We start from the raw sequence: 140,263 nt of genomic DNA, 5'->3' as shown, positions 1-140,263 counted from the left end.
GGAGTCTGGATCCCAGCTCCACCGCCAGTCGCCTAGTGCCCGTAGGCAACGCTGAATCCCAAGCCTCAGCTCCCTCGTCTAAAATCGGGTCCATAGATCTGGTCCTGCCTGCCCTATAGTTTGCCAAGGAGATGGAAAGAGAGGATGCACGTGGGAGCCAGTCACCTGCCCTAAAATTCCGTCCCAAACTGTGGGTGTTGTTTGCAATGATTCCCCTTTAAGAGATTTGCAAGGATCCTGGCTTCTTCTCGAAGGACACAGGGACTTCCTTCCCTTTCCCTGGACTGTCTCCAGCAAGGGTGGAAACCCCAGAAGTGGGGCCCAGAGAGGCCAAGGCACAGCCCTCCACAGCTAGAGCAGGCGGTGGACAGGCCCCGCCCTTCAAACAGTCCACAGGGACCTGGAGGTGGAGGAAAATGGAGGAGACCCCGAGGGCAAAGGTGGGATCTCCACACCGAGGGAAGCGAAGGTGTCACTTCTCTGAGCTCCCTCCTGCCAGGCTTTGTCACCAAACACGACCCCTAAAGATGTCAAAAATACCATTGACCATGAGGTGCAGCAGTGCTCAGAGATGTATTCACCAAGTGCAATGAATGTGCCGTGATGTTGGAGGAGGTTGCTGTTATGGGGGGAGGAGTGGGGTGAGGGGGGTGAGGCGATTGTGCTACCACCCAGGGACCAGGGTGCAGGTTCACTGGGTGCCATCTTCAGAGGCTGGCCTCTCCCTCTCCCACCCACCCCAGATCATCGCGTGCCCTGCATCTTCTCATTTGCATCTCCGAGGCCTTTCCCAAACCTCAACCTATGCTAACCCCCAGGGATTCCTTATCACATGCATCACTGCAGCTCCTGTCACTTTCTTTGTACTTTCCTTGTTTAAGTTGCCAAGTGTCTCTACCCCATTAAGAATATAAGCCCCAGGAGAGCAGGGATCTAGTTTTGTCGCTTTCATCTCTCTGTGCTTCGCAACTAACTGCTGCTCATAAATGTTTGATGAGTGACTATTTGAAGGGGCAGTGAAATGGTGGTGAGGCTCTGATGATGCCATGTCCATGAGAACAGATACCTTGCAGGCCCTTGGATGCCCTTCCAGAGGGAGCTGAGGGGCCCGGCCATGATGCAGAGGGGTGGCAGTGGTGGATGGTCTGCTTCCCTCTCCCTGGTACCCCCGTCCTCCCGACAACCCAGGCATGGCACTACCCCACAGAGTCTGGGTGAAAACCTCATTTGGGTCCCTTCTTCTCCTCACAGTTCATCATCTCTGGGTCCCTGTCTGTGGCAGCTGAGAGGAACCACACCAGCTGCCTGGTAAGTCTGAATGGGTGGACCCGGGGAGAATGGTATTCATACTGGATTCCACTTCCCTTTGTCCCACCCAGTCACCTATGCCTTCTGCCCATTGGACAAGCGTCTCTTGGGGGGCTGCTAAGTGCCAGGCCCAGGCTGAAATCCAGACACAGACCCTGCCCCCCAGGAAAGAAGGACCAAAGAAATGTTTGTCTAACTACAATGCAGGGTAGAGAGTGAGGGCCCCTCAATGAAGAGCTCATGGTTGATCAGTGGAGAAAAAGATGCTCATGGGGTTCCTTTGACCAGAGCAAAAACGTGAGGCTGGGGGACACAGCCAGGGCCCAAATGTGAAGTTGGCAATTTATTTTAAGGGCATCAGGAGCTTCTGAGGGTTTAAGCAGGGGACTCGTTGTCCTATTGCAATTCCCAGGTGCTGGTGCTGAGTGGAGGAAGGATTAGAGAGGGGCAGGAATGGAGGCAGGGAAGCCTGGAGACCGACCCTAATGTCCCCTCAGGCTGGAAACTGCAAGAGGCCAGAGACCCAACTTACTGTCCCCTGTGCTCACAGCACCTCACGCAGTGCCTGGCTGCAAAAGGTGCATGGTAAAAGTTGTTGAATTAACTAATCAATTAATTGGATTCCTGTGGTGCTGCTCTGGTCTCAGTGTGACCTCTCTCTGTCATAAAAAATGAAAAGTGGACTCAGGGATCTTTGGACCTGAGTGGGGCCTGCAGCCCCCAGCCCACCCAGGAGTGGGTCCCCTTAACCAGAAGAATCCAGCTACTGGGTCATAAGAGCATCAGGTTCTGGCTGCACGAAAAGGGGTTCCCTGGCTCCCCATGCCCTGAAGTCCTGGCCCCCCAGTGGGGTTTGGCCTTCCCCTGCTCAGGCCCTCAGTGCTCCCACTCCGAGCTGCACCTACAGGTTGCTCAGCCTTGGGAGGTCAAGGGGGGACACAAAGCAAGAGTTGGGGGGAGGCAAGAAGCCTGATGCAAACTTCCCCCCAGAGAGGCCATGAAGAGACATGGGGCTCTTGTCCGCAGCAGCCCCCAGGAAGATGCTGGAGGGGAAGGGAAGCAGCAGGAGTCGTCCCCTGGGGTCCTGGGGAAGGCAAAGGGGTGAGGAGGGCGGCCATCAAGAACTCAGCCACACTTACACCAGGGCGGTCGCCGCTCCTTGGCCCTGGGAGGGACGGGTGTTGGAGGGTGAAGTCCTGGCCAGGCTGGTGGGCCCCGGCAGGGTGAGCTGTGGCCTTTTGTCCTCTCCTCTCCTCCCTTGTCTCTCCCTGTCACAGGTGGGCAGCAGCCTGGGGACCAACATCCTCAGCACCATGGCAGCCTTTGCCGGGACGGCCGTTCTGCTCATGGATTTTGGCGCCACCAACTGGGTGTGTTGTCGCACGCCCCCGGAGTGGGGAAACCTGGAGAGTGATAGAGACATGTCCAAGAGGGGAGCGAGGCCCAGGCGTCCTGGGCCTTCGCAGGACCTGCCAGCCTCCATAGACCCCAGAGGTGCATGACCCTGTGACCATACCCCAGGAACAGCCATCAAAGGAACAGAGAGGCAGCCTGGTGGGGCAGGGAGGCGGACACAGGACTGGAGGGGCGCTGGCTCCACGTACCACTGTGCCACCAGCTGGCTGTGTGACCTTGGGCAAGCTGCTTCTAGCTCTGCCACCTTTGCCCTCTATTCTAGAACTCTTGGCTTGCCTTGACCGTGGGTTTTTGGTCCCCAGGACGTGGGCAGGGGCTATCTGGCCGTGCTCACCATCTTCACCATCCTGGAGTTCTTCATCGCAGTCATCGCCACCCACTTTGGGTGCCAAGCCACCCGTGCCCAAGCCAACACTGTAAGTGCTTCCACCCCCACAGCACCCCAAACCTGGGCATCTGGGGAAGCCTGCTGGATGGAAAGGTTCTGTGCCTCGGGCCTCCTCCCTTCTTTCTGGGAAGCAGTTTTGAGAGACTACACTGCAATGAACTCCCCAGTCTCCCCTACATCAGGGGACCCAAAAGAAGCCTTTGCTGATTAATGAAAACAGGACTGTTCTCCTCGTGGCCACAGGGGGCGCCAGCACCAGCTGGAGGCTGCCCGGAAATCCTTGATGCAGAAGAGTAGAAGGCCTGGGTACAGGGGACAAGGAGGATGGGGGGGGAGTGCTGTGCACTGATGAGAGGGACCCTGCAGCAGTAGGAGCATGAGCCAGACTGGGGACATCTCGAGGCAGTTCAGCAAACATGGAGAGGGGTGGAGCAGGGCATGGGGCAGGGGAACTGATTGGAGCAAAGGCTGCCCAGGGGTTGACAAAGTAGGTCATGGGGGCGGGGTGCACTGCCCAGGAGGTGGCTTTGGGCAGAAACGGGGTGGAGGTGTGAGAGCTGCGTAGAGCTGGGTTCAGGCAACTCCATCAAGACAGTCTGTTGAATGCGGAGGTGGGGAGCCAGGGCAGGGTGGGGCCAGGGAGGCCAGCGAGGAGGCCGGGTCAATGGTCCAGGCAAGAGATAACCAAGTCCTGACCCTGGGCAGGGCAGTCCAAAGAGAGAGAACAGCAGAACATGTGCTCCTGAAGAAAGGGGCCTTTGGGCCATTTGATCCTCCCCTCTACTCCAAACACCTGGGTCACAGCTGCCTCCAGGAAGTATTTCTTGAAATATGACTTGACTGGATGACAGTTCTAAGTCGACCAACTCAAATTCGCCAGATTCACAGCTAGGGCGCTGTTCCTGGGATGCCACGTGGGGCCAGGGTGGGAACAGCTCCCCGAGGCTCCCGCGCCCTCCGGGGCTTTCACTGGTTTTCTTTTTCTTTGCAGCCTGTAATTTTCCTGCCAAACGCCTTCAGCACAGACTTCAACATCCCCAGCCCGGCGGTCTCTCCACCCCCCGCCTATGACAATGTGGCCTATATACCCAAGGAGTCATCCGAGTAGAAGAGACCAGCTGCTCCCCGCCTGGCCTGGCAATCTGGGGGGCAGCCCTTCCCAGCTGTCCCGTCTCCCCTCTACCCCATCAGGCATATTGTGGCACATGAGTGAAGCGTCACCCAGTGACAATCGTCCCACACATTTCCCCCAGTGGTGTCCTTCCTAAAGGACCGTACGTTGACGATGAGAGTGTGTTTCGTCCTGTCCCTGAGCCCAAAACCGTGCCAGGGTGGGGTGGGGGGCGTGACCCTTTGTGCTGCTTTGCATTTCTCTGGTCACCTCATTTGGGACAAGGCGGGTAGGTGGGAAAACTCTTGCCTCATGGAGACTCAGCCTTGAGACCCCCCTGGCCCTGTACCATAAGGGCTCAGGAAGATCGTTCAATCTCAGCAAGCCCAGAATCGCCCAGAAAGGACAGGCCTTGGGGACGATTGCCGAGTGGGACCCTGACATTTCACTAAGGGCAGAGATCAGGCCAGTCACAGGGACAGAGCCCTGAGCTCGGGCCCCAGGGCCAGCTCTGGCCTTTGCCCTCTGCCATTGTGTCATCTTTGGGCTTCGGTTTTCCCACCCAGACACTAAAGCTTTGAACCAGGTGACCTGTGAAGGTGGGAGGGAGCAAGCAGCTGCAGTGCGCCCACCTCCCACTTCAGGGGACTCCCCAGCTGAAGTCCTCGGTCTAGGGCAGGGATTGGCCTCCCTTCCTCGGGGAAAACCTCCTTCTCCTTCTGTAAAATGGAGTCGGTCTGACTCTAGCCCTGCGGCCTCCCCAGGCTCGAGGAGGTTGCGGGGAAGGTCTGAAGGCAGCCCACTGTCTTCAGCACCCACCAGGGTGGCTTGGTCCCTCCCTGTGCCTTTCAGTGCCCCCTCCCATACCCCCACTGCCTGGGGGCCAAAGCTGCCCCTGGGGCTTATCGTGGGCACTGGAACAGGCGGCAGGAGACACAGGCTCTGGCGATGGCTTGTTCCTTCCATACTGCAGAGGGAAATAAACAGTGTGGCCAAAATTGTGGGCTGGTCTCATTGCCGTGACTTTTTCATTTTAACCTCAGGAGCTTCTAAGGGTGGTCCCATGCCTGCCAGAAGACCTGCGAAACTCTCATAGCAAAAGGGCACCTGTGGGTGCTGGATAGCAGGCTATGTGTGGCCTGATCCTTTCATTTATTCTCTCCCTACCTCAGCCCAAGCAAGCAGGCATGAGCGTCCTCAATCTACGGCTAAGGACGCAGGAGGTTACATCACGTGCCCCGATCACGGGGGCAGTAAAAGGCAATGCTGGGGTTTGCACCCAGCTCCATATGATGTCAGTCTGTGTTCTTACCACATGGGCAACCATAGTCGAACCAAAGCACTTTCCACCAACTGCCTTCCCTTCTTCCTTCTGGTTCTTCACTCCAAAGACTGGGGCGGGGCTGCGATCCTCAACATCTCTTCTTCTTCAGCTAACAAACTCCTACTCCTCCTCAAGACCCATTTAAATGCTGCCCGCTCTGGGAGCTCTTCCCATTAATTCTGCAGAATTAGTCCCTTGCTCCTCTGTGCTGTCAAAGCACTTGCAGTCATTTTGACGTTGCTGTGGAGGCTGTAATGAGCCCCCCACACACGAACACACCTGCACACACACAGGTACACATGCACGAGCATACATGAGAGACTGAAGAGAAAGGAGGTGGCTAAGTGACATTTGACCCCAGAGTGGGGACCTGGGTGGAGCAAGCAAGGCACCCAGGACACAAAATTTAAGGAGGTGCTCACTCACAGGTTCATGCAAGTGTAGGCCTGCAGGGGGGTTGCAGTGAGTTTAGGCTTTGAAAAGCAAGAGAGAAGGCTTGAGGATGTAGCACTTAGAGTTTAAGACTATAAAGCGTGGAGTTGGTATTACCCAAGGCCAGGCTTTATGGCCTTAGTTGGGGAAATGTGTTTGAGGGTTTAGGAGCAGTTTTCCTGCCACACACAGAGGACATCTGAATGAGGGGAGGAGTTTAGAGGGAGTGTGGAAGGGAGGGAGAAAGCGCTCAGCTTCAGCCTGGGATAACTGCCCTCTGTGCCCTTCTAACCAAGCCCTTCGGGAGGTGTGGGGCCCAAAACCACAGGGCAGTTAGGGGAGTTAAAGGGCTCATCACATCCCAGGCTCTAACCTGAGGAAACTGCAAGGCCCCTGGAGATGTCCCAAGTCACGTCCAGACATCATGGAGCCGAAGCACAGAGTTAAGGTGGCTGTGCGCTGTGCCCGCTGACACAGCGTCCTACACACCAGCGTGGTGTGCAAGTAAGCGATTGGTACGCATCCTGTGCTCCTGAGAGAAACCAAGTGGCTGAGAGGGCCAGTGGCCCGACGGAGCTGCTATCAGTGGGCACAATGTGGATTGTATGAGATGAAGCTTTATAGCAAATAAGAGTGGGAGCTGTGGCCAGGAAGAGACCAGAAGGATAGACAATGACTTGTGGACTGGATGTTATGGATGAAATTCTATTCCTCCCAGGAAGACAGCTCAAGCCCTAACCCCCAGTCCCATGAGTTTAGAAATAGGGTCTCTGAAGATGCACTTAGTCACAATGAGACCAAACTGGATTAAGGTGGGCCCTAATCCAGTAAGGCTGGTGTCCTGATAAAAAGAGGGAAATTTAGATCCAGGAATAGACAGACACAGGGGAGAATGCTGGGCAATGATGGAAGTAGATGTTGAAGTGCTATGACTACAAGTCAAGGAGCACCAAGGAAGGCTGGCAAACGACCAGAAGCTAAAAGAGGGGAAAAAAAAAAAAAAGGGGCTATCACCTACAGGTTTCAGAGGGAATGTGGCCCTGATTATGGACTTCTGTCTTCCACAACTGTAAGACACTGAATGTCTGTTATTTTAAGCCACCTAGCTTGTAACACTTTGCTATAGCATCTCTCGGAAACTAAGACAAAGTCAAAGGAAGAAAATGAATTCTCCTGAAATGGCAAGTTTAAGTTTTTAACTATTGAGAAGAAATGGGAGCTAGAGAGGTAATTCCCATTAAAAGGAAGAACACTGAAAACTAGAAAATGTTACTAAGAGAAATTAATGATGATATAATAAATGGAGGGTATACTATGTTCATAGATTGGAAACCAGCATTTTGTTAAAATGTTATTTCTCTCCAAAATGTATTTATAGATATGATAGCATCTCATTCAAAATTCCAGCAGCTCATTTGAGGGGAAATTGACAACTTAATTTAAAAATTCATATGAAGGTTAAAAGGCCCTAAAAATATCCAAGAAAATCTTAAAGAAGAACAAAATTGGAAGACTTAAACTCTCAGATTTCAAGATAATAACTAAGACCACAAAGCATTAGTACAGGAAAAGAGAAACAGACCAATGGAGTAGAATAGAGTCCAGAAACAGATACTCATGTACACAGATCAGTTTATTGATGACAAAGGCCCCACTGCAATTCACTGAAGAAAGGATGTTCTTTTTACTGACATCCTTGTCACCAAAATAATGGGCTTTTATAAATCCCTACTTTAATAATAATAGCATCCCCCATTTCTTAAGTGTTGACTGCTCAGTGCACTGTGGACTCCTCCACCACTATGGTTTCATTTAATCTTTTATTCAACAAATGTTTTTTAGTTCCTTCTGTATGCCCAGGCTCTGGGAACACCAGATGTTAACCAAAGTCCCTCTTTCATGATGCTCACATTGGGTATCTATCACATCCAGACAGTTCCCAAATCTATATCTTCCACACAGATCTCTTCCCTGAGCCAACTTCAGCATCCACTTCCACATCCCACAGATTCCTCAAACTCAGCATGCCTAAAAAGGAGTTTACATCTTCTCTTCCAACTCAAACCATTTTCCTTCCTGTGTCCCCCATGTCAATCAATATCACTATAGACTTAGCTGCTGCTCACCAAAATCCCAGCATCAGTCTTGCCCTCCCTCCCCCATCTCAGCCCTTATTTGACATCTCTCAACCCCACTGATTCTTCTTGCTCTAGATTTCTCAGCTCAGGCCACTGCTCCCCATCCTCCTTCCAGCACCTTTGGGGCCACCTCTACCTTCACTTGCATCATGGCATCAGCGTCCCAATCCCCTAAGTGGTGTCCCCAGCTCCAGACTTGCCCCACCCACTTCTTGCCTGGATAACAGCTAGCGGGATCTTTTTGAAGTACAAAGGTCATCATATTACTGTTCTGCTAAAAGTCACTCAGCCGTGCCCCTTTGCCCTCAGGATAAAGGCCAAATGATCTGGCAAAGTTTACAAGGCCCTGGTGATGTGGCCCTCTCCAGTCTTGTTGTCCTCACCTTCTGCCTAGAATGCTGCTTCCCACTGCCTGCTCCCCACTTCTCAATTTATCCAGCTTAACTTCCAACTCCCCTTCAGATCTCAGTTTAGATACCCCTTCCTCCAGGAAGCCCTTCCTGACTTCATCCCTGTCTCTCCCTTCTAGGTTAGAAAACCTCTAGCTCTTTCTTTGGAATCTCAACAGGCCCCGTTGTGGGGCAGTTTGGGGCAGTTCAGGCTGGGTTTCCTCCTACTTCTTGTTTTGGGATGAGTTATTGCAGGACACAACATGTTTTATGAATGAGTGGGTAAATTAATGAGGAAGGGTGTGGTACATGTATGTGTATACACTGTATGTTGTAAGCCTAAAAGTGACAGAAGCAGAGGCCTCTAACTCAGTAAAAGTTCACAGGTCCTGAAAAAACACTCACCCCAGGTTTTAGGAACTGAAGGTGTAGGTGATAAACAGGTACAAAGCAACCAGAGACAGGTGGGCATCAGTGCTACAGGAGATCCCAGGGCATGTGTCCACTGGCCACAATGGGTACCTGGGTGTTGCCATCAGAGCTGGTGACTCCGGCTTCTCCCCTCTTGAGTGAGTCGCCCCATTAAGCAGGCCTGAGTGGGGGTGGATGACCTCTCAGTGGACATGACAGGTAAGTGAATGTGTGGGAAGGGGCCATAAGCTGAATGTGAGGGACCCATGGGAGTGCACAGTGACTATATTAATTATACAGAGGACTTAGCACATGCCAGGCACTGATTTGACCATTTGCATATACTAACTCATTCCTCCAGGAACTCCATGGATGTTAAATTATCCCCATTCACAGAGGGGGAAACCAAGGTCCAGAGTGGTTAAATAACTTGCACAGCTATTAAGAGGTAGAATCAAGAGTTGAACTCAGGCAGTCTCGGTGCTGAATTAGCTCTTGAGCTCTTGGCACGCTAAGGGCAGTGTAAGTGTTGGCACTGAGGACTAGCTGAGATGGTCTGGGGGCTCTGCGTCAGACCTGCCAGTCCCCTTCCGTGTAACAACGTACAGAGAGAAGCCAGAGGAACCCGGGATGGCAGCTGGATGGTCGAAGCCCACCCCACGCCTCGCCCACCAGGACGGCCTCACGGAGAACCCACACTCCTCCCAAGCACGGGTACTGACACTGGACCAGGGCAGCGAGAGGATGCCCTCAGCCCGACGCAATTTACGAGTGGAGCCTGGATCCTGACTCAAAGAAATCAACAGTACTAAGACATTTGTGAGACGCTCGGAGAAACATGAACACTGACTAGGTAGCTGATAGAGTTATTTTTAATTTTCAACTGTGATCATGGGTGGTCATTTTTTTTTAAAGAGTCCTTATCTTTCAGAGACAAATACTCAAGCATATTCAAATACATTGACAGGCTATATGAGATTGGCTTCCCCACTGGGGAGAATGAACGGAAGTAGACAAGCAAGGCTGGCCAGGAGCTGATGCTCCCTGAAGCTGGGGAATGGGGATGTGAGCATTTGTTGGACTGCTGTCACTTTTCTGAGTGTTGGTAATTTTCCAAAATTGAAAAATTTAAGTTAAGGCTTAAAATGTATAGGGTTCCTATTTGGAATGATGGAAATGTTTTGGTCATGGATGGTGCTGATGGAAGCACAACATTGTGAACACAATTAACAGCACTGAAATATCTATCTGAATATGATTAAAAGGGGAAATGTTAGACTGTATATATGGTAACAGAATAAAAAATTTTTTTAATTATTTTCAAAGGCTCAGCCTCTGACTCTATGAAGATTAGTCACCTTTGCTCCATCTGTCCTGCCTGTAAACAGGTTTAACTATCAACATTTTACTTGCCAAAGGAAATTTGCAACAATAGAGACGCAGAGAAGGGTGATAAGGTTTCCATCGGTCTGAGGGTGAGGGCAGGGAGGTGGGGAGATGGAAGGCTCCGTACAGCTGGGCATGAAGAGGGGGTGGGTCCAGAAGGAAGAAGATCCAAAGTCTGTGGTTGTAAAGATGTTTTGATTTTCTGGGACTGCCTCTGGCTCTCCGTGGAGCTAAGGCAGCTCCAGAGAGCACAGCGCCGCTGGACACTTGAAATGGAGGACCCAGAAGCCAGGTGAGTGCCCTCCCCCAGTGGAAACAAGGAGGGGGTGTCTTAGTTCAGGTTTCCTAGAAGCAGAGCCTGAGGTGAGGGTTTTTTTGGGTTTTGTTGTTTTTTTATTTATTCCTCCACCCCCACCCCGTTTCCCCTGTTGTCTGCTCTCTGTGTCCATTCACTGTGTATTCTTCTATGTCTGCTTGTATTCTCGTTAAGTGGCTCTGGAAACTGATCCTGGGACCTTCCGGAGTGGGAGAGAGGCGATGACTCTCTTGTGCCTCCTCAACTCCCTGCTCTGCTACATCTTTCCTATTTTCTCTCCTCTGTGTCTCTTGTTGCATCATCTTGCTGCGCCAGCTCTCAGCGTCAGTGGGCACTCCTGCACGGGGCGGCTTTCCCGCACTGGGCAGCATTCCCACTCAGGGGGCACGGGGTGGCATTCCAGCATGGGCTGGCACTCCACATGGGCCAGCTCCCCACGTGGGCCAGCTTGCCCTCACCAGTAGGCCCTGGGCATCCAACCCTGGACCTCCTATATGGTAGACAGGAGCCCAATTGGTTGAGCCACATCCGTTTCCCAGAGGTGAGGGTTTTGTGAGCTGATCCATGAGGGCATGTTCTCCAAAGAGCAAGGGAAGGAGAACCGGGCAGGAGGGATGTGATCTCGGCTGCAGGCGAGCTTTAGCCTGGTCCCCCAGGAGGGGTCCTGCTGAGGAGCCCCGGCTGCTCCACAGACCGTCCCAGCTTAAGGCAAGGGGGTGGGCCACATACCCCGTGACAGTCCATCCTTGGCAGTAGGGGTGGGCGTGAATATAACTTAAACTCCCAGAAGGGAGCAGCTGTCAGTCCTTAGACTCAGCTGGAGAACGGGTACCTCACATGGTTAAGAGGATCTTGGGGGTGGGGGACCCACAGCTTCCACCCCAGGGAGGAATTCACCCCCTAGAGCCCCGTCGCACCTGCCAGGTCACTGGCCATAAGGATGGCAAGGGCCTCAGCCACCTCCACTCCAGTCCCTGAGATTCAAGCACACAGAGACAATTTTGAGGAAACAGAGGTCCAGAGAGCGGATGGGACTTGTCCAGGGCCTCTCGGGACCAGGACTAGAATCCAGGCCCCCTGACCCCACCCCAGAGCAAAGGCCCTGCCCAGCTCCATCTGGAGCCCTTCCCAGATTGGCCCTTCCCCACCAGGCTGGCTGGGCCTGCGGGTCCTGAGCTGGCTCCAAGGATTGGGAGAGGGGCCAGCTCCCCCTCACTCCCAGCAGCTGGGACAGGCTCTGGAGGAGAGGACTGCCAAGCAGATGGATGGGCAGCGCCGACAGGGTGAGCCTGGCAGAAGCCCTCAGGGGTCAGAGTTCACAGCCTTTTCCTTGGAAAGCAGGAGCCAGGCTTCCAAACAAACAGACTTTTCCCTCTCGGGTTATCTAAGTCCCACCCCCTGCAATTCCTACTTCTGCTGGTGTAAAGTTCCTTAGATCAGCTCTCTATTCCATGAGTGACTTAATTAAAGTTGGAAGCAACCCCGGAGATCAGAGTCCACTCCCTGCCCCCACTGCAATATGCACATGAGAAAACCAAAAGCAGGGCAAAGAAGGCAAGAACTAAAATTCCCGGATACCAGAAGTTTGGAAATTTAAGGCCGCCTTGCCCAAAACTATGCCCTACAGAACACCAACTGCACGGAAGCATTGGATTATGAGGATAAAAAGTTTCCACAGCTAATAAAGTTTTGGGAAATGCTAAAACAGAGTTCTTCCCGCCGGAATTCTCAGAGCCTTTACTGCTAGAGAGGGGGACGATGGTATCCCAGGTTTTCAAAGCTTGACCACGGATCCCTTTCCTGCAGATCATCTGCCAGAACTAGTGTTCTAGGGAACCAAGAGTGCCTACAACTGAAAACAGGAGAATTGCATCCAGCATCCATGTGGAATCTAAGCCCCCTCTTGATATAGAGGGGGAGTGGACACAACCATTCTAAGGTCCACAGGATGGAGGAATAGAGTATGGATTAGAGTGGACTTACTGATATGGAACATTCTTTGAACAAGACCGCTCTGGCTTCCTGAATCCATTGGCATTCTGAACTGGTCCCACTACTACCACTTTCTCAAGACTGGGCCATCACTGTCTCCCTGGACAACCCATTACATCCAAGACACCTAGGCTAAAAAGTCTTCCTTCTTTCCTGCTTCCCGAGGCATCCAGGATCAGACCCAGGTTGTCTTCCCAGCTTACAGAAGTATAATTGCAGCCGTTGGTTGGTCTGGGACAGGCCTCGGCTACCGGCTGCACCCCTCAGTCCAACTCGCAATGTCAGCAGGGCCCATGATGAGCTGGGAATTGAGAGATGGTCGGATTCTCAAGCACAGCTGGGTCAGGTCACAGAACAGTGAGCCAGCACCTCTGGAAGCGTGTCCCCGGGCTCAGCTTCTGAAGTCCAGGATGGAGAGAGGCCTGGACTCCCCCGTCCCACCTACTAAATCAGGGACTGTCAGTGGATGTCAGTCAAGGGGGACCCACCTGGTGGCCCAGGCTCCGGACTCTGGTGCTGGAATCAGATGGCACACAATTCCTGTCCCAGGCTCTTCCTTGATGCGTGAACTTGGCCGTGGAAGTTTCCTTGTCTGTCCATGGTGCTGACGTCCCTGGCCTCAGTTGCCCCGTCTTTGTAATGGCTCTGACCTTCCTTGTCTGTCCATGGTGCTGACGTCCCTGGCCTCAGTTGCCCCGTCTTTGTAATGGCTCTGACCTTTCGGGGATTGAGGGAGGATCAGCGTGCAAAGCACCCCCACCCTACACGATGCCTCGGCAGGGCTGGTGCTCACCAGCCATGACGCCCTGGCTGGCCTAGGGCTGGCTGGTCCCTTCCTCTCCTCCTCATCCAGATTTTAGTTGTCCCAGCTATGTGTCCCTCCCAGCCTCCAGGACTCTTTCCCTCCCCCCACTGTTGTAGCAAAGCCAGGAGTTCTGAAGGACAGGGAAACCCAAAACAACACTCAGAAGAAGTGGAGGAACAGATTTATCACACACGGGCCCAGAGGAGTCAGTCTCCAAACCGTGAGCCCCATTCTTCAGTTTTCATAGGTTTATATAGGATTTTATGTGGGATCAGTATGACTTTTGCTCATTGGCTAACACGTTGCTAGGTGACATTTTGCAAGTGGGGTTGCAGAAGCAGAATGCAAGTGCAAGTTACAGGATGATTTACAGAAGTTGGGGGGGTGCGGAGTGGTTTGTTAGATTATAGAAGTAGGGGGCAGGAGTTGTTTGCTTGATATTTTCCTGCAAGGCCATGTTTTCACGTGCTGACTTACAGAAGCTAGGGCAGGAATGGCCCGTTAGATATTTTTCTGCAAGGTTATGTTTTTATTTCTCAACACCACCTCCATGGCAAAAACAGGACCTCCTGAATTCACAGCCAGACTTAAAATTGAGGGGGATGTGCCCCTTTTTTAATTCAGAAAAAGACCCTGAGAACAGCCCACTCCCTTTAAATGATTTGCCCATTAGCCCCATCTCCAGAGAGAAAACTTCTCCCACTGAGCATCTATCCACCCAAGCCAGCTTTCTTTTCCACTTCTCCCGGCTCTCTCTTTCCCAGAGAAAGACTAGCTTTTCTCATTTACTCTACCAGGCAGCCCCCTGAAGCTCCGATGTGCTGCAAGGCATCAACATGCGATTTGTCATCAGGGCCCTGGCAGCAAGCGGCACACTTAGCCCCCTGAAAAGTTTTCTCTGACCCTTTATCATGTCCATAAAATACCTAGAACACTCATTGTCATTTGTTGAGCCAACAGTGGAGTGGAGAGTTTAAGCGTGTAGGCTCTGGAGTCAGCCCACCAGGCTTCAGTCCCAGCCCAGCCATTTTCCCACTGTGTGGCCTTGGGCTGGTGGTTCAACCTCTCTGAGCCTCATCTGCAAAATGTATTCAATGTCAGTCACCTTTGTTTGCCAGAGCTACGGTAACAAAATACCACAGACTTGTTGGGGTAAATGACAGAAATTATTGTCTCATGGTTCCTGATGCCCAAGCCCAAAATCAAGGTCTCCTCAAAGAGGAGAGTCCATTCCTTGCCTCTCCCTGGCTTCTGATGGGCGGCATCCATCCATAATGCTCCTTGGTTTGTGGTGGCATAACTCAAGCTCTGCTCCTGTCACGTGGTCCTCTCTCTGTCTCTCTATCAGTCTTATTGGATTAGGGCCTCCCCTAACCCAGATTGACCTCATCTTAACCAGTAACATCAAGAGATCCCATTTATAAATAAATTCACATTCATGGGCCTGGAGGTCAAACACAATTCAAGCCGTAACAACAGATTCATGGAGTTAAAATGAGGATAAAATCTGGTCATGCATGTCAAATTACCTTGCACAGAAAGGTAATTAATTATTGTCATTGGTAAATAGTGGCTTCCTGGCTCATAGCAAGTCCTCAGCAGAAAGTCCTTCCTACCTCTTTCTCATCCCTTCAAACCCCAGAGGCAGACCAGGCCTTGCCACAGGTAGTAGGACAGTGATTTCTTTCCCACCTGCCTTCAGCTCTGGCTCGTCCTGGGCTAATGGCTAAGGCTAGGAACTCCACACCTGCCCAGGCAGGTCTCCTGCTCCTCTGGGCTCATGCCACAGTGCAGTCGGTTCAGTCTGAGAAAGTTCTTTCTTGCACTGGTTGTGACGTTTGTCAGGCCCAGAAGGAGCAGTGTCGCTGTGACTTCACAGAGACTGAGAGTGGCAGTTTTTCCCCCTTGCCTGGGACTAGGTGATTCCAGGTCAACTAAGTTCAGGGGCTGCAGGTCAGGTAACCGGTATTCTAGAAGGCCCCAGTCCAGAGGGCAGAGGTGACCGCGTCCTACACAGGCTTACGTGGGCGCCAACCCAGAGAGATGGTTTCTGACTCGGCCTTTCTCCTTGGAGCATAGCCAGTGTCCTGAGCCAGAGGCCACGGCAGAAAAAGCCACAACAGCAGAAGCCACAGCAGCAGAAACCACCAGTAAGGCATCAGCAGATATTCCCAGCTCCAGAGAGGAGGATGGGGATGTCCCGTCACCGCAGCCCCTGGACCAAACAAAGCCTGACCAGACCACTCAACTCCAGAAGGGGACTCCACCCGGAGTCCTACCCCCAAACTGGCAGCAGGAGAAGTCCCGGAAGAGGGATGGCCTTCTCATGGTGCTGGGTGTGAGTCTCACTTCCTGGGGTCCTGGGGTAGGAGCAGAGCAGAGGGAGGTCTAAGGCAGGGTGCTGGGGAGCCCTGAGGGGACAGAGGGAGAGGAGAAATCTCCACCTTCTCGGCTTAACACTCACCCTAAAATTGAATAAGCTAGTGGGGGTGGGGAGAGCCTGTGGACACCTACTGCCTGCACAAGGGTGACAGCAGGGAGGGGCCAGCTCCCGGGGAGAAGGGACCCATCAGTGGCTATGGATCAGCCTTAACAGCCTTGGCTCTTCCTGCAGGAAATTCCGGGGGATGGTCCTTCTTGGCAGGCCCACCGGGACCCCTAAGGGGGCAGGGAGGGGAGTCGTTCCAGCGGGTCAGTCCTGGGCACCAAAGGTCTCTGTGGGGGCCATCGCCCACCGTCCTCCCTTGGCCGGCTCACCCAGGCCTGTCCTCTCCCACCCAGGCCTTCCACGTGGTCCTCGCTCTGCTGCACTTGATCCTCGGGGGCTACCTGGCCTCTGCCGTCAAGAGCCTGCACCTGGTGGCCCTGAGGTCTGGGTATCCATTCTGGGGGGCTGCCTCTGTGAGTAGGAGTCCAAACATGGGGCGGGGGAGTGCTCAGCAGCGAAGGTCTGGAGGGCCTGGCCTTTGGGACTGGATGCAGGGTGGGGACAAGCCATGCATCCCTGGTGCCAGGGTCTCTCAGAGTCAGTCTGCAGGAACACGGGGTGTAAGACGCAGCCCCCATCCTCCCGAGGCCAGCAGCAGTGGAGATGAGGCGAGACACCATTTCCCAAAAGTGCCAGGTCCTTCCAGATCTCCACGCCAGCCTTTGCACACACGGTCCCTGTGGGCGCCCTCCCCACCCCTGGCCCCACTGGCAGAATCCTGCCCATGCACAAAGTCCCAGCTCTAAGGCACCCTCTTGGGAAACCCCACTCTCATTTCCTTCCTCTGCTCCTACTGCCCCAAGCTCCAAGCTTTAACCAAGCAGTGAAGGAGCTGTCTACACAGGCAATGCTTGGTCATTCCAATACTCAAGTGTCTGCACATAGTAGGTGCTTAGTCGACATTTGGAAGAATGATTATTGATATACACCAGCCTTAGAGGCCTTGGAATCAAAGGATCACCAGCTTCTAAGCTGCAGGGTTTCAGAAAAGAGAAAGTTTCACAATGGACGGGATAGTGCTGCTGATCCCAGAGGGAAGGTTAGGTCTTGGAAAATGGGGAGGCGAGAGGAGCTGGGAGGGCATTCTAAGGGCAGGGTCCAAGGTGTGGAGATGGGACCACATGTGGAGGTTGATGGGTGGGTGGGAAGACCAGTTTGACCAGAGCAGAGAAGGCTGGCGAGGTGGGACGGGCCTGGGATGGGTCCCTGGGGGGGCAGCTCTACCATCCTCTGTTGAAAGAACCAGAGGTTGGATTCTTTGGAGAACATGGGAAGGGAAGGGAGTACTTGGGTTTCAAGGAACCCCAGTTTCTCTCCTGTGACTGTTTCAAATCTGGCCTACAGTTCCTCATTTCAGGGACCCTGGTGATAACAATGGAGACATTTCATAAATCTTGTCTGGTAAGTGGAGCATTAAGCTCATTTCCTTCCATCACAAGTCTGGGGGTGGGGGGTGAAGAGAGTACTTTGTCAAGGGCAAATGAGTGTGATGGTGACTGGGAGGCAGCTCTCAAAATTTTCTAGAGCATTCATCTACCCATAGCAACAGAAGGGCCCAGATACTAGTCAGGCTGGCGGCTTCCCTCTGGGAGGGAAGAAGTCCCCATCAGATGCTTCTGTCTTCCCAGTGCAGTGTGCAGTGGATAGAAAGGGAATGACTTTGAGTCACTCCAACCCCTCAGTCTAGGACAGAATTTTCCTTCCTCCCAAACCTACTGGGTTTTAATATCAGTCACTACAGGGTCATCCACCCAGAAGCCCAAAGAACCCTAAGCCAGAAGTTCAAGAACCATGCCGGACTCTTTTCCCCTTCCCCCAGCCCTTGGGGTTCAACCTCTTGGACCTCTCTTGACTCCATCCCTTCCTCTCCATGCCGCTGTCCTCCCTGGACCCCAATTCTGGCCAGGGTCCTCTCTGGCTGGAGGTGTCATCCAGCCTGCTCTCCACACAGCAGCCCAAGTGATTCTTCTCAAATGCAAGTCCGGCTGTGTCATTCTCCTGCTTTCAACCCTCCTGGTTCCTGGGCACCCTTGGCTTACATCCAGCATCCAAGTGAATGTGCAAGACCTGCAAGCCTGGCCCTACCTATCTCCCACCTCTAAGCACCAGCCCAACTGAACTGCTGTCCCCTCTAGCACCTAGTCCTCTCCCCACTGCTCCTCCCTCGCCTGTCTTTTACTTCATCCTGATCATTCTTCAAGACCCCACTTACATGTCTTGTCCTCCTGGAAGCCTTCCCTGACCTGCCATGACATGCAAGGACCCACAGCTCCTTGTACTTACTTGTCCCCTTGTCTGTCTCCCCTCTCATGAAGCTCAGAGTGGGCACAGGGTTTAAGCATCTTCGGTGCCCAGGGTAGCCCAGGTAGGCACAGAGTAGATGTCAATGCAAGCCTGGATGGATGGAAATAGATGGATGATGGATGGACCATCCTTAAAAGCATATTTCCTGGCCTAAGCCCATGGCCTGGTCCTGCCACATGGGTGTCCCTCAGCCTGGGCTGGCTTGTGACTCTTCCCTGCCTTATCAGGTGGGTTATCAAGGGAGGGTGTTTGTGCAGCTTATCTAGTAGCAGCAGGAGATGCTTGACAAAGATCTGCCCACTTCCCAGACCTCACCCTCCTGGCCTGGGACTTGATCAGAGCCAAAGCCCCCCACTTCCTATACCTGAGCATAGGAACCCTCTCATTGCAAAGAAGGTCATTCTAGTGTAAAGGGTTCCAAATGTTCATATACTTTCTCTATTACAGGGGATTTGCATTTGGCAAGAGGCTCTTAGAATAATGCTTTACCCAAGAGCATGATATAATGGAGGATGGGGGGTACCATGGTGGGTGGGGATGGAGGGCAGACAGGGTAGCTTCATGGTCATGTAGAAGTTGAGTCTCTGAACAGCTGGCATATCTGATGCCAGGTGGAACAGGGCTGGCTTGGGAGGTTGACAACGGTGGATGGGAGCTTCCTCCAGGATTACAGAGTTCCAAGGATCTGGAGGCAGCCCTGGGCTCCCCCAGTCCTGGCCTGCAGAATATGAGAGCAGGGTGGTCCTCTCAGCTCCCTCGTGTTTGGACAAGAGCCTCAGGCCCAGAGCAAGTTTCTGGCAGGCCTGGGAGGAGGCCCTACATCCCAGTCTCCAGCCTTTGAGCGATGGCTGTTAACTTTTTATTTTCTTGCAGAAAGCACTGTGCCTTGTTATGAACTTCATCAGCTTCTTGTGTGTGCTGGCCGGCTTCTTTGTCATTGCCAAGGATCTCTTTCTGGAGAATCCATTTCCGTCCCCAGTCTGGAGAGCTTACCCCCACCCCACAGTGAGTGCCCAAGCCCCCTGGGGTCCTCAACTCTGAGGAAGGGGTTGCCTTGGGCTTCACTGAAAGGACGTTCCTGGTCCCCAGTCCAGTCTATCCCCAGCCCATCCCTCCCGAGGTGAGATGCAAGGGGAGATGCCTGCCAGCTCCCTGGGCCAGCACTGGGGTGCTGGTCGGGGCCTCAAGTCACTGACTCCAAGCCCCCTTGCAAAGAGGGGGAAACTAGGCCCAGGGAAAAGAAAGGGTCTGATTGAGGTCAGTAGCAAATTGGCAGCAAATCCAAGACCACAACAGAGAACTGCCAATTCCCATCCAAGGCTCTTTAAACATCATAGCCCCATCACCCCATCATCAGAGCACCTTTGCAGAGCAGACCATGCCCACTTCATAATCTCCATTTTATGGAAGTCAACCCTGAGGCCCAGAGAGGCTAAGCCAGTGGACCACAGTCTCCACAGCGAGTGGGTGGTGCAGTAAGATCTATCACCCCAAGACCGGTGGTCTTCCCACCACACCACAGCTGCCTCTCCTCTGCCATTCCATGAGCCAGAAGAGGCTCAACTATTCCTTATCCCCTTCCCCACCCACACACACATGCACACACTTCCCTGCTGGATGCACGTGGCCCTTGAGATGCCCCAGGTCTCCGGTGGTCCTGGCTCGGCAGCTCCCCGCACCGCCTGTAGAAGGCACAGCTCCTGTCTGGGCCTCAGGATCCCCATCTGTCAAACGGGGTTGGAGGAGATGACCCTTAAGGCCACCTTCTGTTCTCCCAGGACCCCTGAGATTCTCTGGCTCTCAAACATTGGGAAAATACTCGCCGAGGCCCTTTACATTGGGCACAAAGCAGTGACTCAGACCCTCGGGGCCCTGTTTCCCATCCCATACACACCCTGGGGGCTAAAGTTGGCACTGCCCTCCTCTGCCTTGCCAACGCCCAGCGGGTCCTTGCTCTCTCTCTCTCTCTCTCTCTCTCTCTCTCTCTCTCTTCCCCCATCTCCCCAGGTCCACATCCAGAGGCTGGAGCTGGTCCTGCTGTGCTTCACCTTCCTTCAGTGCTTCCTGTCGTGGTCCACAGCCATCATGGCCTGGAAGAGTAAGCACCTGTCCGCAGAGGTGAGGGCCCTTCTGGGAGCCACTGACCCTTGAGAGACGAGAGACGGGGGCACAAGGTGGCAGGGGGCTGAGAAAGGGGAGGCAGCAGGCGGGGGTTACACCAGGAGCACGTCTCTCTCAGGCGCTGAACATTTACTATATGGGGTCCCAAATGGAGACAGCCCACAGTCCAGTAGGGAGACAAGCTGTGGGGTAGAGGGTGCCCATGCAAGGCAAAAAGTGCGGGGCCCCCACGGAGAAACCACCCCAGAGGCTCAGCGCAACAGGCCTGGCTCCAAAGGCCCAGGGGAGAGCTCACTGGGGAGAGTGGGTAGGATCTGGGCTCGCAGGTATAGGGGAGAGAAGGGCCTTGCAGGCAGAAGGGGCCAGAGCAACTGCAGCCTGGAGGCAGGACAGGCAGGCCCTGGGCGAGCTGTAGCGGTGCTGGCATTTGGCTGGAGTCAGAGCAGGTGAGCGGCAGTGGCCAAGGTGGGCTAACCTCCGGCCAGGCTCTTGCTCACTACTGGGGATGGCAGAAAGGCTGACTGGGGCCAGCTCTAAATGCACAGACCCCAGGCCAAGGAAACCAGGCTTTAACGAGCTCTGCCCTGAAATAGAAGACTAGTGCGCTAGGCTGCTGGGCTGCCGAAAGCAATACAGCAGAAGAGCATTGGCTTTTACAGTGCAGATTTAGTAGCTTACGAGCCTACAGTTCTGAAGCTGTGAAAATGTCCAAATCAAGGCATCATCAAGACGATACCTTCTTCCAGAAGGCTGCCAGGCACCTGGACTCCTCTGCCACATGGCAAGGCACATGGTGGCATCTGCTGCTCTCTCCCTTCTTTTCCGGGTTTCGTTGCTTCTGTGGACTTCTGAATTTCCGTGACTTTCTCTCTCTTTGTCTGAATTTCATTCTCTCATAAAGGACTTCAATAAGAAGATTAAGACCCTCCCTGAGGGAGGTGGGTCACACCTTAACTTAAGCTCCTACTCACCAAAAGATCCTCTTATGTGGATCCACACCTGCAGGAATGGGCTAACTTTTTTTTTTGAAAGATTTATTTATTTATTTCTCTCCCCTTCCCCCACCCCAGCTCCAGCTGTCTGTTCTGTGTCTATTTGCTGCATGTTCCTTGTCCGCTTCTGTTGTTGTCAGTGGCACGGGAATCTGTGTTTCTTTTTGTTGCATCATCTTGCTGCGTCAGCTCTCCGTGTGTGTGTGTGTGGCGCCATTCCTGGGCAGGCTGCACTTTCTTTCGCGTTGGGCGGCTCTCCTTAGGGGTGTCTCCTTGCGCGTGGGGCTCCCCTACACAGGGGACATCACTGCATGGCACAGCACTCCTTGTGCGCATCAGCACTGCGCATGGGTCAGCTCCACAAGGGTCGAGGCAGCCCGGGGTTTGAACCGTGGACCTCCCATGTGGTAGACAGACGCCCTAACCACTGGGCCAAGTCGGCTTCCCTGGGCTAACTTTAAGAACATACTTTTCTGGGGTCCATACAGCTTCAAACCATCACAACTAGTCTCTCCCCACTACCGTGATCCTGACCAGAAGTGATTCCCCAGGCTCATTGCTTTAAACAACAGCAACAAAATGAAAATCCCTGTTATAACCTCCATTCAGAACACTCTAATAGACTTACGTTCTCACGCAGAGGCTGAGCCTTCATGCGATACAGCTACAAGCTTGTGGCCCCCAAGCTTTATTTAACACCAAGCACATAAACGGTGTCAGTTATTGCAGTCAGAGACCTCAGGAAACTCAGAGATGGGGTCTTGAGTCACTGAGTCCAACCCCACCCTTACAGAGAGGGACACGGGCCCCTACCTGGCTGCGGGTGTTAACGATAACGGTTCCTATCTGCTGGCACCTACCGCATGCTTAGGGCCGTGCTAAGTGCCGGGGGCGGCTGGGTGAGTTTCCTCTGGCTGCAGTAACCAATTACCACAAACCTGGCAGCTTACAGTTCTGGAGGTCAGACATCTAAGGGGTCTCAACGGGCTAATACCACCGTGTCGGCAGGGCTGCTTGCCTTTCCAGAGACCCCAGGGGAGAATCTCTTTCCTTCCTGTTTCCAGCTTCTAGAATCTGCCTGCATTCCCTGGCTTGGAGCCCATTTCACCCTCTTCAATGCCAGCATCGTAGCATGTTGTTTTTTTTTGAGATACTGAGGCCGGGGAATGAACCCGGGACCTCGTATGTTAGAAACCGGCACTCAGCCAAATCACCACGCCGGCTCCCCTGACTTGGTTTTTCCCTTTGTTTTTCTTGTTGTTTCCATTTTCCTTAGAAGGCACTGGGAATGAACCCGAGACCTCCCGTGGGATGAGCAGGCTCTCAGCGCTGTGAGCCACATCTGCTCCCGGCATCGCAGCCTCTTTCATCTCTCTCCCTCTGTCTCCCGCCTTTAAGCACCTTGTAATCGCCTTGGACCCACCCAGATAACCTGGAGCCTCTCCCTCCCCAGTCAGCTGATGAGTAGTTGACGTCCACCTGCTGCCTGAACGCCCGCTCCTGAGGAAGCTGGCGTGTCAGAGGGTCAGGGGCCAGGACGTGGGCAGCCTTGGGGGGCGTTCCCACCAACCACAGCTCGAGCCTCCTGGACTCTCGCAGCTCCTCCATGAGGCCCGTTTTGTTTCCCCATTCTAAAGAGGAGGAAATGAGAGGGTCAAGTGATTTCCCAGGTCACAGGGCCAAGAGGTGGCCTGGGTCAGCAGGTGCTTGTGGCCTTCTCCGTCTGAGAGGAGGGTGGCAGGCCCTGCAGTGCTGGGCGTGTGCCCTCCTCGTCCTGCATCAGGGAAGAGGAGGTGGCAGCCGTCACTGGGGATGCTGTCGACACTGGACGTGCTCCTCAAATGTCTTCCAGCCAGAAGTGACCGTGGTGGTTCACCCAGTCCAGCACCCTATGGGACAGTGAACCGGGGCCCGGTCCCCCGACTCCCACTGGGGCTTCCCCCACCCCGTCTCAAGGATAGAGAGGGTGGAGAGCATCATGCACTGGCCTGTGGAAGTCACATCATGTTTCTGAGCCTCAGTTTCCCGACTCCGGGGTCTCGGGACTTCACGTGAACCCATGGGGAAGTGCTTTGTCCACGGCACATCACTTCCCACAGGTGAGCAGCGGGACGGGGGCTTGTCTTCTGCAGGAGGATGGCTTGCCCCTTGTTCCCGACCCTACGGTCGTGCTCGATGATGTTTCGGCGATGCCACCACCATCCTATGAGGAGGTGACTCAAGGTGACAAGAAAGAGGAGCAGAAGTAGAGGTAATGAGGCTGGGCCGGCCCTCCCCTGGCCCTTTGGAACTCACCCCCATGGTCCCTTCTCCCTGGCACAGATGTGAGCTGATTCCCACAGGGACAGTTACCAGAAAGGGGCAAACCATGCTGCCAGGGAGTGGTGGCCAGGATAGGGGCAGCCCCTGCCCCCCAGGCACGTGGTTGGCCAGAGCTGCCTCTCCTGAACCCAGAAGCTTGCTCAAGTCCCACTGTCCCTCCATCAATGACGGACATACAGGGGCGTGGCCGTGTGGGACGTCTCTGCTGGATTTGGTGGGTGCTGCAGGGGCATCAAGCCAGATAGAAACCAGGCCTACTTCTTTCTGGTTCTTCTCAGTTCTGTACTCTTTGGGGAAAAGGGAAAACCTGGGGAGTGGAGGGGACAAGGTAGAGTGGACAAAACTCAACCTTGGGCGGCAAGAGCCCTGGGCGCTCAGCAGCCTCTCAGGCCTGCAGGGTAAACGTCAATGGGCCTCTCCGCCTGCCCGGGCCTCAGCGTGTCCATCTGTAAAGGGGGTGGGTGGATGGCCCAGTCCAGAAGACTCCCAGCTCCAGGTCCCAAATTCAAGATTCTGATCGTGACATATAAGGTCACCGGTGAACTTCCACCTCAGAAGCGCAAATCTACTTGCGCTGAGTAAACAAGGTGAGAGGGAAGGAACTGTCTGCTTCACTTCCCAAATGCCACTCATCCCAGGACAGTCACTGTGATTTTTATTTGTGGACTACACTATACTTCTTTTTTTTTTTCTTATGTAATGTTATTGTAAAAGGGCACTTTGTATCAGTAATAAATAGAAAATCTTATCCTTTATCAATAGAAGCTAACCACAAAAATAATGCAAACACAGAGAACATAAAGCAAAATATGACCCCACCCCAACCCCACCTCCTACTTTTTCTTAACTTGCTTGCTGCACTCCAGCCACCCAGGCTTCCTTGGACACCCCAAGACACACCAGCCTCCAAGCCATCACCCTTTCTCTTCTCCCAGGTATTGGTAGGGTTTACTCTTTGAGTCTTTCCTGGGCCACTGACTCTTGCCAAGTCTGATCTCATTTGATCTCCCATCAAGTTGTGACTTGGGTGCTGATACAACCCCCATTTCCCACAGACTCAGAGAAGTTAAACAATTTGCCCAAGGACACACAGCTAGTAGTAAGTGGCAGGGCTGAGAAGTGGATGCAGGCAGTCTTCCTCCATGGCTGGAGCACGGTCCCTGCTCTGCTGGAACTGCACTTTTGCCATCGAGATGAGATTTGCCTGTTTGAGAGGCTACTTCTCTGATCTACACAACACGGTCAGTCCTCACAGCTTGGGGAGACCCTGTCCTCCCAATGGATCATCTCCCACGCAGTGGAAAGCCCAACCCGCGCAGCACCGCAGGTGTTTAGCCGTCTGGGATGGCAATCTTTTCTACACTGCCTTCTATGTCAGGACACCTAAGGACTATTTGTTTCTGCACTGAATAGCTCAGAGTTGGAGGTTCTTTGAATTCTCCTATCTGCTCTGTCACCTCCCTTGCTGCCACTGTCACTCCTGGCTATGGTCACCTGCTTGCCCATCACACCTCTTCTCTCCCCTTCTGAGCTGGGAATTAGTTAGCATTATGACCTTCTGTGGGTTGCAGCTGGTGTTAGAATAGAAGGTAAAGTAAAAGCCAGGAGGCTCTGAGTGTCAGAGGGACCCTTGCAAATGCTCAGGGTGAATACAATTTTTCAAAAGATGAGAGGGTATGACAGAAAGGAAGGGACCTCAGCTTGGCTCCCCAGAGATGGAGGTGCCCAGTCCAACTCAGGCAGGAACTTACTGTGTGATCTTGACTCCATCCTTTCCCCTGCTCTAGGCCTCAGTTGCCTCATTTTAAAATGGAACAATGTGGTTGAGCACCTGCTTCCCATGTATGAGGTCCAGGATTCAATCCCCAGCACCTCCGAAAAAAATAAACGGGGCATTGTGCTAGATGGGTGGTTTGTTTCAATAAAAATGGAAATTGCACTCATTTTTATTTAAGTTTTTTAAAAATCAATAAAAAAAGAGACTTTCATCAAAACAGTTTTCCCTTTAAAAGGACATGGTTGCCTAACCTCTCCAGATGCCTGGTGGCAGTCCCTATGGGATTAACAGACCTGGGATGAGTCTGCTCACTGCCGGATCACTCTGGGTCTTAGCAGCACCACACTCTGCTAGAGTAGGTTTGATCATTATACAGTTGAGGTCTCAGCCCAGAATGCAGAATTTCTAATACAGCCACCTTTGAGCTGTAGTGGATTTTGGTCAGCATTTTTATTTATAATCACTCCTTAAAATGTAGTACCATTTTCCCTGTGTTTTATTTTAATAAAAATATTCAAACATACAGGTGGGTTAAAAGAATATTACAATGAACACCCATATGCCTTCTGCCCAGATTAAACAAATGTTAACATTTTGCATATTCTCTCCCTCATTAATCTACCTATGTACTTTTTTGCCAAGCCATTTGAAAGTAAGACGCCATGACCTTCGTCCCTAAATTCTCCTGCCTGCGCCTCCTAGGAATAAGGACATTCTCCTACATAATCACTGTCGTTCCATAATGCTAACTAATTCCCTGTCCATATTGATTTCCCCTGCTGCACCAAAACTGTCTCTTCCTGTCCTTTATTTTTAATCTGTAGCCAATCCATTTTCATGATTATATTTGTATCATTTTATCTTTTTTTTTAATCTAGAACAATCCTCTCATCTTTCTCAGTAACATGGACTTTTTGACATTCTAGAATGTCAGTTTCCTCATGGTGTCATTTAACTTGTTCCTCCATCTTCTTTCCTGTAACCTGGCCGTCTGTCCAGACTCTTGAGGCTTGGTCTGGTGCAGAATAAATGCTCTTGGGGAGAACGTTCTGCGGGGGTGCTAGGCTTTCATTCTGTACCCATCAGGGGCTTCCGGGGCCAACTCGTCCCTCTCTTGGTGCCACTGACGGGATGCGGGATGGCACATGGGTACCTGCCATGTCTCTCCACTGCCACTGACATTTTTTATTATTGATTTCCTTACAGTATTTATTTGAAGAAAATGAAATGGCATGCATCACTTGTTAAATGGGAAAACACTGAGATTTTGTCTTTCTGTAAAAAACAAAAAATAGTACATATTTTAAGTGTATTCCGCATTAACTTTATAGTACTATATTTAATGCAATGACTTAAACTGACTTTCTTTTTTTTAAAGATTTATTTTTTTATTTATTTCTCTCCCTTTCTCCCCACCCCCCACCCCGGTCCCGGTTGTCTGCTCTCTGTGTCCACCCACTGCGCCCTCCTCCTTGTCCACTTCTGTTGTCGTTAGCGACACGGGAATCTGTGCCTCTTTTTTTTTTTTTGCTGCATCATCTTGCTGCGTCAGCTCTCCACATGGGCGGCGCCATTCCTGGGCAGGCTGCAACTTCCTTTGCGCTGGGCGGTTCTCCCCACGGGGCGCACTCCTTGCGTGTGGGGCACCCCCACGCAGGGAACACCCCTGCGTGGCACGGCACTCCCTGTGCGCATCAGCACTGCGCGTGGGCCAGCTCCACACGGGTCAAGGAGGCCCAGGGCCTGAACCGCGGACCTCCCATGTGGTAGACGGACGCCCCAACCACTGGGCCACGTCCACTTCCTGAAACTCACTTTCTAAGTTAGAGTTTCCTCTTTATCATACACCATGCAAAAATGCAGGCTTATTGGAAATACTCCTCAGAGAGTCATATGATTACAAAGCCCACAGCAATGTAAAGGGAATTCATGACTCTGAAGGTTGGGAGATGCTGAACTAGATGAACTTCTGGTTCCCAGCCAGTTCTGGCATTCTAGGTTTCTACAACAATGAGCTGAAAGAAGGAAGAAAGCATGGCAAGCATGTGAATGCTTTTGCTTAGAGATGTCAGGTTGATGGCTCTGGGGAAAATAAATCAGAAGGGTCAGGTTTCTGGGTCCCCAATAGACAGGGCTTTTCAATTCCTGGGTAAGACACTGCCTGACTAACCCTAACCCTAAGGGACAGGCTTTGGGAGCCATGAGCTCCAGGAGTCAGGAGCACATGCAGGAGGTGTGTGGAACCAATGGGCAGGATGGAGGGAGAGAATCTTAGTGGACAGAAGGAGCACCTGAGACTAAACTTCCTCTACCACTTACTTGTTGCAAAACCTAGGTGAAATGCCTAACTTCTCTGGGCCTCAATTTTCTTATCTGTAAAATGGGAATGATGATCCCTTCCTCAGAGAGTTGCAGTGGGGATCAGAGGAGACAATGGATCTGAAGGTCCCAACTCGGTGTCCCCAGAATGTGAGATGCTCACTGTGTCAAGGCATGTGGTGGAGGTATTACTTTCAATCCCTCAGATTTCTTTCAGAGGAAACTCTCCATTTGGAGCTGCTATATCTTTAATGCCTCTAACTCAGGTTAATCTCTTTTTCCCAAGAGACAGCAGACCTGCCTGGTGCAGGTGATGGCATCTCTCCAGAATGTAACAGCACTGCTATTTTTTCATTGGGTTGACATTTAAAGCTGCCTTCTGTTTATGGTGACACTGGGTTTCCGTTTATGGAAGTGATACAAAGTGCTCTTTTATAACACAGGTTTATGCATTTTTTTAAAAAAGCATTGAGAGTTACTTTGGGGAGTGATGGAAATGTTCTAAAATTAATTGTAGTTATGGTTGCACAACTCTGTAAATGTATTTAAAGTCATTGAATTGTTTAAAAAGAGAATCCATTCAAAGAAACCAACCCATCAAGTAAATAATGGTACAAGACACATATATAGTATATATATATAAATCATGAAGGTAGAGCTTGAATGATTGAAGTCTGGGAAACAGGGAAGGTGGATCCCCTCTCCCCGTGCCATTCACGGCAAGGAGGTAGATGTGCACTCTCTGGTTCAGATTAAAAGTTCACTGTGGGCCTTGAACCTAGAATTCTACCTCTAAATCTCATAGAACATTTGTGCTAAAAGAATCTTTGTGGCTCACCTCACCCACCCCCTCATGTGACATACGGAGACACTGAGGCCCAGATAGTGAAGTGGCTTATTAAAAGTTGCCTAGCAGGCCCATGACCAACATGAGGCTAAATCCCAGGCCTTGTGTCGTTACCCAGCCGCCTGAGCCATGAACCCCAGTCTTATCCTACCTGCTTCCCTGGGAGTCGGAGAGCAAAAACAAGGCCAAGTCCTATCTGCACCCAACCCCCACCCTAACTTCCTGACTCCCCAATCTATTGTCTCCTCTAGCCTTTAAACAACCCGCAAACTCTAACCCCATCCCTACCCCAGGGGCATCGAGAGAACCTCACGGCCATGCCTTTCCTCCTTGCCTGCACCCTGCCTGCACCCCTGTCCTCAACCAGGCTCATGGAGACATGGCAGCCTTGCACTCATTCCTTCCTTCCTTCCTCCTTTCCACAGGTACAGATTGAGCTCACTTGCTCATTGGACTACCATGAACAAACACCAGCTCGGACCCTGCACTCTGGAGAGTGAGAACGCCACTAATGACACAATTGCATAATAAACTCCTATAAAGGGAAACTGCGAGATGAAGTGTTATGAGAGTAGCCCCTGGGGACCTAAGCTGGAAGGTGGGGTGGGTGCAAGTCATGTTCACACAGACCTGAGGTCTGCCTGAGGCTAACCAGGTGACTGATGGGGACTCTAGGGTCTGCTGTCCAAGCCCTGTCATTTCCTGTGCAGATTTTTTTTAAATATTTATTTATTATTATTATTTTTAATTACAATTAAAAAAATATATGAGGTCCCATTCAACCCCACCGCCCCCGCCCCCCACTCCCCCCACAGCAACACTCTCTCCCATCATTGTGACACATCCATTGCACCTGGTAAGTTCATCTCTGAGCATCACTGCACCCCATAGTCAATGGTCCACATCATAGCCCAGACTCTCTCACGTTCCATCCAGTGGGCCCTGGGGGGATCTACAGTGTCCCGTAATTGTCCGTGAAGCACTATCCAGGACGACTCCACGTCCCGAAAACGCTTCCACATCTCATCTCTTCCTCCCGTTCCCCACACCCAGCAGCCCCCATGGCTACCGTTCCCACACCCATTCCACATTTTCTCTGTGGACATTGGATTGGTTGTGTCCATTGCACACCTATGTCAAGTGATGGCTTAGATTGCACATGGGTACTGGATGCACTCTTCCTGCTTCTAGTTGTAGACACTCTAGGCTCCATGTTGTGGTGGTTGACCTTCTTCAACTCGATGTTAGCTGAGTGGAGTAAGTCCAATAAGTCAAAGTGTAGGAGCTGAAGTCTGTTGAGGCTCTGGGCCTGGGTGTCATATTATCAGTCCAGAGATTCAAATCCCCTACATATATCTTAAACCCAGCAACAACTACAATTCCAATAAAGTAGCATGCAAGTCTTGTGAAAAGAGATCCCCTCTGAGTCCATTTCCATCACGCAGAAACACCAGCTCCAAAGAAGGGCCATCTGTCATGGCAGTGAACCCCTTCTGCCATGACCATAGAACCTGTGGGTCTCTTTATCCCTCAAAAGAACCAATACCTGGGGTTGTATCTACCTTATCTGTCTCTTAGACTCTGTTCAGTTGTACATAGGGGTATTCCTTCTGACAACCTCCAGACTCTTTTTTAGAGACTCACAGCCTTATAATCTCATTTCTCCTTTCCATTTCCCCCTTACATTAGGTCAAACCGCTTCCCGAAGTCATGTTATTATATGTAGACAGGTATATTCTGCTGTTCCGCATTGAATCTTTAATTCAAGGTCATTTTCTAGTTGCTTCTTCAGCTGGTATGTGGTAGTGATCCCTCAGTGCCAGGGAGGCTCATCCCCGGGTGTCGTGTCCCACGCTGGGGGGAATGCATCACATCTACACGCTGAGTTTGGATGTGAGAGTGGCCACATTTGAGTAACATGAAGGCTGTCAGGAGGAAACCCCCAGGTCCTGTGCAGATTTAGCTCTTTCCAGGATACCCCCCACCACTCAGCCCACCCTACCACCACTACCCCCCACCACACCAGATGGCTGTGATCACTTCCTCTCTGCCTCCCTGCTTCCAAGCAGTCTCATCCCTTGCATTCATTCATAGCAAATTTTCTCCTATTTGCAGACCTCCTGCTCCATGTTGGGCACGGGGCAAGGATCAACCAGAGAAACAGAACCAGTGGAAGATCTATAATAAAAGGGTTATTGCAAGAATTGGTTGCTGTAGTTGGGGCTATCTTGGCACAGCCAATATCCACAGGCAGGTTCAGAAAGGGCGGGCTGGAATTCTCAGGCATGGACTGAAGCTGCTGTCCCCAGACAGAACTTCATTAGGGAATCCTCAATTCTGCTCTGGAGGTCCTTTAACTGATTGAATCAGGCCCATCCAGATTATCTAGGATAATCTCCCTTACTTAAAATCAACTGATTATGGGCTGTAATCCCATCTGCAAACTACCTTCACAACACACAGATGAGTATTTCATTGAGTAACGGGGACCATGGCCCAGCTTGACACATCAAAAGGTCATCGCAGACAGGCAGATTCAAATGAAGGTGTAGAAGGATGGGTAGATAGGTCTAGCACTCACAGAATTATCTTTCACAGGCACGGAGGGAGGTAGTCCACAAACATCCCCATGTTGACAAATTTTATTCTGCTCCAGTAGCTAACTCTTACAGAGCCCTTACTCAGGCACCATTCTAAACAATTCTATCAGAAGTTGTTCTAGTTTGCCAAAGGGCTGCCAATGCAAAGTACCAGAAACATATTTATTTGGGGTAAAAGCTTTTAGTTCCAAGGCCATGGAAAGTCTAATTCAAAGCACTGTAAGAGGTGCTTTCTCAGCCAAGTCAGCTGCCATGTATTGAAGCAATTTGGTGGGCGATTTCTGCCTGGTCGCTGCCTTCCTCCAGGGCAACCAGGCATAGGGCTGGTCTCTTACCAGCCTCTTCTCTCAGGTTCTGCTGCTCCGCTCTCTTCCCCTGGGGCCTCAGCTGCTTGAGCCTCTCCTTTCTGTCACATGCCAGGATCAAAAATGACAGAGCTCTCTTTTCCAATGTGTCTCCAATTTTTATTGGCTCCAGCAAGAGGGTGAAGACTCAACCTGAGTCATGCCTCACTGATGTAGTCCAATCAAAAAAAGGTCTCACACCCACAAGGGTGGACCAGCCCACAAACATAACCTTTCTCTTTTGGGGATTGACAAACTAATTTCAAACCACCACAAAAGTCTTCACAAAAAATCATTTTGTGGTTGAGGGAACAGAGGCCCAGAGAGAGTGTCATTTGACCAAAGTTGCACAGAATCTTTCTCAGACAGTTTAACACCAGAGCCTGGACTCGTGACAAATGCTGTGACTTGCATCAGCTGGTTCACTTACATCAGAACTAGCATTGTTCTGAGCAGTTTGTCCGCATTATCTCTTAATCCTCAAGGATATTATAAGGAAAGGGCTGTGGTTATTTCTATTTTACAGGTAAAGAACTGTGAGACCTAGAGAATTCCGTTCCCCAGCTCCTTGGGGGCAGAAATGGGACTCAGGCCTTCATCTGACTGCAAAGTCCAGGTCCTTCTCCCTGAAACAGAGGTGAAGATCTGTATGGAAGTAAATGAAAAACACCCAAATGAGGACAAACAAAGGCTATCTGTTGAGAGCTTGCCATATTACAACAAGGGAGTCGGCCACCATCCCCCACCTGCATTGGGCAAAGACTCAAAGGGAGTCTCCACTTAAGTGTGGAAAAAGAGGAAAACTTGTGTGTGCCCTGATTGGAAAAGGCTGGGGGACAGCTGCCTAGAAGCAGGGCAGCCTGTGTGATTGGTTAGGAGAGCATGTTTGGCTCTCTTCTATTGGTCCTAAGTTGGAAGCAGGGGCAAAAATTAGGGGAACTGTCAGTTATTGACCAAGTCCTGGTTATTTGGGGTCCCAGGGAAACCTCCTTCAGCAGGAGATAGAGTCTGCCTTAGGTTCCTGGGGCTGCTGTAAGGAAGTAGCACCACCTGGTAGCTAAAATCAACAGAATGGATTCTTTCAAAATTCTGGATGCCAGAAGTCTGAAATCAAGGTGTTGTCAGGGCCCTGTGCTCTCTCCATGGCCCTAGGGAAGGATCCTTCCTTGCCTCTTGGCTTCTGTGGGTGGCCAGCCATCCTTCGTGGTCTGTGGCTTGTGGCTGCACCACTCCAATCTCTGCCTCTGTCTTCTCTCCTGTGTGTCTCTGTCTCTGTGTCTCTCCTCCTCTTATGACATCAATTATATTGGATTAAGTACCCACCCTACTCCAGGCAACCACATCTTTAATTATATCTATGATGACACTATTTCCAAACAAGGTCACATTCTGAAATACTGGAGTTAAGACTTCAACATATATTTTGGGGAGACACAGGTCAACCTATACCAGAGTCTGAAGACAGCCGCTAAGATCAAAATCACATAGAGGGAGTGGATGTTGCTCAAGGGGTTGAGCACCCGCTTCCCACACAGAGTTCCAGTTCCGTTCCTGGTGCCTCCTAAAAACAAAAACAAACTGCAAGCAAGCAAATGAAAAAAAACAACTCAGGAGAGCTGGTGTGGCTCAGTGGTTGATCACTGGTTTCCCACTTATGAGTCCCGAGTTCAATCCCCAGCCCCGGTACCTAAAAAAATAATAATAAGTAGGAGACCAGCTGAGGGAGTAGCACATTCTATCTCCCCAGAAGCCCACAAGGGCATGGGTTCATGGAGAGGAAGGTGATGGGACTCTCCTAGCTGTTTGTATTCTTACATTCCTCTTCCCAACCCCTGGGCAGGGTGGGGGGCAGAGCATAAATAGTTGAACTTGAGGAAGCTAAGTATGTGTGTTTGAGGTCTTCTCTGAGATGGTGTGAGGCAGAGAACAACATGGATGAGGAACCAGGGGAATAGCTAAGAGTTGGACTTGCATCAGACTCACCTAAGGAGCCCCACCTCCTACAGAAATCATTTATTTGTCTATTGCAGTGAGTCTATTAGCAATTCTGGAGACATTTCTGGTTGTCACAACTGGGTGGGTGGGTGTGTGCCATTGGCATCTAGTGGGTGGGGGCCAAAGATGCTGCTAAACTGCCTACAGTGCATGTGGCTATATAAACAGATGCTCAATCAAGAGCACAGAAGTAGATACACAGAAAAAGACAAGGCAGAGGAGAGAACTTGGTTTTGACACTGGAGCCACAGGGGAGAGATGAGACATTCACCTGACTGTTTACAGCCGACCTTGTGAAGAGAACAGAGCAGCCAAGACGCCCTGAGAGATGAGCCTTTTGGCCAGCCTACAGCTGAGATCAGAAGAAGCAGGGCCCATGGAGCCTGAAGAGGAAAGAGGAAGGCTGAACCCATGCAGACATTGCCCGCCATCTTGCTTCAACACATGGCAACAGACATTTGGTGAGAAAGTACCTCTTATGGTACCTTGAGTTGGACTCTTTAGGGCTTTGTAACTGTAAGGTTTTACCCCAAATAAATATCCTTTATAAAAGCCAACAGAGTTCTGGTACTTTGCATCAGCACCCCTTTGGCTGACTAATAAAAGTGCTTAAGACAGTCCCCACAGCAAAGGATTATCTGGCCCAGAATGCCATTAGTGCCCAGCTTGGAAAACCCCATGCCAGGGAGAGGCCTGGGCTTCTGATTTGTGCTGTAGGCCATGGGAGTCATTGATTTGTGTCCTGGAAGTATCTCTCTAGGACCATGGTATACAATGTTCAGAGAATTTCTTACCCAAATGGGAACCAGCCATCAATCAATCATTCCTTTAGTTCTTCAGCTCAGGTGCAAACCACTGTACTTGGCACTCAAGCTTCCAGGAATTGGGGTGCTTCTTGCCTGCTTAATTATACCCTCTCCCCTCCCCATGGTCAGCCCTGTTTGACAGACACACTCATGTGCACAGACACGCACAGGCACACAGAGAAGCTGAGTGACTTCCTTGCAGAGGGGCAGCTAGTGAGTAGCAGGGCTGGGCCAGGGCTGTGCATCTCCCTGCTGAGGGCGAGGAAACCTGACCTTGTGGGCCTCTCTGCCCAGGACCCTCACTGGACAAAGCTGGGGCCAGTCCACCCAAAAAGATGAGGACCCAGTGTGGCTGCAACAGGGCATGGAAAGGAGAGGGACACAGTGAGGAAAAGGCTGGGGAAAAGAATTGGGATGGACTGGGGATGAGCTAATCACACAGAGGAGGAGGTGTACCTGTGGGAAGCAAAAGAAGCTGTGAGGTAAAGAAGTCACAAGAAAAGGAGGATAAAAAGGTCCCAAAATATGTCTGAGTGCAGCCATGTTTATGTGTCTGTGTCTGTGAGTATTGGTGTGTGTGTGTACGTGTGTGTGAAGGTGTGCAAGTGCATGTGGAGGCATGTATGAGTATGTGTATCCTATATCTGTGAGTGTGCATGTGCATGTAGTGTGAATGAGTGTGAGGTGGGTATACGTGTGCATGTGTCTGTGTTGGGTGTGCCTGTGTGGGTGCATGTGTGGGCAGGTATGAGTGGGTGCATCTGTGGGTCTGCTTTTATATGTGTATGCCTATACAGAGGTGTTGGAGTATGGGTGTATCTGTGTGTGTGTGTGAGTGTGTGTGAATGTGTGTCCTGCTGTGTCACCAGCCCCCTTTATTCAGAGTGAGGTTGGCATGTGCCTACTCAGAGGCACTTTCCCACCTTCCCTGAGAACAACTTGACCTGAAAACCTGCTGGCCACCCAGGTGATAGTCCACCATGGAATCCAAAGGCACTGCGGGCAAGTGCTACACTTTATTCCTTTGGTTTTCTTGGGTCAGACTTGGCTGTGGATGCCTCCTCAGCTTGCTGACAGACATCTTCGCTCCATCACTGTTGGGGCTCAGCCCCACTCCATTGGGTTGTTCAGAAAACCCAATGCTTTGTCTTTGGAATGGGGGAGGGGGTGGGACCGGGGCCTCCTCCAGGGTGGTCCCCTTTGCCACTTTGCCCACTTAATGCTGCCACCAGCACTGTGGCTCCAGCTGATCCCAGAGAAGGCCCTTGCCCCTCAGGGTGGGCTGGGCTGGCCCAGGGAGCACCCTCCCCACTGCCCTGGAAGCTGGGGTGTCGGGCCCCACTTTGAACCCCCACATCACCTTTGGTCTCGAAGCCTCCTGCCTCCCCCAGGAAGGGCCACTGGGCACTTCCCTAGCCAAGCACCCAGTTCTACTTTAATTTAGTGATGGGCCAGGTTTTCCAAAAACATGTGCATGGCAGCATGTTTAGGGCAGCCCTAGAAACTCCAAGGATGCTGTTCCCTTCCCTCTTCTCTCCTCGGATGAGAACAATCTTGACTTTAGACCTCAGACTTCAGAAGGATTTTTTATCCTTTCCAGGAAGGGAAAGATGAGCCTAAAGTCTGAAGTTTAAGGAGAGTGTATTAGTCAGCCAAAGAGGTGTTGAGGCAAAATACCAGAAATTAGTTGGTTTTTATAAAGGGTATTTATTTGGGGTAGGAGCTTACAGATATCAGGCCATAAAGCATAAGTTACTTCCCTCACCAAAGTCTATGTTCACATGTTGGAGTAAGATGGTTGCCGATGACTGCAAGGGTTCAGGCTTCCTGGGTTCCTCCCTTCCAGGGTCTTGCTTCTCTCTGGGTTCAAAGTTTCTTTCTTCCCAGGGCTTGCTTCTTCCTGGGCTCAGGTTTCCTCTCTTCCTGTGGCTGACTTCTCTTTCCTCTGTGAGCCTACTTCCCGCGGCTCCAGCTTGAGGCTTCAGCATCAAACTCCAACATCAAAAACCCTCAACTCTGTCCTTTGCCATGCTTTAATGACATGGCCTAATCAAAGGCCTAATCATAATTCAATCACGCCCCGGTACAGACCAGATTACAAACATAAGCCAATATCTATTTTTTTGAATTCATAACCATATCACACTGCTACAGGGGGATTTTCTCCATGGAACATGGGGCAACAGCCCATGCTACCTGTCCATTCCGATTGCCATGGAGACACCCTGGCACTGGCTCGCCGCCTTCAGGGCCCTGTTGGGGAGACCTGGGAATGCAGGGGTCACAGGGTCACAGGCAGTAAGTGGACAGCATGGGGCGTGTCCTGTGCATTTGGGGTGGTGACATTCCATGCTGGAGAGGAGAAAAACAGGGCCAGAGAATTTAGGGCAGTTATGTGAGAGCCTGGCCTGTAGGTGTGGGACAGACAGACACCAACAAGCCGGCTGCCCACTCCCCGACCCCACCCGCTGGTGCCTCACTCATCTCCCAGCAGGACCTGCCTGGTGCCCAGGCGGCTGCCCCCACCCCCCCTTTCTTTCCCAGGCTCTCCTTCCCCTCCAAATCCCTCTTGTCTGGGAGAAGGGACTTAGAGGGCCTGAGGAGAGGGAAGGAAGGGGGGGCAGAGGGCTCCCCTGGGTTCCCGAGCTGGCAGCTCTCAAGGGGTGGCAGTCTTGGCAGCTGTTGGAGGAACTAGCCACCCCCTCCAGCCTCCCCTCCTTTTCAGAAATCCCTTACTCCAGCCACATCCAACACCTGGCATTCTGCACCACACCCCCTACACACACACACACACACACACAAATGCCACACGTTTCCCTCTCCACTCTCTCTGGTTCTTCTTTCTGGAAATTTCCCACCTCCCACCCCATCCTACTCCTCACACCTCTCTCACTTCCACTCCAGCAGCATCCCCCACTTCTTCTTGGCCCCCCTGACCCAACATATGCTCTGCCTCACCTATGGTCTGACTCTCAAGGAATGTCATTCATTTTTAAGGGTCTCAAACTCACAGCCCTCCAAGAACCAGGTAAGTTACACAAATGAATGAACAAAGTGGGTATAAAACAACAGGGGGTGGCTGCTGTACACTGGAGAGGGCTTGCCCCTCCTAAAGCCATTCAGTTTCCAGAAAAATCTACCACTACCCTGCTGGACGGACATAGCACCTGGAGCAGGTAGGCACCATCAGGGGCCACAAATGTTTGACCACTCGTCTGTGCACATCTTTCCTGCTGGACCACAAGCTTCTCGAGAGTTGGGTGTTCTCTTATTTTATTTTCTATTTGTTCATCTGAATAACAGACCAGTTTATGGGTTTATCCAGTTAAACAGAATTCAGATGTTCTCTGCCACTCCCTCGCGTGTGGTGTTGGGAGATCAATAACATTGGGTGCAACCAGCAAGGGGGGCACCTCTTAGTTCCCAGATCTGTTCGGAAGTGGACTGCAAGGGTGTAGTTGGGAATGAATGAGAAGCCCTGGAGAGAAGCGAAGCATCAGCGGCAGCCTTACTGACTTCCCAACGTGACGTCTCAGTTCTCCCAGAAGCTCTCTTCCCCAGCCGTCGGGGAGCACAGTTCCTTGGAGACACTCCAGTGGTCTTGCTGACCTCTCTGCTCACTGGACATATCCATCAGAAGGTGCTCCAGATACCTCCCCCAGGACTTGTGGTCGAGTTATAGTCTCCTCTGTTTCCACTATTGCCAGACAAGAGTTGGGTTTGGCTCTTAAGGAATGTACACAGAATTGACAGAAACTAAAGGGCAAGGAAAAAGTGGGAAGGGGCCAGGGAGCAGAGAACGAGGCTGGGGGAGAGAGAATTTGGAAGGCAAAACTGGTAAGCTACCAGTATCGGTGGGTCCCGATAGGAAAGAGCGAGACCCAAAGTGGGTATTGGGAGGAGAATTTAATAGAAAGACTGTTTACCAAGAAAAGGGTTTAGAAAAGGTGACTAAAGAGGGTGCCATACCCAGAGCTACTAATGCCAAGGACTTGTCTGTCTGTCTGTCTGTCTGTCTCTCTCTCTCTCTCTCTCTCTCACTCACACACACACTCACACACACAGGCCTGAAGGATTAGAAATGACTGGTCCAAGGATTAGACAGTAGCTAAGAGAGAGAACTGGAACTAGCCCATGGCAGCATGTCATCCCAGACCTCTGGGTACACAGCAGTCAGAAAGCTCTGCACCCATGCCCAGCACCACAGAAGCAGGGAAAAGTAGGCAGAGTCTCAACGTTTTAGCAGGAGAACTTTTTTTGAAAGCAAAATCATCATGGAGATAAAACCAATAAAGGTGATATTTTATTATTATAAATTTATTTTAGAAATTCAATTTCATAGCATGTATTTGTTATAAAGTAAGTCAAGAATGCTGCAGAAGTTTCAACAAGCACAAAATTGGAAACCAGGGAGTATGGTAATGGCCGCAGGGGGGTCAGTGCCAGCACTCACGTTTATTTCAAAATTCCATTTGCTTGCACAGTGTCGAGAAAGGCAGGAATCCAACTGACAAATAATTGCACATGATAACGGTCTTTACCAACTTGCCTGCAGCTGGAGACAACCTGGGCTTTCTGGAGGAGGAAGCATTTTGAACTGGATCTTGAAGGATGGGGGAGAGGTGGGTTTTGTGGAGCTGGGGCAGGCAGAGGCTCAAAGGCAAGACAGCATCAGTAGCTACGATGTTTCTGTTTGCCCTCCAACTATGGCAATGGATGCCTTAGGGGAGGGACAGACAATGAAAGTCAAGGTGGGCAGCACATAGCCCAAGGTAGGTCTTCCACCAAGCATGACCAGGGAGTGCCTTTTAAGATGTGATTTGAAGAGTGATGGGAGACTCCCTTATAAAAATTCACCCCACTCCTCATTCGTCACTAGGCTTAAAATCCCACCATCAATGGCTCCCTCCTTCTGGGGGCTTCCTGGGTCCCTGGTAACTGCAAACATCCCAGAAAGAAGGTGGAGGGCAAGGAGCAGGTATGAGGAAATGAACAAAGTAGGGTGGACATGGTCAAAGGAGGGCAGTAGAAGGGAAAGGAGAAGTGAACATGTATGCGGCCACCTCCATGTGCCAGGAACTGTGCTAGGTGTTTTCACATGGTGCCCCCTTTCCTCCCACAGTAGTCCTGGGATGGATATTTTCCCCCAGTCCTGAGATGAGAAAACAGAAGCCCAGAGAGGTTAACTCACTTGCTCAGCGGTGGGAGTTGAGATATCAGGCGCAGAGGGCTTGGCAGCCAGGAGCCCACATAAGCACCCACGAAACTCGGGTGGGGGTCCTGAAGGAGGATTTGGATGGGTCAGCATTCCCCTATCTGGGGGCAGGTGGCATTAAAGGCAGAGATTCCTGGGCCCCTTCCCTGGAGACTCTGATTCAGATGGCCAGGCGTGAGCCCAAGAGCGCATTCTTCCAGCAAGTACCCAGCCAATTCTAATGACCCAGCAAGCTTGGGAAGCACTAGGCAGGGAAAGGAGAAAGACAAGTGGATTCCAGGCTGCCAGTATGGCTTGCACTAAGGCTCAGAGGTGGAATGGAGAGTTGCATGTTTGGAGGACAGAGGAGGAGTGATGCTTGGAGAGGTGAGGGGTTGGCATGGTCCAGCACAGGCCCACAAGCCTCAGGTGTCCCGATCCCAGTGCCTCCCCAGCTCCCTGCTCCTGGGTTCACTTGTACTTTGAGAGCTGCTTGTCTTGTTTCTTTGTTGTTGTTATTTTTTTTTAAGATTTGTTTACTTTATTTTTATTTATCCTCCCCTCCCCCAGATGGCTCTCTTCTCTGTCTCCTCAATGTTTGCTCACCTTCTCCAAACCTGAGACCTCCCACGTGAAAGACAAGCACCCAACGGCCCGAGCCACATCTGCTCCCCGTGGGTTGCAGCATCTACTGGCTTGTGGCATCTGCTCCTTGCACCAGGGGCAGAATCTAACCCATTGCAGGGGAGGAAAGTGTCTGCTCGTCTTCTTTCTTAGGAGGCACTGGGACCCAAACCCAGGACCTCCCATGTAGTAGGCAGGTGCCCAGCTGGTTGAGCCACACCCACTTCCCTGTTTGTTTTCAATGCCTCTTATTTTCACTTAGAGGCAGCATGAGGCAGTGCAATGAACACTGAATATGGGTTCAAATCTATTTGCAGTCTGTATGCCCTAAGCCTGAGGTTCCTATTCAGCAAACTGGGAGGTAAGGCGCCCTGCCTGCCACAATTCTAGGAACATTGTGTAATTAAGTGAAGACCAGGGGTAAATGGGAACAAGCCCTGCAGGCAGATGTAGGCTGTGGGGTTGGCATTAGTCACTCGCCTTGCAGGGAGGGGTGCAGAGGGATGTAGAGTAATAGAACAGGAAAACCCGAGGTTTGGGAGCCTGCAGTCCTGGATTCAGATCCCAGATCCCTGACTTCTTAGCTCTGTAAGCAGAGTAAGTCACCTGGTTTCTGTGACCCTCAGTGTCCTCGTGAGTGCAATGGGGACCGGGCTTAGCAAATAATAAGCACTTGCTAGGTACACGTACAGGGTGGCAGGTGGCACCAGATCTAAATCCCTTCCACACCCCTTGGTTTTCTTCCTTTCTACCTCCAACTCCAAGCAACTTCTTCAGTGTGGTGCAATGTGTATCTTCTTGTTCGGGAATTGATGTGCAAATTTTTAATTTCCACAGTTCTGTGCCATCTCATTCCATTTCTTGCTGTTGTTCTCCACTCATCCCTTGTTTAAAGTCTATCTGTGGGAAGCGGACTTGGCCCAATGGATTGGGCGTCCACCTACCACTTGGGAGGTCCGCAGTTCAAACGCTGGACCTCCTTGACCCATGTGGAGCTGGCCTATGCACAGTGCTGATGCGTGCAAGGAGTGCCGTGCTATGCAGGGGTGTCCCCGCATAGGGGAGCCCCACGCGCAAGGAGCGTGCCCCGCAAGGAGAGTTGCCCAGTGCGAAAGAAAGTGCAGCCTGCCCAGGAATGGTGCCACACACATGGAGAGCTGACACAACAAGATGACACAACAAAAAGAAACACAGATTCCTGGTGCCACTGGTAAGGATAGAAGCAGTCACAGAAGAACACACGGTGAATAGACACAGAGAGCAGACAACTGGGGGGGGAGCGGGGGAAGGGGAGAGAAATAAATAAATAAATCTTTTTTTTAAAAAAAAGTCTATCTATGTTGCACTATGGATATCCCATTCTTTACTTTTTATGGCTATGAATTACTTATACCCCCATGTTTTATCCACCACAGCTCCTGGTGGTAGAAAATCTGTTCTTTTCAGGCTGGGAAACTAAGCCCAGGAAATGGGGAGCTGCCCGAGGAATGCTCCTCCTCAATCTTGGGCCATGGGTGTCTCTGCCACACGTAGTGTACCCAGAGGACGTCTGAGAGGGCAGATGTCAAGGCCCACAGCCCAGCTCCCTCCAGCAACCTTGAGAGGCCCCACCACACCCGTCCTGCCCTCTGAAGCCATCTGGTCAGTAGTGACAAGCCAGGAGCACCACTGATAGCTCTTCCCCCAAGCCTCAGGGGTGCTGTCACAGAGCCCAGGGGACCCACCCTTGCAGGCCAGGCAGAGCTTCCCCCAGGGACAGCCAACTGCCTTGGGGTAAGCAGACCCCCAGCCTCCACATGCCGCCCCTTTCCAAGGTAGCCACCAATCTAGGGGCAGAGTTGGCAGGACTTACAGGGCCAAGCGTATACACCAGGGAAAGTTGGAGCAGCAGGGGTGCTAAGAAAGATCTGCTGGGTTTTTCCTGCATGACCTCCAGCTCCGAAAAATAATAGGAAAGGTCTGAGGCTACCACCACATCCTGGAGGAAGCCTTGCCCCCAGGATGAGGTGCTGCCCTCAGCAAGACCAGGTCCCCCTGGCTGGGCCCCAGGAGCTGGTTAACATCTTCCTAGGGCTGCTTTGGGAAAAGGGGGCAGCTTCCCTCTGCTACCCCTCCACTTTCCTCTCCTGGTGCCCCCCACCTCTTCCAAGGCTCTTCTCCCTGTGCCTCAGTGGGTGCTGATCAGCGGTGAAGGTCAACAGGTATGGATAAAAGGCTGGGCCTGAACAGCTCTGATGTTAGCTCAGGCAGCTGGGCAGAAGGCCCGGGCTGGGGTGGGCGTTCAAAACCCAGATCCTCCGGTTACTGGTTGTGTGGCTGCAAAGAATTCGACTCTGAACCCCACTTTCCAAAATTGGAGCACACTTAACCTTGCCAGGGGAGCACTAAATGATAGGAGGAGCAGGACATCTCTGGAAGGAGCTGTTCCTCTTGGCAGCACCCAGAGAGGCAGAGTGCCAAGGTCAAGACTAAAGTTAGGGCAGCCTAAGAGGATGGGGGTTGCCCTTTGGAACAAATGAGCACAGACTTCTGGGCAGTCAGCCTAGGCTGATTCAGCTCATCTTCTGGAAGGAAAGTATGGAACAAGTGGAGAGGCTTGAAGATGCAGCAGGGAGGCGGTTCAGGGCACAGGCTTTATGTTTGGGAAGAGACCAGGTCAACCCCAACCGAGAGGCTTTGGGCAGCGATTGTGGCTCCTTGAGCCTCAGCTCAAACCACAGCGATGGCAACGAGGGCCTCCCAGTGTTGGGCGAATGAAATGGTTCCATGGACAGAATGTGCTTAGTATGCGCCAGCCTGGCACCCGGGAGGTAACCAGTGACCCTAATCAATACCGTCTCATGGAAGAAGGGATGGGCATGAGGTCCAAGTGGGTCCTAACCCAGTATCTTCAAGGTTCTATAAATCTGGGGGCCCAGCTGAGGGGGCCATGGTCTGCCCCTGTGTGGTTGGGTGGCCGTAACAAAGTCATTCTTCCTCTCCAAGCCTCACTTTCCTTGCTGCCACGTGAGGAGGTAGATGGGGACATCTTCGAAGCTCTCTCTTGGCAGAGAGGCTAGGCAACGATGTACCCAACTCGGCCACTGCAAAGCGTTGGGTGATAGAACCCCTCCCCAGAGCACTGAGGCTTTAGCTGCCTCCCTCCACCCCATAGACCCGGCAGATGGTGACCGGCTTGCTCCGTGTCCGCTGTGGGTGTCCTGGCTGCTGTCAGGAGCTGCGTGACGTTTCCCACCACTCCCTGGTAGTTGGCGGCAGGAGGAGGGCTGTGTGCCTGGAGGTTGAGCCCAGTCGTGGCCCAGAGACCCTCTCCCAGGGACCCTCAGAAGAAAGAGTTTTGTGGTAAAATGGGAGAGATGTCACAGAAGTGTGGCATTGTTCTGGGCTCAAGGGCTGTTTCAGTTTGCTAAAGGCTGCCAAGGCAATGTACCAGAAATGGATTAGCTTTTACAACAGGGACTGATTAGTTTAAAAGCACGCAGTTTCCAGGCTGAGAGAAATGTCCAAATCAAGGCTTCACCGGGTGATTCTTCTTCTCCCTGATGATCCTAGAATCCTCTCTGATGTGACAGGGCTACGTGGAGTTGCTGCTGGTTCCCTGCCAGGCCCATTACCCACAGCTTCCTGCTTCATGGCTTTCTCTCTGCTTCTGTGTTCTGTTGACTTCAGCTTCTGGCTTCCAGGGCTCTCTCTCTTAGCTTCTGGGGGTTTCTCTCTGTCTCTGCACCACCACCCCCCCACACACACACACACACTCATCCATTTATAAAGTAAGCAGATTAAGACCCACCTGGTCACACCTTACTGAGATAACCTAATCAAATGGTCCCACCAACAATAGGTTCACACACACAGGAACGCACCAGTTTCAAGAACAGTTTGAGACTACAGGCGCACCCCATGCAAATAAAAAGCTCAACAGGGCAGCCAGGCCATCCAGGTGGTCAGCTGGAAGGCTGCACTGAAGCTCCTTCACAGCCTGTGGGGACTGGAGGAGGCTGAGTCATGAAGAAGCGCCTCTACTCCCAAGAGATTTAGCCCAAGGAAGAAGAAGGGGGGGCCCTTGGGGGCACTGAAGTCACAAGACAGTCACTGCAATGAAACAAAACTCCCAGACTCCAAGGCAGAAGAAGAGATTGCCAATCCCAGACTCATCATCGACCAGCCCTGTGGCTTGGGCAGGGGGCTTCCCTTCTCTGAGCCTTAGCTTCTTCTATTTTTCAACTTCAAAATAACAAACTTATCCCTTGCTCCGCAAAGTGTGGTTCACAGACCAGCAGTTTTGCCAACACCGGGGAGGGTCTTAGAAAAACAGACGCTTGGTCCCACCCTGAGTCACTGAGTAGTCTGCACTTTACCAAGGGCCCAAGGTGACCTGTGGGCTCAGGTTGAGAAGTCCCGGAACAGGTAGCTGGGAATCTTTAGCCGTATCTTCTAAAAGTCTGTCCTACGAAGCCGTGCAAGCCCAGTGGGGACAGCTAGGTGCCCATTCTGTTCCCATAAGTCCTTTTCTTCCCATTACACAGCGGCACTATGATGAGTCCAAAACGCCACCGTATTAGTTTGCATAAAAGAGTGCCAATGCAAAGTACCAGAAAATGTGTTGGCTTTTATAAAGGGGATTTATTTGAGGGAACACCTTACTGTTTCAAAACTGGAAAAGTCTGACTCAAGGCACCATAAGAGGTGCTTTCTCACCAAAGCCAGCAGCCACATGTTGAAGCAAGATGGCGCCCATCCCTGCTGGTCCCTGCCTCCCCTCCGGGCTCCTTTCCTCTTGAGCTCGGTGGGCCCGGCCTCTTGAGGCTTCATGCTAAGCCATCCTGTAGTCCTTTCTCTCCTGGCGTGGGGCTTATTTCTTTCCAGGCCTCCTGTATCAGCCTCAGCTCTTCTGCTCTGGTCCAGAGTTCAGCTGCTATCAAGCAAATGGCTCCTCTCGCGCCAAGGCCTTAGCTTTGCGCCTTCACCCTTCTGTCACACAGCAGGATCAAAAACGGCAGAGCTCTCTCTTCCTGTATCTGTCTCCATCAGTCTTTCTCTGTGTTTCAGTTTCTATCAGACCCAGCAAGGGGGCGGGGACTCAATCTGAGTCATGCCTAACTGCCTTAGTCTAATCAAAAGCCCTAAGGCAATCTTAACAGATACTCTAATCAAAGGCCCCTCAAGTGAATTTAATGCAATCAGAGGGTATCACACCCAGAGGGATAGATTTCATTGACAACATAACCTTCCTCTTTGGGGAATTCATAAAATAATCTCGAACTGCCGTAGCTACCTTCTGGGTAAATCAGTCCCAGGCTGCAAACCTTCCCACACAAGGGGTTTCACGGGAGGCAGGGCTGCCCCTGAGTTCTCCAAGGCCCTAAGTCTCCTGCCTTTCTGCAGTCCTTCCTTTCAGGAGCAGCCACCTTTGTTGTCGAGGCAAATTGCCCAATGCCCAGGCTGAGTTTCTCAGCAGTGGGGTCCACCTCTGGGTGGCACAGCTCATCCTAGAAGACCTGAAGCGAAGGTGGATCCCTGTGGGAGCTTTTCACGTGGGGAGCAGGTCTGTGAGCTCAACCCGACCAGCTGGTCTGAACTCCCAACGTCCTTCCTCTCCTGTCCCTTAGCCAGGCCAGGTAAAGGTACCAGTCCTCCTCCCCTGCAGCAGCTCCTCAGGCCCCTTTAAATAGAGCCTGGACTATCAGCCAAGTCGCTCCTGCTGGGATAGATTGAATGCAGGACCCGGTGTGGCATTCGCCTTGCTGGACCTCCAAGGTCAGAAGCCACCACATCCCTGAGCAGCCCCGGCCGGGGACTTCAATTTTCATGTCTAGAGACCTGGGATGGCAAATAGCTTTTCTGTGGCTGCACACTGGTGGATTCTGAGGACTGCTCCATGCTGCCCACCACAGGCACCGGCTGCCCACGCAGCGGGTGGCAGACCCAGCTCTGGCCGACTTTTTGGGCCAGCGGCAGCCCTTGGCATCTGTGGCCTACAGAACCCAACAGTCAGGTCAGGGATGCCTTTCTCACCTCTGTGAACAGGTTCCAGACCCCTAAGTCAGGTCAGGAGATCTTTCTGGATTCTTTTCGTGAAGGAAGGCCCTGACACCCGTGGCGTGTGAGGCCAGGCCCCTCTCTAGCTGGCTCGTTGGCAGACAAAGGGATGAACTGGCCCGCTGGCCGTGGCCTGCCTCGGGGCACATGCCTCCTGGTGGAGCTGGCTGCCAGCAGCAGGTACTCCCGGTGAGTGCCTCAGGCCCAGAAGGTGGAGACGCTAAAGTGGGGGGGGGACGGGAGGGGGCAGAGGACCAGTATCTGTCGAGTGCCTACTGCGCCCACAGAACTGCACTAGGACTTATTCCTCATTCACCTCATTTACTCCTGGAAACCATCCTCCAGAGAGGTCTTCTTATCCCCCATTTGTCAAAGCAGGGGGTGGGAATGGGCTCAAACTGCCTGAGGAATTTGTTCAAGGTGGCATTATGGCAGAGTGCCTGAGACACTCCACCCAGAGCCACGTGCTCTGGGCTCTTAGTGCGGCACTGGGTGTTCCCACATTGACCCTGGTACAAAGAACGCCGGCCTGGCACAAGGTGCTCCAGCTGCCACCTCCTGAGGGCACCCCCTCTAAGAGAACCCAGGACCAGGGGTGTGGGGCAGCCGCGAACCTCAAGGCAGCTGGGCTTTATCAGTCAGTGTCTGTTTGTCCTGATAGCGGTCCTGGTCACACCTGAGTGCTGGCACACACATACTTTGTGGGGCCTCTGCCATGTCCCCGGGTGTAGTAAGGATGGGGCCCAGAAGACTGGGGGGACGAGTTCCATCTGTTTATGTCCTAAGGAAGGGAGAAACCCCACTCTTCACAGTCAAGTCCAAACGAACCACTTGCGTGCAGAGGAAACACCCCCGTGGCTTCCCTGGGTTGACCACGTCACAGCCCGGCTACCCCTCAATCCCAGACACTTGAGGTCTCTCTTCCTTTCCCCCTCAGCTTGGGGTCCCAGCATGGCAGCCCCAAGACTCAACTTCCTGCCCATGACCTCAAAGTTGGCTGTATCTTCACAGAGCCCTCCATCTGTGCTTTCCTGAATGGTAGAGGAAAGCCAAGCCACGCTCCCCATGCCCCCATTCCCTGGGGACCCTGCTCCATCCTTCCTCCTTCTCCAGGTACCTCTCTTCTCCATCTCCTTCTCCTCTGACTCCATAAGTTCAAATCCCCATCTTGACGTCTCCAGGGACTCTGCTACTCCCCTGACAGCCTCAGTCTCAGTCTCAGTCTGTCTGTCTGTCTTTCTGTCTCTCTCTCTCTCTCTCTCTCTCCCCACTACCAAAAATCTCTCACTGACCCCTTCCTCATCTCCCATCCACACCTCGGCCCTCTCCCTGAGATCACCAGGCACCTCTTACCGACACTGGACATTTCTCTGTTTCCTTTCATTACTTTTTTTCTGTTTTGGCCACTGGAAGTCAGTCAAGCTCAATTTGTGGCATAAATTGCATTAATAAAACAGATACTGCCTCATTTGCAACATTAAACAGGTGTTTCTGTTCCCATGGTAGAATAAATACATAACAATTACATGTGAAAATCCACTAACCCTTTGAAACAAACTGCCCAATGAATGAATACAGGCTGACTGCAGAGAATTTCTATTAACATTTTACTGCAAGATGGAAAAATCCCCAAGGTGACTATGAACTCACACCCCTCATTTCATGCGCCTGGCCTTGGCTTCCTCTTCCTTCCACAGTCACATTCAAATCCAGAGAGACTTCTACACCCCATGCTCAAAAACGCAACCACAAATCCCCACAGCCCTCAACGCGGACTGATGTTAATGAGCCTGTGCTCATCTGGAACCTCCGGGGAAATCAGGAGCCAAATGCAGATAGCATGATCATTTGTTTAAACAACAGTTTCAACTGTCAGAATGAGCTCCGCCAAGCCATACACATTTCATAGACAGACGAAAACATTTACCAGAAACCATCAAAAATGAAAATTCAAAGGGTTTGTTCCAAGAAGCAAACCAATCCTCTGCAGCCTAACTCATTTGTTTTGCTATTCACATGGGAAGTTTGTGTCTGAATCCCAGCTTTAACTTACTGATTGAGAGGCTTCGGACAAGGACCTTAATTTTTCTAAAGCTCAGTCAATGGGCCAATATTAGTAGTTACCTAGCAAGGTGACTGGGATTTACTTGGGCACAGAGCAGGTTCTCAATAGATGATTCGCCCCTCCTGGAAAGCTTCTCTTCCTTTATTCACCTGCGTAGCAGTTCTTGGCGCAGTACCTGGTGCACAGGTGTGCTGGAATGGTTGGCATCTGCTGGCTGATCCCGGGGACTTGAGCTGGGGTGCAGGCTGAAGGGTCCCCTGCTGCTGGCTTCCCAGGTGCCCTGGAAGAGCTTCTCGTGCTCTGGTGCCCTTCGCCCTCACCACCCTGGAGCTCTTCCACCTGCTTGGGCTTCCACACCGCCTTGGATATGCCTGGCTGGGGAGCAGGTTAGCAGTGAGGTCTCTGTGGGACAGTCATACCCTCCCTCTGTTCCCAAAGCTTGGGAAGCAGGCAGAGGAGGAGACACAGAGCAGCCAGCGCACTCCTGCACCATCTGCCCACTGGCTCTGGTGAACCTCTTGATCTACATTGGGGGGTGCTGCCCAGTGTGGGGGAGGGGGCAGCCCTGAGGACCACATGAGAACAGGGGAGGGAGTGGAGGCAGGGAGGCATTTATAAAAGCTTAAAGCTCGGAGCCAATGTGAAAGTGCCTGGGGCAATGGCCTGTGAGGGAAGGAAAAGCAGGGAGCAAGGCTGGAGGAAGCCCGAAGCTTCCAGGAAGACCTTCTCCCCAGAAGACCACAGCTGCCAGAAGGACTCAGCCCAAGCGCACGGTCGGAGGAGGGGTGGGAGCAGAGGGGGATGCCCCATCACCAGGGGAAGCAGGAAATGGAGACATAAAGGTCGTGGGACTGTTGTAGAATTTGAAAGAGGTTCAATTATTTGTGTATAGACAGGCCAGGACTCAGGAATGATTTTGAGAAGGAAAAATGGTTTATTGATGACTGGCCAGACTCGGGAGCTTCCTGTTTCAAATCCGAGCCCCGAACACCCACACCCACAAGTCACAGACAGCTTAGGTTATCTCTGAAGAGACAAGGAGCCTCCCATCCATAGCCTACATCATTTCCCCCCTTTGCCAAAGTTTAACTTGCTAAGCTTTGGCATAATTATTGTTGGAGCTATGAGGTGGATGGCTGTTTGCTGTTTTGACTGATTATTTATCAGTCTTTAGTGTAGCATCCAGGACTTTGTTTTTAGAAGTTTAGAAGTTTTTATTCTGGACAGCAGAATCCTGGGGTGGGGGCCCCCTGCAGTCATCCTGGGGCCACTGGCACTGACGTGGATTTCCAGTCAGGTTCCAGATCCATCTATTAATTTTGTTTTACCCTTAAAGAGTTTACACCTTTAATCTAAAAGGGGTGCTGAAGGGAGATGATCTCTTTTCTGTAACTGCTTCCTGCTGGCCATGGGCTGTAGTCATTGCCTCACAAGGTGTAAAACTCTTATTTTACTTTAATGGGAGGAAGATGGATCTGGCATTCTGTATGAAGTTGGATGAAGTTTTCATATGGTTAATAATGTTCACTCTGAAAGAAACAAACTTAATTAAAAATTTGGAATACCCATTTTTAAAAGAGGACATTGGATTATAGAGGTAGACAAGGTTAGGTGCCTATAAAGATGGCACCCCTTTTTAAAAGCTGGTGGAAACAGTATATATATTTTCTCTAAGTTATTTATTTTTAGAGAGAAATTGCAATAGATACTTAGCTTTGTTTGAAGACACATTTCAAGCTGTTTAATGATTGGCACTCATGTGCTCTGTCAGATGCTCCTGGTGAATCGGCACCCCTTGGGCAATTGGTTTCATTCAGGATTAGTATACCAAGTTGGAAATTTTACAATTTCTGGTAATTTTGACTTGTTCGATAGGTGACTCACTATTAGCAAGCAAGCCTCATTTTTGCTATACAGTAGAGTACAGTAGAATAGTAAGTTGACTGAGCCTGGCTGAGACTGCCACATTATCCTATAGACATGTTTATTAACTGTTTAGAAAATGAATTTACTAGGAATCTAACATGTCTAATATATTTTTGCACTTGATTCAAAATAGAAAAGATAATGTTATAATTATTAGGCATATATTTAGCACAGGATAAAAGTACAGCACTTAATATTAACTAATGTATTACTTAATGCATAAGGATTCAGAGTTGCAATTATTAGTTTTAAGTTTCAGGTTTGTAATACTTTACATGTTATCTCTCCATGAGAGCAGGCCATAATGCCAATTGTGTTTAAGTTTTACTTACAGTATCCTGGTATCATGGCTCCACTTAGCATGTTCTTCACGCAGTAAGCAAGTCACAGCATCTTTGATCCTAAAGAGATTTTCCAGTATTCTACTAGCCTGCTGCATAGTGCTCTCTGGCACTATGGAACAGTGCTAGTCTGGAGGTGATATCCATTGTACACTTGGCTGTACTGAGTCATCATTGGCTGCTGCAGGAGCTTGAAACTGCAATGTAGTTTCCACCGACTTCAGGAGCAGAACCAGAGGCTGATATAGCAAATATTTTTAACTGAGGGGTCAGTGACCAGCCTAGCCAATAACTCACATGGAGAGGCAACCTGCAATGTATTCAAGGCCTGGTTTGAATGCACTAAAGAGTTTGACAATGTTAAAGTTTACTCCTTGTTTTTATATAAATTTTAAACAATTTAATGCAACACATCATGTATTAAATGACTGTTTACTTACACAATTTTACCATGAAGATAACAGTAGGTAATTTACTTTAGTAATAGAGGGAAAAAATTATTTTTCATTGTTAAAATGAAAACAGAAGAGTCCCAATAGAATCAAGATAACTTTTTATTATCATTTACTTAAATATGCACCTTGCGGTGGCCTTCAGACAGGTTTTATTATCACGAAGTTATTTTTTTGCAACCAATACCAATCTACGTTTTTAGTTAACGATGACTTCTAGAACTATTTAAACATTTTCAGTTTGGAAGATGTTTTACAAACTCTTTATAATTGACTATAACCACATTGACTAGCCACCTCATGGTTAAATAAACTTATTAAATTACAATTACCAACCAAAGAAATTTACTTTATTTATTTAAGAGAGCATGTCTACAATCTTTTTTCTTTAGCCTAATTTTACCAATGTGAACTTACAATTTCCATTACTTTAAAGATTTTGTACATATGTTAATTTAGTTTATAAGTTAACTATGGGAGATTACGCTCAAGTTAAATAAAATTGAAACCATTATAGTTTATACAAGAAATGTTCTCTTTTTTCCTTACAGGAACCTAAAAACTTCTTTTCTTTGCTTAAGTTATGAAAATGAATAATTTTTAAAAGCATACTGACGACTAGGTTTTAAAACACATTACACAATTACTTAATTTGTTTAATCATAATCCAGGAAAGATCTCTCCATAGTTTTTATGGACTTTACTTACTGAAATTTGTTAACAGAGTCACTAATTACCTTTAATTTTGTTGGAAAAAAGAAATTTTCTTCTGGAAGAAAATAAGGCTCACTCAATTGAGGAGAAGAAAAGAATTTATTCTCAATCTTGCAAGAAGGGGCACACAACCAGAAAATATGGCTGGCGCTGCGAACAAAGAAAAATGACACAATTTATACCCCTAAACCTAGCATGCAAGCTCTTCCTCTGTTTCTCTATAGATTGGATACTTCAGAAGTTACAGTCTATCTGAGAAGATCTTTCCCAAGCAAAACTTTGTGATTGAACCAAAAGTTTGTGATTTAACCGCTTCCTCCATCACATTCCAACCATTTTAGTTTTAACTTGCTCCCCTTTGTCAAATAAGGAATGGAATTTAGTGCTGAATTGGTATTGACAGACTGGCTTAAGTTGGTTTCCTTTGTTGCTGTTTAACCCAGGAGTGGGAGACTGAGGCAGTAGGCTGAACTAATCTTTGTTTTTTACATTTTATGGCTGACAAAAGGTTTAAACTGGGAAGTTACAGGGCAACCTGATTCTTAATTCCATAGCCTAGTAGATAGGTTTAATCTGCCACACCTAGTTTGCCTTCAAGCTCTTGCAAAGAGGAGGCCCTTTCCCAATAGTTTTTAAAATCAGATTTTTATATGACTTTTTCATCCTGCTTAGTCTAATTTGGGCTCCAAGAATATTTATTCACATATATAACTGTATATTTAATTTTTAACAATTTAAATAGAGTTTGTTTTTTTTTAAGAATTGTCACTTGTTAATTTGATACTATCATCCTGATATATGAAGACATACACTGAGCAAACGGTAGACACAAATAGAGTTAGACACAGAAACACAACTCATTGATGTTACTTATAATTTGCATTATTTTATATACTGTTTAGCTTAATTTGAGTTTCAGAAATATTTATTACTTATATAACTGCACATTTAACTTCAACAATTTGAGCAAATAGGCAGACATGAATAGTTTGACACAAAAACATAACTTTAGTTACTTAAAACTTCTATTTTTTTTACAAAATAAGTATGACTGCAAAACATTTCAAAGACTCCTGAAACTTTTCTTAATTTGCACTATGACTGTGCAGTTTTACAATATGACTATGCAGTTTTACACAAGAGTTTTCCTTTTTAATTAATGGATTATAACCAAAATGTTCTCAATGCTTTACCACCATTTGTTTGTTTGTTTGTTTTAGAACTTTATATTTTACTTTGAATTTAGCAGAATTTTGGATAAGCAACAAGATTAATTCTATGTATATTCACTGAGGCTATTGGAAGCCTCGGGAAGACAAACTGGTTTCTCTTATGAACTGCCACTCTTAGGAACACTGACAGTCAAGGCAGGAGACTCCCTTTATTCCCCCCAGTCCTTGGAGATAATAAAACTCCAGTGGTCCTTTAAACCCAAGGGCTAAGAATTCCACCAAGCAGCAATCCAGTCCACACATAGATTCATGAGAGAAAGCAGGGTTACTAATACCAGTAGGACAGGAGCTGTTATGAAATAACCATAGGCAACAGCAAGGGGTGAGGCTAGGCCTGAAGCAACCACAAACAAAGGAAAGGTTAGTTTAGAATTTGCACTTAAATAATAGTTGCAGGCTAAATTCACCCAGCTATAATTTCAGTTATTATCTTTCCACTGTTTTATAATATAAATGCATTTATAAATGATCTTAACTCAGTTACAGTTTTTATTAATTTTTTAACCTTAAGGTGAATTGGATACCTTTATTAATTAAGCTACAAGAATTTTATTAATAACAATTCTTTGAAGTCCGGCCTTTTCTTAGTAATGGCACAAATTCTCATCTGCAAGTTATGCATTTAATTCACCAGCAAGAGAGTATTGGCATTTAAAGATCCATATAAACTACCTTTTTACCATGAATTCTTAGGCGCCAGCAACTGACAAAAGCCAAACATAGATTTTAAAGTGGTGTTTCATTCCTTTTTTTTTCTTTTCCCTCTGTAGTTTCACAACCCTGAAGTTCCCAGCCAGACCGTTGAAAAGGCTTTCAAGTGATTAGCGGTCTATTGTTTCAAGCCATAGCCTCCTTTCTTCAGATGATTTTACAGTTCTAAAACATTCCAAAGTATTTCTACAGTTTTACAGAGAGATTTTGGCCTTGACACCCTAGGGAGGGAACCGTACTGCATGTATTTTGACTCCTTTTACCCCCTTCACTTCTCCCCCTTCCAGATAGTTGGGTGCACAACAATCAAATAGGAATGCGGATTATGAATAGAAGGTGTGGACTCACTGGAAAGGGGTGAGCCACTCCCCCCTTTCCAGCTTTCTGCCAAAATGAGCAGATAGAACCTACTCAAATTCTGCACCACTGACTGGGGCAGCCCCAACAAACTTAGGGCATGGCGCAGACACAGATGGTCTCCAAGCCCCAGCAAAGGGGCAGACCAGAGACAAGACGGTAGAGCATGCACAAACATCTAGACTCCGCAAACATCCAGACTCCTCAGTTTTTGCCCCATAATCATTTCACCCCCTTGCCAATGGCAAGGGAGGGTTCCAGCTCAACTAAATTCTACTTTACATGACCATACAACCCAACACTAGCATTGAGCTGACACGGACAGAAGCACAAAGGTCACTAATCTGACCCACAAGTTACATATATATTTTTTTTTCAGCATGGCTGCCCCCACAGCCATCACAAACCTTAGAACACTTAACATTTGATATAAAGTAAATTCATTCACAATTCAGCATCATAACAAAAGATTCCAGCTAGACCTTTTTCACTGTTTAACTTTATACCCAGACTAAGCTTTGTGGGAAGCTGCCTCTGGCACTGGTGTTGTATTGGCAATCTTGTTGCTAAGTGCTATTTTTAGATACTAACCCCCTTAAGTTTCTGTTTCCCCACCCTCACTGTAGTAATTAAGTTTTTATCCTCATGCCATTCAGACGGTTGTTTTGAAACGCCCACGAAAAGACTTCGTGACGTGGACCAATCAGATCTGTGGCACGAAACCTCATTCATCCCTGGCTATAAATACCCCTGATTGACCCTCAATAAACGAGACTTGATCAGAATCCTGTCTTGTCTCCATTCTTTGTGTCTCTTGTCCCTTTTCATTCCCACTCCCTCCCTCAGGTCTTGGTCGACTGATCCGCGGGGCTGGTCAAGGCTTCACTAGAAAAGCCAATCCATTTTCCTGTAACCAAGTTTTTTTTTAATCCAGACCAATTTCCAGGATGTTAGGACTTGAACCTATAAACAGCCCTTCCTATTATAATCAAGCCTCCACTCCTTCAGTGGATATAATAAGATCAGTACCAGATTCCAACATGCAGTTACACAAACCCAAAACACCAGGCTTTTTCCTGGTTTTTCTCCTTTTTCCAGACCTAGAGAAAATAGCTTCCCCCCAATTTTCTGGGGCTACTAGGGTTCTCTCAGGAGGTGATCAGCCTCCCCTTCCTAGCAATTAGAGCTAGGGCTTTCCAGACTGTGCTCACCCAGGGAGTCTTACCTTCTTCCATGTTCGGAGTTCTTTTTCATTCCCAGAATCTTTCTCTTCAGACCTTCCATTGCCCCCAATTTTCATCGGGAAGACTCTGGTGGAGCCCACATCTTTTCTGGATTAAATTTAATCTAGGGGCACCCAGATTTGGGGTTCATCCAAGTCCTCCTGGCTTCCTTGGGGAATTGGAAGGGGCAGCAAAACGCTACCATCTCTGGCCTTCATTTGCAATTCCGGACGAGCCCCCAAAAATGTTGTAGAATTTGAGAGAGGTTCAACTATTTGTGTATAGAGAGGCCAGGACTCAGGAATGATTTTGAGAAGGAAAAATGGTTTATTGATAGCCAGCTGGACTCAGGAGCTTCCTGTTGCAAACTGAAGCCCCAAACAAGACTTTTGAGTTTCTTTTATACAAAGAGGAAAGGTTAAATGGTTCTTTTGTTTCAGTTCTCAATAGGCTTGAATTAGCATATATATCTCCACATCTTAGGTAAGCTTTTAGCATGGACTTCAGACATTATAGATAAGCTTTTAGCATATTTTGTTTGCATTTCCCCTGAATGCTTAAAGTTTATAGACCTTGCATTGTTAAACTGTTTCCTGGGACTGGAGTCGTTGCCATGGTCACCAAGGGCAGGTCTGCAGCCTTTTACCGTTTCACACCCACAAGTCACAGATAGCTTAGGTTATCTCTGAAGAGACAAAGAGCCTCCCACCCATAGCCCACATCAATTTGATGAGGAGATTCCCCTCATTGCCAAGGGCAATGTCCTTTGTTGACTGTAGATGCAATCAGTCATAGAAACAATCAACTGACTATAGATGTAAATCCATTGACAAAATACCCCCACAGTAACAATTAAGTCAGAGCTTGCTTGACCAAACACTAAACTCCATAACCTAGCCAAGCTGACACATGAAATTAACCATCACACTCACCAAAGAAAGAAGAGTTGCCTATGGATGGCAGTTGAAGGAAGGGTGAGAGGAAGTCCTTCTATGGAAAGTGCATTTTTCATCATAGTCTTCACAGTTTTCAACTACGGGGAGGCTCAAGGTTAGTATTCAAACAAGTCTAATATTTATAGCATAAACACCTTGAAAGCAAAATGCAGGCTAAAATGAGAGCTGTTGAACACACAGGAAGTAGTCTTAGAATTCATCTCAGAATGCCTGTCCCTCTTAGCTAGCATGTCCACATAAAGCAAAATGGTTTGAGTACATTCAAATGTGGTGCACAATTCAAATTTGTCATATATTTCTGCCTAGAAACCAGTATATCATTGAGTGCATCTTTACAGTTTCAGGCAAGGTCAGTATATCATTGCTTATGTCTTTTTTTTTTTAGGAGGTACTGGGAATTGAACCCAGGACCTCATACTTGGGAAGCAGGACCTCAACCACTGAGCTACATCCACTCCCCAATTGAGAGTTGAGTTTTTTGTTTGTTTGTTTCTAGGAAGTACCAGGGATCAAACCCAGGACCTCATACACAGGAAGCAGGCACTCAACTCCTGAGCTACATGCGCTCCCCTGCTTAGGTCATTTAAATATGTTTGGGGGTGAAACTTTTTACACTTGAATTTCAAGAGCCAGTGTGGCATAAAAACCAAGAGACCTGCCATTGCGTGAGGTGATATTTTAACCTCTCTGTGAATGTGTGGGCATATGTGCGTCTCAGGTACATAAGCATGCATGTGAGAAACAGCCCTGTGGGAAGTCAGGACAACCCAGCCCCCTGGGAGCTGCTTAGCTTGGATCCTTGGTGGTACCTGTGCGTGTTGGCTGGACTTAGGAGTCCAGTTGTCCAGTCAAACACTGGCCTAGACATTGCTGTGGAAATGTCTGTAGGTGTATAATCATCTGCAATCAGCTGACTTCAAGTAAAGGCAATTACCCTTGATCATGGGGTTAGGCCTCATCCAATCAGTTGAAGTCCTGAAGAACAGGACTTTCTAGAAGAACAAATTCTGCCTCAAGAACACAGTATTATTATACTTCAGTTACACTAATCTGATAATCTAATGTTAATGCATCATGTTGTTTTGATGGGAAAGTTAATTTCAAGATCTAAATAATGTACTTATAAATTAACTTTTATATCCTGTTTGTCAGTTAGATACTGCCTCTATGTCATAAATGTAATCCAATTATTTTTAACTAGTGCAATAACATGTAAAGCTGTAAAAATAAGTAAATAAATAAACAGTATCTACCTACAAGATGACTGGGCTTCAAGCCTGCTGGCCACCCTTACTAATTTTGGACTCAAGACTTCAACATGGGAAGCAGATTTGGCTCAACTGATAGAGCATCTGCCTACCACATGGGAGGTCCAGGGTTCAAACCCAGGGCCTCCTTGACCCATGTGGAGCTGGCCCACATGCAGTGCTGATGTGCGCAAGGAGTGCCGTGCCATGCAGGAGTGTCCCCCGCGTTGGGGAGCCCTATGTGCAAGGAGAATACCCCCTAAGGAGAGCTGCTCTGTGCAATAAAAGTGCAGCCTGCCCAGGAGTGGGGCCGCACACATGGAGAGTTGACTCAGCAAGATGACACCACAAAGAGAGAGACACAGATTCTTGTTGCCGCTGACAAGAATACAAGCAGACACAGAGGAACACAGAGTGAATGGACACAGAGAGCAGACAACTGGGAGAGGGGAGGTGGAAGGGGAGAGAAATAAAAAAATAAATAAATCTTCAAAACAAAAACAAAAACAAAATAAAACAAAAAGACTTCAACATGGACTCACTGGAATTGCCAGCCAGCCTCCTCTATGGATTTCAAACTTGCCAGCCCCACAATTGCATAAGCCAATTCTTAAAACACCTCTCTCAATTACATATTCCCAGTGTTTGAACAGAACAGACCCAGGGACTGACCTCTTCAGGATTGACCACCTTGCAACTGCTTCTCCAGTTGCAACCTCTGGAACCAACTTCTCCACCATCCCCTGCTTCTGGGACCAGCTAACACCATTTTTTTGTGATTAGCTCCTCATTGTCAACCAACCAGGAGCTCCCAGAGCCATCAGAATTATTCTACCGATGTGGAGGCCTCTGTTAATCGCCTGGTCAACCTGCAGCTGTAGGCCTCCTACACCTGCCTCTCCCTGAGCTACTATTTCAACCTCAACAATGTGGCCCTGAGAGATGTGAACCACTTCTTCCATGAGTTGGCAACAGATAAGCAGGGGATGCTGAGCATCTCTTGAAGATGCAAAACCAGTGCGGCAGCCCCACCCTCTTCCAGGACATAGAGAAAGCACCCGAGATGAGTGGGGTTAAACCTTGGATGCCATGGAAGCTTCTCTGGTCCTGGAGAAGAATTTGCACCTGGCCCTTTTGGATCTGCATGCCCTGGGATCTGCCAACACAGACCCCATCCCTGTAACTTCCTGGGGAACAATTTCCTAGATGAGAAGGGAAAACTGATCCAGAATATGGATGGCCTCTTTGCCAACCTTCACAGGCTGGGCTGGGCAAGGAGTTCTTCAAAAGGCTCACCCTCAGGCACAACTAGGAGCCTCCAGAGCCCAGAAGCCATTGGGGGGTGTATTAGTCAGCCAAAGGGGTGCTGATGCAAAATACCAGAAATTGGTTGGTTTTCATAAAGGGTATTTATTGGGGTTAGGAGCTTACAGATACTAGGCCATAAAACGTAAGTTACTTCCCTCACCAAAGTCTATTTTCACGTGTTGGAGCAAGATGGCTGCCAACATCTGCAAGGGTTCAGGCTTCCTGGGTTTCTCCCTTCCAGGATCTTGCTTCTCTCTGGGTTCAAGGTTCCTCTCTTCCCATGTTATAGACCAGCGATATCGACCAGACTCAGACTTTGAATAAAGTTCCAATTGAGAGCTTTATTAGCCGTGCAGCGACTGTCTCATCCTATGCAGAGAAGAGAGCAGCCCCAAGTCACGGGGCGGGGGCGGAGTTTACTTATATAGGCTTTTACGTTCAGGGCAGGGGGCAATAGCTCAGCAAGCAAGCACGTACAGAAGCAGGTGTTTGCACTTAACCAAGCACTGGGAATTCTATCAGGTGAGACAAGCAGTTGGAGAGTTCTTGTTATTTACAAGGGTCTGGGTCAGGTTGGTCTTTTGGCAGGGGCTGACGAGACTTTCTACAGGAGAAGGCCTTGAGATAAGGTTTTACAGTCGAGCAAGCTTGTTACAGAAGCGAGATATAGGTGGTTAGGGGGCTGTGGAATTTTCCTCTCGGGTGGGGGTGGTCACAGGCTCCTACTTCTCCACACCCAGGGCTTGCTTCTTCCTGGGCTCAGGGTTCCTCTCTTCCTGGGGCTGGCTTCTCTTTCCTCTGTGTGCTGACTTCCCGGGGCTCCAGCTTAAGGCTTCAGCATCAAACTCCAACATCAAAACTCCAACATCAAAACCCCTCAACTCTGCCCTTTGCCAGGCCTTTTATCTGTAAGTTCCCACCCATCAACAGTGGGGACTCAATGCCCTAATGACGTGGCCCAATCAAAGCCCTCATCATAACTTAATCATGCCCAGGTATAAACCAGATTACAAACATAATCCAATATCTATTTTTGGAATTCATAACCATATCAAACCACTACAGGGGGGTTGGGGGAACATCTCTGTATTCCCTGGCATCTAGTCTTCTGCCTGAGCCCCTCCCTCCAGCAAGGAGGCATCTTTTAACGGCCACCTTGTAGCTCTCTAACAAGCCCTGAACCAAGTGTAAACAATAAAGCTTTTTGCAGAAAACAAACAAACCAGATAGGCTGTTTCTCTGGAGAACCCTGATAGGTACAGATTCCCTTGTCCTCTCAAGGGTGCACCCTGGGCTGTGATTCACAGCAAAGCTCACAGAGCCCCTCCCAGATTTCCGAGCCTTGTCCTGTCCATCCCCATTTGCTCCTGACAGCTTCCCAGGGAGGTATGACAGCTGCCTACTCTTATCCTCATTTTCTAGATGGGGAAACTGAGTACAGAGAGAGCTAAATTGTTGTAGAAGTCGAGAGAGGTTCAATTATTTGGGTATAGAAAGGCCAGGACTCAGGAATGATTTTGAGAAGGAAAAATGGTTAATGACAACCGGCATGACTCAGGAGCTTTCTGTTTCAAACCCAAGCCTCCAACAAGATTTTAAAGTTCCTTTCTACAGGGTGGGGAGTCAAATGGTGCTTTTATCAAAGAAAACTACTTTCTTTGTTAGTTAAGTGTTTGCCTGAGTACCAGGTAGGTTTTGAATTAACAGGTCGCCCACATTTCAGGTGAGCTTGAATTAGCATCTTGCCCACATTCCATCTGGATGCAACTTTGAATACACCTTCAGTCTTACATCCTTTCTGAACATTCAAACCCCTATCACTTAACTGGATTTCTAGAGACTAGGCACACTTGGATACAAAATTAGATGATTTTCAATTTATGCACAGGCTATATTATATTTCCCATTCTAGGCCAAGTCCAAGTTCCCTTAAGCTTCGGCATTCCCACCATCAGAGTTTCCCTGGACTGGCTGGTATGTATATAGAGTTTGCATTGCTAAATTGCCTCCCAGAACTGGCGTCATTGCCAAGGTCACTAAGGGCAGGACTGCAGCCTTTCACTGTCCCACACCCACAAGTCAGGACACAAAGGGACGAACAGCCTCCCACCCATAGCCCACATCAAAATAACTAGAGTGAACAGGTGAACCATTTGCCTTTTTAAGGCCTGAGGGGTAGAGGGGCTCAGCCAAGCCACATACAGCCAGGAGGAGGCAAAAACAGCTGCAAGTCCTGCTCTTCAACCGCCAGCTTCTGAGCCCAGCTGGAGAAGGCAGGATGGCTTGGATAGCCAAGGTCAAGGGCTTGCAGCTGACAGGCCCAGGTCTGGAGCCCAACCTTGACACTGAGCCCCTCTGTGATACTGAGTTTCTGTGGCTAAGGCTGGGTGTCCCCCTCTAAAATGGAGCTAAAGATCTTTGGAAACATGAAATAAAGAGGAGCCAAGGGGAGATGTCTTACTCTCCTAACTCACTTGCCTGGTGCTGGGGAAATCAGGCTGGACCCTCCCCAAGGAAGCTACAGAACCAGCTACAGAATCAATTTCTTTATGGCGCTTCTTGCCCTTGCTTAACCCCCTGATGCTGGAAACAGTCCTCTAATATTGGAAATTTGCAGCCCAAAGGGCCGGGGGGGGGGGGGCATCTGTTAGTTCCTGGCCTTAGTGACTCTCTGCCCAGCAAAATGAGGGAAGGTGGGACCACATCAAGCTCCAGGCTCCCAAAGGTCTGCAGACAAAAGACTTGGCACCGCCACCCCAGGGACCATCCTGGGGCCTCCTACAGCTGGGGAAGAGGCACCTGGGAGTTGCTACTGAGGCCCTGGAGGAAGGCCCTCTCTCCTGGCCCCAGGGGAGAGAAGGGAGGGGATCGGGATTCCCACTCGTAAAGAACAAACCGCTATCAGCGAAGCCCAAACCTTTGTGTGGGTGGGTGGGGATAGCGAAGCCAGCGGAAGCCAGGGTCTCCTGCCTGAGCACAGAGAGGAGAGGAGAAAGGAGGGACGGGGGGCAGTCCATGGGGGGGCCACAGTATCTTTGGTGGGGGAGAGGGACGGGGGGCAAGGGGAGGAGCACAGTATCTTTGCTGGGGGTGGGTTAAGGAAGGAGTCTCCCGGCCTAGGCTTAGCTGAAGGCACAAGGAAGCACTGTGGGGTGGGAGAGGCCCAGTGTAAAACCTCAGCACAGCTCCAGCCACTGGGACTGTGGGCTTAGGTCCTGAAACCTCGAGCTTCCGTTTCTTCTGAATCTCTGAGATGGGAGCTGATGCTGCTAGTCATGTGCCCCCTCGTAGGACCGAAAGAGCCCCCGGAGAGAGCTTCCCACACGAGACTGTTCTGTCACAAGCCCCTGCCCCGTCTGGAATGGGGCAAAGGCTGGGGTTGGCCAGCTGACCCCAACGGAACCCGCCTTATCCCTCACCTGAAACCAGAAAGGCAGGCACCTGCATCATCCAAGCACAGGGCCCTGTCCCCAGAAGCCCTTCCCTGGGGCCTGGAATTCCACCCTGGAAGCCCCCTCCTTCGGCAGGAGTCCTAGGGGCGTTGAGGTGGGATGTGGGGGGGGGGGGGGCGGGGGGCAGTCGCCAGGTTGCTCAGCATCTCCGCTAGGCAGGGGTCCTCGCAAGGAGGGATGAGAAATTAGAGGAGGTGGAAGTGCCGAGCCCAGCCCTGCCCGCCCGCAAGGGCCACCACACCTTCGTCACAATGGTGACCTCCTCCAGGTGCAGTCTACGGAGGGCACGTGCATCCTATGGCATCCTCCCGAAAAGCATAACTGATTTCACAGAGGAAGTGCTTGGGCCGGAGATAACGGGATTTACCTGAAGACAGACAGAGAGTGGGTGAAGGAACAGGAGCGTCCACGTGAGCCGGAAAGGGTGGGAGGAAATTTACAAATGAACTCATCCACACTCACCGCAAAGGGACGGGAGAGCTGGATGTTTCCGCGCCAGGTAGAATTTTTTCTCTTTTCCTGTAGGACAGAACATTTCTTTCACTCTTTCTCTTAAGGATTTTTACATTTTGAGGGAGTGGGCAACCCACCACAGACAGGTTTGGGCACCTGGGGTAGGTGGGGTGAGCATCTCTTTTCCTGCAAAGCCAAGAAATCCAACTGGAGCCTCCCTGGCAAGGAAAGGCAGCTTGGCTTCCTTCAGCCAGCACTGTGCCTGGCACAGTGCCACGTACATTACATCATTTACCCTTCCTAGCAGCCCTCTGATGGATTATTGTTCCCATTCAACATTCAAGGAAAGTCGGGTTAAGTGATTTACCCAAGGGCTCCCATTAGCAAGAGAAACACTGAGGGGAGTGGATGTGGCTCAAGCAGTTGAGCGCCTGCTTCCCACCTGAGAGGTCCCAGGTTTGGTCCCCAGTGCCTCCTAAAAAACAAAAAGCCAAACAACAAGCAAACAAGCGTGAAATCCAACTCAGGGGAGCTGATGCAGTACAGTAATTGAGCACTAGCTTCCCATATACAAGGTCCAGGGTTCAACTCCTGACCCCAGTACCTCAAAAAAAAAAAAAGAAAAAAAGACCGAGATTGAACTTGCACCTGGCTGCTCCAGAGCCTGTAGGAGCCCATCCCCAGCCTTGCCACCTCCCGGGTGGCTGTTTCCTCTCTGGTTTACATGCAGGCACCCACAGCTGCCCAGGGCACCCATGGCGATGACCCTAAGTGCCATTCACCTGGCCCTTCTGCACACCGGGCATGGTGCAAGGCCTGGCGGCAACCTTTGCTCTCATCCTTCAGTGGCCGAGGGCTGGCAATATGAATTGCCCACCAACTGGTGTAGGATTTCTTCTCTCCTCATGCTGGAGGTTGGCAGTCTGAAATCAAGGTGTCACAGGGCCATGCTCCCTCTGAAACCTGGGGGAGACAATCCTTCCTTGCCTCTTCTAGCTTCTAGGTTTGCCAGCCATCCTTGGCATTCCTTGGCTGTGGCTGCAGCACTTTCCTGTTGCCTCCATCATCTCGTGGCCTTCTCCCCTTTTCCTATCAAGACACCAGTCGGGCTAAATCAGGGCCACCCTAATCCACGTGGCCTCATTCAACTCATCCTATTTTTTTTTTAAATCAGTACACAATCTTTTTTTTTTAAGATTTATTTTATTTATTTCTCTCCCCTTCCCCCCCACCCATTGTCTGCTCTCTGTGTCCACTCGCTGTGTGTTCTGTGTCGGCTTGCACCCTCTGTGGTACCAGGAAAATGCATCTCTTTTTTGTCACGTCATCTTGCTGCATCAGCTCTGTGTGTGCGGTGCCACTCCTGGGCAGGCTGCGCTTTTCTCACTCAGGGCTCACTGGGGCACCCCTTCGCGGGGGACACCCCTGTATGGCACGGCACTCCTTGTGCGCAGCATCTCTGCACATGGGCCAGCTCACCACACGGGTCAGGGGGCCCTGGGAATCGAACCCTGGACCCTCCATATGATAGGCATACACTCTATCAATTGAGCCACGTCCACTTCCCTCCTCCCATCTTAAAGGACCCTATTTCCAAACAGGGTCACACTCACAGCACTGGGGGTCAGCACTAGGGCATGTCTTTTTGAAGGACACATTTCAAGCCCTAAAACTCTGCAAGGCTACTTATTATCACAGACAGCACAGATGAGGAAACTGAGGCCCAGAGAGACAAGGTAACCTGGTGGTCAAGAGCACAGGCTCAGTGTTTGACTCCTAGTTCTTCCCTTCCCAGCTCTGTGACCCTGGGCAAGTTACTTAACCTCTCCATACTCCATGTCCTCATCTGTAAAATGGAGATAATGATTGCTCCTGACTTGGAGGGTTATGGTGAGGACACATGAGCTAATATATGTAAAGCACGGCCTTAGACTAGTGACTGCTTCTAGGAAGCATGCTGTAAGTGCTAGCTATTTTTATAAAGTACCTGGCCCAAGGCCTCCGTGGGAACTGTGGGCCACTGATTTCAAGTGTTCTAAGACCAGATGCCTTGCCCTGGAGGAGAAAGTACTAATGATCTGTTAACGCTTAGGGAATTCAGAAGAGCAGAGCTTCCTGGTGACCACCTCTGTCACTGCCACAGCTGACTGCAGAATGCACACCCCAGTAGCTGGGATGCACCCAGATCAAGGGACCATACTACATCCCTGGCACGGACTTAGTTTGCACCTTTGGCCCTGGTGTCCCATCTGGACAAATGCTCCTATTTGGATGATACACATTATCATTGTAGACCCCAGGAAAGTTGCTCTTTAGAGACCGGCAGCCCCAGGAACATATGACAAGAGGCCACCAGGTGGAGCTGTGACACTGAGCACGGAACTTGGACACTCGCCCTGAGGTGGCAGGAGGGATGGGCTCGCTGGCCAGGTGGGACCAATAGCAGATATTCACAGGTGCCGGCTGCGGCTACTGGTCCTTGTGAGGTCAGCTGCAGATGCATATTTATAGACTGGGACAGAGTCAGTCAAGTAGGGAACAGCGTGAAAACAATGGGACAGAGGCACCAAGTTGGATCTTCTTGGGCAAGTCCACTGACGCCCACTCCTCCAAGCATTAACCGTGGCCTCCGGAAGTTCTAAAGTTATCCCACGTGTATTAGTATCATCACACCAACAGACCCTGTGGTGTGTCCTCCCTGCAGGTCAGATCAGGAACACTTGGGTACCCAGGGCAGGTGAAAAAGCTGGCATCCTCTCAAATTGATCAACTTCCAATAATTGTCCGATATTAACTTGGTGACGATGGGAAGGCACCCTGTTCCCATTAATAAAAATTGTAATCCTCTTTCTTTGTGTTCAAAATGAAGATGTATTCCATGCATCAAACATAACTAATTTGTTTGGAATTGTCCTTCTCTTGGCAGTGCTTCCTTCACTCAAAACTGAGCAAAATCCCTCATCCTTCATTTGCCAATGGCAGAGGTGACTTACTGGGGAAGTAATAAGTCTTGTCCTAAATATGTTTAACACTTCTTTTTCTGCCATTCACAATGTAATTTTCTATAGTTGTCATTCTTTTTTTTTTAATAGTTGTCATTCTTTCTGTAGTTTTTGTTTGTTTGTTTGTTTTTTGGTTTTTTTCCCCCAGAACCAGACAACTTTTTTTTTCTTTTTTGTTTTGTCTTTATTTATTTTTTAATGTTACATTCAAAAAATATGAGGTCCCCATACACCCCCATCCCCCTTACCCCATTCCACCCATAACAACCTCCTCCATCATCATGGGACATTCATTGCACTTGGTGAATACATCTCTGAGCACTGCTGCATCACATGGTCAATGGTCCACATTATGAAGATTTGCAAATTGTGTTCTTGGTAAACCACCCTTTGGCAGTGCATTGTTCGGTTTCAGAATCTGGGCTGCCCCCTGATGGGTCTCAGAGCCAGCAAGGCCAGTGGGTGCAGCAAGTTGCAGTCCATATCACAAAAATACCCCACAGAAGCAGGCTGGCTGGAAGGAGGATTTCTTTGTATTTAAAGGCATTAACCAATCTGGCAAAAGCAATGCTAATTTCCTTTTCACCAGTTATGTGAGAATCTGCAGGTAGAAACCTGAGTTATCCGGTAGCAGATTTCTGATGAATCCCTGCAATGTTTCAGTGCTCTTCAGTATCAGTGCTTTGGGAAGCTGCCCACCTAGCTCATCCCTCAGTCCCTCGCAGCCCACCTCCTCCAGGAAGTCCTCCTTGATACCTGTTCACATAAGGAGCTTCCGCTCGTGAAACCTGCTGGTTTTGCCACTGGGCTTAGCCTGTCTTTCCAGGCTGACTGTATCACAGACTTCAGTCTCATCCCTCCAACTTGATTCAACCTGGCTTGGGGACAGTGTTGGCACTTTGTATTTGTTTGTGGTCCCTGTGACACCCAGCACATGCCATTCTTATACAGTGACTTTTCCTAAATCCCTATTCATCAACTGATTCTAAATCCTTGAACAAATTTCTGGCATAGACTTGAAATCCCCCAACACTGCTCAGTGTTGAATGAACTTGAATGAATCAGGTTTTTTTTCAATTCGAAGAAAAAAGTTGGATTCGACTATTATACTGGAGAAATTCCCACCACAATCTGAGCTGGCCTTTGTCCAAAAGATAATTTTACATTACTGTAATAATTAGAACAGGGTAGCGTTACCAAAATTCTCATGAGGAACTATTATCAAAAATTGTGCCCACTTGATGTTGGATCTTCATTCATTCAGTCAGCAATTGTTTATTGAGCAACTACTGTATACCAAGTACTAATCTAAGCTCTGGGAGTACAGCAACAAACAAAACAGATTTTTTAAAATACAAAAAAACCCTATACTCTCTGCTATGGAAAACAGTTTGGCAATGCCTCTGAAAGTTAAGTATAGAATTACCATATGACCTCCCAACCCCACTTCAAGATATATATACAAAAGAACTGAAAGCAGGGACTCAGACATTTTGTACACTGATGTTCATAATGGCCTTATTCAAAATTGCCAAAAGATGAAAGCAATCCAAGTACCCATAAAAGATGAGTATAGATAAATAAAATGTGGTTTATACTTACAATGGAATATTATTCAGCTGTGAAAAGAAATGAAGATGAAGTTGATACCTGCTACAACATGGCTGAACTCATTGACATCAAGTTGAGTGAAATAAACCAGACACAAAAGGACACATTTTCTAGGATCTCACTGATATGAAATAATCAGAATAAGCAAATTTATAGAGTCAGAAACAAGAATGCAAGTCACCAGGGGCTGGGGTGGGGATAGAGGGTGGAGAGTTAATGATTAATTGGCACAGAGTTTCTATTTAAGGTGATGGAAAAGTTTTGGTAATGGATGATGGTGATGGTAATACAACATTGTGAGAGTAGCTAACCCACTGAAGCATATATTTGAATGTGGTTGAGAGGGGAAATTGTAGTTGTATATATGGTATACAAATTCAGATATGATCACCCTCATACAAAAGTATGTGTGTGAGGAAGGTTTATGAGAACTCTGTATTTTCTGTAAACCTACAACTTCTCTAAAAAATTTTTTAAAATAAAAAAACCTTGTCCCCTTAGAGAACTGATATTCTAGTGGGAAACAGGGGGAGATAAACAATAAATAAGTAAGCAATAAATTATATTGTGACTAAAGAACAAAGAAGGGTGTGCCCATCCACTCTGCCTCTGCAGGGGTGGTGGAGTTCTAATGGGCGTCATGCTCACCTCTCCCATCTACCCCAGGAGAGGCTGCACAAAAGTCCAAAGGGCTTCTCCCTAAAGAGAGACATCAGGCTGGTTTTCCCTGAGTTGACAGCCTTGTTCACCGTTCCTCTCATGGAGTGCCCACAACCTTGAGCTCCCCAAGTTGGGCTCCCGTCTACCATATGGGAGGCCCTGGGTTCGTGTCCTGGGGCCTCCTTGTGAAAGCAGGCTGGCCCGTGTGCCACGGAGAGCTCCCGCAGCAAGATAATGCAACAAGGGGAGACAAGCAGATACTGAGAAAGTGCACAGTGAATGGGCACAGAGAAGAAACAGGAAAGAAAGGAATAAGCCACAAGGGGGAATAAGTAAATAAATAAATGAATCTTAAAAAAAAAGAAAACCCTCCTGGGTCCATGAGGCTCCTTCTTCCAGATCTCAAATGCTATGTATGGCTTACTCTACTGACCTAGAAACAAATAGATTATTTGTCCCCCAAAGGACCATTCATATGTATACATATGTAAAAGCACACCATTTCTGCTAAGTTTTAAAGTATGTAAAGGTTACAGCAATATTGATGAGAATACATTTTATTGCAGTAGATTAAAAGAACCATCTGGAAGCACCCTCACCCATGTCTGGTGGATGACATGGGTTACCAGCTGGGATATCTTCTCCATCCTCTCCATGTGGTCTCTATGTGGGATGATTGGGTCTCCTCCCAACATGGCGGCTGGGTTCCAAACATGAGCATCTGCAGAAAGCTAGGCAGAAGCCGGCGGCATTTTTGTGATCTGGCCTTGGAAGTTACCTAGCAACAGTTCCACCACAGGTTGAGGCAATCTCAAAGGTCCATCCAGGTTTGAGGGGAGGGGACAGATCCCATTAGTGAAGGGAGGGGTGTCAAGGTCACTCTGTAAGAAGAGCAGGTGACTGGGAGATATTGTTGCAGCCCCTTTGGGAAATGCAATCTTTCACACCTTCTAGAGTATCTAATTTCCAGAAAAAGTAGGGTATGTAGATCTACCCATAGTTATCTCATCAGCAGAAAGCTAAAACCACTCAAGCGGAGGGTGATCATATCTGAATGCTGTGTAACATTTTGTTTTGAGCAGAAAATAAAAGAGCAGCAGAATAACTCTTTGATTGATCTCTAATCTCTTTCTTGGTGGCCTGAAATTTCTGCCCGTGGCTAATTGTTAAAGACTAGAAAATGAGGCCTTGACTAGAGAATGGACCTACTCTTGACTTAGGTCAAGTGCCTAACCATGGAGGCATGGAGGAAAACACTCATGCTTTGGGCACAGCCCTGGCTTCAGACTCTCTCTCTGCCACTTACCAGCTGCCTGTAACATGTTTCTTTACTTCTGAAAAACAGTAGTAATAACTTCCTCATGGGGATGCCGTGAAAATTAAATGAGCTAATACCTGCAAGAACACTCCATACTTGGTAGCTCCTCTGAACAGAATTTCTACCATTTCAACTACCAGTGGAATCAGTACATTCTCGTGGTTCTTTCAACCCCCTGCAATAAAATGTATTCTGGTGAATATTGCTGTAACCTTTATGTACTTTAAAACTTAGCAGAACTGGTATGCTTTTAAATATGTACACATACGAACGGTCCTTCGGGGGACAAATGATCCATTTGTTTCTAGAATGGTAGAGTGAGTCACACATAGCATTCGCGATCTGGAAGAAGGAGCCTCGTGGACCCAGGAGGGTTTTGAAGGGAGCACTTGGGGAGCTCGAGGTTGTGGACACTGTGAGAGACACAGAGAGCAAGGCTGTCAACTCAGGGAAAACCTCATCTCACCAACCTGCCATTCTATGACGGAGCTTCATCAGATTGGGGACAGAGCCACAGCTGGGGTGTGAATGGGTGCAGAAAGCAGCGATTTCTTACCGGAGGGTCATCCAGCCCCACCCCATAACCGAAGGACCAAGCAGGCCTGTGCTGCAGGAACAGAGCCTCACAATTTGTTCTTTATGCGCTTCTAAGCCAACAAGACACAGTCTCCCCAGTTTCCATGGAGATGAGGCTGCCACTTGGTTGAGGGTGACAACCCTCCTTAGAGTGGACATCACATTCTGGAAGGCACAGAGAAACCAAATGTCAGGGAAATGAGGGGAGAGGGATAAATGAGCGGAGGGAGGGGAAGCAAGTAACTGTGAAACTCTGGGATCATCCAGGTCTTAGAAACTGAGAGTCCATGGGTGTGGGGTTGTGGGGGGGTACAACTCTCTGTCTTGCTTTCCCGCAGTATCTACTGCGGAAGTCTCCAGCTATCACCCTCTGGCAACATGTTTCCAGGGGAATAGTTCTCCCATCTAAATCCAAGCCCTGAAGTGGATGGCTCACAGCCAGAGGATGGGTCCAAGTTGAGTTCAAGTCCTGGCTTTGCCACCTTAACATCCACGCGACTTTCAGCAAGTCACGTCACCTCTTCAAATGCTATTGCCTTACCTGTAAAATAGGGGAAATAATCCCTGCTCTTCAAAGGATAGGTCTGTGATTCCAGTGTTCAATATCTGTTAGTTCCACATCTGTTAGCTTAATAATAGTTCCATCGATGCAGGGACCACGGCTGCACCATTCCTTGTATGTCTGTACTGCCTGCCATAGAGCAAAGATGCAATAAATACTCAGTGAGTAAATAAATGGTAGGATGGTGGTGAATGCAGCCGCTTCCTGGGCAGAAAAAGGAAAGCTCTGTATTTAGTGTCCCTCCCATGTGACACTGCTACTCCAAGTAGGGCCCAAGGACCAGCAGCAGCACTGCCCAGGAGCTTGTTAGAAATGCAAAGTCATGGCCCCACTTCAGACCTACTGAATCATAATTTCAGGGAAATCTGTGTTTTAACAAGCCCTGCACGTGATTGTGATTCCTCCTAAAGGTTCAGAAACACTGCTATTGCACAGCTTGGGGTGAGGGTGAAATGGGGCCTGAGCCGCCCCACACCTGCACAGGTGTTGGGGAACCTGCCCAACAGGTTGATTTTCCAGGTGTTGATTTTCCATCATGAGCGCTCCCCACTCCTCAACCCATCCCCACCCCTTCCCTAGCAGGAAAACCTGCTGTGGAGGCTGGGGAGGGCCTGAGGAGGTAGAGGAGCTTTTGTCTTCTTTCCCTATGCCGCTTCCTCAGGAGCTCTGCTTTGGTCTCCCCCACCCTGAAGCAGCAGGGACACGAGAGCTTGGCCAAGACTTCCCTTCTCTGCACCCTGGCAATGCCCTGTGGGGACAGCTGAGAGGCCTCACACCAGGCTGGGATCCCAGGGATAGCACCCACCCTCCCCCTCCCCCCTCCGTTGAGCTCTCGTCCCCCTCCCCTGGGGGATCTGAAACCCACAGCAAGCTGTAAGGAACACGAGCACAGATGAACCTCTGAGATAAGCCTTGGTGATAAGCACTGACACGGTAACCCTTGTCCTGTTGCACGCTCTCAGTCGCGAGGGTTTCAAGGTACCTAGAAGTACTTTGAGCTCAAGCCCTCAAAGGGGAGGGACGGGCAGATATCAGAGGAAGAGGGCTGGACCCCTGCAGAGCTCAAATCAGAACAGAAAGGGACACATGGAATGTCCTGCCTTTGTCCAAAAACCAGGACAATCACCTATGTCCAGGATGAGGGGACACGGGGTAGAGGGGTGGAGGGACAGCCTGGCAGCAGCTGGAGCCAGTCAGGGTGCTTCGAATGGATGCTCCCGGGGTGGCCTGCTGCCTGGAAGAGGATAAGAGACCTGGCGACACTGATAAAGGTCAAGGGGGCGAGTGACAAATCCACGCGACCGTCTGTGGGACAGACCACCCTGGGCACCACATGCTGAAAGGCTCAAAGCGAACAGAAGTCTTCCCCAAAGATTTACGGTGTCGCCGTGGGAGGGACAGCTGGAGGAACCCAAGGTGTTCGTGCAGTCTGGACGAAAGGCAAGGCTCGGGTGGCCACAGGAGAATTGTCTTCAAGCATGTCAGGGTCACCCCAGCGAGTCCTCCTGACCGGAGACCCTGCCCACAGCCACGCCCAGTTCCACCCCGGTGGCCAGAGACATCCCAGACTGAGGAGGACCTTCCCTGTCCTCAGTCCCCGTGTCCCCATCCTGGGCCTCATGGAGGCAGAGCTTAAGAGCTCACGCTCTGGAAGCCCTGACCCTGCCGCCCTCTCCTCGCGTCACCTTGCATCAACTCTCACCCTCGCCGGGGCTCGGAGGGCTGCAATGAGGATCCGTTCAGTCACTCAGCAAATGCTGGTGCTGATGATCCCTCCTGGGGAAGTGATGCACCAGGGGATCAAGTGGGGTGACCAGGGCAAGCGTCCAGGATAGACCCAGCACATAGTAAATGCTTACTTAATGCTGCTGGTTGGGGGGGGCGGTGCTCTCCTGGCCCATCTCTGACACTTGGTGTTGGGTAGGGGAGGGGAGGACCTGGGGACCAGCAAACCCTCTGCACGGCAGCACCCCTTGGCCGGGTGGAAGGCCAGAGGCTCAGAACAGCACCGCCTGATGCGTATCTCGGGTCCCTCTGTGGTGCATGGTTTCCTTCAGTCAGCAGAGCTCAGGTTACGTAAATAAGGCCGGGCTCGCCGACTCAGCACACTTTGCAGGGAGTCTGGGCCAGGGTGCCACAGGTCAGGGGCCGCGGGGGGAACCGCGAGCCAGGCAGTTAAACAGGCTCGGGAACCGTCATTCCATCTCCTCCACATGCTCGCTGGGCGGCTTTGAGCAAGCACCTTGGCCTTCGGGATAGAAGGGAGACTGACTCCTAAGAGCTGTGGCTCTGGAGTCAGCCCACCCAGGTGTGGACCCCACCCCTGCCCCTACTCCCACTCCCCACTTACTAGCCTTGTGACCTTTCCAAGTGAGCCAGCCTCTCTGTGCCTCTGTAAACTGGGAGTGATGCCGGGGCGGTTAGGAGAATGAAATGGGTTTGTATACGTAGGGGCGCAAAAGAATGCCTGGCTCAGCCATTGCTAGCTAGCAGCAGCCTCACCCCCATGTTTTTGGCTGGGTTCCTCCAGAAGCTCTGAGACAAGGATTGGAATACAAACAGTCTGTTCAGAAAGGGAGTCCAGGAAGCACCTATAAGGGAGCAGGGGAGTGAGACAGGGAAGGAAAGGCCAAAAGAGGGGTTCATTGATGACCTGGTTACCTTCATGTGCACTGTGAGACCTAATCCTGCTCCCAGTGAGGGCCAGGAAGCTACGGACCTGGCAGCAAAAAGCAAACAGGGCCCTGCTGCAGCTGCCACATCAGGCTTCTCTGGAAAATCCACGGGTCCCCCCAGGGCGTCATGACACACTGAGCTCTTCTGGGAAGTGAAGAGTTCTGGGCCATAGTTAGCTTGAGGTCTAGACTGATGAGGCTCCTCTAACATGATTTAAAGAGCCCAAAGGGCTCCAGTCTAAAAAACACTCGTGGGAAGCGGATGTGGCTCAAGTGATAGAGCTTCTGCCTACCATATGGGAGGACCTGGGTTCGATCCCTGGGGCCTCCTGGTAAAAAAGAAGAAGAGAAAGTGTGCCCGCGTGGCAAGCCAGTGCCCACGCGAGTGCCCAGGTGGTGAGCCAGTGCCTGCACAAGTGCCCACATGAGAGCCCACATGGTGAGTCACGCAGCAAGATGATGATGCAACAAAAGAGAGACAAGGGGAGCGTCAAGGTGAAGTGCAGCAAAACTGGGAATTGAGGTGGTGCAGGACAGGGAACCTGTGTCCCCATCAGAGGTCTGTAGGATCAAATTCCGATGAATCCTAGAGGAAAGAAAATGAGAAGAGAAGACAACACAGATGGCAAAAACAGCAGGGTGGGAAGAGGGGAAGGAGGAAAATAAATGAAATAAATAAGTCTTTTTTTTAAAAAGAAAGAAAAACATAAGGTCAATAAATTGAATTAAAAAAAAACAAAACAAAACCACCTCCCACTCTCACACCATCCTCTGGGGAATCCAAGATGCCTCTCTCAAGTATTTTAATCCTGACTGGGATTCCATCTAATCAGCACTTGAAAGGAGTCCCTCCCTGGAGACTGGAGCCCAGGAGGCAGGGAGAACCATGGTGGTGGGAGCAGGCGAACAGCCATGGGGAGGAGAACAGTCTCACCCACTGGTCCTGGTAATGCGTGTCGGTGTGGTTTGTGTGTCCTGCCATTCAAGTCTCCAGCTAGAAGCAGGGAATGGAGCTCATTCCTGACTGATGGCTGGAAGAGCTGGACTGGCTGAAACCTCCTGCAGGCTTCTCCTTTCCCTGGGCCTCCTTGACCCGTGTGGAGCTGACCCATGCACAGTGCTGATGCGCACAAGGAGTGCCCTGCCACACAGCGGTGTCCCCCGCATAGGGGAGCCCCACGTGCAAGGAGTGAGCCCCGTAAGGAGAGCCACCCAGCACGAAAGAAAGTGCAGCCTGCCTAAGAATGGTGCTGCCCACACGGAGAGCTGACACAACAAGATGATGCAGCAAAAAGAAACACAGATTCCCATGCTGCTGACAACAACAGAAGCAGACAAAGAAGACACAGCAAATAGACACAGAGAACAGACAACGGTGGGGGGCGTCGGAGTGAGGAGAGAAATAAATAAATGTTAAAAAAAAAAAAAAGAACATGCAGACAGGGCCTCTGAGTGGGGTCAAGAAGGCAGGGACCCACTGAATGACCATGATGACTGCACAAGTGTGCAGTGCCTTCTGCTGACATGGAGAGGCAGGGCATTGCCTTACCCTGAATTCAGCAGGATGCATTCTGGACACTGTAGAGCACTACCGACGGGGTGAGGGGTGTTAAAGGAAGCTTAACCCACCTGCCCATCCTCCAGGAACCTTTGTTGGCTTCTTCCTCCTCCACCTCCTCCTCGATGAGCAGCCCTCCCACCCCCAGAAGCCCAGGGCCCTCATCGAACAATCTGCATCTACTCCAAGGGCAGTAGAGTGACTCCATGGACAAGGGCCAAGCTCCTCAGCCACGTGGCTGTCTGCCCCTGCCTGCCTCCTCTGCCCCCAAGTCTCCTTGGACAACTTCCCAGGCCCCTCACAACCCCTCGCGTGGAGAAACTCTTCTAAAAGAGGCCAGGGACAGGCTGGGCCCTGGAATCCCTGAAGGCCACCCCCAGGGAGTTCCAAGAATAACACTAGAGAAGAGCTGGGATGCGGTTGGGACACTTCCAAGATGCTCTTCCTAAGAAACAAGCGTGCAGGGAGTGACCCAAAGCCTCCTCCTGAGGCCCTGAGAAAAGTCCTCTCTAGGCAGTGGGAGGTTCAGAAGGCAAAGCCTACCCACCAGCGAGGGTCCCAAAGAGTTTTGTGCACAAAGTGATTACAGGCAAAGCAAGTAGGAATGTGGAAGAGAGTCATACAGGCAAAACCACTGTCTGGGGTGGGGGTGGGAGGGTTGGGGACCAGGAATGAGCCTAGATGTTAGAAAGAAATCTTCTTCTGGAAGAAAATAAGGCTCACCCGATTGCGGAGAAGAATTTATTCTCAGTCTTGCAAGAAGGGGTGTGCAACCAGAAAACATGGCTGGCGCCCCGAACAAAGAAAAATGACACAATTTATACCCCTAAGCCTAGCACGCAAGCCCTTCCTCTGTTTCTTTATAGACTGGATACTTCAGAAGTTACAGCCTATCTGAGAAGATATAACTTTCCTGCGCAAAAGTTTGTGATTAACCGCTTCCTCCATCACATTCCAACCATTTTAGTTTTTACCTGCTCCGCTTTGTCAAATAAGGAATGGAATTTAGTGCTGAATTGGTATTGACTTAGCTCTTTCTTGGGCATCTTTTTTATTGCCTGTAGGACTGGTTTAAGCTGGTTTCCTTTGTTGCTGTTTAACCCGGGAGTGGGAGACTGAGGCAGTAGGCTGCCAGGTTACATTAATCAATATTTTCTTCCTTTATATGAAAACTAAACTAATCTTTGTTTCTTACATAGAGATGACCCAGCCCGTGTGCCTCAAACCTGGGCAGGGGTAGGGGATCCCCAAGGGTATGCAATTCAAAGGTGGGGCATCTTACTGAGCCACATCCTCGCCCATAAATGTTGACAATATTGAAAATGGAGAACCATTGATTTTATACTTAAGCACAAATCGCGTATGGGAGTCACAAATTGCACCGTGTGTGGGAATATTTAACTTAAAACTCAAGACAAGCGCTTTCCCATCTCTGGGTCCCCCAGGGAGTATTCAGTCTGGCAGTTAGGAGTACGCCCACAGGCTGGTTTTAGATGCACTAAGCGAGAGAAACATCAGCCATATTACAAATAAGAAAACTAAGGCCCGAAGAGCCTGGGACCCTGCCCAATTGCAGGGAGTGAGTTAGCCATCAAGTGTCCATCCAGCCGTGCTTGCGGGCTCCTCGGACTTTTTTCCAACTCTCTTCTCTTCCGGAAATGGGTATGCCCCCTTCGCAGCTCTGCCTGCAGGCATTCCTTTCCCCAAGGTGTGGAGGGGGAAATTGCGTTAACCGCAAAGAAAAATCCTAAACCAGGGAAAAAGTTCTTCATTACCCAAAGGGAATCGCGCATGCGCCTGAGCAGCCCAGCCAGCCCCTCCTCCCCAGGCCGTCGACCCCGCCTCTCCGCCGCTCACCAACATGGCTGCCCCCGCTACAGCCGGTCTAGCCAGGTACTGACGAGACGACAACTGACGTCATAGGAGAGCGCCGGTAGTCCCAGGGGCGACGGTGCCTGCACGTGTGCTCGGACTTGGAAGCTTTCAAGTTGGGCCATGGATACGCCGCAGAGGCGCAGCCGGCGGCTGGAAGGCCTCAAGCCTGAATCCCTCGAGAACTCCAGATCAGTATTACGGGTGCGACGGGCCCTTGTGGAGCTCGAGTCAGGCCCAGAGGAAACAAGGGAGCCCGGGTCTCCTCGGAGTGTGCGGCAACCAGGCCTGTGGTCTCCCGGACATCAGCCGGAGACTAGCGCCGGATCACCCCGTCTCGGGCAGAGTGCAGGCCTTGAGTATCCCCGAGGGCAGCCAGAGCCGGATCCAGGGTCGCCCCGGCGTGAGCAAGATTTAGGCCTGGGGTCACCCCAAAAACAGCCAGAGTCGGGCCTCGAATCCCCCCGACGTCAGCCAAAGCCAAGTGGAGAGTTACCGGAGTTCTCCCAAGGCCAGAGAGAACCGAACCTAGAGTTAGCCCAGAGTAAGGAAGAGCCAACCCCGGGGTCCCCCATACATCAGCTGCAGCCGGGCCCAGGATCAGCAGAGCCTTATCCTGGTCAGCAAGCGCCAGGTCCGGAGCCCTCGCGGCCACCACAGGAGCTGACACCTCTGTCACCCGACTCCCTCCGTGATCAGCGGGAGCCCAGCAAACCACTCCCGTTCGTGGAAACTGTGACAGGCGACCTCGGGGCAAAGAAACGAAGAGGTTCTTCAGCCCAGGCCCCAGCATCCAAGAAGCTGAAGGAGGAGGAGGAGGAGGTTCCGATGATCCCGAAAGGGAAACCCAAGTCGGGGCGAGTGTGGAAGGATCGCTCCAAGAAGAGGTGAAGTGGGGGGGACAGCATGGACAGGGATGGGATCTTTTGTAGTGTTGGGACCCTGCCTTTGCCTTGGTGCAAGCCTGGGCTTTAGGAGAAGGAGACAGCCCCAGGGTTGGAGAGCACTCAAATTAGTGGGGGTGTAACACGAATAGGTGATGATAATCAGAAAGTGGTCAAATGCCCTGGGATCCTGGGGAGGGCAAGACTCTGCCCTTTGAGGTCATTTATAAGCCTGGGCTTTCGGAGGAGACAGCCCCAGGGTTGGTGAGCACTCAGATTAGTGGGGGTGTCACACAAATAGGTGATGATAATCAGAATGTGGTCAAATGCCCTGGGATCCCGGGGAGGACGAGATTATGCCCTCATGTCGTTTCTGTCATCCTTTTCCTCATCAGGGGCTCTATGGACCTCTCTGATAGCGCCCCATTTGTGGGTTCATTTACTGTTTATTTACAAACAACAGACATTTTCTGTTGTCCACCCTTCCACTGGTAAGGGAGGCAGAAGCAAGTAAACTAGCCATTAATTTATAAAAGCATTAAGGTGTTTACCCACTGTTACCTGTTACAGTTATTTGTCTTTGTGATAAAAATTATTATCGAGCACGGGTGATGCTAAGCACTTTAGTAGGGATTGAGTAGTAGGAGAGTCTTGCAAAGGGAATGTCATGCATTGTGGTATTTAATCTGCACATCAGTCGCAAGATGCAGGTATTATGATCTTCTCCATTGTACAAATGAGGAAACCGAGGTTCAGGGAGTCTTCATGAGTGGAAGAAGCAAGACCTGAGCAAGCACAGACCTGATCCCAAAGCCTGTGTGTGAAATCCCTTTTTCTGTTCCTTGTAGACTCACCCTGAGGTGGATGGCAACTTCCTTTGGGGCAGGCACAGTGTTTTCCGTGTCTTTGTGCCAAGGGCCTATTAAGTGCTCAATAGATACTTATTGAATAACAAAGGAGGGAGAGTTGAGGCTGCTGGAAGGAGAAGTGGTATTTGGTTCCCATTTTAGCTCATGGGAACCAATGGGGCAGTCAGGGATGCATAACTGTGGGGGACCAATGGGGAAAGGGAGGGTGTTTTTAGGGCAGAAGTCTGCATTCACAGAGGGCCAAGCTTTGTGTTGTGTTGAACTCTTAAAACCTAAGGCAAGAAGTATTATATTCCCCCATTAAACAGAGGTAAACTGAAGCTCAGAGTAATTTGCTGCAAGCCAGCAATTGGAGAGAGAGATTTAGAAGCAGTAGTGACTGTAAAAGTTGGAGAAGCAGATGATGGCACTTCCCCTTCATCTTGTCCAGCCTTCCATGTGGGTCACAGGGAAAATGGCCAGCCATGGATGGCCATGTGGAATCAGGCTAGGAGGCTGGCTCAGGCAGGAAAGGGTGATGAGCAAGTTGAGTGTGGCAACCTGGGGGCCTGGTGCTCAGGCTGCAGGCACAGCTGGGAGGTCTGGCTGAGAAAATGAGCTCACTGAGCAAGAGAGGGCTGGGCCTATGTACAGATGGGGAGAAGGGAGGGGTCAGCAGAGAAAACTGAGGAGTACAGGGGACAGGGACCCAGATACTGGACCAAGAAGCAAGGAAAGTAGGGTATTGTCTCAGCTTCCCCCTCCCCCCGGATGAAACCCCCTCCTGACTCCCTGTTGCTTGCACAGAGCATGCACACCAGACTCCTTAATAAGGTACCACAGGCCCCCCACCTTTCCCCCTTCTTCCATCACTAGATTCTTCTGTACAGACCCACCCTTCCCCCGTTCTCCAATAGGGTATGCTCTCTCCACCTCAGGACCTTTACACATGCTCTTCCCTCTACTCAAAAGGTACTTGCCCTGGCTAATTTTTGCTCATCCTTTAGGACTCAGTTTAAATGTCAACCCCTTAGAAAAGCCCTCTCTGTCCAAACTAACTAGGGTTAAGCCCCATGCTATACATTGCCACTGTACCTCATACTTCCCTTTTGTAGCATCCCCATTTTTACAAATGCTTGTTTACTTGTGTGATTCTTGACTGCCCATCTTCCCCCTTAGACCAGAGGCTCCATGAGAGTGGGGACTTACCTATCATGGACGGACCCCCAGAGCCAGCACATGATAGCATTTGACTGAACAAATAGATGAATGAGGACAGAAGGAAGTTCATTCATTCAGCCAATTTATATACACTGATCTAGGACCTGAGGGCAAACACAGCTGTAAACAAAACAAAGCCTCTACTCTCCTGGAACATATATTCTACTTGTGGGAAGCAGATTTTATTAAAGAAACATAAATATACAATATGTCAAATATTGAGACGGACTATAGAAAAAAATCAGGACAGGGACGAGAAAATGGCAGGGAGGAGGAGGGCATTGCCATAATTATCAGAGACAGACTTGTAGATAAAAGGGCATATGAGCAGAGGCCTGCATGAAGTCAGGGAGAAAACTAAGGCATACACGGTGGAAAGAATATCCAGGCAAGGGGAACAGAAAGTTCGAAGGCCCTGAGACAGGAATGTGCTTGTGCCTTTGAGAAACAGTCTGGAGACCTCATGGCTGGAGGGGAGTAGAAGAGATGGCAGGAGCAGATCACACAGGGCCTCATGGGCCCTGGCAGGGATGCTGGCTTCCCTGAATGTGATCGGGAGCCATGGGCCATTGTGAAGCAAAGGAGCAGCGTGATCTCACTTTCCAAAGGATCTTTCTGGCCTGCTGAAAATAGACTAGAGGAGGGCAGGGGTGAGAACAGGGAGGCCCGTGAGGAGCCTCTTGGCAGAATTAAACACCTTCAGAGGCCTCTGGCTCTTCTCAACAGGCAGGACCCAGAGGGGCCCTTGAAATGATGTTTGGGATCTTTGCAGAAGCAGCTTTGGTGGATGCTGAGTGAGCTCCAGAGATAGGTGGCTGAGGTCTAAGAGAAGAGGGGAGGCAGCACAGTAAATGCAGCAGGGTAGGAGGCAGCCATGGCCAGGAAGGTGTCCAAGGTGGGAGGACCTGGCTGCAGCCTCCATCTTCCATGTTCAAATCACATGCCACTTGACACTGTCACCTCAGCACCCACTCCTTGGGTTGCCTTCCCATTTCTCTGAGCAGAGGTGTTTATTGAGCACCTACGGTGCAAGTACTTTTCTGTGCTGACTAGTTCTCGAGTCCTGTCTGGGTCAGCCCTCACACGACCCTTTGGGACTGGAACAGTCCTCATCTCCATTTATCACTGACAGGTACTGAGACTTAGAGTTTCCTTTGCCCAGGGGCAGGCAGGCAGAGGGTGGTAGACTTAGGATGTGGAACCCAGACCTGTCCTTCCAAGTCTCCAAGGAACACCCACACTCTAAACTATACTGCCCCAACTCCTTAGCCAACAACCACACGTGGGTATTTAAATTTAAAAATTCATTCCACTTACATGAAATTTAAAAGTCAGTTCCCCGATTGTACCAGCACACTTCAAGTACTCAGTACCTTCTTGCCCTTCTTGTTCAGTATAGATATAGACTATTTCCATCATCACAGAAAACTGTTTAACAGCATTTCTCAAGAAAGAAGGAGCTTTTTGCCCTGTGGGTCTGTGTGTCTCCAGCCCCCCCACCACCCTGATCCTTCAAGGTTTCCAGACCCCAGTTTGAGAAGCAGAACTTTTGGGATAGAGAAGACTTCCATGCTACTGTGAACCTCAGTGTGCAGATACCTTTTCCAGTCCCTGCTTTCAGTTCTTTTGGGTACGTGCCTAGAAGTGGAATTGCCAGATCACATGGTAATTCTGTAAAAAGGTTCTGAGGAACCACCGAACTGTTTTCCACAATGGCTGTACCATTTTATATCCCACCAATAGTGTATGACTGTTCCTGTTTCTTCACATCCTCTTGAACGTTTGTTTTCCCCTTTTTGAATAGCTACTCTGATGGGTGTGAAGTGGTATCTCATTGTGGTTTTGATTTGCATTTCCCAAGTGGCTAATGATGTTGAGCATCTTTTCATGTGCTTATTGGTTATTTGTGTTCTTTGAAAAAATGTCTATTCAAGTCCATTTTTTTAACTGGGTCATCTTTTGTTGAGTTGGAGGAGTTCTTTATATATTATAGATATTAAACCTTGTCAAATATGAAGTTTCCAAATATTTTCTCCCATTCTGTAGGTTATTTCTTGATAATATCATTTGATGCACAAAAGGTTTTAAATTTTTATGAAGTCCCTTTTATCTATTTTTTCTTTTGTTGATCATACTTTTGGTACAAAGTCTTAAGAACCCATTGCCTAATACAAGGTCCTGAAGATATTCCTCTATGTTTTCTTCTAGGAGTTTTACAGTTTTATTTAATATATGTAGGTCTTTCAGGATTCTCTTTGTCTTTGGTATTCAACAGTTTGATTATAATGTATCTAGGACTGGACTTCTTCAAATTTATCCTGTTTGGGGTTGGTTGGGCTTCTTGGATGTGTATATTCATAAAATTCTTTAAATTTGGGACATTTTCAGCCATTATTTCTTCAGATATTCCTTCAGTCTCTTTCTTCTCTTTCTGGAACTCCCATAATGTATGCATTAGTGTGCTTGATTTATGTCCCAGAGGTCTCTGACTCTTCATTTTCTTTATTCTTTTTTTCTTTCTGCTCCTCAGACTGAATAATTTCAAATGTCTTTTCTTCAAGGTCATCCATCCTTTCTTCTGTCAGGTCATATCACTTGTTGAATGCCCCCAGGGAGTTTTTTGTTTCAGTTATTGTGGTCTTCAACTCCAGTATTTCTGTTTGATTCCCTTTTATGATTTCTCTTTATTGAAATTCTCATTTTGTTCATATATTGTTATCCTGATATCCTTTCATTCTTTGTTTCCTTGTTTTCCTCTAGCTCTTTGAGCATATTTAAGGCTACAGGTATACCTCGTTTTATTGCACTTTATTTTATTGTGCTTCACAGGTATTGTGTTTTTCACAAATTGAAGGTTTGTGGTGACCCTACATCAAGGAAGTCTTTTGGCACCATTTTCCAACAGTGTGTGCTGACTTTGTGTCTTGGTGTTAATTTCTGCTAATTCTCTCAATATTTCAGACTTTTTCATTATTATATCTGTTACAGTGATTGTGATCAGTGATCTTGTTCTTATAAACTTAAGATGGTGAACCTAATCGATAAATGTTGTGTATGTTTGACTGCTTCACCAACCAGTCAGTCTCCCATCACTCACCCTGTCCTGGGTCCTCCCTATTCCCTGAGACACAACAATATTGGAATTAGGCCAGTTCATAACCCTACAGTGACCTCTAAGTGTTCAAGTAAGGGAAGAATCATAGGTCTCTCCCCTTAAATTAAAAGTTTTAATAAGCCTAGTGAGGAAGGCATGTTGAAAGTCAAGATAGGGTTAAAGCTAGGCCTCTTGTGCTAAACAGTTAGCCAAGTTGTGAATACAACGAAAAGTTCTTGAAGGAAATGAAAAGTGCTCCCCCAGTGAACACAAAAATGATAAGAAAGAGAACAACCTTATTGCTGATATAGAGAAAGTTGTAGTGGTCTAGATAGGTCAAACCAGCCACAGCATTCCCTTAAGCCAAAACCTAATCCAGAACAAGGCCATAATTCTCTTCAATTCTGTGAAGGCTAAGAGAGGTGAGGAAACTGTGGAAGAAAAGTTTGAAGCTAGCAGAGATTGTTTCATGAGATTTAAGGAAAGAAGCCATCTTTGTAATATAATAGTGCAATTCAACAAGTGCTGATGTAGAAGCTGTAGCAAGTTATCCAGAAGATCTAGCTAAGATCCTTGATGAAGGTGACTACACTAAACAACAAATTTTCAATGTAGACAAAACAGCATTCTATTAGAAAAAGATGCCATCTAGGACTTTGATAGCTAGAGAGGAGAAGTCAGTACGTGACTTCAAAGCTTCAAGGACAGGCTGACCCTTGTAGAGGCTAAGACTGCTGATGACTTAAAGTTGAAGCCAGTGTTCATTTACCATTCTATAAATCCTAGGGCCCTTAAGAATTATGCCAACTCTATTCTGCCTGTGCTCTATAAGTGGAAGATCAAAGCCTGGATGACAGCACATCTAATTACAACATAGTTTATTGAATATTTTAAACCCATTGTTGAGACCTACTTCTCAGGAAAAAAATATTCCTTTCAAATATTACTGCTCATTGACAATGCACCTCATCACCCAAGAGCTGTGATGGAGATGTACAATGAGATTAATGCTGTTTCATCCCTACTAACACAGCAACCATTCTGCAGTGCACAGATCAGGGAGTCATTTAAACTTTCAAGTCTTTTTAATTAAGAAATAAATAAAAAGCTTCTTTAGGCTATAGCTGCATAGATAGTGAGTCCTCTGATAGGTCTGGACAAAGTAAGTTGAAAACCTTCTGGAAAGGGTTCTCCATTCCAGAGCTCATTAAGAACATTTGTGATTCATGGGAGGAGGTCAAAATTCCCACATTAACAGGAGTGTGGAAGAAGTTGACTTCAACTCTCGTGAATGATTTTGAGGAATTCAAGAGGTCAGTAGAGGAAGTAACTGCAGATGTGGGGAAAATAGCAAGAGAGCTAGAAATACAGTCATACCTTGGTACTCGACTGCTTTGAAACTTGTTGATTTTGTTACTCAATGCATTTTGATGCAAAAACTTTGTCCCGACACTCGACATTTGTTTGGTACTCAATGTGCAAGATAGAACTTGTTGGTGTTGGTTGCCTCGTGACTCGCTACCCTTTCCAGCCTAAACAAAGGGTCATGCATTAGTCATGCAGTAGCTCTTGCCCTATGCACATCCCATTGTGGTCGTAGCTTAGCTTCTGTGGTCGTAGCTTAGCTTCTGTTGTCATTTTGTGTATTTTTTCTTTTTTTTTTTCTTCATCATTGTCCTAAGAAAATGAGCAGTGATAGTGCCGAGCAGAAAAGAAAATTACTTTGCACCACCATTGAACAAAAAAAAGAAATAATAGGTAAATATGAGAGTGGTATTGATCTTGCTAGGGAACACAGTATCCTAGAACAACAGTCTCTACCATCATTAAGAATAAAGAAGAGATAAAAAAAGGCTGATGTTGTGAAAGGAGTTAAAGCAGTAACAAAGCAGCATTCCTAACACTGGAGGAAGTTGAAAAGCTGTTATTAGTTTGGGGAAATGACAATCAGCGAGTGACAGTATATTGGAAGTCATGATATGTGAAAAAGCAAAAGTGTTGCATGATGATCTTTTGAAAAACAAACCAAATGATGAGAGTTGAAATTTTTAAGGCCAGCCATGGCTGGTTTGATAATTTTAAAGAGGATGGGCATCCATAGTGTCATGAAGCATGACAAGGCAATGAATGCTAATAAAAAGGCTACTGGTGAACTTGCCATTGAATTTAAAGAATATGTAGAGGCTGAAGGTTTTATTCCCCACCAAGTTTTTAACTGATGAGACTGGAGTGTTTTGGGGGGGAAAATGCTGAGTAGGACCTACATCACAAAAGAGGAGAAAGCTTTACCAAGCCACAAACCAGTGAAGGACAGATTCACTCTATTGTTATGTGGGAATGCTAGTAGTGACTTAAAACTCAAGCCTCTACTAGTCCATAGTGAAAACCGTGAGTTTTCAAGAAGCATAATGTCATAAAAAGCAAACTCCATGTGATGTGGAGGGCAAACAACAAAGCTTGGGTCATGAAGCAATTTTTCACCAAGTGGATAAATGAAATGTTTGGGCCCTCAGTGAAAAAATATTTGCTGGAGAAAGATTTGCCCCTGAAAGCTCTCCTACTTTTGGACAATGTGCCTACCCACCTTCCAAGCTTGGAGGATGACTTACTGGAGAAGTTCAGCTTCAGCTTCATCACTGTAAGGTTCCTGCCCCACAACTCTACTCCTCTCATCCAGCCCATGGACCAGCAGTCATTTCAGACTTCAAAAAATTGTACACCAAGGTGCTTTTCCAGATCACCTTTGAAATCACCTCTGACACCCAATTGACTCTCATAGAATTCTAGAAGCAGCATTTCAATATCCTGTACTGCTTTAACCTTATTGATAAGGCCTGGAACAAAGTCTCTTACAGGACAATAAATTCGGCATGGAAGAATTTGTAGCCAGAAGCTGTGACTCAAAGAGTTTTCGAAGGGCTTGAGGCTCACTCCAAGCCTGCAGGTACAGAGGATACAGTTGTGCAGGATATTGTATCTTTGGGTCAATCCATGGGACTGGATGTCAGTGCTGCTGATGTTGACTTGGTAGAGGAACATTGTGTAGAGCTCAGCACTGAGGAGCTACAGGGCCTATAGAAGGAGCAGTGACAAGAAGTGACTGAAGAGATTTTCTTCAGGTGAGGAGGAGATAAGGAGGAGGTCCCCAGTTCCTTGATAAAAGAAATGTGTGCAAAATGGGCCAAAGTTCATAACTTTGTGCAGAGGTACCATCTAGACAAAGCTCTGACAAGCAGAAATGTGAATTTATTGAATGACCAAACAATTTCACACTTTTGAGGAATTCTGAAAAGAAGACCAATGCAGTCCTCATTGGATAAGTTTTTTTTTGTTTGTTTGTTTTTTTTTACAATGGGAATTTTTTTCTTTTTTAATTATATTTTTTAAAAAGTTAATAGATCACACAAAATGTTACATTAAAAAAAATAAGAGGTTCCCATATACCCCACCCCCACCCCCACCCCATTATTTTTTTAATTGTATTTTTTTCTTTTTTTTTTTAAATATTTATTTATTATTATTATTTTTTAATTACATTAAAAAATATATATGAGGTCCCATTCAACCCCACCGCCCCCGCCCCCCACTCCCCCCACAGCAACACTCTCTCCCATCATCGTGATACATCCATTGCACCTGGTAAGTTCATCTCTGAGCATCACTGCACCCCATAATCAATGGTCCACATCATAGCCCAGACTCTCTCACGTTCCATCCAGTGGGCCCTGGGGGGATCTACAGTGTCCCGTAATTGTCCGTGAAGCACTATCCAGGACAACTCCACGTCCCGAAAACGCCTCCACATCTCATCTCTTCCTCCCGTTCCCCACACCCAGCAGCCCCCATGGCTACTGTTCCCACACCCATTTCACATTTCCTCTGTGGACATTGGATTGGTTGTGTCCATTGCACACCTATGTCAAGTGAGGGCTTAGATTCCACATGGGTACTGGATGCACTCTTCCCGCTTCTAGTTGTAGACACTCTAGACTCCATGCTGTGGTGGTTGACCTTCTTCAACTCCATGTTAGCTGAGTGGAGTAAGTCCAATAAGTCAAAGTGTAGGAGCTGAAGTCTGTTGAGGCTCTGGGCCTGGGTGTCATATTATCAGTCCAGAGATTCAAATCCCCTACATATATCTTAAACTCAGCACCAACTACAATTCCAATAAAGTAGCATGCAAGTCTTGTGAAAAGAGATCCCCTCTGAGTCCATTTCCATCACGCAGAAACACCAGCTCCAAAGAAGGGCCATCTGTCATGGCAGTGAACCCCTTCTGCCATGACCATAGAACCCGTGGGTCTCTTTATCCCTCAAAAGAACCAATACCTGGGGTTGTATCTACCTTATCTGTCTCTTAGACTCTGTTCAGTTGTACATAGGGGTATTCCTTCTGACAACCTCCAGACTCTTTTTTTAGAGACTCACAGCCTTATAATCTCATTTCTCCTTTCCATTTCCCCCTTACATTAGGTCAAACCGCTTCCCGAAGTCATGTTATTATATGTAGACAGGTATATTCTGCTGTTCCGCATTGAATCTTTAATTCAAGGTCATTTTCTAGTTGCTTCTTCAGCTGGTATGTGGTAGTGATCCCTCGGTGCCAGGGAGGCTCATCCCCGGGTGTCGTGTCCCACGCTGGGGGGAATGCATCACATCTATGGATAAGTTTTTAGTGAAGGTGACAAAGAGTGTGTCAGAACCTGTGATGCAAGTTGAAAAAAGGCAGAAAAGATAGAGAACACCTGAAGTGCAAGTACCCAATATTCTGTTGGAGGGGACTCTCCTTCCAAGCAACGCTCCATGTCTCTCCTCCTCACCACTCTCCTCCCACCACCCCATTAGGCCATGGACTCTTCTCAGTACAGGTGAAGTTAGGTTTTTATTTTATTTACTCTTAATTATTGATTAATTTTTAGGTTTATTTCTCATGTAAAGATATACAACCCTGTCTTTTTACTAATTTCCTTAAAATGCACATTGTCTTTGGTTTGGGAATGCATTGTATTTTTTTTACATTATTCCTTATGGGGAAAATTTGGTACTTGTCGCACCTCCCAGAACCAATTAACAACAAGTACCGAAGTACCACTATAGAACTGGAACCTGAAGATATGACTGAATTGCTGCAATCTTATGATAAAACTTAAATGGATGAGGAGTTTCTTCTTTTTTATGAGCAAAGAAACTGATCCCTTGAGATGGAATGTACTCCTGGTGATAATGCTGTGATCATGTTGAAATGACAATAAAGGATTTAGAATATTACAAAAACTTAGTTGATTAAACAGCTGCAGGGTTTGAGAGGATTGACTCCTATTTTGAAAAAAGTTCTACTGTGGGTAAAATGCTATCAGACAGCATCACATGCAATAGAGAAATCTTTCGTGAAAGGAAGAGTCAATGTGGCACACTTCATTGTTGTCTTATTTTAAGAAATCACCAGACACCTGAGCCTTTCAACAACCACCACCCTGATCAGTCTGCAGCAGTCAACATCAAAAAGATTACAGTTCACTGAAAGCTTGTATAATGGTTAGCATTTCTTAGCAATAAGGTATTTTTAAATTAAGGTGTATATACTGGTTTTAGATATAATACTATTGCACACTTAATAGATTACAGTATGCTGTAAACATAATTTTAGATGCACTAGGAAACCAAAAAATTTGTGTGACTTGCTTTATTGAGGTATTCACTTTATTGCAGTCGTCTGGAACTGAGCCTGCAGTATCTCTGAGGTATACCTGCATTTTTAAAGTCTTTGTCTAGTATGTCCAGTGTCTGGTATTCCTCATTGATGGTTTCTAATGTTTTATCTTTTTCCTTTGGATGGGCCATCATTTCCTGTTTCTTTTTGTTGTTGTTGTTGAGGTATTGGGACCTCGTATGTAGGAAGCCAGTGCTCAACCATTGAGCCGTATCGGTTCCTCTGAGTTATTTTTTTTCTGTCTGTTTGCCTATTGTTTTGTTTTTTGTTTCTAGGAAGCACTGGGGAACTGAACCAGGCCCTCCCATGTGGGAAACAGGCATTCCACCATTTGAGCCACATCCATTCCCCTCCTGTTTCTTTGTAAGCCCTTTTAATCTTTCGTTACACACTGTACATTATTTATTTATCTATTTATTTATTTCCCCCCTTCCCCTCCCCCTGCCTGCTGTTTTTGCTGTCTGTATCCATTTGCTGTATGATCTTCCATATCTACTTCTCCTTATTTTTTCTCCATTAGGATTCACTGGGATTCGATCCTGGGGGCCACTGATATGGAGAGAGTTTCCCTGTTAGCTGTGCCATCTCAGTTCCTGGTTTCTGCTGCGTTTCCCCTTGACTCTCCCCTTCAACTCTCTTGTTGCATCAACGTCTTGCTGTGTGACTCACACGTGACACACTGGCTCACGGCGTGGGCACTTGGCTCGCTGCACGGGCACTTGGCTCACCGCATGGGCACTCAGCTTGCCACACGGGCAATGGCTTGCCACATGGGCACTGGCTCGCCACACAGGCACACTTTCTCTTCTTTTTCACCAGGAGGCCCCAGGGATTGAACCCAGGTCCTCTCATATAGTAGGCAGAAGCCCTATCACTTGAGCCATATCTGCTTTCCTTAATATTTTAATGTTTCCTCTAGTCCCTGTGGTATCTGTTCCTTAAGTTTGCATGGAGCTAGTGACATGATAGAGGTTTCCTTGAATGCCAGGAGCTAAAAGAAACAAACAAATGCAAAAAAAACACCTTTCCCAAACTTTACAGATTGGCTCTGTTGGCTGGTGCTCTCTTTGGGAGTTTAGACTTACTGTCAATGAACCAGAACTGCAGCCTGAGGCAAAAGCATGTGGTCTTTTTTGAGCACACACATGTCTTATTCCAGGCAGGTGCTCCTGGACTTGGAACTCCCAGGTTACAGAGATCCAAACGACCCCTTTCTCCCTGTGAATAGTCTTTCCTCCTGGTCCTGGGTGCTGTATTGTTTATCTTAAAGCCAGTAATGTTTACCCCAGGCCACTGCAAATTGTTTGTTTCCTAAGCTAATTTAGGAAGTCTGCAAGCTGCATCCGCATGCAGGGCAAGTTACAAGACAGCAACCAGAGTTGAGTGTCCTGGTTCAGTAGACTGACATAAACATACATGCACCCCTCTATGCCCATAGGGGTTACTCTGTTCCCTCCAGACCCAGGACCAGGGACCACACAGAGCGCAGGCTGGCTCCATACCAAGCCAGGAAGGGCTGGGGGAGAGGCAGCCAAGGGCACCACAGTTTTCCTAACATTTTTAAAAAATATTTATTTGATGTATTTATTTCTCTCCTCTCCCTTGTTTGCATTTGATGTGTCTGTTCATCTTCCTTGTTTCTTTAGGAGGCACCAGGAACTGAATCTGGGACCTCCACTGTGGGAGGGAGGCGCCCAATTGCTTAAAGCCACCTCCGTTCCCTGCTTTTGTTGTGTCTCTCATTGTTTTTCTTCTGTGTCTCTTGTCGCATAGGCTCACTGCGCCTGCCCATGATATCAGCTCACTGTCTTGTTCATCTTCTTTAGGAGGCACCAGGAAGCCCTCTCCCTGTTTTGTTGTGTCTCTCCTTATGTTTTTCTTCTTGTGTCTCTTGTTGCATCACCCTGTTGTGTCAGCTTGCTGCGCCTGCCTGTTGCGCCAGCTTGCTGTCTTCTTTAGGAGGCACTGGGAACTGAACCAGGGGCCTCCCATGTGGTAGGCAGGAGAGGAGCCCGGTCACTTGAGCCACATCCACTTCCCTTCCTAACATTTTTAAGTTGCCTTTTTCTTGACTCGCTGCAACACTTTTAACTCTTTTTTTCTCTTCCCCCCACCCCCAGTTGTCTGCTCTCTGTGTCCATTCACTGTGTGTGTTCTTCTGTGACCGCTTCTCTCCTTATCAGCGGCACCGGGAATCTGTGTTTCTTTCTGTTGCGTCATCTTGTTATGTCAGCTCTCTGTGTGTGTGGCGCCATTCCTGGGCAGGAGCTCTGAGGGAGGTGGCTCTGCCAGTGTTTGCTAGTTGTTCAAAGATTTTATCAGGGAACAGAACCCTGGAGTGTTTCACTGTGCCATCTTGGTTGACTGGAAGTCTTTGCTTTTAATTTTGATTATGGAAATTTTCAAACATACAGGCTAGGAGAGAAACCAGTTTAATGAACCCCCCCGGTCCTATCATCAGCTTCAGCAGTGCTTAACATGTTACCAATCTAGCTTCATCTTGCCCCTCTACATTTTATTTTTTCTTTTGTTTCTCTTTTTCCCCTGGAGTATTTTAAATCACATCCTGGATATACCATTTCACCCATGAATCTTTGCAGTGTGCATCTTACTGAGATAATCTTGCTGTATCTATGACTACAGTGTCATTATCACTCTTAAGAAAGTCAAGCCTGCCCTGATATCCCCTAATGCTCACACCATTTTCACATTTCCCCAACTGGGGAGACAGATTCTGAGTCATTACAGAGAACTCCAACCATTTATGCTGTTCTGAAATAGAACGGCTGCCCCCACAGGGAGGGCGCGCCCCATCTCCAGAGGCATCAATGCACAGGCTTGACTGCACCTGGTGGAAGCAGCAAAGGTTTTTGGCAGAGGCCATGTGGCCTGGGCTCTGGGGTCACAGGTGCAGGTTCAAATCCTGACTGCTGCTCAGGATCAGGGTCTGCTTGGGCAAGTTATTTAACCTTTCTGGGCCTCAGTTTGTTCCTTTAAATGGAGAGAACAAGATACCCACCTCAGGGGCCCATACCAGAGCTTGAGAACCGGTAGCCCCATGGCCAGGGTCCTCTCTGCGGCTGCTGGAATGTTGGGGTTCACTGCCGGGCCAGGGGAGGTGATTCTGACTGGGTTCTAGGGAAGAAGGCCCAGAACCCAGAGCCAAGAGGAGCGAGGACGAGGTGGCACCCCACAGGCCCCACGAGCAGCCCGCCCTGCCCCCGTGCAGGTTCTCCCAGATGGTTCGAGATAAGCCCCTGCACACATCCTGGCAGCGGAAGATGAAGGAGCGGCAGGAGAGGAAGCTGACCAAGGACTTTGCCCGGCACCTGGAGGAGGAGAAGGAGCGGCGCCGGCAGGTGAGGGGCCAGCCCGCCAGGCCGAGGTCTGCTGTAAGGGGCCTGAGGGGACAGGAGGGCGCTCAGAGATGTGCCCAGGTGGAGAGCAGATTCGGCCGAGAGGCAGCATTGTGCTCGAGGGCCCCAGGGCTGTGCGAGCCAGGGCCAGGCGGAAGCAGCCATGCAGCCTAAGACCACAGCAAGTGCCCAGTGGGGCGTGCGGCATAGCATGACACGAGGACAGGGCACACGATGGGGGCGGCCTGTCCTCCAGGCCCTCTCTTCATTCTGTGCTGGCACCAGAGGGGAGGCCAGGGGAGAAGCAGCTGAGTGGCTCTGACTGGTATAAGGAGCATCCAGGGCGATGGGGACAGGCCCCTCCCCTGGAACCCGCTCAGGCAGGAAAGGCCAGCAGGTGAGAAAGCATCACCCCAGGGCTGTTGCCGTCCTTCTCCAAGTGGCTTCCAGACACCAGCAAAGTGATGGCCCTGCACTTTCCGTCCAGTCCTGTCCCCTGATGCCATCCCAGGGCCCAAAGGGCCCATGAGTGGCCACACCCCTGCAAAGGGGCCCCGCTTCACCCACATCAGGGAGGAAAGAGGGCCCTCGGCAGCCCACAAAGTGGGGCTGGGACATTGGTCAGAGTCTGTCCCCCAGGATTGGGGTTCTCAGAAGAGTGTCACTTCATCTCATGGTTCCCGGGGTGCAGGAGGAGAGCACTGGACCAGGAGTCTCCCCAGCCATTGGTCCTGGCCTTGCCACCGAGGGAAGAGGTTGGCCCAGTCACTCAGTCCTGTGTCCCCTGCTTGGCTAAGGCCCTCGGTACGGTGTGGCCACAGCTGTGTGCCGAGCCTTATCTCACTTCCTCTTGAGCAAGGTGGAGCCTTCACCTCACCATCCCCACCGGGTGTGCCCCTGCCCAGCCCCCAGACCTTCTGGGGGCCCAAGTCATACTTCTCCTTTTTCCCTGGGGCCCAGGCCACCCCTACTTGCAAAGCTAAGGGAGGCCCCCCGGGCCAGGGAGCAGCCTTGGAGCCTCTTCCCCACCCCACCCCTGCCACCTCCTGGGGCCAGTGCGCACCCTGCCAGGGGGACAGCAGCCAGCACAGCCAGAGAGCACTGGGTTGCCGGTTCCCAAGGCAGACTCCTTCCAGAGTCATTTCCTAAGTATCCCCAGGGGGCTGGGGAACTCTTCCAAGGCCTGAGCATACATTAACTCATTCATTCCTCAGTCCTCATTTTAAAGATGTAGGACTCCAGGTACAACGAGATTAAACAATTAGGCCAAGGTCACTCGGTAGCAAAGTAGCAGAGCTGGGATTTGAATTCAGGCCAGATTGCTCCAGAGCCTCTTCTCTGCAGCCCTGTGCCCTGGGAAAGCTCCAAGCAGCCGCAGCTCTTGCCCCTGGCCTAGGGGCACATGGACTGCAGAGGCGACAGCAAAGCTGCAAGAGGGTGGGAAGGGGAGAAGGCCAGCCCATGCTGCCTTCCCGGGCGGTGGCTGAGGAGGGACCAGGGTACTGTCTGCACATACGGGAACCTCTCGGTGGGAGCCCCCCTATCTTAGCCACCCACTCCTCCTGTCTAAGCCTGGGTCCTCAGCTGCCTGGCCAAAGACCCCTCCTTGGGTCGAGTCAGACGCCGCCCACCATAGCGCCCACCTGCACACTGGCCCTCCCCAGAGGGTCCTGGGCCCTCCACCCACCCCCGCACACCAGGAAAGTCTGGAGCTAGGGCCAGCGAGCCTTTCCCTTCCTTTCCTGGGAGACGAGCCAGCCCTCAGGCCTCGGGGCCTTAGTGGCCCGAGCTGCCCCAGCTCCCAGACTCAAATCCTCCTCCCTGTGGCCTGCTCCAGGAGAAGAAGCAGCGCCGAGCTGAGAACCTGAAGCGCCGCCTGGAGAATGAGCGGAAGGCTGAGGTTGTCCAAGTGGTGAGTGTCTCATCCTCCCTCCTCGGGGCTCCTGCCCGCACTCCTCCGCTGGGCCCAGGCCTCTGCGGGGTGGCCTCCCTTTCCCTGGGGAGCGGGAATGGGGATGGAGGCCCCACTCCCATGAATGCCCTTCCCTCACCAGATCCGAAATCCCGCCAAGCTCAAGCGGGCAAAGAAGCAGCAGCTGCGCTCCGTGGAGAAGCGGGACACCTTGGCCCTGCTGCAGAAGCAGCCCCCCCAGAGGCCAGCAGCCAAGATCTGAGCCCAGGACTGGATGGCCCCGAGGCCTTCCATGGCCAGCCACCATCTCAGACACAGCACCTCTTCGTGCCACCAGACCGACACCTCAGCGGGTCCAGCACCGCCATTCCTGGGCTCCAAAACAGGGACCCCCACCTGGATAGGGCTCCCAAGGCTTCGGGGGGCCTTGGGCAAGTCTTTGTGGAACAGAAGCCTGGAGGGGGCCTGGGGGCCTGGCAGAGACCGGTGGCAGGAAGAGGTTCAGCTCTCCCCTCTCCCTCCAAGTGCCTTCAGACCAAGAAGAGTCAATTCTGTGGCCCCTCAATAAGTCAGTGGCAAAGGGACTCCCCCAGATGCACTTTCTAGGGTCCTGGGTCCAACCCAGGCCTGGAGGCTATCAGTCAAGACCCTGGCTTGCCCCAGCTCCTCCCACAGGCCACTCTGGGTACCTCTGCACCCCACTGACCCTGCCACCCAGCAAGCTCTGCCCCCTTCCACTTCCCACACTGAAAGTGTCCAAGGGGATGCTGCAGGGAGCAGGGCTTCTCTCTCACACCCTCTTTCCATACCAGGTTCTACATCAACCCCAAAGATATTAACTCATGCCCATCCAGACCACGACAAAAATATTTATTAAATACCTACTGTATACAGGCACAGTTTTCTCGGTACCAGGAAGTATAGGCCACAGACAAAAGTCCATGCCCTCAAGGAGCTTTGATTCTGCTGGGGAACAATAGACAATAAACAGGTAAAATATATTGTATGTCAGATGGCAAGTGCTATGAAGTAACAAAGCAGGGAAGGGAGGTGGGGGGTGTCAGGGAGGGATGCCTGCTCAGTCGGCTGAGCATCTTACTGTGCCGTTGGCTGAGCCCCTGCCACCGGCCGTGAGTCCGCAGTGAACCAGCCTGCCTAGCCTGGGAGTGGCACAAGCAGCACTGGACCAAGATCCCAAGAGAGTATCCCCCAAATGTTTCCGCTCTGCCAGTCCCCAGGCTACAGGGCTGAAATCCTGCATCTCTGCCCTCAAGTCCACAGTGAATGGAGGAAATGGGTAGATGAGGTCATGGTGCAGTGGGAAGGGCCACGCTGAGGTAGGATACCAATTAACCCTCTCGTCAGCAGATTGGGAGCATCTCCGGTGCTTTGAAATTTGGGATTTCCAGGGGGCATCCCACAAAACACCAGGCCCATACGGGGCTCAGCATGCCAGGTCAGATTAGCTAGGCAATGCTGGGGGCTGCAGACCAGACCTTGATTAGTCCAGGGTTTCCCAAACATTGGACCATGGTACCCCTTGGTTTTCCACCTTACAGACACTTGGACAAAAGCTGGATTAGAAGGGTAGAGATGGGGGCCTTGGATAAGTCACATGATGTGCCTTCACCTTGTGGCAATTTGTCTAGCATCTAATGCTTAGAAGCCAGGACTTAGAGGTTGGAGCGTGGACTCTGTTGGGCAAGTTAACCTCCCTGTGCCTTGGTTTGCTCCTCTGTAAAACTGGGACCTGAGGCAGTGGCATAGAGCCTCTACCTCAATAAACATCTGTTAGAGGGGAGAGAATAGACAACTGGGCTTCTGAAACTTCTCCTATTCCAGAAATAAATCAGATTGATATAAAAATGACTCCCCCACCCCAGTCATCTGGTGGAATTGATCCCTAGAAAGCTGTGCCCTGTGTTCCTTGGGGCCCACCATCCTAGTTTGAGAAAGTCTATTAGGACTTGAGCCCCCTGCCAGGTGTGTTCTGCAGAGCTGCAGCACAGCTCAGCCGGGAGCTTGTTAGGAAGCCCTGGCCGCTTGCTGAGTTAGAATCTGCACCCCTGGGTGATTCGGCTGCATATTGGTTTGAGAAGTGCTGCCTTAACCATTTTTGTGCGTAATTCACTGAAGACCCCAGGGTGCTTGAAAATGATTCCTGGGCCCTGACCTGCGGACTGCCAGTTAGAACCTGAGAAGCTGGGGCCCAGGTAGCTGCTGCTGGAAGACCTGTCTGGCCTCTCGCTGCTCTTGCACCCCAGAGGGCCCATGGCCCTGCCTGGGCCTTCCAGGGCGGAGGGCCTGGGGCGCGCGTTCTAGTCGGAAGCGGTGCTCAGCGCGCGGTTCAGTGGGCCCATCTCCTCCCGGGACCGGGTCCTGTCCCTCGACGGGGGCGCGGCGCGGCTGTCCCGCAGCCAGCGCAGGAGGCGCGCGGGGCCGAACGGGCGGTGGGCGCCCAGCGAGGAGGAGGAGGCGGCCGAGGCGGCGGTGGTGGTGGTGGTGGAGGAGGAGGCGCGGCGGCGGCGGCTGCTGCCCCCGCCCCCCAGCTCGCTGTCATCCACTAGCACGCTCTCGAGCACGCTGCGCAGCGAGCGCCGCAGCTTGTGCACCACGTCCGGGCAGGTGAGCACGTAGAGCAGCGGGTTGAGCACGCTGTTGAAGAAGGCCAGGCTGGTGACAAAGGGCAGCCCGCGCCACACGAGCGGCCGCAGCGCCTTGTAGCCGTGCGACCGCGCCTCGAGCAGGCTGAAGACGTGGTAGGGCCCCCAGCAGAGCGCGAAGGCCACCACCACGGCCGCCACCAGGCGCACAAAGCGGCCGGGCCGCCGGCGGCCGCGGTGGCGCAGCTGCAAGCTCACGGCCACGTGGCTCGAGGCGATGATGACCAGCGGCACCACGAAGGCCAGCAGGAACTTGCTGACGGCCAGGGCGGCCTGGCGCGAGTGGCACGTGGCGTTGGTGTCCTGCCCGGAGCTCAGCTGCAGCACGTTGTAGTAGCACATGATGCGCCCGTCCCGCCGCTTGATGGTGTCCCGGAACACGAAGTAGGGCACGGTGTTGAGCACGGCCAGGGCCCAGAGCGCCAGGCAGACCTGGTGCGCCGCAGCCACCTTGCGGCGGTTCTGCGCCCACACTGGCCGCAGCACAAGCAGGCAGCGGTCCAGGCTGATGGCGCTGAGCAGGAAGCCGCTGGCGAACATGTTGAGGAAGAAGATGGAGGAGTGCAGCTTGCAGAAGGTGGTGCCCAGCGTCCACGTGTGGCCAATGGCCACGAAGTAGGTGAAGAAGGGCAGGGAGGCGGAGGCCAGGAGGTCGGAGAGCGCCAGGTGCAGCACCCAGGCGGTGATCACGGTCTGGCGCATGCGGCAGCCCACCACGAAGAGGATGAGCCCGTTCTCCGCCAGGCCCAGCAGCGCCGCCAGCCCGTGCAGCAGCACCGACACGTGGTCCATGTAGCGGATGGTGGAGTTCTTGTGGCTCTGGAGGAGGCGCATCTCCTCCAGGAGCGGGCAGAACAGCTGCTGCGTGTCGTTGGCCGCCATCGCAGCCCTGCGCTGGGGGAGAGGAGGCACTGAGGCTGGCGGTGCGGGGTGGGGCTGGGGGGCGGCAGGGGCGGGGGAACCTGCAGAGAGGGGTAAGGGGTGCGGGATGCAGGGGAACCTGCAGAGAGAGCTGGACTGGGAGCCAGGAGATGCGAATCTGCCCTGTGAACGATATAGATGAGGCAGCTGGGGACCAGAGAGATGGGGTGGGGGGCGTGGGAGAGAGTGGGGATGGGGTTGCTACAACCTGGGACAAGTCATTTAACCTTCCTGAGGCTTTCCCTCGTCCATCACGGTGTTCTAGCAGTACCCAGCTCATAGGTGGGGGAATGACCTGAGGTCATATTCTAAAGCATTTCCAACCGGGGTGGAGGGCAGCACCTGCTAGCCCTATATCAATGTCAATGGGATCGTTCCTAAGCAGTTGACCAAGAGCTCAAGGAGGAAAGGAAACATGGTCAGTGCCCAGGGTCCTGGGGAATGAATGCCTTCAGGGGTCCTGCCCGGCCCACCACAGCCCGCAGGCCTCTCCTCTTCCTGCCGCGCAGGTGCACGCTCCCAGCGTGGGGCCGGGCTGCTGACTGGATGTGTTGACCATGCGCTGTGGCCCCAACCCCTCCCACAGCTGGGAAGGAAATAAGATAAGAGGAGGGCCAGGGCTAGGCAGGAGAAACCGCCAGATTGGGGCTCCAGAGGCCCTGTGGGGCCAAAAGACCTCTCCCCTGCCTGCCTTCTCACAGCTGCCCACCCCGTTCATTCATTTACTCACTTGGTAGTCGTCCCACAGCTGGTTATTAGGTGACTGCTCTGGGGCAGGGGCTTGGAAAGCCCCCCTGCCGAGGCTGTGCCTGAGATTTCTGCCCCTGTCACCTGGGACATGTGCAGACCTGCAGGCTCGCAGCCCCTAAAGATCCTGAGAGAGCGTCTGCTCTGAAGCCTGCTGCGGCTGTCAGGGCTGAGGAAGTGGGGCAGGGGGATCCCTGCAGGAGGCGGGGGACGGGGCATGGGGCTGGCACCCAGGATGCACCTTTACGTAGGTGCTTTCGGCTCTATGGAGAAGGCGTTTCTCCATCTCAGACTCGAGGGTCTAACAGACTCGAGGGTCTAAATAACTTGCCCCAAACCACCCAACCACCTCAAACCTGTGGAAGAACAAACGACAGTTGTATACTCCGTGTTTTCCTCTATCCCTGCCCTGAGGAGAGGGAGGTTGAGGGAGTCTTTATAGTGGCTTTCCTGGGGATACATTGTTGGCCAGCAGGAGTAAATCCACTCCCCTCCAGGGACTACCGTGGGGCCCTGGGATGTCCAGCTCTAATTTCCCTGGCAGGTGAGCTCCTTGGAGCTGGGCAACAGCAGGTAGGTGGGAGGGGAGCTTGGGACCTGGGCTCCCCAAGAATCGCCCTACTCCCTAAACTTTAGACTTTGCAGAATAATTACACTTACAATAACCCTCCAAGAACCCCCCTTTTCAAAGGAGGAAACAGGTTCAGAGAAGCATAGCAATTTGCCCAATGTTTCCAGCTGTAGTGGTGGAGCTGGGACCCCACTCCCAACAGACAAAGGAGGGCAATCTCTCTCTGCACCGAAACATCCCCTTCCATCCAGCGGCTGCCTGGCGAGGACCCAGCGGGACGCTCAGAGAGCACAGTCTGGCTGTGGCCCTTGGGAACCCTCCAGATGGGTCCCCCAGGACTCCTGGGGCTGGCAGCCAGCGCCCCCGCTTTGGCAGGGAGCTGGGGGGCAACACAGACATAAGCTTCTAGAGTCAGGGACCTTGGATTGACTCCCAGCCCCTCTGTTTCCCAGCTGGGTGAGCTTGGGGCAGTTGCCCCGAGCCTGCTGCTGTAATATGTGCCGCCTTCCCACCCAGCCTGTTGTGAATGTTGAGAGAAGCTTGAATGGTTTACTACCGGGCCTGGCATCTAATTCACAGCCCCTCCTCCCGCCCCCCAAATTTAGTCACCTTCCCTCCTCTAAGCCCTGAGTTCCCCCCAGGCTTTGCTGAACTCAAACCTCTTTTACCCTGGCTGTTAACAGTCCCCTCCCCTGGTCAAACTGCACCTGCGTGGGCCGAGAGAGGGCACTAAGGCTCCCCGGCCCCTGGGCCACCACCTCCCTTACCTGAGCCCAGAGGGAGCACTGGGTTCCAAGTCTGCAGTCAGGTCGGCAGCTCCCGGTGGCAGCTGGATAAGAGGCAGAAGCGGGCGGAGGCAGGGGAGAGAGGCTGAGGGAGGAAATAGCTATCAGCCCCAGAGAGAGTGTGTGTGTGTTTGGGGGTGGGGTGGGGGGAAGGCGGGGACACCCTGAGAGTGAGCTGTCACATTGGTGTTCAAGTGTCCTTAATTCCCGGATAACTCCCGCAGTCCCCTGCTGCCCCCACTCTCCAGGAGCCCAGACGTCCCAGCACAGAGGGGGAAGGAGGGGGGCTGGTGGGCCCAGGAAAGTGTGCACCCAAGTGGATGTAAGAGCCTGCTTTAGGGAGTGTCCGGTGTGTGAGAAGTGCACGTGGGCGAGGGCACCTGGGTCATCCACCTCCGTCCCTGCACTGTCCTCTTCTGACACCATAATTCTCAGAAGAACCGCCTTCCCTCTCCCCTCCCCATCTCCCTGCCCCCCCCCCAGCTCTCCTAAAGAACCCAGACTGTTCTGAGGGGGGCCCCCGGGCTTTTGGCCGAGAAGACAGGGTGGGGTGGCAAGAGGATGGCAAGAGGAGACGGGGACCCACTGCCAAGCCTGCCCCTGCAGCCCCAGCAGGGGACTTCCCCATCTATAAACAGCAGCAGTAATGCCTGCTTTCCCAACTCTGGTTCCAGAAAGCACCTGGCGTGCAGGAGGTGCTTGATATAAAATCCATTTCTTTCCCTTCTATGGAGAAAATGGACGTAGGCTCTAGGGCAGGGGCTCTTACCCTTTTTTTGTTCCTTACTAAGTCCACACTATACTGTGCATTTTTTAATAAATAGATCCCACCCGCACAAGAATAATGTGCATTTTTTTTTTAAATATAAATTCAAGCTCACGGACCCCTTATTAAGAACCCCTGCTCTAGGGCAAGAGCTATACGGGCAATAGGCTGCAAGCCCTAGGATAAGAGAAGATTGAACTAGTGCCTAAGGTCATATCTATTTGTTCCCTAAATCTCTACTCTCCTTTGCTAGCCAAGCTTCCCGAGGTCAGGGGCCATTTCCTCATCACCTAGCAGAGACGCACTGCGAGCGTCTAAGAACCCAATACCTCATGTCAAAGCCAGGGCACCCCGCGGTATTCCCTCTCCAGGGAGCTCCCTTTCAGGCACAGGCTACTTGGTGAGCCCTTACCGAGAGGTGACGGTCATGGGGAAGAATGACTAAAATGCTGTGGCCGTGGCATGGAGATAATATTTATGAATTGCCTCCCTTGAAAATCTGTTTTCCAGTCCTAATCCCCAGTCGCATGAACGTGACCTTATTTGGATGTAAGTTCTTAAAGATGACATTAGTGAAGATAAGGCCAAAGTGAGTCGGGTGGGCACTCATCCAGTAGGACCAGACAGGGAGAGACACAAAGGGTGAGGTGGCGTCATGACGCCACAGCTGCAGGCCAAGGAAGCCCGCGCAGGGCGCCCAGGAAGAGGAGGGCAGGCTTCTCCACTTGCTGGTTTCGGAGGAGCCTGAAAACCAGCTCCTTGATTTTGGACCCATAGGCTACAGAACTGCGAGATGCTGTGTTTCTGTTTTAAGCCGCCAAGTTTGCGGTATTTTGACCCGAGGAGCCCAAGATGCTCCCTTCTTCCTTTCCCGTCGCCTCCCCACTCACTGGAGAGAAGGTTGTCTTTGCTCTCAGCTTCTCCTCTGGTCCCTAAGGAGAGTGCTGTCCTGACCAGACCTGCCCCAGAGCTTTCTGAAGATTCTCTGGAAAGGAGAGTGGAGAAGAAAGACAAAGCTCAGAGGCTGAGCTGATCTAAGAAGAAGCTGAGAGAGGGGCCAGGGGAGCAGGACGAGGCCTGAAAAGCTTCCAAGGCCAGATGTGGGGACAAGTTGTGCTGGGAAGGGAGAGGGCAGGAGAGAAGCTCTTGAAAAACGTGGGTGTGGGTTGGGAATTGGGCAGTTCTCCCAAATATGCACATTAGAATTCCTTCTCAGGTGCGTTTGACTCCTGGCGGGCCGTCTGGCCCTGGGACCACCTTGCAGAGGCTTCTGTCTGTGTGTGCAGGGCAAGAGTGAAAGGGTGCCCCTGCCGGTTCAGCACACGGTGCCCGGTAGGCAAGTCCTGCATCTCCTCATTGTTGTGCAGCCTCCTGGGGGGGAGTCTAGGGTCAGCAAAGGAGGGGATGTTGAAATGCCAAGGAGGCCTGGAAGGCGATGGTCAGCGTGGTACCCGGACACCCGCAGAGAAAGCAGAACCCAGCACCCAGGTTTCAACCCGGGGAGCCTGCCCTGCTCACCGGGAGAAGGATCCTGCGGTGGCTGCACCAGACCCTCCCTGGGTGCGAAGGAGAGCGTGGAGACACAGCAATCAGCCAGGGCCCCTGCACTCACCCAGTCACGCTCCCCAGGCCAGCTCCTCGCTTCCTGGAACTCGCCACCCGAATCCCCGCTTAGCCACTGGGAAGCGGGGGAAAGGGCATCTCCTGAAGCATGGGAGCGGGGCCGGCAGCTCCTGACGGGTCAGCACGCACAGTTCGACCTCCAGACAGGTGCGGGGGCTCCCCCCAGGCCCAGGCCGAATCCCCGGGACCCAGCCAAGTGCCCCAGCCACTCTGTCCACTCAGAGGGCGGCCCCACCTGGAGAGGGCGGGCCAGGCATGGAGTTCCTGCTCATGGAAGGACAGGGTGACCTCCAGGGTGACCTCCAGGGGGCTGGGCCTTCCCTCAGACCCCTACCCAGGTGGGGAGCCCCTGTGGTGGGCTTTGCCCCTTCTCTTCTACCCCAGCGTCTTCACCCTGCGACACCAGCCGCACCCCGATTCTTGCCTCACCTTTGCCCAGGAAGAGCAACAAGAATATTTTCTCCGTTCTGCCTAGTCCAGGGAGGACTCAGCCTTCCCAAAACAAACGCTTCCCTAGAAGAGGGGACGTTTCCATTCCCCTGCTGGGAAAGCCCCCTCGCCCCCACCCTCGGCCCCCCACACCCGCCCGCTGAGCGGCAGGCAGCGTGGTGCAGCCACTTAGCCCCGGGACACCCGCCCAGACGGCCCCTCCCCTGGCTCCGTGACTTCGGGCGGGAAACTTGGCAGCCCTAAAACAGTTTTGGTTCGTTTGTTTTCTTTTCATTTTTATTGGGATAACATTCATACAACATAACATTTCCCATTTTGACCAGTCTCAGGTGTCCAATCCAGTGGTGTTAACTCACAATGTTGTGCTATCAGCGACACCGACACCATCCATTACCCAAACCTTTGCATCATCTCAAACAAAAGAGTTTTTGAAAGATGCACGGGTGGATGCCTGGACTGCTCTTTGGGCAAAGCAATAATCACCCCTTCTCCCCCACAGACAGAGCTCCGCACAGGGCGTCAGGCTCGGCAGAGCACAGCCCTTCCTCCCCCCCTCAGACCCCTCAGCTCTGCCACCAGCAGCCCCTGTGCAGTGAATGTCCCGTGCGACCTCTCACGGCCGCCCTGCTAAGGGTTTCCTGGCTGAAACCGTCGGTCCTCTAACCCTTCCCAATCCCGTTTCCAATGCTGGAATCACTGTCCCTAAGGACAATTCACGAAAAGTTACTAAAACAAACAGGAAAAGCACTCCAAAGAGCAGGGCCCCCAAGGTACCATCTAGAGAAGGAGGCCTTGTTATTTATTTATTTATTTATTTATTTTTGGCTCTACAATCTCTCTCTCTTTTTTTTTTTATGTTCTTGCAGGCCCGGGCTGCGCTCCCACGGTGGAGACGGGCCTCGCTGCACGTCCTCCAAGAGCCTCCCTGGGAGGCTCCCAGCAGGAAGGAGGTGGGCAGGACCGGGACCCAGCTCTGGGCCGCCCCCCCCCACTCCGGGGCACCCTGGAGGCCAAGCCTGGGGAGGGGGCTGAAGCAGTGGGAGGCGCCGCGCATTCGCAGGCGAGGTGCAGGGGTCAGGAGCCTCCAGGAGACACTGCGCAGCCTGAGCCGGAGAAGGAGAGGCTCAGATAAGGGGACACTGTGTGTGTCAGCCGAGAGGGGGCTGGCCCAAGCCGAGACCGTCAGCTGGGCGCGCGTGGCACTCCAGAGTCCAGGCGAGGGAGGCAGGGGCCTTTAGAAGGAGCTGAGAATTGTGTAGACCAGCGATTCTCCCCTGGAGGGAGCAAGGCTGGTTAAAACCCGGGTTGCAGCTCCCACCTCCTGGAGCAGCTGATCCAGCGGGGCTGGGGTGGGGCCTGAGAATCTGCATTCCTAACAAGTTCCATGGCGCTGCCACCGCTGCTGGTCTGGGGACCACATGCCCCGGAGCCCAGGGGGGTCCCCGGGTCTGGGGTGGGGGGGGGGGGAAGCAGGAAGCAGCGGGCGCAGTAAAGAGCAGGGGCTCCCTGCTGAGGGACCCTGTCCAAGAGCTGTGAGGATCCAGAGAAGTGGTGCGCATGGAGCTCGGCCTGGGGTCCTGACCCAGAGCGGGGCCCGGCAAGGGCCTGCGGCTGCTCTGACTGCTGCTGCTCCTCATCTGCGACCACGTGAGGCGAGGCCGTCGCTGGGGCTGGCCATTGCCAGACAGAGTTTTTCTTTTCAAGATTTATTTATTTATTCCACTCTCCCTCCCCAGTTGTCTGCTCTCTGTGTCCATTCGCTGTGTGTTCTTCTGGGTCTGCTTGTATTCTCATTAGGTGGCTCCGGGAACTGATACTGGGACCGAGGCCATCATTCTCTTGCACCACCTCAGCTCCCTTACCGGACAGAATTTGGGGGAGCAGAGGCCAGGGAGGACGGGCTTTGTCTCAGCTGCCAGGGCAGCGGAGCCTCCCTGGAGCCAGGGGTGGAGGGCTTGAGCCCGGGGCCTGGGGCCTGGGCTGGGGTGCTCTGACCTGGGTGGGGGCGGCCGAATGCCCACCAAAGCTCCCCCTGCAGCCTGGCCTCTCTGAACAGCCGAGAGGAGGGGCTGGGGGGAGGGACAGCCCCACAGCCCCAGCAGTGGCGGGTCCTCTACCGCGTCTCAACACAGAGCCGGACCCCCGCAGCTGGAGAGAGGGGCGCCACCCCAACCTCCTCCTAGAGCCCCGTCTTCTCCACGGCTCGGAGCATGAGGTCCCAACCTGAAGAGCCAAAGCCGGGGCCAGCCCTGCCCTCGTAATGTCCTCCCCGTGCCCTCACGGGCACCGTTGCTGCAGCCGGGCGCCCCTGCTTCCCCCCCCCCCCCCGTCTGCTTGGCTGAGTCCTCCTCACCCTTCGGGACCCTGCTAGAGACGGCCAACGCCTCTGAGCCCCCAAGAGGGCGTGTGTGGCGTCCAGTGTGCTTAACAAGCCTGCGGTGCAGGCAGCGGGCAGCGGCTCCCGGGCGTGGTGGCAGCCCACGGGGGGCCGTCTCCCGCTGGCCCGCCTCCGGAAGTGGGTTCTTCAGGTTCCTTTACTGGCCTCTTTGAAGAAGTCCAGCAACGAGAAGTGAGACGCGGGCAGGAAGCAGGTGAGGCCGTCCCTGGAAACCTCCGGCGTGAGGGCCTCACGGTGCCCACAGCAGCAGAGGGGAAGTGGGGCCCCGTCACACGCCAGCCTGTGGGTGGCCTGGCTGAGCTAACCTGGTGCTCCCGTCACCCGCAAGAGGAAACCCCAGCTCCCCACATGACCAGTACGCCTGCCGGTGCCCTGGCCCTGCCAGCACCTCTGCCTTTGCATCTGCTGCTCCCTAGTGACACGCTCTCATCTTGCATTTAGCGCCCCCCCCATCTACACAGACTGTTTCTGGGCCCTTGCTTGTGCTGTTTGCTCCCTGCTCTGGAATGTCATTCCTTCCATTAACTTCCTGGTGAACTCCTAGTCACCCTTCAAAACCCTTACCAAGGCTCACATCCTCCGGGGAAGCCTTTGCTGATCCTCACAGACAAGCCTGCCTCCTGTTCCCTCGCCCCCATCTCCACCTCACTTCACATACCAGCACCCTGCCCCCCCACCCGCTATGGTGACTCTCTTCAGCTCACCACTGCTTCCCACTTCCATGATGAGCAACTTGAGAACAGTCAATTCCTATTATTTCCTCACCACTAAAGCTCAGCAGAGGTCTTGGGAAAGAAAGCTCCCAATAAATGTTTGCCAAACAGAATGAATCTCCAATATCAGACCCCCAAAGGCTCCGCAGCTCCTTGCAGTGACACGTTCCAGGCCACCATCACCCACGGCGTGGTCCCAATGGGCACAACCCTGGGGACTAAGACCTTTTACTAGGAAGGAAAACAAGAAGCCAGAGCAGTCGGCGCAGGCGGGGGTCAGCCGCTGTGAAAGCAGCACCCAGGATAGCACCCATTTCCTAGGCTCCCCTAACAAACCACCACAAGCCACGTGGCTTAAAGCCACGCAAATTTACCCTCGCCCAGTCCTGGAGGCCAGAAGTCGGAAATCCAGGTTCCAGCAGGGCCTCGCTCCTCCCAAGTGTCCAGGGGAGGAACCTCCCGGGCCTCACCCAGCTGCTGGTGGCCCCAGGCGTTCCTGGCCACCTTTTCTTAAGATCCTTCATTACATCTGTTAGAGGTTTGCGATAATGAGCAAGCTGTAGCTCAGTTTCCCCTGCTATTCACTGGGGAAAGGCTAACCCCCTCCCCCATAAGCCTGCATGTCCAAGGGCAGGGCACTTCCCTGAAGGTTGAACAAAGAAACCACATAGAGACGGGAGTAAAGGGAGATGGAAACCTTCACTACCTGCATATCAGAGGGAGATTTTCAAACACCCTTTATTCCCTACAGATCAAAGAAGCACCTGCTCCTCCAGCATTCCAAGAAAACCTAACTCCCTAGCCCACCACCCTCTAGCATACCAGGGAAAGTTTTCACATCTAGGGCTTCCTATTGGTCCCTGCACCGCACTCGGGCCCTCAACCCCCTCCCACCAACTTCTTTTCCCTGCCTAGGAAAGTTCTGTATGAATTCAAATCCCACACCCCCTTCCAGGAGTGGGCTGAAGTCCCTCTTCAGGCCCCACAGTGCTGGTGGGGGCGCTGAGGTCTCTCTTCAGACCCCCTCTGTTGGGAGAGCTTCTCAGTACATTCTCTGCCTGTGGTCGTATCAGTCTCCATGTCCCAGTGAGCGCTGCTTTTCTCCAACAACCTCAGAAGGCCCTTCCCCACCCCCAAATAAGGTACCACTTACAGTTCCAGGGAGTAGGAGGTTGGCTTATCTTGTGGGCGCCACATCCAGCCCCTGTCAAGGGCTTGCCCAAGGTCTCCCATGGGTGAGTGAAGGAGACGGGAGTCCTTCCCAAGCTGACAAGCTCTGGGTCCAGGAGGCTTTGCAAGACTCCAAGGGCTCTGGGCATGCTCTCTCTCTCTCCAGGATGGTTTGGCACAATTTTTCCCAAAGGCTTCCTTTTGCCCTTGGCCTTGAATGAGCCCGTCCGTGCTTTCCCCGCGCATTTCCAGACCTTGGGAGACATGCCTTCTCTGTGGGTGAGGTCTGTGACCAGTCAGAAAACACCTTCCTGGGCACTGGCATTGATTCCATCCCCACCTTAATCATTCTCACCCCTATTTTCCAAATATAAGAGAAAAGCAGAGACGTGACTCTCCAAGGTCATTCTGCTCGTGAGCAGTGACCTCAGGACAGAATCCAGGTGCCTCGACTGTTCCACCTAAAACCACCCATTCATGGAAAGCTCTCTCGTACAGTCAAAAGCCGACCAATAAGTGTAAAAAGATGATAAAGTTGGCAAATCACCATTTGGCAACTACCACACTAGGGGGTGAATGTTTGATGGGAACTAGGACAATTATACAGATTAAAAGTATCTGCCCACAAGATACTTATTAATTACAAAGAGAAATGTAGTAGCTTCACAATGGAGAGATCTGCAGGCACTATCTTCAACAAGGGATCAAATTTCCATCACCAGTAATGAGACAAACCAATGCCATGTGCTCCTGACAGGATGCGCCAAGAAGGACGCTATATCACTTCTGGGATGTTCCTGCCACAAAATGATTGAATCTAATCATGAGGAAATACCAGATGAATTGAGGGCCTTTCTGCAAATTAACTGGCCTGTACTTCTTGAAAATGTCAAGGACATAAAAGACAAAGAAAAGGCAGAGGAACTGTCCCAGGATAGATGTGGCTAAAGAGACATGACAAATGACTGATTTTGAACTGGATCCTGGGCTAGAAAAAAAAATTGTTCTCATTTGCTGTAAAGGACATTATTAGTACAATTGGTGAATGTTGAATATGGCTTACAGGCTAAACAGTAGTATTGAACCAATGTTGATTTTTCAGATTTCAACAATTTTGCTGTAGTTATGTAAGAGAGTCTCATATTTTAGGAAAGGCACATGGACATATTTAGGGGTAAATGGAATCTTGCATGCAGCCAATTCTCAACGGTATGGAAAAAATAATGTGAGTGTATGTGTATATGCAAAGAGGGGAAGAGAGAGAGAAAGCAAATTTAAAAAAGAAGTTAAGAGTTAACATTTGGTGAAACCAGGTGCAGGATAGATGAATATATGGAATTTATATTCTGTAACTCTGAAATTATTTTAAAAGAAAGTTTAAAACTGGTAGTAGGTGGGAATTTTGTATTTTATACATGATTGTTCTGTAAACCCATGACTTCTCTAATAATAATAATAAAGGCAACCAGAATGAAATACCAATAATAATAATAATAATAATGAAGACAGAGGATGAGGAAAAATGAAGAGGTCTGGGAGAAAACATTCCCTTTTAAAGTTCATGATAGCCAATGAAATGCATGTCCTAGATTTTCAAAAGATGGGCGCTCAAAAAAAACCTGAGAAAATACAGGTATGACTTTCAGACACAAATCTATGGGACCACAGGAAGACAATTTCAGAGTTGGGAAGTTCTTGAAGATTTAATTCTGATTGAATAATTGTAAGTGAGAAAATGGGAGGTATGTATATATGTATTTAAATATGCTGATTACACAGGCCTCCTCAGATAGGTTCACATTTCAAAGGATTTGGGTACCAGACAGAAAGAAGCCCATATAACTGAAAGGGAGTATCAGGGGCTACTCTAATACTACAGAACAAGATTAGGATGATCAAAGCTCAAAATGATCTAAGTCCTGGGGGGAAGTCTATACACACAAAAATTGTTCTTTGTGGGAAGCGCACTTGGCCCAGTGGTTAGGGCGTCCATCTACCACGTGGGAGGTCCGCGGTTCAAACCCCGGGCCTCCTTGACCCATGTGGAGCTGGCCCATGCGCAGTGCTGATGTGCACAAGGAGTGCCCTGCCATGCAGGGGTGTCCCCCGCGTAGGGGAGCCCTACGCGCAAAGAGTGTGCCCCATAAGGAGAGCCGCCCAGCGTGAAAGAAAGTGCAGCCTGCCTAAGAATGGTGCCACCCACACAGAGAGCTGACCCAACAAGATGATGCAACAAAAAGAAACACAGATTCCCATGCCGCTGACAACAGAAGCGGACAAAGAAGATGCAGCAAAACAGACACAGAGAATAGACAACGTGGGGGGGGGAGGGGAGAGGGGGAGTGGAGAGAAATAAATAAATAAATCTTTTTTAAAAATTATTTTTAAAAAATTGCTCTTTGTGCCTAAGTTAGAGCAAAAAGAAAGAAAATGAAACAGCCAACAGGTTATGCATTACAGGCATAAAGTGAAAATGCCGAATAATAAAAGCAGCATATTTGTGACTAACTAGATATGGCAGAAGCAAGCAGAGTGGTGGATAGGAGTTACCTGAAGAGAATATTCTAGTACATTTTCTAAGATACTGTTCTAGATCCTGTCCCTCTTGGCATAGCAGCAACCTGCATTAAGATAGATTAATGAATTAGATTAATGGAAGCTTGCTTGAAACTCAGAGAAAGCTAATATTTTGGATGATGGATAATTTTCTTAAATAGTCTTAACTACAATCATTTGATAAGATGAGAAAGAATGAATATAAAGTATTTGGTCTGGTAAAAAAGTAAAATAGACATGAGTTATCTACAGGAGACTTCAGGATTTTAGATTAGTCCAAAATTGAAGGTTCATCTAGAAGTATACAATTTACAAGTGAGTTAAAAAATAAATTGTAGGGAGTGGAGGTGGCTCAGGCAGTTGGGTGCCTGCCTCCCACAAGGGAGGTCTCAGGTTTGGTTCCTGTGCCTCCTAAAGAAGAGTTAGAAAGCAAGCTGATGTGACGGACTGGCATGGCAAGCTGACATGAGATGACACAGAGAGATGTCACAATGAGATGACACAATGAGGAGATGATGAGAAACACAACAAGCAGGGAGCAGATGTGGCTCAAGCAATTGGGTGCCTCCCTCCCACACGGGAGGATCCAGGTTTGGTTCCCGATGCCTCCTAAAAGAAGACGAGCAGACACAGAGAGCACACAATGAACAGACTGAGCAGAAACAATAGGGTGGGGGGTGAGAGAAATAAATAAATCTTCAATAAATAAATAAAGTGTAAAACTTCCCATTGTCCCTCAGTAAAGTCCCCGTCCTCCCTACCCTGCCCAGCTCTTCCCTTTCCCACCCCCCCAGCCAGTTTAAAGTCCAGGGTCTCCTGGTCCGCTGCCCACCCACCTGCCTTCCCTCCTTCTACCCATCTCTGCTGTCTTAAATTCCCTCTGCCTCAATTCAATATCCCCAGCAGGCCACCCCCTGGCCCTCAGCTCCAGGAGCCTCTGCTCAGGCCCCCTTTCCTCCAGAAACACCTGCAAGGCCCCCGCCTGCCTCCACTGCGCTGCTGTCCCCATCGGTGCTCTAGCCACAGTAAAGTTTGGCCTTGCCAGGCAGGAAGGCCTCACCACGTCTCATCTCTTTACACCCACCCTTTGTCACTTGCAGTCCTCCTGCCAGCACTGCGAGCGTAAGCATGATTTTTATCCCCAGGCGAGAACGGGGACACCTGAGGCTCAGAAAAATGAAGCACGTGTCCCAGGTCATGGCTAGAAAGCGGCCGGGGCTGCGCTGGAGCCAGACTCTCAGCTGCGAAACCATTCGCTCTCCCTGCTGCTGCCAACTAAAGTAACTGGTCGGCGAACGTCTGAGGAGTTTGGACTCTGCTGGCCGAGCACTAGCCCGAGTTGGCGCCTCCCTGCAAGGACGGCCGTGTGGGCAATGAGCCGGGAGGCACGCAGGAAGTGCTCCGGTCTGTGAGCCTCTCTCATTTGGTTTTTTGTTGTTTTGTATGTGTGGTTTTTTGTTTTTTTTTTTACATAGACTTTATTTCTTAGAACAGTTTTAGGTTTACAGAAAAACTGAGAAAATAGAGAACCCATATACCCCACATCCAGTTTCCCCCAATATTACCACCTGACAGCAGTGAGGTCTATTTGTTAACAGGCATGAACCAGTGTGGCTAGCTCCTGTTTCACTTAGATGTCCTTGGTTTTTCCTAGCGTCTTTTCTTTCTTGTCCCATCCGGGATGCCAGGTTGCCCTTTGTTGTCTGTTCTGGCTGTTCTTGGCAATTATCCTAGGAACTTGCCCTGAGGTGGAGCTCGCGGGTTCAAGCACCTGTCTCCCCCATCTGACTAGTTTCAAGGGCAGGGGCAGTATCTCGTGGGTTTGTTCTGCCCCTAAAGCCCACCTGCCAGCAGCCTGCGGCCCACCACTGCCTCCCCCGCAGCTCCTCGGGGGCCGGGGCTCAGACTGGAGGGCTGGGCGGGCTGCGGGCGGTGGGCGGGAGGTCGGCAGGGGCCCACCTGCAGCCTCAGGCACCTTTCCTAGAAACCCCACCCACGCCCCAGCTGTGAGGCTGAAAGCCAGGGGTGGGGGCCCAAGGGCCAGGTTCTGACCCGCCCCCCAGGGCTGCAGGCTGGGAGGGTGCCTCCCCCGCCTGCAGGGCAGGAGTTTCACCGAAGCGCTTGCTGGTCAGGTGGGCGCTGGCCCAGGTGGGCCCTCTCTGCTTGTAGAGGCTCCCACCTGCAGCTCCACCCTATAAAGCCTGGGCCCCTGCCAGCGGCCGGGGGCTGCCATGGGGCTGGCGGTGCACGTGGCTCTCCTGCTGCTGGCGGTGGCCGTGCTAGGCCCAGCGTTGGGCCTAGGGCTGCGCCTGGAGACGGCACTCCCAGGCCCTCTGCACAGCTATGCCTGCGGGGTCCAGGGCGTGCAGCTGCTGGTGGTGCCCAGGCCGGGCCAGGGCATCCGCTTCAAAGTGCTGGGTGAGTGCCACAGGAACCCGGCCCCTTGGGGGTGGCCACCTGCACCCCCTTACCTCCTTTAAAGGGGGCTGAGGCGTGTTGCAGTCTTAATTTCCCCGGTCCCCCAGGCCAGCTTTCCCCGTGTGCACAGAAATCACGCAGCATCCTGTTGACACGAAGGTTCTAATTAGCAGGTCTGGGGCAGGGCGGAGATTCTGGGATCTTAACACCTCCCGGTTGCTGCCGGGGCTGCTGCTCCACAAGCCACCCTCTGTGGCAGGGCCCTCGTGGAGAAGGGTGTGGATTTGGCATCGGCACTTGACTCTGCAGCTTCTAAGCTGTGTGATCTTGGGCAACTGGTCTGACCTCTCTGAGCCTCCTCTCATCTGTAAAGTGGGAACGAGGGCCCCATCCTTGCCCTGGGCACTGAATGGGAGTACATGGGGTGTGCCCTGCTCCCGGGGGGGCCCTGCTTATTCTGGGAGGGGGAGGGTGTTGGCCAATACCCAGCAGGTGAACCGCGGCGACTGTGGCAGCCAATTAACCTGCAGACAGGCTCAGCTCCTTCCACGAAAGCCCAGGCTCACGTCCTCTTTCCGTCCTGCACTGTGTGTGCCTGAGAAAGCTCACTTACCCTCAGCTGCCGCATCCACAGGTCTGGCTAACTAAGCTTAAACAGACCCAATCAAATGCCCAGCACAGAGCACGAAACCCTGCTTACCCATCTTCACCGCGTCTTCCCCTGCCTGCTGCTGTGTGCCGCCACCAGGGCGCCTTCGTGAGAAAGATCCCAGCTGAAGCCAACCATCCCTTTAGATGTGGAAACGAGACCAGAGGGGGGACGGGACGCGCCCCAGGCCACACAGCCAGCTGGCAGCGAAGCCGGGGCTGGATCCCGGGTCCCCTGGCTCTGAGTGGGCACGCCTGGCTTCCCCCATCAGCCTCCTGACCCCTTCCTCTCCCCACCCCCACCCCCAGATGAATTTGGGAATCGATTTGAGGTGAACAACTGTTCCATCTGCCAGCACTGGATCTCCTCCGAGCCGCGGGGGCCAGTGGTCTTCTCTGCAGGGTATAAGGGCTGCCACGTGCTGGAGAAGGTAGGGGTGGCCCCACGAGGTATCATGCTAGCGAGGCCCCTGGGGACCGGCAGAGACTCACTTGGAGCCATGACAGCTCAGTGAGCCCGTGGGCGAGGCGGACTGAGCCCTGCGCCGCCCCTAGCAGCTGCCCCAGCTCTGCCGGAGGACGGGGCCTCTCCTCACCTGCCCCCTATCGCCCTCACCTGCAGGACGGGCGCTTCCACCTGAGGGTCTCCATGGAAGCTCTGCGGCCCGACGGGCGTGTGGAGGTAGCCCGAGACATCGCTCTGATCTGCCCCAAACCTGGCCACACCTGGGCGCTGGGCTCCCACGTGGCGCCCCCCACCGCGTCCTCGCTGTCTGACCCGCACAGCCACACCTCTGGCCACACCTCCCCTAGCCCCCCATACCCGGCGTCCACCTCCGTCCCTGCAGGCCCGGTCTCGCCACCCCTCTGGCCTGGACCTACCCGCCCCGCCCCGGCTGCAGCCCAGTGGAGCACCTTGGAACCCGAGGAAGTCGACAAGCCAGCTTACGCGGGTGCGTGGGCTCCGCCGCGGGTGCGTGGGCTCCGCCGCGGGTGCGTGGGCTCCGCCGCGGGTGCGTGGGCTCCGCCGCGGGTGCGTGGGCTCCGCCGCGGGTGCGTGGGCTCCGCCGCGGGTGCGTGGGCTCCGCCGCGGGTGCGTGGGCTCCGCCGCGGGTGCGTGGGCGAGGGGCTGTTCCCCCCCCTCCCTCCCTGGATGTCTGCCGCCCAGCTGGGCTCTGTCCCATGCCCTTACCCCTCTGTCACCAACCCTAGGCACCCATCCCACCCAGCAGCAGTGCCACGTGACTGCTGGGCACATCCCCTGCATGGTGAAAAATTCCAAGGAAGCCTGTCAACAGGCTGGCTGCTGCTATGACAACACCAGAAAGGATCCGTGTTACTATGGCAACACAGGTACAGCCCTCCACCCCAAGCATGGTCCCTGTTACCTGGATCCTGAAGAGTGGGAGAGCTTTCTCCTCCCCTGTCTAACTGATGCTGTTTAACCTCCTGATCCTAGGAGAGCCAGAGGGTCAGAATGGACCCCAGGAAGAGACCTCAAGTTAGGGTGACCACAACACTCAGCTTGCTTATGACAATTGTGCAGGGGAGCTGTCAACAGCATCCCCTTCAAATCCAACAGACACCCTGGTTTGGGTGAACAAGTTACGTGGTGACCCTACCTGTAGAGTACAGATTGATATCCTTTTTCCATGATGAGGAAAACCTGAGATCAGGAAGGGTTTGCTCAAGCTAGCACTGGTGTAAGAAGCTAGCACTGGTGTAAGAAGCTAGCACTGGTGTAAGAAGCTAGCACTGGTGTAAGAAGCTAGCACTGGTGTAAGAAGTGCCCTCCTTTCCTAGGGCTGCCATGACAAATAAGCTGGTAGCTTATTGTCTCACAGTTCTGAGGCTGCAAGGCTGAAGTCTGTAAGGGAAAAATCTTTCTTTGCCTCTTCCCAGCTCCTGGTGATTTCCTTGGGCTTCCAGTGCTGCTTTGGTGGTCACATGACCTGTCCAAATTTCCTCTTTTTAGAACGCCGGTCATATTGGATTAGGACCCACGTTAACCTTCACCTTAACTAATCGCCACTGAAAACCCCGTTTTCAAATCAGGACAGCCACAGGACCAGGGGTTAGGGCTTGAGCATGTCTTTTGGGGAGACCCGTTCCCCCCACAGTACATCTAGAAGATGAGAACCCACATCTCCCAGCTCCCAGGCCAATGCTTAAATGCCGGCTGCCATCCGGTCCACTCCCCTGCCTCTGTGCCGGGTGGCTCCTGACTTGCCTGTCTGATGTGACTTTGTCCAAGCCACAGTCCAGTGCTTCAGAGATGGCCACTCCGTCGTGGTGGTGTCCCAGGAGACGGCCTTGGCCCACCAGACCACACTGGCTAACGTCCGCCTGGCCTATGCCCCCTCCGGCTGTCCCCCCTCCCAGGAGACGGATGCCTTTGTCGTCTTCCGATTCCCCCTCACCCGCTGCGGCACCACAGCCCAGGTAGAAGTGGGGGCCCGGGGGCTGGCGTCCAGCACCGCCCCCAGGGCGGCCTCCCCCAGCTGTCCCCTTCCCCCAGGTGGTCGGCAACCAGCTCATCTATGAGAACCAGCTGGCGTCTGACATGGATGTCCAGATGCGGCCGGAGGGTTCCATCACGCGGGACAGCACCTTCCGGTGAGGGGGAGCCCCTTGAACGGGCTGGGCCTGTGGGCGTGGGGGCGGTGCAGGGTGGCGGAGAACCGCTTTGGAGTCAGCGGGGCCAAGGTCAGGCTCTGCTGCGTGGCCTCTGAACTACCGCTCGCCTCTTCCTGCCCCCGCTTCCCCAGCCACGGCAGGACACGTGCAGCTCTCGGGGCCGGGCTGGGGCCCGATGACATCTGTCCGGGCCCGATGACATCTGCCCGCACCCGGCATGTGGGCACAAGTGGAAGCCAATGGCAGTGCCCGAGAGGACTGGAGTCCTTGTCTCCAAAGCATTTTCCAGGCCACAGGAAAGGGCTGAGGCTGTGGCCAGGGCTGCCACCTGATTTGAGAAGTTATGAAGCCACAGACGAGGCGGAAGACACCTCTGGGAGGCGGGGCTGGGAGGAGTGGGGAAGCACCCGCTGGGCCTGCTGACTCGGGGGACAAAACCACCCCAGGGTGACTGGGGGCTGGGACATGGAGCCTGGCCTCGGTGTCTGCCCTGCTGAATGGAGCAAGGGGATCTCTTGGGCGGTAGAAGCTCTGTGCTTGGCGCTGAGCAGGTGCCAGCGGGGTTTCTTCTCTGCCTCAGCACGAGGGTGGGGCTGGCATTGGGGACCAAGAGTCTTTGGCCTTCAAGCATCACCCGTGGGTGGGAGGGGGAAACCTATGCCGTGCTTTGGACTCTTGGATTGAAGAACCGGGGTGGCAGCCAGGGCCTGCCACGCAGGCCGGCAATGCCCAGGAAGGTGGGAGTAGAGAAAAGCCAGGCTGGGGCCCACGAGGGCTAGCTAGTGAGCCGCGAAGGGCAGTGCAGGGGCCCGGGGGGTGCCAGCCTCGGCCTCCTGCTGTGGCGCGTCTTCCCCAAGCCCCAGCCCAGGCTTAGCCACCTGGGGCTCTGCCCCAAAGACCGGGAAAGGGAGAGCTCCCTTAGCGGAGGCACGGTGGGTGGGGTCAGGTGAGGCTACAAAGTGCCCCAGTGCAAGGGTGTGGCCCCCCCACCAGGAATGTGGAGGAGGGTCCTCTGCGGTCTTCAGACCAGCCGGGGAGATGCTGGGACTCCTCGGCAGAGGGACTGCAGCTGTGGCAGGAGGGTGGCACCTAGGACGGGCCTAGGCACAGCCCTGGGGGGAAGTGTTCTCTCCCCCTGTGAAGAGGCTGGGGCTAAGCTGCCTGCACAGGATCCTGCTGCCAGGAAATGCTGAGAAGACTCAAATCCAGGGCAGTTGGGTGCTGGAGCTCCCAGGCCTGCCCATAGCTGGACCAGGGCCCGCGTCGTGGGTTGAGGCGGCAGCTCCAATGAGGTGGCAGCTCCTTGAGGCCGTCTTTGTCTCCAGCACCCAGCACAGGGCCTGGCAGATGACAGAGAGGCTGCTGAGCCATCCTGGGAAGATGAGGCCAGGAACAAGGGCCACCCCCTGCAGCCCCCTTGGCAGTGAGGCGTGTCACCCCAGGGACTGAGAGCAGCATGCATCCACCCTCCAGGGTGGCATGCCATTCACTGCTGCAGCCACAGCATTCCTAGCTAGTTCATTAACTGTCGACTGTGTTGTCTTCTCCCCTGCTCTTGCACTTGGCTTCCAGGCTTCACCTGCGCTGCATCTTCAACGCCAGTGGCTTCCTGCCCATCCAGGCATCCATCTCCCGGCCCCCGTCGCCCGCCCCGGTGAACCGGTCTGGCCCCCTGCGGCTCGAGTTGCAGATTGCCAAGGGTACAGTGCCCCCGTGCGTTCTGCCCCTGTCCCCACTTCCCTGACGTCCAGCCCGCCCTGGACACACGTGCCCCTCTCCCTGCAGATGAGACTTTCCGCTCCTACTACGGAGTAGAGGACTACCCCCTGGTGAGGCTGCTCCGGGAGCCGATCCATGTGGAGGTGCGGCTTCTGCAGAGGACGGACCCCCGCCTGGCCCTGATGCTGCACCAGTGCTGGGCCGCTCCCAGCGCCAACCCCTTCCAGCAGCCGCAGTGGTCCCTCCTGTCGGACGGGTGAGTGGCGGAAGATGCCCGAGCCGCCCGGCGGGTCCCCCTTGCCCACCTGCCTGCTGCTCAGAGGCAGGGCCCCGTGACGCCTCTCCTTCCCAGGTGTCCCTTTGATGGTGACAGCTACAGAACCCGACTGGTGGCTTTGGAGGGGACAGCACTGCCCTTCCCGTCCCACTACCAGCGCTTCACCACTTCCACCTTCTCCTTCCTGGACCCTGGCTCCCAGAGGGCCCTCGGGGGACCGGTAAGGAAGCCCCCGCAAGCCTGGTCCCCATCTGGTAAGAGGGGGGTGATACTGGACAAGGCAGGCCAAGCTCCTGGCACGGGCTTGAAGAGGGAGGGAGGTGAGCACAGGGCGCCGGCTCAGTGAGGAAGGAGCTCGAGAGAGGACACGGACGGTGCTGGGTGCGAGTGCGGGTGCAGTCAGCCCTGACCTGAACACGCTCCACGGAGCTCAAGGGTGGCCTCGTGGCTGATTCCAGAAACGTGTTCACTGTGAAGTTTGCACTGAACTCTTATAATGCACTTCTCCTTAAGGTAAGTGCAGATAAACTCAGGGTCCTTTGGTCTACATTTTCTACATGATGCACGAATGCATCCTTGGCCACAGACTCAAGCCACAGACTCAAGCCTAGCCTCGGTTCTATTGAAGAATCGATTGTTTCATTCATGTTACTTACATAGACCAGGTATTTTTTTAAACAGCTGCCCACCTCTACCTGAGAGGAAGGCTCATTTCACTTGCTAGTACCTAAGGGTTGGGGCAGCGTCCCTCGCAGGAGGAAGACACGGATTCCAAACTGGGAAGCGACGCAGACCGCTTGGTCCCCCGTCGTCGCAGGGCTTCAGCCTGGGCTCTTGGTCCTCGTGCCCAGGATGCGCCCCACCTGCCCCCGCCGTGCTGTGCCCTTGACCCCCGCCCAGCTTTGGAGCTGCCTGCCTCTGGCGGCCCTGAAGCAGCCCCAACCTCGGCTTTGCCTCTCCCTCCAGGTTTACCTCTTCTGCAGCGCTTCCGCCTGCCGCCCCTCGGGCCCAGGCACCTGTGCCACTACCTGTAGCCCTGGGATGGCGAGTGAGTGCAGTGGGGCCACCCGTGGGGGTGGCCTTTGTTCTTTCTTGCTCTCCCAGGCAGCCCACGATCCCGTTCTCTCTCCTCCCCACCACCCCGCGCAGGACGGCGACGGTTCTCCGGTCACCACCAGGACCCTGCTGGGCCGCAGAGCATCGTGAGCTCTCCAGGGCCAGTGGGCTTCGAGGATTCTGACAGGCAGGAGCCCACGCTGGGGCCAGCAGGTAAGAGGGCTGGTGGGTGGTGCCCTCAGGCCTGGGCCGCCCCGGAGTACCGTGACGGAACGGGGACGCTCCGGCCACCGTGGGGACCGAGACGGTGTAACTGGTTCAGTGGAGAGCTGAGCAAAGAGCACTGGCCGACGCCCCTGCAGGCGGGCAGCTTCGGCCCTGCCGGCATGGAGGGGCAGGTGGCCAGGGTCCTTCAAATCCCCTCTCTGTGCCAGGCTTCACCAGGAGCTCCGAGCCGCACCCTCACCTCCACCTCTGGGCCATTTCCCTGCTGCCTGTCGCCCTGGTCCTGGTGGTTGGTGTCTTTGTGGGCCTGAGCCACACCTGGGCCCAGAAGCTTCAGGAAGGCACCAGGGGGTGAACGGGCTCAATAAACCATTGTTTCAAACTTGCTGAAAGTGGGTGTCGTTGACTTATTCGTTATAGCTGGAGCAGAGTTATTTCTCTTAGGAACGTGTTTCAGAGTCCACTCTGTCCTTTCATAGTGGTGGCCTCTACATCCTTAGTGTCTGCCAGCCCCTGGGTGGAGCCCAGGGCCCGGATCCCAGCGGCTTGGCCTGTCAGCAAGGAAAGGAGGCGTTGCAGGCAGCGTGAGCGGGAGGAGCAAAGGGGTGAGGGGGGGTAAACCAAGGCCATCGTGGCTTAGCTAGAAATCAGGAACCTGGCAGGTCAACTTCCACAGCCCTGCAGAGCTGCCGCCTCCAGTTCCCTACCTGCTGCCCTCCCAGGTAAAGGGGACATCCCAGGGCCAACAGAACTATACCTGATTTGAAGGAGTACCTTACCGATCCCTCTCCAAGCCCACCAAAGGATCCTGGGCTGGGTTTCTGCCCATTGGTCTGGCCTCCCAGGAGCAACCCATATAGAAAGAGTCAGCCACGGAGCATGCAGTCACTTGGCAGGCAAGTGCTGGTGCAGACAATGCCCACGTATGACATTGGCCATCATCTGTGACTTGCAGCAAAGACCATTCCAGCCTGGCATGGAGCTCTTCTAGGCTGGGAATAGCGGTTGAGTTGGGGTAGGTGGGCTGGAGGGTTCGGCCCCTGGCAGGAGGAAGCCTGAATCTGGCTTCAGGCAGTTTTCGGGGCCTCTGGTAGGGTGAGAGCTTAGAGCTGGCGGGAAGGGTGTTGAAGAGGCCTTATCGGTCCTGGCCCCTGGCCCACCGGGCCTCTTCCACCTTCCAGGTACTGGTCAAACACAGGGACTTGAGATCCAGGCTGCTGGAGTTGCAGCCCTGGCTCGGCCTTCTAGCAGTGTGGTATCAGATGAGCTACTGAACTTCTCTGGGCTTCAGCTTCCTTATCTGTAAAGTGGAGATAATGCCTCTCCCCATAGGAGTGTTGGATCATATGACTGAATAGATGAAAACACATAGTAAATGTTGGCTGCCATGTGCTATTCTAACTAGAGTTTCTCTTCTTCCAAATCTAATGTGTTGTTGTGGTTGTTTAAATAAGGCAGAGTTTACAGCCCAAGATGAGCAGGGAAGGAGTTAGGGGAAACTGCTGCCTTCTACCTTTCTGGTGGTGGCAGAGTTGAGCACAGGCAGGATGATCCAGACTCTTATGGAGAAGGCTAACTAAATTCCCTTCTCGGGCCTCAGTCTAACCATCTGTGGCTAGGGATGAGTCCTCCCCTGCCCGTCTTCCTGGCTTGTACAGGGGATGTAGGGTCAATTCTTCGGTGTAGTGCAGAGTAAGTGAGGGTTTTCAGCTTGGGGGGCTGGAGGAGCCAGGGTTCTGCTTCCTTCCAGAGTCAGCTCTTCTTACTCCTGCCTCCATCATATGCCCTTGTTACAAGCATTTCAAGCAGCATGTGACGATGGCACTGAGGCTCTAATGACACAGCATTCTATGTGGACCCATTAGTCGTTTTTTAAAAATTATAGCAAGTTTTTTATTTTTAAAGATACATAGATCACATAAAATGCTATAAAATGCTACATTAAAAAATATAACAGGCTCCCATATACCCCACCCCCACCCCCACTCCTCCCACATCAACAACCTCTCATCAGTATGGCACATTAATTGCATTTGGAGAATACATTTTGGAGCACTGCTGTACTGCAAGGATTGTAGTTTACAGTCTCCCCTAATCCATTCAGTGGGTTATGGCAGGGTATATAATGTCCAGCATCTGTCCATGAAATATCATTTAGGACAACTCCAAGTCCCAAAAATGCCCCCACATCACATCTCTTCTTCCCTCTCCCTGGCCACTGTCTCCGCATCAGTGATGAATTTCTTCCATTGCTAGAGTCACAATAGTTCTATAGTAGAATACTGGTAAGTCCACTCTAATCCATGTTTTATTCCTCTATCCTGTGGACCCAGATGGTGATGTCCACTCCACCTCTAACCAACTTTTTTTTTAAATACAAGGGTAGACATCTTGTCACTTCCTATCATTTTTATTTCTTTTTCAAATTTTATTTTTATCAGTTAACACAACAGCTACAATCACAATAAATCTGCTTTAGTCAGCATTTACACCTCTCACTGTCACTTTTAATAGATGCATTATCCTCCACATTGTGATCAAGATATGACACACTTGACTTCCTTTTGATGGAAACCAAGTTTGTTTATCATTAAGGGTAACAAGCACACAATTCTCTGTATACGCTTTTCTCAGAGGAAGTACTTAAGCAGAACTACTGGGTCAAAAGCTGCGTCCTTGTAACTCTTGGGCTCTGGGAGTCTACAAGTTGCCTGTTACTCCACAGCCTTGTCACCCCAGACCAATACCATTCTAAATCTTTTCCTATCTGAACATCAAAGGACAATTAGCATCCTGTTAGAAAATGGACGTCTTTATAACCACTTTTTTCTTATAAATTACTTCTGTGTCTCTTATCTACTTTCCAGATTTCTTTGTCTATAAAGAACTTTTAGTGGGTTAAATCCTCACCTTAATAATTTCCCTTCAGGTTGGTTATTGGCTTTTTTCCTGTGGGGTTCTGCTATCTTACTGCTTGAGAAGATTACATAACAATATTCTTTCCCTCATTTTTATATTTGAACATGACAAAGAACTTCCTTTACCTATATAATCATACGTGTATCCATTTACTTGCTCCTAATGGTACAAGTGTTTCTCTCCTAGGGTCAGGTATTCTGGGGCATGGCTTTTGACAGGTAACTGTAGCATTTTGGTATTTAAGTTATACATCTTGTCAGCACACCCATGTCAAAGGATTCTGCTTACAGAAACTCGCATGAACGAGACTCACTGCAGTGCTAAGTAAGTGCCCTGGGCTTTTTCTGGAGGGCAACAATCTAAGTTCTGACTTTCCTAGGTATTAAACTCTAGTCCAAACATTGCCCAATTAAAAATTTCCTTCCCACAATGCCTGAACCCTAACAGTTGAGTCAAAACTGTTGGGAATGACAAACCACTTTTGACCTGTGGCAGAGCCGCTCATAGGCTTGTCAGGTTTTGCTTCTTCCTGCCTATTTGGGGAAGGGGTGGGGGGTTGAGCCTGTGGCTGCAGCTAGTGAACCCTAAGGGAAGCTCCTGCTTCTCCATCCCTCCCTCACACTTACTCTATGCATTGAGATCAAATTAATTTCATGGAGCTTTGCCTTAATGGGGTGAGAACACTCACAGCCCATTACTTTAGCTTAAATACTATTTAACTTCTTTATGTGCCTCTGTGCCCAGACATTTTCATAAGAGCATTTCATATCAAAGTGCCACTTCTGTTTCCAGCAGTTGAACAGACTAGATACCCAGATCAATTTACTGAATTAAGCAACTAAATTGCCAGATTTAAACATTTTTAAAACATTGTTGAACTGGCATGAGGGAAAAAAAGGCATACATGCAGAGAGCCCAAAACTAAAATAAAAGCAAAAAAAAATCTGGGAAGTAAAACCAGCTTCCACATTGGGGATTTCTGCAGAACCCAAGACCTTGCTCTTTTGCAAATACAGGAACCTGCAGATCAAGCCCAGGGCCTGCCCAAGATGGGAAGTGCTGATACAAATTTATTAAAGCTGGCCCTTGAGAGGGTTAAGTCCTCAGTGCAAGGGTGAGTATGGTTTTCAACTCAGGAGGCAAATGAGCAGCAGCAAATGCTGCCTGCGATCTTGCATTCAGAGCCTTTGGCACTCTGCTGAATAACCGGAGTGATCGTGGCACAGATACTTCAGTGGAATGATGGATACCAGCAAAGAAAGTTTAGAACGACACTTGTTGCAATGCACAAAGCATATGCCAGGGCTACTTTGCTGCCGGTGGAGATATTCACAGCAGAGAAAGGGGGGGGGGGGGGTAAGAATGAAAAACTGTGCAGTTTTAGAGGTTTTTCTCCCCAAAACGGAGCCTGATACTTCAAAGATGATTTATAAAGAGACCTTTTTCTGGTTCTTTCAAAATTTCCTGGACACTTCCTGGAACCAGAAGAGTACAAGGTACTGCTGAGATGTCCTGATGAGTGAGAGCTGTATTTGGTGGTGTGGGGGGGGGGGGGGCAAAGTCTTAATCTATGGAGTGTCATTCAATATGACAATAAAAACAAACATCTGCAAAACCTTGGAAATAAATGTCATAGTAGTAAAAAAAAAAAGTGAATGAGGAATAAACACACTACACAGGAAGGGGCAGCAAGGAAACTTTTCTATCTGTGAGCTTGATGCTAGACGGATGGAACAAAAAAAATCTCCCCTGAGAAGTAGAAGTACTAGCGCCTCCTCTTTGGTGTGTGCAGTCCAAATTGTGGACTGGGGGTGGGGGTGGGGCTCAAAGGTTGAATCTGAAAACACCTCATGGGCTGAATTTAATTGAAAATGATACAAGGGTGATAATTTTAAAAGATCCTCAGGCTTCAGGCAGAAATAAATCCTGTCTGGAAGAAAGTGATTTCAGCCAAAATCTCCAAGAACACTCACAGATAAAATTACAGATAAAATGAGCACAACTGGAAATCACAAGACCCCATAAGGAGTGAAAAGACAAGGCACAAACTGGGAAGATGGTTGCAACACATTATTGACAAAGGATTACCAGCCTATCTTTTTTTAAAAAAAAGATTTATTTATTTATTTAATTTCCCCCCTCTCCCCCAGTTGTCTGTTCTCTGTGTCTATTTGCTGTGTCTTGTTTCTTTGTCTACTTCTGTTGTCATCAGCGGCATGGGAAGTGTGGGCGGCGCCATTCCTGGGCAGGCTGCACTTTCTTTTGCACTGGGCGGCTCTCCTTACGGGGCACACATCTTGCGCGTGGGGCTCCCCTATGCGGAGGACACCCCTGCATGGCAGGGCGCTCCTTGTGCACATCAGCACTGCGCATGGGCCAGCTCCACACGGGTCAAGGAGGCCCGGGGTTTGAACCGCGGGCCTCCCATGTCGTAGACAGACGCCCTAACCACTGGGCCAAGTCCGTTTCCCCTACCAGCCTATCTTGTGTGTGTGTATACACAAATTTTTAAATTAAATTTTTAAATAAAGGTTTAAAAACTACTACAAATAAGTAAGGAAAAGACACCCCAAATAGAAAAATGGGCAAAGGGCACAAACGGATATTTCACAAATGTCCTCTAAGTGGATGAAAAGATGTTCAACTTCATTAATAATCTTGGATATGAAAATTAAACCTCAAGTATGATTATATACTCACCAGATTGGCAAAAAATTAAAATGTCAGAAAATACTAAGTGTTGGTGAGGGTATGGAGTTAGGAACACTCATCTGCTGTTAATGAGCATATAAACTGGTACAATCATGCTCAAAAATCATGTCATTACCTAGTAACATTACCAACGACATCATAAATTCTTTCCTAAAAACCGTTGCACCAGAAAGTTCACAGAAGCATCCCCAAAACACCTAGAAAACAGCATATATCCATCAACAATAGAACATATAAAGGTAATGTGGTCTATTCCTATAATGGAGTTCGACAGTGAATGAAAGGTAAGTGTTAACTTGACTGAGGCTTATTCCTTGCAGGTCGGTCTGCCAGAAAAAAAGTTTCTCACAAGGCCCTAGAACCCAGCCTTTACCAAATATCTTCCTTTATTGTGCTTTGCAGATATTGCATTTTTTACAAATTGAAGTTTTGTGGTAACCCTGCACCATTTTTCTAACAGCATGTGCTCACTTGGTGTCTCTGGCATATTTTAACTAAGGCATGTAACATTGTTTTTTTAGACATGCTCTTGCACTCCTAATGAACTAGAGTCCAGGGTAAACATAACTTTGACATGACTGGGAAGCCAAAAAATTAGTGTGACTATTCTTTAGCCTAGAACTGAGCCTGCAATATCTTCAAGTATGTCTGTGCACAAAGCACTGATCAATTACAAGGTTTGGACCCCAGCTCCCAATTTATGTTAGAGAAGCTGCTGCTTTTCCAACCATGAATGCAGATGCAGCAAACCCTGCTGCTGGCTGGCCATTCCATTACCTTCAACTGCACAACTTGGACCCTAGACTCCTGATCATACGAGGAGGGCAGGTGCTCGTGCTCTCTGCCCCATGGCAGAGCCTACATGCTTCCCTATCATATTGCTGTTGAATTCTGCCCCTGATCACCCCAAAGGAAGAACTATGCTCCCTAATCATGCAGCGTAAAGTCACCACGGCCCAGGGGTAGAGTCCTCTTTCAGAGCCCCACAGCGTACCACCTTGGGATGCATGGGCTGCACAGGGCCTGCACACCGTGACTGCTCCTGCTGCCAATGGGCACTGCTCCAGCAGTCTGGTGTGAGTTCCGTTTGGCCATTTGCCTTTGTTTGCACAGTAGTGAATGAACTCTAGCCACCTGTGTTTAATACAGGCAACTCTCAAGAACTTTGTTGAGCAAACGAATTCCAAGGGGGCAGAGTGAACGATCTCGTTTACATTAAGTTTAAAAAAAATCTGCAAAAACAACATAGTGGTAAAACTATAAAGAAAAGCCAAGGAATGATCAACACAAAATTCAAAACAGTGGTTCTCTCTGGAAGAACGGAGACAGAGGACTCCTAATGCTTTGTTTTTTTTAGGTTTCTTTCTTTCTCTCTGCCTCCGCCATGGTGCTGTCTGCTCTGTTTGTTCCTTGTGTGCTGTGTCTGCTCGTTTTTTTTTGTTTGTTTTTAGAAGGCACCAGGAACTGAACCCGGACCCTCCCACGTGGGAGGAGGGCACCCAATTGCTTCTGCCACATCCACTCCCTACTTGTTGTGTCACTTGTTGCATCGTCTTGTTGCGTCAGCTCACCACATCAGCTTGCTGTCTTGCTTGTCTTCTTTAGGAAGTATTGGGAACCAAACCTGGGTCCTCCCGTATGGTAGGTGGGCACCCAACTGCTCTTGCCACAACTACTTCCTTCTTAATGCTTTCTTAGGTGACAGTGCAAACAAGGATGTTTCATTATTCTTTATATTGGACAGGTGTTTTAGATACTTTGAATGTTTCACAATAAAAACTTTTCAGAATGTTGGTTAAAAACATGTTCCAAGTTTTGAAAATCTCTAGGTGAGATCCTAGACTTCATGCTCCTGGTTCCAACCAGCAACCTTCTAAATGGCCTTACTCCACCTGCTGGGCCTTCTCCACTCATCTCACCGCCCCCACCTCCCCCATTGCCCATATTCCTCTTCCTGGCTTTTCCGGGAACCTGCTCTCATCCCTCATGTCCCACAGGCAGCGGGGCCACCAGGTCTTCTCCTTATACCAGCCACCCCAACTCTGTTGTTCTGTTCTATGTCACCTACTGAACTTCTTTCAAATGCTGCCTACGTCACCTCCCCCAGATTTACCCAAATGTTTTTAAAGCAAATTGCACACTCCTTCCTGTGCTGGCACCTCCTCTAGAACTCATCTCAAGCTTGTATTCATCTGGATACTCAGCCTTCCCTGCCTGGATTGTTCCTCCCACCTTTGTGTCATCAGAACCTCAATAAAAATTAGATAAACAAAGACCAAGCCTTTATAACAGGCACTCGAGCTTCAAGGGCCACTATGAACCCAAGAAGTGTCACTGGATGCCAGGGCTGATGGAAGCAGGGAAAAGTAGTAGCCAACATTTATTGAATGCTTGCCATCTGCTCTCTGCATGTAAAAGCCCAATTAATGCTCAACAGCCCTAGGAAGTAGGGACAAGTGGTCCATTTTTTCAGATGCAAAAACAGACATAAAGTCACATATGAGAATGTGGCAGACATGGGATTTAAACCAGCTTCTGGCTCCAAAACCCACACTTTACTACAGCACTCTACTTCTAGAAGGCTGTGGAGTGGGTCACCAGTTGCCCATTCCTGCCTTAGCCAGTGACAATCTAATTAGCTTGGACTTTGAAGCCAGATGAAGTCCCAGCTCCAGAACTTACTGGGTGGCCTTCAGCCAAGACACTTCTCTGGCCGTTTCCTCATCTGTAAGATGGCAGGGTTGTTACATGGCTCTGACACTCAGTAATGGGGCCAGGTCATTTGGGAGACCACTGTGACAGCACCACCCCCAGGTGGCTTCCTTGGTAAGAGTTCCAAGGCTGGCTGCAAACACCCTCACCTTCCAGCGTGCACAGGTCCACGCAGACCCCCGTGGGGCACAAGCTCATACAGGATGCAATGAGCACTGATCACACCATCAGATGATATCCTTTTGGTCCACCACCCAGGACTACTGACCCTAAATATAAAACTCATCAGCCTGACAATACGGGTCCAGGACAGGCAAGCCCTTTAGAATCCATCATCTCTCAGATAAGACTTACTTCCAAGAGGTTCTCCTACAAGGTAGCTGAACCAATATTTGGAGATGTGGCAGGGGGTAAAACAACTGTCAACCACGGTGCTTTTCTGTCCTGAGGAAAGAGAAAGAGTTGGGACATGGACTAAGCCCCAACATGGAATCCCACAATCTGCCAGCCTAGCAATGTGACCTCAGGTGAGGCACCTGCCATCTGAGCCAATTTCCGTATGTGGAAGGCTTACTTCAATGTACCATATATTTTTGTATGTTTGACTGTGCATTTTTTATTCGAAGATGAATGACAGCAATGAATACATGGTCCCTGCCCTTGACATTAAAACCTCATTAATACTGTATGAATGCATTACTATGAACCAAATATGTTGTATAACGTATTGTATGATTAAAAAAAAAACTTATGTATTCAGTACATTTGAGAAATGTTTTTATTCAACTTTTTTCTTTTTTAATTGTTTATATTTCCAACTGTTAAATGTACAAAATAAAGTTAAAAAAACAAAAACAAAAAAAGACCTAGTTAAGAGAAACTAATACACAAACACCTTCAAAGCAACTGGTTAAAACTATGCTAGAGATGTGACCCATGGGCTCAGAATGAGAACACTACCTGGCAGGGAAGGGGCGTGGCTTTCTGGAGTTCACCTAATTTTTTGTTTTAGGAGGGAGACTCCAGGATGAGGGAACAACATGATAGTAGTGGCAGGAGGAGCAGCAGCTAAATATATAAATAGCATTCATGATATAAAGGCACTGTTCTATGCACTTTTCACATATTAATTCACTTGATCCTTGCAATATCTTCATTTTATGGATGATGAAATTGAGGCACAAAAAGATGAAATAATCTGCCCCAACACAGCTGGGATTCAAAACCAGGGAGTCTGGTTCCACAGCCCAGGCTCCTTCTCCCTCTAGCCTGTACTACAAAGGGCGAGGCATGAAGGCCCATGGAGCATGCAGGGAAGAAGCTGGACAGGTTAAGAGCAAGGCTGGTTATCTGATTCATTTATTTACTGGTTACTGCTTATCTCCCATGAAACTAGCTCTACTATTTTTCAACTGCCAGAGTGAAATCTCTTTTTGGATTTAAGCTAGTTTGGGAAACGTTTTCTGTCACCTACAACCAAAACAATCCTGACTGTTCAGCTCACAGTTCCTCACCAGCAAAAATAAGGTTAATCTTTCCAGCACTTCTCCCTCCCTTCAGGCTTGTGAGTGAACCCACAGACCATAAAGTACAAGGCAACGCCTACAGGGACATGGAAGATTCATTCTGACAAACAGCTTGTAGATTTGCTTTTGTTCGTTATTTCGGTTGTGGAAAAAAAAAAAAAAAGCTAGAGCTCCATGAGAGGAGAGAAGGAAGGCCTGGTAGCCAATCCACTTTGTCTCCCTCCCCTCCATCTTTCCAGCTCAGTGTTCCTGCCACACACGGACACAGGGAGGTGTTCAGGTTCATGGTTTTGTTTTTTTTAATGAAACTAGATCACGGCTTACAAAACCCTGCACACGCCCTCCTGCCCATCCCTTCACAGTTGCCGTGGTTCAGCCTCTCCCCGTCTCGCAGGAACGGACACCAAGTGGGTGTGGGATGGCCCACCCCAGCAACTCAAGACCAGCGTGCGGTAGAGGCCCTGGGCTTCGACCCTGAGCCTTCGCAGAAGGTGCCAGTTCTTCCCTCCACATCCGGTCCCCGTGGGACCTGGAGAATGCACGGCGCTCAGGCCACTGTTCAGAGCAGAGTGAAATGATGCAAATGTCCCGCCCCACAACCCTCCTCCCCCCCAAAGTCTCTTGCCCCTTCTTCCCACCCCTCCCCCCCAGCCCTAACTCTACCCCACTACTGAGATGAGGCCCAGCTTCCATCAGGAGGGGCAGAGCCTACAGGCTGTAGAACTTGAGGCTCCTGTCCATGCCGGTTGAAGCGATGAACTTGGCATGGTGCCCAAAGGCCACCCCTGTCGTCAGGCCACTATGTTCTGAAGAGAGAAGAGGCAACTGTGAGGCTTTTCCTTCTCTGGGACTGAGCACTGGCTCCCAATCCATCCAGTAAACTTCACATTACTGCTTGTCTGTTTCCCCCAGTCAAATAGGGTGACCAACTCACCATTTATCTCCAGCACCTGCACATAGCAGGCACTCCATTTTTTGTTGGTGGGATGAAGAAATAAAGGACTGTCAGTCCCCCCTCTTACCTGAGATTTCTGGGCATCTGTAATTCAGTTCAAATAATAAGAATATACTGTGAGCTAGGCAAAGGGCACTGAGAGACAAAATATAGTCTTATTCTTCCACTTTACAACCTAGCTCAGTTTTCAGTTCCACTTAAAACCTCAAGGCTCAGTTTTGTTAGTATATGCTAGTTCTAACTCTGTTTGTTAAATGGAACAGCCCATTAGCTTGTTCTAGTCCATGCGATTCCAACTCCAGAGAATATGGATCCCTAAGACAGGGCTGGGCTGGATTGAGGGCAGACAAGGCTGGGCAATGCTTCTCATGGGACTCAGGTAATTCATGAACATAAAAGAAACTCCATCTAGACTTAGGATCACATCTGGAGTAAACCAGCTCATACCTACACGCCTGTCTTGTGCTTCCAGCCTACACTCCACCTAATCCGGATGCCTCCAAATCAAAGCACAGGGGTGCAGAGAAGGGTTAAAACTGGCAGCTACACAGCTAGGCCCAGATGCCTCTATAACAGACACACTGAGCAGTTCTCAATGGGAGAACTGGGGGGGAGGGCAGAATCTTGTATTCTGCTAGCAACTGCTAATGAGAACAAGAACTTCATCAACCAACAGGAGCGGCTACCACCCATTCACCTCCTAAGTGTGTGTCAGGCACCGTTACACACACGCCACCTCCAAAGAACCAGCTGGCATAGTCTACAAACAGCACCCATATACCTACTTTAAAGATAAAGAAGCTGAAGCTCTGAAAGGGAACATTATATACCAAGGGCTACACAACAATTAATAAGGTAGAAACTCTTGTTACCCACTGTCTTAGCATTTTATATATTTTTCCCGTAACACTTGCATTCATAATCATTTATGAAGTCATTCAACGACTGCCTTCCTAGGCTATAAATCCCATTAGTGCAAAGACTCAGTCTGTCCCAAGCACTGCTCTAATCCCAACAATGAACTTAGGCATAACAGCGAATAACAACAACAGCAAACCCTTGCATAACCTTTCCATGTGTCTCTTTTCATCCACTAAATATACATTAACTCACTTTGTCCTCACAATAACCCCACTGAGTAGGTGTTTGTAGCAATTTGATATAGTTATGAATTCCAAAAACAGATACTGGATTACATTTGTTATCTGGTCTGTACCTGGACGTGATTAAGTTATGAGTAAGGCTTTGATTGGGCCATGCCATTAGGGTCATGTCAGATAAAAGGCCTGGGAAAGAACAGAGTTGAGTGTTTTTGATGTTGGAATTTGATGCTGAAGCCTTAAGCTGGAGGCCGGGGAAGTAACCACACAGAGGAAAAAGAAGCAAGCCCCAGGAAGAGAGGAACCCTGAGCCCAGGAAGAAGCAAGCCCTGGGAAGAAAACCCTGAACCCAGAGAGAAGCAAGACCCTGGAAGGGAGTAACCCAGGAGGCCTGAACCCTTGCAGATATTGGCAGCCATCTTGCTCCAACACATGGGAATAGACTTTGGTGAGGGAAGTAATTCATGCTTTATGGCTTGGTATCTGTAAGCTCCTACCTCAAATAAATACACTTTATAAAATCCAACCAATTTCTGGTGTATTGCATCAGCATCCCTTTGGCTGACTAATACAGTATTATTATCATTCCCATTTTTCTGAGGCTCCCCCAGAGAAGTTAAGTAACTTGTCCAATGTCAGTGCAACGAGCATTGAAAGCCAAGTGATCTGACTTTGGAGTTTTCTTAGCCACTACACTCTCTTGCCTCGGGCAGTGACTGAAATCAACCTCAGCAAATCCCTGCCCAGCCCTGGAAATGCCTAACTTGGTGAGTCTCCCCACTCCCCCTGGGCCTCAGAATCCCACAGCCAGCCTCTACCTGTAAAGTGAAGAATCTCTGTCCACTGTTTGCAGATGTAGATCTGGACATCCGTGCCCCCAAGGGCCAGGTAGGTACCACTTTGGTCAAAGATCAGTGACTTCACCTGCCGGAATAAGAGAAGATGTCATACGTAGGGCCGTTAGGGATGGATACACAAGAGTTCTGATTAAGTCAGTGAATAATCAATAAATGAGAAGAGGCAGCCAAGAGAACAGGGGGTGGGGGACCAGACCTCAAAGTTGTTATCCAGCTGCAATGTCTTAAAATTCTTAAGCTTGCGCAGATCCCAGAGTTTGACAGAGGAATCGTCGGCTGCTGTAGCCAGGTAGTAGCCGTTCTCGGAGAAGGCAATGCTGGTGATGGGGCCTGAGTGGCCAGGGAAGTTGGCCACATTGGTGCGCTCCTAAAGTTGGGGAGGAGGGGGGAGTAAAATAGGTCAGCCGCTGGCCACAAAAGGACCCTCCTGTCAGTCTGTGTAGGAGGAATAAAAGCGCCCAAGAGCACCCTGTGCACAGCCAACAAGGCATAGCTTATCAGTTGCCGACACGCTGTCTCTAAGGCAACCACACAGCTAAACAAAATGGCCACTGACCACGAAGTCAGACAGAACGGCAACCAAGCCCTGTCCAGCTACACCACGTCTTCTGCCTCCTCTCCGAGTCCCTCTCCCTTTGTTTGATCCCCACCAATCAGGCAGTACGGTGCAAAAAAACTCAGCCTATGTGATCAACCTAACCATCCCCCATAGCTTACCCCTCTCCTTGTTTGGACATATATTCACCCCCACCAATCTAATACCGCCTAGCCCCCCTTTCCTATTGCTCTGAACTATAAATTGCTGTTCCTACGTAATAAAGTTAGACTTGGTCCAGAACCCTATCTCCGGAGTGTGCATAGTCTCCGTATCCGTCCTCACTCCCCCGGGGCCAACTAGTTCGAGCCCACTGGCCCAGGGGACGCCTCAGTCCGGTGGAAAACGGTAGCAGTGTCAACTTGCGATAAGTCTGGTCTCTGCGAGGAAGAAAATGGGGCTCACCAAACTTCTACCTCTGAGCTGTTCTCTATTCTTCAGTGGAGGATAACTAACAGGACTATCGGGGTGGAGAGCATGGCCCAGGCATCCCTGGACCCAGACCCAGCACATCACAAAGGCAAAGCCAGTATCTCTCCACCCCCAGGACACCCCCAGGGCTGAGTGTCACAGCACTTGATCAGCCTTGCTTATTCACAGGAGCTCCAACCCTGGGCCTCAGATGGAGGCCTGCCATGTCCTACCTTCAGGTCCCAGATCTTGATCTGAGAGTCCAGGGTTCCTGTTCCAAAAATGAGTCCATCAGGGTGGAACTGCGCACAGGTGAGAGCTGCAGATAGAGGGAGATGGATCTGTGCTCAGAGTCCACTGGGGTGAGTCTAAGAGCAGCAAAACATGAGTTCCTGGTTCTTCATATTCTTCACCATTCCCAGCACAATGACTGCCACTTAGCAATAAATGTACTTTTAAATACAGGCATGAGCAACTGTCTAAATAAAATATAAGAGCTGACAAACAGTTAAAGCCAAGGGCCTATGGGTAACTTACAGCAGCCGGAGGTCTCATCAGTCACCTTGGTGAGCACACGCCCTGTCTGGATGTCAGAGAAAGCCCAGTACTGAAAACAGAGAACAATACACCTAATAAGAGAGTGGGTCCGGGTGTTGGTTGCCCCTTCAGGAAGGTAGACCCTGTGCTGACCAACCCGGGCACAGCTAGCTCCTCCCAGCAGAGAAGAAACATTCTCCTCCAGTGCCGGGGAGCTGGCTAGAGTTGGGAATAGGTCCCCTGCTCCCTGGCTGGGTTCACACCTGGTCATCAGAGGAGCTCAGGAGATAGTCACCAGTGGCATGGAGGCTGAGGCCTGTCACAGCGCTCTCATGGGCGCGAACAACCTGTACACAAGAGGCATTCGGGACCGACCAAATCCTGATAGTGGCATCTGGGGAGGCAGAAAACACCAGGTCCTAAAAGGAAAGCAGAGGCAGAATATCAGAAAGAGAAAAGAGATGGACCATAATAATCTTACAAAAGGGGACTGGAGATAGCCACGCCTACCAAGGATTGCTTCTTCTTTCAACCCTACCCTGCCTGGTACCACCCATCTACCCAATGATGCCCAATAGAACCAATCATCAAAGCTATAATAAGTAACTCCAAGGGCATTTGGCCTGACTGAGGCCGCCTTGCCATCTAGTGGTAAAAAGGATAACTACAACAGAAAGCAATTTCTCACCCTAGGACCAAAGAAATGTGCCTTGTGCCACTGAGGAACTGAATTTGTCTTATTTGGTATTTTACTTAAATAGCCACAGGTAACTAATCGTTACTGTACTGGATGACACAGCCTAAACAGTAATAGGTGTAGGAGTAAGATCATGTTCCAGTGCATCCCATGCTTAAGCAATTCAGGAGCAAGGTAATTCTTGAAAAAATTTGGGGTAGGGGAGGTCTTATATTGAGTTACCAATCAATTACTTCCATTAGTTAAGACAATAAACAGCCATAAAATAAAAACAGCAGCCATTTTCTATCAATACTATTTCATAGCAAAAAAATACACTAACACCAACTAAGTGAGAAAGCAACATTTGAATAAATTTAGTTTAATGAAAAATTCAGGTCCAGGGAAAAAGCTCTTTGGGAAGCACTGACCCAGCCACAGTACTCCAGTCCCAGATCCAAACTGCCCAAGGCTTAAAAAGTCAAAACCTGTAATTAATATCATTCATTAATCTAAAGAATTACCTTTACCCTCTGAATCAGTTCTCAACCTCTTTTAACCCACATCCTTCTTGAAGGTGAGTTTGTGTCTCCCATCCTGGCAAATCACAGTAATGCAGATAGAGCTCTTGTCCTCAGACACCAGTGAGCTTAGATTTTGTTGAATTTTGTTTTCTATAGTTGGTATTATGAACACTGTGGGGATTTTTCTCTTTCCCTAATATAAAATATTTTGCCAAATACGTCTTCTCAAATGAAAAGCCTCCACTACCCATCCACCCCCATTTGAAGACCACTGCTTTCGGGGGAGCTAAGAAAAGTAAAGGACATCCTCCATGATGCCAAACAGAGGCCACTAAATGTCTAACTCTGGAGACTCAGTACACTCTCAGCCCCACTCACTTTACCCAAGGAGTCTGTGGTGGGTGAGTGACTGGTCCTGGGACCCTAAATCACTGAAATGGCTCAGCAATAAGGGAGTGAGGGGTAAAGAGAACATCTTACCTGGGAAGGGTGAAACACCACACTGGTGACTTTCTTGGTATGGCCTTTGAGAGTGGCCAGGATTTGCTCAGAACTTTTGTCAAAGACGACGACATTTTTATCCGCCCCACCTGGAGAAAGCACAAAGGAAACAAAATGAGTCAGGCCCATCTAGGTTCCTTTGCTTAAAAAAAAGGCACCTTTCTCCCTAGGCATACAAAGAGGACAAGGAGGATGCACCTTCCCCTGCTACCCTCCCCACTTTGGCCTGCCAGCTCAGGCAGAGTCTCACCAGTGAGGATCTTGTTGGTGTCGGAGGGACAGAGGTCCAGGGCAAGGATCCCTGGAATGCTGGCACTGTGCAACCCCTTTGCAGAGAGAGCCAAACCAAACCCAGTCAAAGCCAAATCAAGGCAGTTCCAGAAGTCACACAATTCCCTGGTTCCCACTCCCAGGCATCCCATCCCCCACCCCCTCCAGCCCTGGGAAACAAGAATCACTTCTGTTCCTTATCCATTCTGCCTGGCTTTCTGCCAGGATGCAGTTAACTCCCTCTCTAGACTTTTGGGAAAGCCAGAGTGGGAAAGAAGACAAACCCTGACAACTCAGTGTCCAAAGCGAGAGAAAGCTTTTACCTCCCTGCTTTCCATACTGGCCTAGCCAGAAACAACATGAGTGGGGGGGGAGGGTTCCAAGCCACCAAGCAGCTAGTCACTTACCACATGAGAGGCCACCTGCCGGTATTTGCTAAGCTCTTCTGGTTTCACCAGCTCCTCAGGGACAGTCTTACCCCTCTGAGAAAACGAAAAGGGCCCCCCAAAGAAAAGTGGCAATGAGTGACTCTCCCGTAAGAGGTCAACCACTTCCCACCAGGCTAATCCTCTCTCCTGGCCCTGGAAAAGGACTCACCTTCTTACGCTCTGTGGTCAATACGGTGGCCTTGTCTTGAAGCTGAGAAGAGAGAGGGGTTAGGCTCAATGTGAAACCAATTACCTTTGCCAGGACAACACTACCTTGGAGGCCAGTTGCATTTATGCTTTCACAAGCATCACCAAGAACTCGGTACCTGCCAAGTTCTGTACTAAAGGCTTACATGCATTCTCTCTTTTTACTTTCACACCAACCTGGTGAGGCGGGTGTTGATGACCTATTTTATAGATGAGGAAATAGCTTCGGAAAAGTGAAGTCACTTGACCAAGGCCAAACAGGCAATAAACAGGAAAGCAAGGATATGAACCAGACCCGCAGAACTCCCAAACCAGGTCTATGTACATAACTACTAAACAAGTGCTAAGATGCCTGCTGACAATCTAAACTGTTTGCAAAAGACATTATCAAGCCTCACAAAAGATGATTCTGTATTACACACAGTACTGGACCTAGAATCAGGAGTTCAACTCTGCCTCTTAGGAGCTCTGAGTCTTTGATAACTCACTCGACTTGAGACTCAAATTCTTCATTTGTAAAATAAAGATAACTACTGACTTATCTCCCTCATAGGAAGAAACATGAAAACACATAACAAAGAGCTTTAATATCTATAAAGACCCCCAATAACAGTAAATGTTAAAAGTCACACTTCTCAGGAGCTATTTTAAATCCCCCCAACAAGCCTATAAAGTAGATACTATTCTTGTCATTTTAAAAGCAAGGGAAATGAGACACAGAAGGTTAGTTAAGTTAGCCCACTACACTTTACTTCCAGCTGTACAGCACTTCCATTCATACTGTACTCAAGACAAATGGTGAAAAGTGAGGGGCTATCAGCATCCTACCACATGAGAGTGCAACTTACCTTCTGGATAATCTCGGGGGTCATTCCCACCAATTCGCCCAAATCCATTGGCTCACCTGCACCCTGAAAAGGAGTAGAATCAATGTGAGACAGAATCGAATGCCAAAGACATGTGCACAAGGAGAGCTTCGTGGGCCACTGCACACAACAGGCTGCAGGCAAAGGTGGGGAGACACTCACCACAACACTTGGCTGTGAGCTCGGCACTGCTTGGGGCACTATGAGACCAGCCTGTGGTTTCAGGGTAGCCAGAGCTAAGAGAGAAGGCTAGTGTTAGAAATGGGCTATCAGGAAGCAAGATCAGAGTTGGGATGACAAGGAAGAAAGTGCACCTTCTCGCGCAGCAGTGACTTCCTTGGTGAGACGGGCTATGACACGACAGGCGGCATCATGCTGGTACAGAGCGTGGGACAGCTCTTGGCGGGTTGTCTGCAGTTGCTGGCGCAGAGTAAAGCTGTGCAGCATGACCGCATCCTGGGAGAGGGAAAAACCATTGTGAGGGGAGGAAGAGGGGCAGGGAGCACCTAGCAAGTGTCAGCTCTTGATCAGAGGATGCTGCCTCCCATCCCATAGCCTAGACCAGTGACCCAAGCAATATGTAAGTAACCCTGAATGTGCTGACAAACACTTCTGAGCTCCGACCCAACGCCAAGCATTAAGCACACAGATGGGAGGGGGAGCCAGTTCTTTCCCACCTCCAAATTCTCTAATTTATTGGAAAATCACAGATATCAAGCCGTCACCTCATCCAAACAGAATAAGTACTGCTGCTAATTGTTAACTACCTTCATTCCATTAGGCACTATGCCAGACAGTCCCTCAAGGTATATTCATTCTTTCATTCCTATCATAGCACACCTACTACGTACGAGGTGCTGCATTCAGTGCTGGGAATACATTGATGAATAAGACAAGTCCCTGAAGTTTATAATCTAATCTTTTTCTAGTCCTCACAAACCCATGAAAGACACATACTAAAACTCCCATTGTATAAGTCAGGAAAACCAGGACTCAAAAGAGCAACTTGCCCAAGGTCACATGACTGGTAAACAATGGAGCTAAATGTGGCACCTGGATCTATATGACTTCAACAGCCACATTCCCCCTACACTGTCATCCTGCCCCTCACGAAAAAATAATGGTTCATTCTTCCCGCCCCCAAATCCTAGTCCAGTGAGCCATTCTCTTCAAGTAAGCCAGTTCCTGTCATAGGACTCACCCATTCATCTTGCAAGGCTTTCAGAATGGCTGGGATGCTGGTGGCTGAAGGAGGCTTGGGCCGGATTGGGTGTGCGACTGCCAAGAAAGGGAAAGTGGGTATGAAGAACCATAACCCTGCTGACTCTTCCTTCCACACCTCTTTTCCCTTAACCCACAGTCACAGACTACCAGCTCCTACTCTGCTGCACTGGCACCACCTCCCATCCTCTCAGGCCCTGAGCTGAGATGGCCCTGGACTGAGGTCAGTCAGTGGGCACCTTTAATGTCAATGAGCTGCTCCTCGGAGAGAGGCTGGTTGTTGATGGGGTCTGTACCATTCTCTGCAATGTACTTCTCAATGAGCCGCCGCTCGTAGACATGATTGGAGACGGGGGACACGCATGGGTGCTCTGGTACTTCATTAGAGACTGAGGAGAAAAGGCAGGCAGTGAGCTTGGGGTGAACGGGAACCATGGGCCCCAGCAAGACCATGCATTCTGATGTCTGACTAACAAGAACAGGACATATGACATCAAGTCAATTTTGTTGTACATAAGTAGCTTCCGCATCAGTCTCCTTACAGACAACAAATATTACACATCTATGTGACAGGCACCTTTGGTATTCAATAATACCTGCCTATCTTATTTCTGAACAAGATGGCGAGGAATCTATTATCCTCCAGGACCTGGAGATACACACAATGCCATTCAAATTCCTGCCATCTACCTCAGGCTAGGGCCCTAGATGGCTTAACAGACAAAGAAATTACAAAGCCATGCAGCCAAGTGCTATGATAAAAATACTTACATGGTGTTTACTAGGTGCCAAGAACAACTTGAAGCACTTTACACAGATTGCCTTATCCTCATGACAACCCCCAACAGAGGTATCATTTACAAGCCTGCCCTTAGTCTGCACTCCCCCTTCAGAATAAGGATGACAGCTGGTCTCTGACTCCCAGTGCGGTGCAGATGCCCAGCAGGCACTCAGTAAATATCTAACAAATGAGCGAATGAATGCATGAGGAAGGACGGTGCTGGGGAAGATCAAGAGCAGAGCTCCCGCAAGATGGCAAGGAAACAATGGATGTGAAAAGACTTGTAATTTCTTCAATGTGAGGGATTCCTTTTTCTGTTCAATTCCCTTTTTTATTTCTCGTCTTTGGATTAATAGAGAGGTTCTGAGAAGAGCGAATGGCTTAATAGATAGGAAGCAAACAGAGAAATGGATAGGAAACTGGTAATCTGACAAAATGACAAGTAGGGAAGATGTGTGCATGCCACAATAAAATATCAAAAGGAAAAACAGTTAAAGGTATGGAGAAAGTATGGATTCAAAGTCAAAGACTGTCACTGTGGAATCTTAAAAAAAAATCACAACATTCCTGAATCTTATAATCTCATCTGTAAAGCTGGATATTTATTTCTGCTTCGGGGAATTCTTGTGAGGATAAAATGAGATCACAGACTTGGAAGCAATTAGGGTTCTTATAAACGTGAACTGTTTTTATTATTGGGGACAGCGTGAGGCTGGGAGCCAAAGGGCAGGCTTCCAGCCCTGTCTCTGCCTCGCACTCACTGTGTGACCTTCGTAAATGGTCGAAGCTCCGACTACCCACACGGGTACTCGGACAATATCCAGTGCAATGTTTGTGCTTTGCAGATAGGGAAACTGAGGCCCAGAGAGGGTAGTGAACTGAGCCAGATCACAAAGTCAATAGGAGACGGGTCCCTCGACTCTTGTTACCCTGCACCATTTTCCTCTGTCCAGGCCTCAGTTTTCGCTCTGCCAAGCCAGGCGGTGGGCCTGTGATCCCTGAGGCAATAAACCTGGCGCTCTACGTAGACTGCGGAGCGCTGCGCAAATGCACGCCGCGCTGGGGGGAAGGAACGCCGTGCTGACAGGCCGCCGCTCTGCCTCCGGGGTGCTCCGTTCCCGCATCTCGCCCCGACCCCGGCGCCGCAGCGGCCCGCGCGCACTCTCGCTTCTGGGTCCGGCCTCCTGCGACCCGCGGTCGGTCGCAGCCGCTACTCACTGGAGCAGATCAGGGACATGGCGCCGTCGCTGCGTTCCCAGGCGCCTCACACCGGGCTCCGGGAAAAGCTTCTGAATCGCCGCGGACCACTTCCGGTACCCCGCTGCTTCCGGGGCGCTCCGCGGCAAGCGGGGAGCGGCCCCGCCGAGCGATGTCCGCTTGGCGCTTCACGTGGGATTGAGGCCGGTCGCGCGCCTCCGCCTTCAGCACCTAACGGAAACGGTGCCTTCCCAGCATGCAACGGGGCAGGAAAGGGCCCGCCACGACACTATCGGCGGTTTCCGTATCGACTCGGGTCTTTCCGTAAAGCGCTCCAGGGAAAGTGATTAGAAACTACATTTCCCATGACACAGTGGGACTTTAAAGCCTCTGCAATTTAGCAAGACTGTTTTTGAGTCCCATTCTGCGATTGGACCAGAGGACAAGCGGTCTTCCAAACTTTAGCGTGCGCAAGAATTTCCTAACAGGCTTGTTAAAATGCAGATACCTAGGGCCTGCTTTAGAGAGTCCGCATTTTAAGTACCGTCCCACGTGATTCTGAGGCAGATTGGACTGCTGGGTGTCCCCGTGAAGAAAGCACAGATGCAGCTGGGTAGAGGAATTAACCGTAACCAAGATATTGTTCTAGTCCTGCTCAGTGACCTTGGGCAAGTCATTGGCTTCTCTGACGGTTTCCTACACGTTTTCTAAGACCCTTCCAGTTAAATAGTGGAAGATCCTTTGTGATACATTCAAGAATCATGCAGAGAACATATGCTAAATCCTTTGGTGCTGTGGGTTATGAGGGATCCAGCACGATGGACAGTGTGATCAGAGAAGTCTTCATCACTGAATGAGTTGGGCTTTGACAAGTGGGCAATAGTCAGAGGCAGGAAGGAAAAGGGCATCTCAGCAGGAGGAACAGCATAAGGAAAGGCTTGGAAACACGAATAAAAATTTCCAGCTCAAAGTATAGAGGTCAAGAGCAAGACTCTGAAGTCAGACTGCAGTCAAAGCCCAGTGCCACCCAGCTAAAATGCCGAAGCAATGTCTGTATTTCTTAGTATCCTCAGCTGTGAAATAAAGGGAGAAAAAACAAGGGTAGAACTAACTCCCAAGGGTGTTGTGGAGAATTAATATACCAAAAAAACCGCTTTGAACTAAGCCTGGCACATAGTGAGAGCAATAGAAATGTTCACTTTTGTTATCATCCCAAAAGCCACCAGGATTTTCCAAATTACTGTGATGGTAGCTCTCCCCTGGACCAATAAAATAGCCTTTTATTTCCAGCCTGGACTCTTTCTAATCCACTTTCCACAGAACAGTTACCTACTTTCAATGAAAAATATATTCATGCTACTCTCCAGGCCTTTCATTCATTCAACAATATTAATTGGGCTCCTCCTACATGCCAGGTTCTGTTCTGATAACTAGAGATACA

General features: G+C 50.5%; 6 protein-coding genes across 6 annotated transcripts in view; 4 read left to right on the top strand and 2 right to left on the bottom strand.

The window, feature by feature from the left end:
• The window catches only part of MS4A15 (membrane spanning 4-domains A15), a 16,896-nt gene extending 11,675 nt beyond the window's left edge, over positions 1 to 5,221 (top strand). Inside the window, exons 4-7 of the mRNA XM_004446486.5 lie at positions 1,252 to 1,308; positions 2,586 to 2,678; positions 3,027 to 3,140; positions 4,104 to 5,221. Coding sequence (XP_004446543.2) covers positions 1,252 to 1,308; positions 2,586 to 2,678; positions 3,027 to 3,140; positions 4,104 to 4,220 — 381 coding nt within the window. The 3' untranslated portion in view covers positions 4,221 to 5,221. The remainder of the gene's footprint in view (positions 1 to 1,251; positions 1,309 to 2,585; positions 2,679 to 3,026; positions 3,141 to 4,103) is intronic.
• A 5,140-nt stretch (positions 5,222 to 10,361) lies between these two features.
• MS4A10 (membrane spanning 4-domains A10) lies at positions 10,362 to 20,359 on the top strand. Its single transcript, XM_004446485.2, has 6 exons — positions 10,362 to 10,595; positions 15,496 to 15,754; positions 16,198 to 16,317; positions 17,249 to 17,305; positions 19,082 to 19,213; positions 20,216 to 20,359. Exons 1-6 carry the CDS (start codon positions 10,576 to 10,578, stop codon positions 20,357 to 20,359), a joined length of 732 nt encoding a protein of 243 aa, XP_004446542.2. The 5' UTR covers positions 10,362 to 10,575.
• A 56,077-nt stretch (positions 20,360 to 76,436) lies between these two features.
• CCDC86 (coiled-coil domain containing 86) lies at positions 76,437 to 94,485 on the top strand. The gene is made up of 4 exons (XM_004446482.5): positions 76,437 to 77,346; positions 91,446 to 91,575; positions 93,410 to 93,484; positions 93,627 to 94,485. Exons 1-4 carry the CDS (start codon positions 76,583 to 76,585, stop codon positions 93,744 to 93,746), a joined length of 1,089 nt encoding a protein of 362 aa, XP_004446539.2. The 5' UTR covers positions 76,437 to 76,582; the 3' UTR covers positions 93,747 to 94,485.
• An 86-nt stretch (positions 94,486 to 94,571) lies between these two features.
• Positions 94,572 to 99,258, bottom strand: PTGDR2 (prostaglandin D2 receptor 2). Its single transcript, XM_004446483.4, has 2 exons — positions 99,154 to 99,258; positions 94,572 to 97,036 (listed from the first exon to the last, which is right to left on the bottom strand). The coding sequence occupies exon 2, from the start codon at positions 97,027 to 97,029 to the stop codon at positions 95,803 to 95,805; it is 1,227 nt and encodes a 408-aa protein (XP_004446540.2). The 5' UTR covers positions 97,030 to 97,036; positions 99,154 to 99,258; the 3' UTR covers positions 94,572 to 95,802.
• Positions 99,259 to 111,078: 11,820 nt separating this feature from the next.
• ZP1 (zona pellucida glycoprotein 1) lies at positions 111,079 to 118,182 on the top strand. Its single transcript, XM_004446490.3, has 12 exons — positions 111,079 to 111,265; positions 112,223 to 112,344; positions 112,536 to 112,866; positions 113,126 to 113,266; positions 114,168 to 114,355; positions 114,432 to 114,529; positions 116,123 to 116,250; positions 116,336 to 116,525; positions 116,622 to 116,766; positions 117,513 to 117,594; positions 117,696 to 117,815; positions 118,037 to 118,182. Exons 1-12 carry the CDS (start codon positions 111,079 to 111,081, stop codon positions 118,180 to 118,182), a joined length of 1,878 nt encoding a protein of 625 aa, XP_004446547.3.
• Positions 118,183 to 126,930: 8,748 nt separating this feature from the next.
• PRPF19 (pre-mRNA processing factor 19) lies at positions 126,931 to 139,102 on the bottom strand. Its single transcript, XM_004446481.3, has 16 exons — positions 138,844 to 139,102; positions 137,084 to 137,233; positions 136,825 to 136,901; positions 135,938 to 136,079; positions 135,786 to 135,859; positions 135,606 to 135,668; positions 134,720 to 134,761; positions 134,530 to 134,604; positions 134,103 to 134,178; positions 133,832 to 133,941; positions 132,415 to 132,570; positions 132,152 to 132,221; positions 131,848 to 131,933; positions 130,805 to 130,975; positions 130,570 to 130,675; positions 126,931 to 128,502 (listed from the first exon to the last, which is right to left on the bottom strand). The coding sequence occupies exons 1-16, from the start codon at positions 138,860 to 138,862 to the stop codon at positions 128,405 to 128,407; spliced, it is 1,515 nt and encodes a 504-aa protein (XP_004446538.1). The 5' UTR covers positions 138,863 to 139,102; the 3' UTR covers positions 126,931 to 128,404.
• Between the last annotated feature and the right edge of the window lie 1,161 nt (positions 139,103 to 140,263).

This window comes from Dasypus novemcinctus, chromosome 10 (assembly GCF_030445035.2).
Source record: "Dasypus novemcinctus isolate mDasNov1 chromosome 10, mDasNov1.1.hap2, whole genome shotgun sequence".
Classification (NCBI taxonomy): domain Eukaryota; kingdom Metazoa; phylum Chordata; class Mammalia; order Cingulata; family Dasypodidae; genus Dasypus; species Dasypus novemcinctus.
This window is presented reverse-complemented; position numbering and strand designations above follow the sequence as displayed.

Bases quoted from the DNA above. Each gene is read 5' to 3' on its own strand.
- CCDC86 (XM_004446482.5), top strand. From the start codon at position 76,583: ATGGATACGCCGCAGAGGCGCAGCCGGCGGCTGGAAGGCCTCAAGCCT. The intron at 91,576-93,409 runs GTGAGGGGCCAG...GGCCTGCTCCAG, and splicing joins AGAAGGAGCGGCGCCGGCAG to GAGAAGAAGCAGCGCCGAGC. The intron at 93,485-93,626 runs GTGAGTGTCTCA...TTCCCTCACCAG, and splicing joins AGGCTGAGGTTGTCCAAGTG to ATCCGAAATCCCGCCAAGCT.
- PTGDR2 (XM_004446483.4), bottom strand. From the start codon at position 97,029: ATGGCGGCCAACGACACGCAGCAGCTGTTCTGCCCGCTCCTGGAGGAG.
- MS4A10 (XM_004446485.2), top strand. From the start codon at position 10,576: ATGGAGGACCCAGAAGCCAG. The intron at 17,306-19,081 runs GTAAGTGGAGCA...ATTTTCTTGCAG, and splicing joins CATTTCATAAATCTTGTCTG to AAAGCACTGTGCCTTGTTAT. The intron at 19,214-20,215 runs GTGAGTGCCCAA...CCATCTCCCCAG, and splicing joins GAGCTTACCCCCACCCCACA to GTCCACATCCAGAGGCTGGA.
- ZP1 (XM_004446490.3), top strand. From the start codon at position 111,079: ATGGGGCTGGCGGTGCACGTGGCTCTCCTGCTGCTGGCGGTGGCCGTG. The intron at 112,345-112,535 runs GTAGGGGTGGCC...CCTCACCTGCAG, and splicing joins GCTGCCACGTGCTGGAGAAG to GACGGGCGCTTCCACCTGAG. The intron at 116,526-116,621 runs GTGAGTGGCGGA...TCTCCTTCCCAG, and splicing joins TGGTCCCTCCTGTCGGACGG to GTGTCCCTTTGATGGTGACA.
- PRPF19 (XM_004446481.3), bottom strand. The intron at 134,605-134,719 runs GTGAGTCCTTTT...TCGTTTTCTCAG, and splicing joins TGACCACAGAGCGTAAGAAG to AGGGGTAAGACTGTCCCTGA. The intron at 131,934-132,151 runs GTAAGTTACCCA...CTCTATCTGCAG, and splicing joins TGATGAGACCTCCGGCTGCT to CTCTCACCTGTGCGCAGTTC.